This window comes from Capricornis sumatraensis, chromosome 14, assembly GCF_032405125.1.
Source record: "Capricornis sumatraensis isolate serow.1 chromosome 14, serow.2, whole genome shotgun sequence".
Taxonomy (NCBI): Eukaryota; Metazoa; Chordata; class Mammalia; order Artiodactyla; family Bovidae; genus Capricornis; species Capricornis sumatraensis.
The window spans coordinates 76,885,271-77,029,449 of record NC_091082.1 but is presented as its reverse complement, the minus strand read 5'-3'; the positions used below and the strand labels follow the sequence as shown (position 1 = coordinate 77,029,449).

Here is a 144,179-nt window from a genome sequence, read left to right as displayed (position 1 = left end):
AAGTGCATTCTTTCCTGCCTGAGTCCTTTGTAGCATTTTCCATTCTGCAACACTCCTGCTTGTCTGTTCTGCGTTCCAGAAGGGCCTAGAACCCCTTCTTGGAACAAAGACATCCTGGGGGATTTGGGGAGAGTTTTGGAGTGCCATAGAGAGGTGGAATAGCACACCCATTGGCGCTGATGCTAGCAAGCGCCAGCTCATGGGGCTTCCTCCAAATAAGAGGAAGAGGCACTATCGTTCTTCTTCTGAGCTGGCCGGGGATATGGCAAAGACAGGTGCAGAGAGCAGGATGAGCATCACAGAATCTGATAAGCAGAAGCAGATATATCTTCTCATCTACTTGTTGATAAGGACTTCAAATCATTTCCATTGTGGATCTCAATATAAATGCTTTGGAATCAGCCAGGCCTGAGCTGAAATGCCAGCTCTTCCACTCACCTCCCTGAACCCCCATTTCTTTATCCTTCCTTATCCCATCTTGCTAATTTAGCATCTGAATGGCTACTCAGGGTGAAGCACCCCTAGAAGCTATTTATACGCATTAACTCATCTCATCTTCACAGCTATTCTAGAGTCTGTGAGCTCCCATCCAACCAATGAAGACACTGAGGCACAGAAAGGCTGAGTAACTTACCCCAAGTCACACAGTCAACAGAAAACTGAATAGAGATTTGGATCCAAGTTGTTGTACAGCTCCAGCCTCCATACTGTGGACAACTTAGTTTGCTTCTGCAGGATTAGGTGAGAGAGCAAAGCCATGGATATTCCATGAGTAATCATTATTACCGCTCCAAGTCATCAGCAAAGTAAATGAATCAGCACCTCCTGAGCAATGTTTTTTTAAAGTTAGAAATCCAAGTAAGCATCTTACCACCTAAAGCCCAGTGGACTATAAACTTTTTGACCATGACTCCCCCTAAGTTGGAAAATATTCTTGAACACAGGAGCGTGCATCCCATAAATACATATACTTGTATAATTTGTATACAAATTAGTGGGATGGGGGAGCCTGGTGGGCTGCCGTCTATGGGGTCGCACAGAGTTGGACACGACTGAAGCGACTTAGCAGCAGCAGCAGTTAAACATATGCTCATTATAAAACACAAGGAAATCAGAAATTCAAAAGAAGATTGAAAAATAGAAGTTTAATCATCCGTGCTCTCCAGGAGATGATCTTGCTCACTCTACTTTGAAGACCACTGAGAAGCTCATACCTTCCATCTGGCGCACAGACCTGAAGAGGGAGCCCAGCCCATCAGATTACCCCACCCCACCACACTGACTCATTCTTGATCCTTTCAGTCCAGGTTCTAAACCCAGCCGTCTCCTAGTGCGGTTCCAGGGCCGGTCATGGGCAAATCTGTGAGCTCATCAAAACAGCATCTTCAGACTCTTATTTCTGTTTCTTCCTCCCCTTATGACACCATGCTCCGTGCCCTCTCAGTGCCTGGTGGTGACACACTCCTCCTACTTGAACAAAAATATATAATTTCCATCAACCTATGTGAACTTGTCTCTCATAGGGTTATTTGCATTTCAAACCTTATCTGTGATGAAATTCAAAAGCTCATTTTCCTCAACAGCCAAATGGCAATGAAAATTCCTTGTGTAAACAAGTACCGTCACGTTTAGATGGGGAATCATGATCATGTCCAGCACAGAACCTAAAGGGCATTGAGCGCCCCATATGGCACGCATGGCGATGGAGTCTGAGTCTAGAAGGGAAGACTCTATTCTTTACAGGGAAGCCAAGTAAGAGAGGTATTACCCTAAGATGACACATTTGTTGTTGTTCAGTTGCTAAAAGTCATGTCCAACTCTTTGCGACCCCATGGAAAGCGGCACACCAGGCTTTCTTGTCCTTCACTATCTCCCATAGTTTGCCTAAACTCATGCCCATTGAGTCAGTGATGCCATCCAACCATCTCATCCTTTGTCACCTCCTTCCCCTCCTGCCTTCAATCTTTCCCAGCATCAGGGTCTTTTCCAATGGCTCGGCTCTTCACATCAGGTAGCTCAAATATTGGAGATTTAGCTTCAGCATCAGTACATGTAATGAACATTCAAGGTTGATTTCTTTAGGCTATATCCTGCCAAACCCTACCCAAGCCACATGATACTAGGTTGGCTGTTAACTTCCCGGATCTTCCACCCACCAAGAGACTTGGGGTGAGTGGTACCAAGATGGGGATGCTGCCTTTGGCTTCTTCATTGGAGGATGGGGTCCTAATATTGACTCCCTGTAGCTTATTCTCTCCAACCCCAGGGCACACACAGGCCTTAGCTCCCCTCCTCCCTAAAGCCCCTTTCTGCTCCTGGGCCTCCCTGACCACTCATGAGAGAGCCACCGGGCTGAGGCCAGAGACGTGGGGGAGGGAAGCTTGTCCCACGGGACTGAAGGGCAGCTGTTTATATTATAATTAAGGTTTTATAGCATAAGCTGAAATGTAGCTTGACTATTCCAACAAGGCGCTGGAGGTAATTACCACTGCTAGAGGCGTTCTCCACTGCCAATTATTTCCCTCCTTAATTGAATAACTCAGGCTGCATTGTAGAGGGCCAGGAAAAGGCAGAGGTTGCTCTGGAAGAGGAGGGCAAAAGACAGAGGCTGTTCCTTCAGAGACCATAGGACAGCTCAAAGTTTAACACATCTTTCTCCTAACATCCTTTCCCGGGAGTGGAGGAAAAGAACGTAGGTCCTCTAGTTCGACCATTGACTGGCTTGGGCAGATTACTTAAACTCCTTAAATCTGTTCTTTCATCCATAAAATGGGTCTAATTGAAGTGGAGACTTCACAGTACTCTTTTGATGATTAAATAAATGGTAATTATCCGGGCACACAGAGAATATCAAATAATTCTGGCTTATGGAAATGGCACCAACAGAGGGTGTTGCCATGGAGGGGGAAGTGCTTTTGTCTTCTCTAACCAGAAGGGGGAAATTGAGGCAGAAAGCACATCTCAGTCCATGTGAAAGAGCTTGGTAAGTGAGGGCCAACACCAGGTAGGAAGTGCTTACAGGGAGTAAATTCCTGTGAGTTGTAAAGGAAAGGGCCCTTCCCAAAGAGGTTAGACAGGTCCCGAGATGTCCAGTCCCCAGGAGGGTCCACTGCCCTCTCCCCCTACTCTGTGGCTACACAAAGTGCCCAGCATTGGGCACAGAAACCTGGTCACTTCCCCAGATCCAAGCAAACCTGTGATTAATATCACATACGTTTGCAGAACACTTTCTCCTTTTTAAATATTATTCTACTCCCACATATGCTATCTCTTTTAATTCTCATAAGCACCTTGAAAAGAAAAGTATCATTCCTGGTTAATAATCGAGGACATGGAGGCCAAGTGAGATTAAATAAAGAGCATAAGTCAATCAAGGGCTAAAACGCAGGTCTTCTGCCTCCAACTTCCCGGCTGCTCCGTGGGGGGAGGGGCAAGTGTACTCCCACTCCCTTCTCCAAGTCCAGATTCTTGGCCACTGAGATCACAGAGTGTGTTTCAAACATCTCAAAAGTCAGAGATGAGAGTGAGTCTCAAAATTTGGTGCATGTTGGAGTCTCTTGGGGAATGTGTTTGCAAATACATATTCCAAAGCCACCGTCCCAGGGATTCTGACTACCTGGGTCTAAGAGGGGCCCAGGAATCTGAAGTTATAATCCCTGAGTCTTTCTGGTTTCAGTGGTTCAAAGGTCACCCTCTGAGAAACACTGGACTGAGAGAACTCAGTGGGTACCTAAGAGGGGACCTCTGAAGTACCACCGATTTGACCTCAGTTAGTTGACTTAAACTTTCTGAACATTAGTTTCCTTAAATGCAAATAAAGACAATAATATTTACCTATGATTATCTTGTGAGAATTAAATGAAATAATGCATGTAAGGTGCTGAGCATGATGGCCAACACATGTAAAGTGCTCAGCTATGTTAGTAATTATTGACATTATTGGGGCTGTTGTCATTAATATTGAAATACAGCTAAGCCTGGTGCTACTCAAAGGATATGTTACTATAGCTTAAAACTTTATCATCTTAAAGGAAATCAGGCCTGAATCTTCATTGGAAGGACTGATGATGAAGCTGAAACTCCAATACTTTGGCCACCTGATGCAAAGAACTGAGTCATTTGAAAAGACCCTGATGCTGGGAAAGATTGAAGGCAGGAGGAGAAGGGGACAGCAGAGGATAAGATGGTTGGATGGCATCACCAACTCGATGGATATGAGTTTGAGTAAACTCTGGGAGTTGGTGATGGACAGGGAGGCCTGGTGTGCTGCAGTCCATGGGGTCGTAAAGAGTCAGACACAAATGAGTAACTGAACTGAACTGAACTGAAAACTTAATCATTTGGAGTCGTTAAGTCTATAGAAAATTGGGTTATATAAGGGACATAAGTAGGATTTGATAAATTCAAATCATTTTTAAATGAGTGACTCAGTTATACTCATTTAGTTGCCTGGGGGTGGGATGCTGGTAGACATGCAACTATTCGGACAAATAGTAGTTTGTTCTCTAATTTGCAGATGCTGATGAACAGTAGGAAAGGGAGGCAATTGGTGGATAAGCCAAGAAGGATTTCTTGAGAACTGGCTTTCAATTGATGTGCTCGGCACTTTCAATCAACAGCAGAAAGCACTGATGTGGACAAGAACATTGGGACCTGTCCCCAGTCACACCAAATTCCTCCTAATTATCCCCATTCTCTGACACTTTAGCAAGTGCCTCTGAGGACCCCTGTTGTTATTTAGTCTCTATGTCTGCCCAACTCTTTGCAACCCCATGGACTGCAGCCTGCCAGGCTCTTCTGCCCATGGGATTTCCCAGGCAAGAATACCGGAGTGGGTTGCCATTTCCTTCTCTAGGGAAGGCAGCGGTTGAACCCATGTCGGACCCAGCAGTTGAACCCATATCTCCTGCATTGGCAGGCAGATTCTTTACCTCTGAGCCACCAGGGAAGCCCATTCTGGGGACCCCAGGTGCCTTCAAATAGGTCTGATGTCTGAGCGGAAGGGGACTCTGTTCTTCTGGGAAAAGCTTGCCCTGAGGTTGTCCTACAAAGTCCTAGGACAGTTTCCTTCTGGAGGAAAGAAGAAGAAAGAGCAGAAGAAAGTAAAATAAATGGAGCTAAAATGGACATGAACTTGAGCAAATTCTGGGAGATAGTGGAGGACAGGGAAGCCTGGTGTGCTGTAGGCCATGGGGTTGCAAAGAGTCAGACACAGCTTAGTGATTGAACCACAAGGACAAGAGATGACCTAAGACAGTCTGTCTGTCTCCCAGTCTCCTTTGCGCCTCTGAGGCGTGAAGTGGCGGTGTCAGCAAGGACTACAAGGCTCCCTCAGCCGACCATGGGGGCCTGGACTTCATCAGAGAGCCTCTCAGAAATCTATCATTTCACCCGGTCCCCCTCCCTCCCACATGTTACTGTGGCCAACTAGACACATGAAGCCAAATTTCTGATTAGAGAAGGCCCAGAGACCTTCTCAGGTGCATTCTGGCATCTCAGGAGCTGTGTCCAGAGAGAGGACCCTTAGCATTTGCACAACCCAGTGGGATGGGGGCAGGTGGGCATCACCGCTGAGTGGAAGGCTTCAGCCTCTGCCCTCCCTTTGGAAACCTGGACCCCACAGGACATTTCTGGGTGGCAAAAATCTACTCCAGAGAGTTGCCTTATGTTTAAGCTCTGTGGGCAGTGGCCTGCATATTGGGAATTGAGAGCCCCTGAAAAATCTTACCCCCAAAACCCCTTCCCTCCAGGTAATGGGATTTCTCTTTCCAAAATGGTCCTCTCGCGGCCCAACATAGTCAGTCCCTCTCCACCCTTTAGGATCTAAGACCCCACGGTGACCCAGGAGCAGAAAGCGTCCTGCCGTGGGGAAAAGGCTACAGAACCTGAGACTTGAGTCAGTCTCCTGCTGAGATTTCTCCAGAATACTGTCTCCCTTTTCTGGGGACGGTCCTTTAAGGCCTTCACTTGTCTGCGCCACCTCCTCATCTCTGAATCCCGTGTGATGCCAGCTCGGTGCTGGGCACACAGAGGGCTCATGAATGGATGAACAACACAGAGGGGCTCAGGGAGCACCAATCGGGAGAGGGGAGCAGCATGTTCGTTCCTGGCCTCCTATTGCCCCCGTGGAAGCCCAGAAGGAAGCAGACACTGTAAAGAAAAGGCTGTTAATGTTTTACCCAAAGTCCAGCTCCACAGTAACGTTCTTTGTTTGTGCTAACTGGTGGCAGTAAGTGAGGTAAAAGCCCATGCTTGCCTGGAAATCTGCCGCCTTTTCTATAAAAAGAGTCAAGACTGCCTCTATAGTTCAGTCCTTGTTTTCTCTCCCTTCTCCTGTATCCGTGTCTATAATCTGGTAATCTCCCAGGTCCAAACAACTTAACCAACCAGCGTCAGCTTGGTGCCCTGCAATATACCTTGCCCCTTGACTGTTTCCTTCTAAGGCCACCTTCCCTGGCCCACTCAGATCTCAGTATTCAAAGATGATTCATATCCTCGGAGGTAAAACGATCGGGAATAGGAAATGCACAGGTGATACTGCTGCTTCAAACATGACAGGGGTGGGCAGGATGGAGGTTGCCTGCTTCACCAAGAGCGTGGAGCTGGGAGAGGCTGCCCTCAGTGGGGAATTTTATATTTGATTTAATATGATCATTTGGGGAATAGAAGGTGATAGTTCTCTTAATTTCCCTCAAGAAGAAACTTCTCCATGATAGGTCTGTCTGCTCTTGATGAGTTGTTAACCTCCAAAAGGAAAACATCAAGGTTGCATTCAGGCACTAAAAAACTGCTGGACACAGGAAGTGCCCCTGTTGGTCAGACAGTTGCTCATGGTCAGGAACTTTCGCTGGTGACCCAGGGGTCAATGTCTCACCATCCGCTGTGTGTCCTCTGACCACTCAACAGCGTTTGACAGTACACACTCGTTCTGTCCTGCTTGAAGAGCTTTCTTTATTTGGTTTCCAGGGACTCCTGGCTTTCTCCTGATATCCCAGACACTCCTTTGCTGAGTCTTCCTCCTCTTCCTAATTCTTAGTAGTTGAAGTAACTCAGACTCAGTCCTTGGAACTTTTTAATTCTACTTTTCTTTGTCATCTGTCTCACTTGTGGAGTTAAGGATCTGGTTGCATCATAAGAAACATCTGATTGTTAATCTTTTTCACCTATGGAAATGGAGATGTCACTGGTCCCACCTAATGCTAAGTCTATGTGTGTGTGTGTGTGTGTGTGAAGTCGCTCAGTCGTGTCCGACTCTTTGTGACCCCGTGGACTGTAGCCCACCAGGCTCCTCTGTCCATGGGATTCTCCAGGCAAGAATACTGGAGTGGGTTGCCGTTTCCTTCTCCAGGGGATCTTCCCAGCCCAGGGATCGAATCCGGGTCTCCTGCATTGCAGGCAGATGCTTAATCCTTTGAGCCAGCAGGGAAGCCGTGCTGAGTCTATGATAACTGCCAAATCCCTACCTGTATCTCCACCCCTGACCTCTTCTTTTGCTCCAGGCTCACTTATCCAACTGCCTACTTGACCCCTCCTCTTGGATGGCTAATAGACCTCTCCGCACTAACCGAAGCAGCTCAGAGCAGGAATCCAGGCTTCCCTGCCTTGTTTGGTCCTCTCCCAGTTCCCTCATCTCAGCTAAGGGACAAGTCACCCTTTCAATTGTTCAGGTCAAAAATCTAGCAGGCACCCTCTCTTTTTCTCACTTGCTCCAGCATTAAATTCTTCTGCCTCTAACCTCACATCTCACATCTTCACTCCTAGCACCCTGTAGCTGTTGCCTGGATTTGTGTAGCAGCATCCTAACTGGTTTCTGCTTGGACTCTTGGACAGCTATAATCTAGTCTCTGTTCAGCAACTGTCACTCTGATCCTCCCAAAGCATAGAGTCATATCACACAATTCTCCCCACCCTAACCCCAACCCCAGATCTTCCAGACACACTCAAAATGAAATCTAAACCCCTTGAAGTGAAGTGAACTGAACTGAAGTTGCTTAGTCGTGTTCAACTCTCTGCGACCCCATGGACTATAGCCTACCAGGCTCCTCTGTCCATGGGATTTTCCAGGCAAGAGTATTGGAGTGGATTGCCATTTCCTTCTCCAGGTCTAAAACCCTTACCCTGCCAATTTTCTGGCCTCTGCCTGTCTCTCTAGCCTCCATCTACTTCACCTTCTTGACTTGGTTGTCAATCAAGGCCTTTGTACCTCCCATTTTCTCTGCCCCTGACATCTTCACTCCATTCCTTCAAGTGTCTGTTCAGACATCACCTCCTCTAGGAAGGCTGTCCCAGACCATCTTATTCTCATGTGACAGCCTACTTCACCTACCAGGTGATACAAATCACCTGAGCAGCATGGGGGTCCCCATGCTCTATCCCTTCTGGGTTCTGGGTACGTGGGTCTGAGTGAGAGCCCAGGGATCCAGCTTTTTAAGAAGCCCTTCAAGAATTCTGATGTAAGTGGTTCATTCTGTGGGAAACACCATCTAGAAAATGATGGGAATGTTCCTAGAGGAGAGTTAGTGATCACTGCCAGCCATGCTTCCTTCTCTAAGAGCAGAGCGAGCGGCAGTGCCACTTTTAGAATTTAAGCACATCAGATAACACATGATAAAAAGGAGGAAATATTGCCCTGACACTCACAAGTGGATGGTAGATACTAAGACATTTATTTTTTTCCTTTGGCTAATAATCTTTTTTTATTTTATTTATTTATTTATTTTTTTAAATTTATTTTTTTGTAATAATTTTTTTCCCTTTATTTTAATTTACAGTACTGTATTGGTTTTGCCATACATTGACATGAATCAATCTTTTTTTAAAAAAATATTTTAAATTTAAATTGGAGGATAATTGCTTTACAATGTGTTAGTTTTTGCTATAAAACAATGTGGATCAGCCAAAAGTATACATATATCCCCTCCCTCTGGAGCCACCCCCCCCCCCACCCGATCCCAGCCCTCTCCGTCATCATGGACTACTGAGTTAAGGTCCCTGTGCTATACTGCAGGCTGATAATCTTCATATTTTTCTTTTCCCTGGGGAATAAGTCACTCCCCATACCATGACTTGCCATCAACAAAATAATGAGGCTTTCTCAGGCAAACTTTTCTCCTGTAAATGGCTTTCTAGGACATCCCCACCTGCTGTTTCCTCTAAACACCGTTTAGCAGGACTTTCCTGGTGGTCAGCGGTTAAGACTCCACACTTGCAATGCAGGGGCTGTGGGTTCAATCCCTGGTCAGGGAACTAAGATCCCACGTGCCCACGTTGTGGCCAAAATAAATAAGGAAATAAAACTGAAAAAATAATTACTATTTAGCTTCTAAGGGTCTAATTTTGAGGAAATTCCTTTCTCTCAGAATAAATGAGAGTCATCAAATGTTGCTGCTGAAACAGAACTTTGGGAGAAGTCTATCCAGCACGATCACTCTACAGACAGGGAGGCCAGACAGCTGACTAGTTACAGAGACTGGATCCACTCTTCCAGGGATGGGTGTGCCCATGTGAGCACACCACATAGACCCACAGTTCACAGAGCACCCAGCACGTCCGTTCTCCCTGCAAGGCCACATCACACAAGTAAGCTGACCCTGCAGGCATGTCTAGACTCTTTTCACTGGATTTCCCATTAAAGAGATGCTGGAACAGTTTTTTTTTTAATCTCCAGAAATAAATGGATATATCATATAGCAAAAATACAGCAAAGAGGCTGGAAAAATCCTCTGTGCACATATTTTTTAAAGTTATAAATAAACAGGATAGTTAGAAACCAGATTAAACTCCCAATTTGAAAACGGGAAGTGGAAGATAAAAGCCCGGACCTACTCGTGACTTCCGCTCTGGCTCAATGGAGAATCCTCTCCTGGCTACACAAGCCCTATGGACTTTGATAGAATCGTGGCCTTTCAGGACTGGAAAAGATTGCAGAGATCAGAGACTGTCTAGGCCAACTTCTAACATTGGAGATGGGGAAACTGAAGCTCAGAATTGTGCTTGCTCGAGGTCACACAGTTCAAATGTGTTAATCAACCAGGGCTATTCTTCCAGCCACTGAAGGGACCACAATGGATGGGTTATTTGGTCTCAGGCAAAGAAAACTTATTACCTAATAGTTTGATGTCTTTTCTGTATAGTATAAAAACTCAAACGAATCACTTAGTAGGGAAATGTAATCACAGTTTTTAATTAACGTAAAGTCTCTGCAACATTTTTTGGTTGTTGTTATATTACTTCTATACAGTGTAAATCAATTAGGTGAAATGGGCTAGTGGATCAGAGTGGAGGTCAGTCCCTGGATGAGTAATTGCTCTGTTGCTGAGATTAACACCTTCTCATGCTATTAGGACTGCTGATGTATCTTGCAGTCTTTATAAAGACTACAATTTAGAGACTATCCATTCCAGCTGTCTCCATTTCTGCAGCCTCCTACATGCAAACAATTGTTGCACTAAGTGCTGCATTTAATTAAAGGCCCTTCCCCTGTCATGGGTATAGTCAGAGGAAAGACAAGAGACCTCATTTGTTTAAGAAACACACACACACACACTTCTTACTGGTGATTAGTTAGCCTTAAAGCAATCAGGATTTAAAGTCAGGGAGGCCACCGAAGAAGGATAAGATATTGATGACTTTTGAATTGGAAATTGCGAAGTGTACATCACCTTTCCTTACAGGACTTAGTAACAAGCCACAAACGAAGAATACGACCCTGGGTTTCTTCTCACTTTAAAGGATCAGTTTTCAAAGATTGGCTTTCTCTGCCTCTTCCCAAAAGACTGACCAAGCCTCTCACCCGAATTGTGTTTAACTACTAGATTCTGGGGTGAGAGGCCTGAATTCAGTGATGGATGGGACAGGTTGGGTGAGGCATGGACGAAGGCATTCAAGTTGGTTATAATACCGAAAAGAGAAATTCATCTACAATGTAGCTTTGCTTCCACTTTAACAAAGGGAAGCTTTTCCTGGGATAGTTCTTACTAGAATAGGAGACAACCAAAAAAAATCAAACAGGCAACAAATAATTTTACCATTACCAGGTAATATGTGTTAATTGCTCAGTTTATATACTCAGAATGACATACCATTAGAGACTGTGTATGCATTGTAACTAGAGCATTAATAAATTTAAAATGTGCCTATTAGGATGACAGCTTTGGAGGTGCAAAGGAATAACAGTTATCACTTGGCAGAAGCCGATCTCACCCCATCTGCCGAGACTTTGCATACATTTTCAGCTTCCTGAGCAATGATTAGGCCTGTCAGAACCTCTTTAACCTTCTAACTGCTGGTCCCCACTGGCCGTAATTAGAGACTAATGAATTCAGAAGATGCGGGCCGTGAGGAAAACTGCCTTGACAGTTTGTGTACAAATTAAGCCCCAATTACTTCATGCATCTTTTGCATCGCTGATACAAGTCTCTGTTATTATTTTTGAATATGGTCATTTTAGCAGAAACGAAGAACTTGGCTAATGTATTTTGTCATTTTTATGGCTCGTCATAAAGAAAAAACATACTGGGCGGGTCATGAATATGTGAAATAAACTACAGCAGATTATAAAAAGAAATTAATTTTCCTCTTGGGAATACCCTGCCACCCTTTTATCCCCCCTGGTGGATATGCTTATTAACATGGTTATTGTTATTCAGATAATATCTGCCATGGAAGGAGCCTGACTAACCAGCAGGTTGTTAGGCTCAGGTTTAGACCCCGAGTAAGGAGCATTTGAAGAAGGAAATGGCAATCCATTCCAGTACTATTGCCTGGAAAATCCCACGGACAGAGGAGCCTGGTAGGCTACAGTCTATGGGGTCACAAAGAGTCGGACACGACTGAGCGACTTCACTTTCACAAGGAGCATTTGAAAGTGCTGTCCCCCACCTTTCCTCCTGGCTCTAAAGACTGCGTGGCGCACGCTGGCAAGAAACTGTATCGTCTGCCTTTACCTGCCCTGCACCGTCCGTGGCCATGGCAAATGTCTGTAACTCCAAAAGGTGTGACTTTAAACCAGTACAAAGCTTCAATGTCACATTCCCTTCAAAACTCTTGAAATGATATTTAATCTTGTCTCGGTCCCCATGGGTCAACCCAACCAGATAATCAATCTCAATCATTTGGGGGATCCCTTCCCTTACTCTGTGAGGTCACATGAGAATCCTGGCTTCAATGTCCCCAGAAAGGCAGAGGGGGAGGTGGTCATTTGTACAGGATGGTCATCACTTTTATGGCCTTTATTTAGCTGTAAGACGCTACTGCTGAGAGCTGGTCCTGCCATCTGTCTGTGGGCCCTACTGCTCCAGGCAGCTCAGAGATTCCCTAGGCCAGCCGTCTCTCCGCACTGAAAACAAGTCTTCTGCAGCCATCCTCCACTGATGTTCCTGTGTGCTGAGGGACTCCTGTCTCTGCCCCCTGCCCCTGTTCTACACTGATTTCAGAGAAAGTTAAAACTCTCTCTTCTGTCCCACCTCCTCAGCTCAAAGCACTTCCCTCCATCCCCTCCCGGGGTAGGTGGAATAATCCTCTCCCACCCAAGCAGCTACTTCCTAATCCCTAGAACCAGAGGCTACGGTATTTTACATGGTAAAAGGGAATTTGCAGATGTGCTAAATAAAGCATCTTGAGATGAGCAGATTAGCTGGGTGGGCTCAATTTAATCACAAGAGTCCTTATAAGAGGGAAGCAGGAGGATTAGAATCAGCGGGAGGGGATGTGAAAATTGAAGCAAGAGGTTGGCATGATGAAGGAGGCGGCCATGAACTAAGGAAGGCAGGGGACTTCTAGAAGCCACAGAAGGCCAGGAAACTGATCTAAGCCTCCCGTAAGTCTCCAGAGGGACCTCCTCGGTGGCTCCGTGGAAAAGAATCTGCCTGCCAAGCAGGGGACGCAGGTTCAGTCCCTGGGTCAGGAAGATCCGCTGGAGAAGGGAATGGCTACCCACTCCAGTATTCTTGCCTGAGAAATACCATGGACAGAGCAGCCTTGCGGGCTATAGTCCATGAGGATCTCAAAGGAGTCGGAAACAACATAGTGACTAAATAACAAGAACCCAGAGGGAACCAGCCTTGCTAATGCTTTGCTTGTAGACTTTGGACCTCCAGAACTGGAAGAGTATAAATATGTGCTTTTTAAGCCACTAAATGTGTGGTAATTTGTTACCGCAGCAATAGGAAACAAATATACCTTCTAGGTTGCCAACAGCATATTGTAATGGTGGCTCTGAGTTCTGATTATTAAAGAGAAAGGCTAAATAAAAACTTGGGCCATGGCCTTAACATTGACTGAGACTACTCAGCCATAAAAAGGAATTTGAATCAGCTGTAGTGAGGTGGATGAACTTAGAGCCTCTTATACAGAATGGAGTAAATCAGAAAGAGATAAACAAGTATTATATATTAACGCATATATATGGAATCGAGCAAAAGGGCACTGTTGAACCCGGTGGAGAATAGACTTCTGAACATAGCAGGGGAAGGTGAGGGTAGGACAGATTAAGCAAGCAGCCTTGGCGTATATACACTATCATGTGTAAAATAGTGGAAAGTTGCTGTCTAACGCAGGGAGCCCAGCCTGGTGCTCTGTGATGCCCTAGAGGGGTGGGAGGAGGGAAGGGAGGGAGGCTCAAGAGCAAGAGGACATACACATAATTATGACCGATTCAAGTTGTTGTATGGCAGAAAGTAACATAACATTATAAAGCAATTTCCTGCCAATTAAAAAAACACACACACACTGACTCAGAAACTCACTTCACTACAGAGATTTATTAAAAAGCAATACTTAGAGCAAGCATAATATCAATTTCTTTAACATTGATCTATTTTACCGTGAAAATGTGGTGTGAATGGCCACGGCATAGCTTCTCCCGGCTCAAAAGGATTCATGCTAGGTGGGGTGGTTTCCATTATTCTCAGGGTGTGCAACAAAAGATTAGGTTAACCACATGAAATTGCTGATATTCAACTGTTTTTGACTTATTGAAACAGCAGTTTCATATGGTTCAACTGAGAATAATGTTGTTCGCTCAAGAGCAGAAGACGATGCTATTCGTTGAGTATGTTGCAGATTTGCCAGTGAAACTAACCTTGTGGACTCTTCTTTTCCTTAAACATGGTAGCAGGTCAGATTCAAAATTCCTATAGAGAAAGTAAAAACTAAAATAGACAAAAGTTACACAATTAGTGTACTGCCTTCACACTTGGATATCCTGTTTCTGGCTTTGTCTGGTCACTGATATAAAACCCATGTTGCAGAGTTGACTGCTGTTAGCTGTCGAAAGCCAATGGAATCACAGTCCTTCCCTACTTGAGTGCCATGCAAGTGTAGCCCAGGTGTGTGGATAGACACAGCTATCCACCGCTAGCCGCAGAGGGCATCTCAGTAGCAAATTTCCCTTAAGTCTACTCTCACTGATTTTGCACAAAAATTTCTCTAATCACCATCCAGAAGCTTTGCCAAAGACAGTTTATGAACACTTGGATAGTTTACAAATAAAAATGATAAGATGTGTATACACAACTGCAGCTAAGCAATGTCCAAAACAGCATGATCTCAGAAACACCCATAGCGCCCCTCTCTCAGTAGCTGAAATTCCCATCATTTAATATTCTCCTTAATTAAGGGTTTGAGGGCTTAATAAAATTTCAGGTATGTCATATGGAAGAGTTACCACATACTTTTATAGCCAGATATTATTTGCACCTTAGTGTGAATTGTTTAGTGTATCAGCTGTTTTGATAATCTGATATGATAATACACAATACATAGTTAGGGGTAAGTAAGTAGAGAGTGAGTGGAAAGATCTCTATCCCAGGATAAGTTTAACTGGTATGTCACCACGGAGGGCCTATGGTCGTTGGAATTAAGGGCAGTGGATCGCAGAGAATGGAGATTCCAGAATAGTAGATATTCGATCAAGTGTTCCTATATCACAATGTGCATAAAGTTCAACTCTTTTTCGTGTTGGGTAGGCTGCCAGCCCTGTAAAAGCTGCGTATTTCAGAGGAATGGATCTTCTGAGCCTTCTAGACACAGTTGGGTCGTCTCAAGTCAAGGCACTGTGATGAACATCTACTAAGAATTCACGAGGACACTCGGCACCACCATGCAGAGGAGACATGCGAAAACCCAAGAGGAGGATCAAGGGCCCCATGTTGCACTCACTTGCATTTGAATAATTTTTTTCTAGCGATATTTTGGAAATAGGTTTACAAAGGAATAGACTCAGCCTAGCGGAAAAGTATGCCCAGAGACCTGGCCTGCTGTGACAAGGCATAGATGCCACTGACTCCATGCTTCTCATAGACCTGGCCTTCCCGTGAACTCTGAACTTGGCCACTGCTTGATAGGATGGCAATGAAAACGTTAGAGTTGGGGAGGGGGTCAAGGCACAGCTCCCTGACTTTCTTCAGACAAGCTCTAGGGAGGGCTGAGGAGAAGAGGGAAGACACAGTCCAGAGCTGTTTGCTAGATTCAGAGAATGCAGGATGAAGACTGTGACCCAGAACAGCCAAACCGTGACCACTTTTTCCCAGTCTGTGACGATGGAGATAAAGCAGGCTCCCACTCCTTCGCTAAATACTTGGTACTTAACTGGCCACTCGAGACACTGCTCATGTAATCACATCTTCATGAAGATGGCCTTGAACTTCAAGAAGTGATATTGCAGGCTGGGGTCAGAAAACTACACCCCATGGCTACTGAGAGCACTGAGTTCTTAGACAGTTCCCAGCAAGCCAGGTGTTATACCTTCATTCTCCCTCTAGGAAAATGAAAATTATCTCAGATAGTTTCTACTCAAACCTGGGATCATTCATTCATTCGTTAGACTAACATTTGATAGACTCCTGACTGACCTCAGGCACTGATGAAGCCCTGCGGTAATGCCCGCACCCCCATGCTGCCTGGAATCTGGAAGAGCTTCTCTTTGCGCCTATTCAATTGCCCATCTTCCACCTCTTGGTTCTGAGACTTCCACACTTAGTCGACCTAGGATCTTTCACCTGGCCCCTCCATACTCTGGCACCACCCTGCCAGAAACATTATCCAATTCCAGGCTAATAGGCTCCTCAAGCACTGATGTCAAGCGAGAAGTGGCAACATACATGCTGTGTGCTGTGTCAGATTTCAATTCTATTTCAGCCATGGGAATGTGTGATAAGCCAGGGCAGCCTGCTACTGTGTGGTGTGTGTGTGTGTGTGTGTGTGTGCTCAGTTATATTTGACTCTTTGCAACTTCAAGGACAATAGCCCACCAGGGTCCTCAGTCCGTGGGATTTCCCAGGCAAGAATACTGGAGTTTGCCATGTCCTACTCCAAGGGATCTTCTACCCACGTCTTTTATGTCTCTTTTGCATTGGCAGGCAGTGGATTTTTTAGGACTGCACCACCAGGATGAGAAGCTTTTGATTGCATTCAAGCTATATTCATTTTGAGAACATACCAAGGATTTTCTCTCAGAAAGGCTCATATAACCTCTGGGTTAGCTTCTGAATTATAGATCAAATTACCACAACTTCTTTCAGTGTGGTGGGGGGGGGGGGAATGTCAGCTTCACCCTAACTGTGTTTAAATGAATTCAAGTGTGATTGGTCAGTAATGGTTTACTATGAAAAAGCAAAGAATGTTCACCATGATGCTGGACCAATCAGAGCCATAGTATGGATGTTCCATAACTGCCCTCACAGATCATCCTTTCTAACTCTGTTCAAATCTATCTCCTTACTGTGTTGTTACAAGTTCTTTTATCTCTTAAAAGCATCCTCCTTCAAGGAAGGAGACTGTTTGTTCATTTAAGTAACTCTCTAGTGGTTCTGGATTTACCTAAAGCAAAGTCTCCAAAATACACTGTAAAGTCAATTAACATATATCCTTAGCAATGAACATATTCTTAATAGTTAAAATATATCTTTAACATTAGTGCCTTTGTAGGGATGGGGAGATAACAGCCACTGACAAAATCTCTGCTCCCCTGGAGTTTGCATTTTAGTGTGTGGTGGGTGAGTAGAAAATAGAAAATTAAGAAAAGCAAATAAGAAAATAGCCGGTTGTAAGGAAAGAGCAATAAAGTCTTAAAAAGAGAATGGGTAGTGGCACCAGATGGTCAACACCGAAATCAGATTGATTATATTCTTTGCAGCCAAAGATGGAGAAGCTCTATACAGTCAACAAAAACAAGACCAGGAGCTGACTGTGGCTCAGATCATGAACTCCTTATTACCAAATTCAGACTTAAACTGAAAAAAGTAGGGAAAAGCACTAGACCATTCAGGTATGACCTAAATCAAATACCTTATGATTATACAGTGGAAGTGAGAAATAGATTTAAGGGCCTAGATCTGATAGATAGAGTGCCTGATGAACTATGGAATGAGGTTTGTGACATTGTACAGGAGACAGGGATCAAGACCATCCCCATGGAAAAGAAATGCAAAAAAGTAAAATGGCTGTCTGTGGAGGCCTTAAAAATAGCTGTGAAAAAAAGAGAGAGGCTAAAAACAAAGGAGAAAAGGAAAGATATAAGCATCTGAGTGCAGAGTTCCAAAGAATAGCAAGAAGAGATAAGAAAGCCTTCTTCAGCGATCAATGCAAAGAAATAGAGGAAAGGAACAGAATGGGAAAGACTAGAGATCTCTTCAAGAAAATTAGAGATACCAAGGGAACATTTCATGCAAAGATGGGCTCGATAAAGGACAGAAATGGTCTGGACCTAACAGAAGCAGATGATATTAAGAAGAGGTGGCAAGAATACACAGAAGAACTGTACAAAAAAGAACTTCACGACCCGGATAATCACGATGGTGTGATCACTCACCCAGAGCCAGACATCTTGGAATGTGAAGTCAAGTGGGCCTTAGAAAACATCACTATGAACAAAGCTAGTGGAGGTGATGGAATTCCAGTAGAGCTATTTCAAATCCTGAAAGATGATGCTGTGAAAGTGCTGCACTCAATATGCCAGCAAATTTGGAAAAGTCAGCAGTGGCCACAGGACTGGAAAAGGTCAGTTTTCATTCCAATTCCAAAGAAAGGCAATGCCAAAGAATGCTCAAACTACCTCACAATTGCACTCATCTCACATGCTAGTAAAGTAATGCTCAAAATTCTCCAAGCCAGGCTTCAGCAATATGTGAACTGTGAAATCCCTGATGTTCAAGCTGGTTTTAGAAAAGGCAGAGGAACCAGAGATCAAATTGCCAACATCCACTGGATCATGGAAAAAGCAAGAGAGTTCCAGAAAAACATCTATTTCTGCTTTATTGACTATGCCAAAGCCTTTGATTGTGTGGATCACAATAAACTGTGGAAAATTCTGAAAGAGATGGGAATACCAGACCACCTGACCTGCCTCTTGAGAAATCTGTATGCAGGTTAGGAAGCAACAGTTAGAACTGGACATGGAACAACAGACTGGTTCCAAATAGGAAAAGGAGTATGTCAAGGCTGTATATTGTCACCCTGCTTATTTAACTTCTATGCAGAGTACATCATGAGAAACACTGGACTGGAAGAAACACAAGCTGGAATCAAGATTGGTGGGAGAAATATCAATAACCTCAGATATGCAGATGACACCACTCTTATGGCAGAAAGTGAAGAGGAGCTAAAAAGCCTCTTGATGAAAGTGAAAGAGGAGAGTGAAAAAGTTGGCTTAAAGCTCAACATTCAGAAAACAAAGACCGTGGCATCTGGTCTCATCACCGGATATAGAAATATTCCATCATCTGGGAAAAAGATGGGGAAACATTGGAAACAGTGTCAGACTTAATTTTTGGGGGCTCCAAAATCACTGCAGATGGTGATTGCAGCCATGAAATTAAAAGACACTTACTCCTTGGAAGAAAAGTTATGACCAACCTAGATAGCACATTCAAAAGCAGAGACATTACTTTTCCGACTAAGGTCCATCTAGTCAAGGCTATGGTTTTTCCTGTGGTCATGTATGGGTTTGAGAGTTGGACTGTGAAGAAGGCTGAGCGCCGAAGAATTGATGCTTTTGAACTGTGGTATTGGAGAAAACTCTTGAGAGTCCCTTGGACTGCAAGGAGATCCAACCAGTCCATTCTGAAGAAGATCAGGCCTGGGATTTCTTTGGAAGGAATGATGCTAATGCTGAAGCTCCAGTACTTTGGCCACCTCATGCGAAGAGTTGACTCATTGGAAAAGACTCTGATGCTGGGAGGGATTGGGGGCAGGAGGACAAGGGGACGACAGAGTATGAGATGGCTGGATGGCATCACTGACTTGATGGACGTGAGTCTGAGTGAACTCCAGGAGTCGGTGAGGGACAAGGAGGCCTGACCTACTGCGATTTATGGGGTCGCAAAGAGTTGGACACGACTGAGCGACTGAACTGAACTGAGTGACTGGGTGTATAGAGAGTATCACTTTCTATTAGGGCTCACAACAGAACTCTCAAAATCAAAATTAAATAAAACATTTGTTTTGTATCCACATGATGAGAAGGAGTTAGCCATGTGATCAACATCTGAAGCAGGAGCATCCCAGGACCACAGGAAGAAGCAACAGGCAATTATCAAAGGAAGGACAGGGCTGGAATGTTCAGGGCTTGAAAGAAGGCCAGTGTGACTGAATCATCACGAACAAGGAGGAAAAGTTCAGGAGATGAGGTTGGAGACATGGGCAGGAGCCCTGTGGGTCTTGCAACATGTTTGGAGTTTTGCAAAGGCAATAGAAACCTTTGGAAGTCTTAGACTGGGAAGTAACATGATCTGATTTTTGTTTTTCAAGATCATCCCAGTGGTTATATGGGGAATACTGGCTAAATAAGAGGAGAAGCTGAGTGACTAGGTAGGGGCTATCGAGCAGTACTTGCCTGGGGTGGGGCAGTGTGCAGCCGAGCAGAAGTAGCAACAGCAATAACATCCTTCAGAAATCCAGGGAAAGTTTTCTGCACAGAAAAACTGCACGAGCAGAGGCAGGCACACGTGGAAGACACCCACAAGTCCCATGAGCCTGAGAGTTCAGAACATCTGGAGAAAAAGCTGTCAAATAAACAAAACAAAAGCCTATGTGTTTGGCATGGTTTAGTTCTATTGTGAATGAATATATAGAGGCGTCAAGTGAAAAAAGAAAAGCTTGTTAAAAAAAATAGTATACACAGAGTTAAGGGACCTAGAAAAAGACTAGAATAAGTGTACATATACCCCACACACTTGGATTGGCAGATTCAACCAAGTAAAGATGTTGACTCTTCCACCAAGTTATTTTATAAACGTCATGCCATCCCAGTCAAATTCCATATGCTGCTTTTGGATGAGTAACTTGGCATAAATCTCATCTACTTCGTGTGGAAGAATATCTGTGTGCAAATAATGAGGATGTCCACACCCACTGTCATCTGTGCTACCAGCCACGGCTCGTGCTAATGGGGACGAAGGAGTCTTGAGATTCTACATCCGCCCTTCCCCCACCTTCGTCTCCTTCCAGTTGAGGTTGTAAGCAAAGAGCAACTGCCTTTTCACGATTAGCCCTGCAGCAATATTTTGAAACTTTTTTGACGATGACAGATGTAAAGAAATGATTTATATAAGGACATACATGTAGTGTTGAAGGGCTTTGCATGTGGTGCTAGTGGTAAAGAATCTACCTGCCAATGCAGGAGACGTAAGAAACATGGGTTTGATCCCTGGGTCGGGAAGATTCCCCTGGAGTAGGAAGCAGCAACCTGCTCCAATATTCTTGCCTGGAAAATTCCATGGACAGAGAAGCCTGGCAGGCTACAGTTCATGAGGTCACAGAGTCAGACATGACTGATCCCGTGCACACGCGTGCACACACACACATGCACACACAAGTTGCTCTCATCACCAAGGCTATCTAGCTGTCAGAGCAGTGACCCCTTTGGCTGAAGTCTCACTCACTTTGCTTAAATATGAAATTCAGAAAACATTTCCTTTAGATTTCCTTCTAGCCTGAGAATGGAAAAAGTCAGTCAGTCTCAGCTGATTGGGAAACAGAGGAGGGGAAGTGGAATTTATGATGTTTTTTTTTTTTAATATAATGATGATAATGATGATGATGAATGAATAAAGCTCCCAGTCCTTGCTTCCAGGGAGCCTCGGCTCCCATCTCTGTGTGAGAGCTTTTCCCTCCATTTGGTAGACCCATTCAGCTTTTCTATTCCATCCATTTTTCAAAAAATAGAAGGTGGATTTAAGAACATATTCAACATGATTTCATGGAAGATTGCATCCTTCTAATGCAAAATATTTGTTTTTAACTGCACAGAACTAAAGTGCCTTCTAAAAAAAGTCCAAGCTACAACTCTGTTCTCTAGCCATAAAAATTTAAAATCACATTGATTACCCATCTGGCATATCTCCTAATTATGCATCTCTTACTGGACTAATACTCCCTTCAGAAGCAAAACAGTAAATATACAAAGGGAAACATGATTAATAATTTCTTTGTGTTCTGTTTTTCAGGACAAGTCCCCGCTTATTCATGCTCTCCACTGAAAATGTTTCATAACTATACCCCAAAACAGATATGATAAACTGTCCCCTGACTATCTGCTTAAAAGGAAGGGAGAGACATGGGAGCGTCTGTTTGTGTATTTTTAAACACGTTTGACTAACTTCTGCCTCTACTCCGTCAGATGTCTTAGCAGTTCAGTTCTGCTTCAACAAATCAGTTTTCTGGATAATCAGGCAAATGTATTTGATTGAACAAGCTATACAGCCTACACTTGAAACATACTATTTTTTTTTTAAGTTCTTCATCCTATTAGACTCATTTATTCCAGGATACCTGACATCTTATTAAACAAATTATGTACACTCATTCAAAATTGCATGGAGTATCCTATGAATTGCCAGTAATTCATCTTTAATGCTTTCTATCATTTTCTTTATACCTCTGTCCCCTTTCAGCTTTCTTTCTCCACCAACAACCTACAGGAATCTAGACTCCCTTGCTCCCATCAAAAGAGAATCACCAATTTCCTAGTAAAATTTTATATGTAATTCCTATCATGAAAACTTCAAAACGTGATGTTTTCCTTCATGAAGTACATACAGAGAAATATCAAGCTATACCTTATATTGTTAGCTATCCAGTAGCCACACCAATAGCTTTTGCTTGAGAATAGAACTCCAATATTCTTTAAAGTGGCAACATGGCTAACTATTCTCCCAGAATTCTTTGTGTCTTAGAGTGACCATGTGACATATTTCAGTCCAATGAGCCCTAAACAGAAGTCTACTGGAAGTCTCCAGGAAACCCTAAAGGTTTTCATTTCAGTTCAGTTCAGTCACTCAGTTATGTCTGACTCTTTGCAGCCCCATGGACTGCAGTATGCCAGGCTTCCCTGTCCTTCACCAGTTCCTGGAGTTTACTCAAACTCATGTCCATTGAGTCGGTGATGCCATCCAGCCATCTCATCCTCTGTTGTCTCCTTCTTCTGGCTTCAATTTTGCCCAGCATCAGGGTCTTTTCCAGTGGGTTAGTTCTTCACATCAGGTGGCCAAAGTATTGGAACTTCAGCTTTAGCATCAGTCATTCCAATGAGCATTCAGGACTGATTTCCTTTAGGATTGACTGGTTTGATCTCCTTGCAATCCAAGGGACTCTCAAGAGTCTTCTCCAACACCACAGTTCAAAAGCATCAATTTTTCAGTGCTCAGCTTTCTTTACGGTCCAACTTTCACATCCATACATGACTACTGGAAAAACCATATTTTGACTATATTGGCCTTTGTTGGTAAAGTAATGTCTCTGCTTTTTAATATGCTGTCTACATAACTTTTCTTCCAAGGAGCAAGCATGTTTTAATTTCATGGCTGCAGTCACCATCTGCAGTGATTTTGGAGCCCCCCAAAATAAAACCTGACACTGTTTCCACTGTTTCCCCATCTATTTCCCATGAAGTCATGGGACCGGATGCCATGATCTTAGTTTTTGGAATGTTGAGTTTTAAGCCAACTTTTTCACTCTCCTCTTTCACTTTCATCGAGAGGTTCTTTAGCTCCTCTTCGCTTTCTGCCATGAGGGTTGTGTCATCTGCATATCTGAGGTTATTGATATTTCTCCCCATAATCTTGTTTCTAGCTTGTGCTTCATCCAGCCCAACATTTCACATGATGTACTCTGCATAGAAGTTAAATTAACAGGGTGACAATATACAGCCTTGGCATACTCCTTTCCCAATTTGGAACCAGTCCTTTGTTCCATGTCTGGTTCTAACTGTTGCTTCTTGACCTGCATACAGATTTCTCAGGATGGGCTTTCCTCATAGCTCAGTTGGTAAAGAATCTGCCTGCAATGCAGGAGAGCCCAGATTGATTCCTGGGTTGGGAAGATCCGCTGGAGAAGGGAAAGGCTCCCCACTCCAGTATTCCAGCCTGGAGAGTTCCATGGAATTCCAAAGAGTCAGGCACAACTGAGTGACTTTCACTTCACTTCAGGTAAGGTGATTCTTGATTTTTAGGAAGCAGAAATGGCTGCCACTTTCTTTCCATCTTCTTATTGCCCTGAGCAAAAATGTGATGTCCAGGGCTGAAGCAACCTTCTTCAGATCATGAGACTAAAAGCAAGAAACTCACAAAGACCTTAGCTCTGAGATCTCTGAGCCACTGAGCCAACCCTGGCAGCCCACTGCCCCTCAGAAATCCATTTTTATGGGAAAAATGAAACCTAATATGGTTAAACTGTTAAGTTAGTCAGATATTGCATGTTAAGTGAGGTGCAATGTGAAAGACTTCATGCTAAGTTCCACAGCCCAGAGACTCTGCAGCAGTGTCTCAGGGGCTAAGGTGGAGAACCCAGCAAAGGCTAAGCCACCAGAGAAACCCTTCTTTTATTGGTACCTGATTTCCCCAGGGTAATTTACCTTTTATCTTACCTACTGAGGCTATAATTAAGAATTCACTTGAGAAAAATAAATTATTCTATTTAAGACTCTATGCTTAAAACAACCGGATTAGATACATTCAGATCAGAAAATTTGTTGGCTTTATTACAGAAAGAAACCCAAAGGAATGAAATCATTACTAATGGGATATTAGCAATGCAGTGTCCATAAGGGGATGGTATTTTGATAAAGAAAAACCAGCCTGGATCCTCTCTGATTCCTTCTCTCTCTCTCTTACTGTTCTGAGTACCAAACTGATGTCACATATTTTTTCCAATTAGGTTGGTTGGTTGTTCTACCAAGAGGTGCAAAGACATCACACATAATCCTGTATCTTTGTGGAATTCAGGGATCTAAGTCTGTGTAGGACCTTAGGAATGTTTCAGAAACTAATAATAGGTGCTTCATAAGAGCAGAAGCTGCAGAGCAGTGCGGAGGCATCACTGCTTTTGTGTCTCTCTTCTCCAGTGACCCTGGTCCTGGGGGAAGGCTGGACTGTTGCAAAGTCTTCAGACGTACATTCAAATGAGTTTCCTTCTGTACCAAAGCGAAAGTCACTCAGTCGTGTCTGACTCTTTGTGACCCATGGCCTGTACATTCCATGGAATTCTCTAGGCTAGAATACTGGAGTGAGTAGCCTTTCCCTTCTCCGGGGGATCTTCCCAACCCAGGAATCAAACCCAGGTCTCCTGCACTGTTGGCGGATTCTTTATCAGGTGAGCCACAAGGGAAGCCTAAGAATACTGGAGTGGGTAACCTATCCCTTCTCCAGTGGATCTTCCCCCAGGGTCTCCTGCATTGCAGGTGGATTCTTTACCAACTGAGCTGTCAGGGAAACCCAAAGGGCTGATGCATGTTTTATGTAATGTTGGTGTTCTGAAATGGTCTGCATACCCTGAACTTTGGTGTTTGGACTCGCATTTAAAATTCATCATGGTCTTTCATGAGTTAAAACCAAGAATTGTTTAAAAATGAGAATAATGCCTGCCCACCTTCCCTCCCCTCCTACAAGCATACCCTACCCAACACTGAGACCTCACCCCTCCTGCAAAGGCCAATAGTATTTTACTCACTACCCTGCTGCTCTCCTCCGACCTTCCATACTGTACTGTGTGGGCTTTAGGATGAGAGAGGCTTGGGTTTCATCTCAGGTCAACCATTTACTGCCTCTGCGACCTTGGGCTAATTGCTGAACTACTCTGTGTTCCAGTCTCCTCCTGCTTAAACGGGACATGAGCGTAGTACATACCTGGTAGGACTGTTATGAGGCTTAAATAATTTAAAATATGCAAAGCACCCAGAACAGTTCCTGGAACTTGTTAAGTGTTAAATGAGTATTAGCTATTATTGTTGTTGTTACTTACCTGTCCCCAAGCTTCATCGCCCCATTGGTAAATGGGAATAACAATGCCGCATACAATCAGCTCTTAGCAAGTGGATGGACAGTCTGCTGACATAGTAACCTTTGTTGGAGGCTCTCTGTTTTCTCCACTGCTTCCTCCTGGGTTCTGTCTGCTCCAAGCTTCTCAGCACCTTAGATCTTGCTGCCTGAGCGAAATTTTCTCCGGCTTCAGGAGTCCACCCTGTCTTCTCCTTTACAGATATCCAGTTATTCATATCTGTACCCTGCAATTTATTACCGAATCATAGGTTGTCTTTTTTTACTTCAATTTCCTATTAAGACTTTAAACTTCCTACATGCAAGGTTTCATTCCTCCATATTTCGCTTTTTTTCCTTTTGTTTTTTGGATGCTCTGTGCAGCACTCGAGATCTTTGTTCCCCTGCAAGGGACTGAACCCATGTCCCATGCACTGGGAGCATGAAGTCTTAACCACTGGAGCACCAGGGAATTTCCTGCCATACACTTTAGTATCTTATCCAGAGGCGAGGACATGGGACCTGCTTAATAAAAGTTTGTGATTGCTCTACTTATCCTTATGCTCCTATTTTTATATGTATGCATGGAGTTCCTTTCAAAGCAGGTTACATCTGTAGGACAGCAAAGTACCAGAAAACGAATTCACTTGCTCTCACCTGAACTAGAATTGGGCATAAACCCAGTAGCAGAGGAAACTTGGAAAGAGTTCCCTCTCTCTGTGATGTTGGAGGGACACAGGCTTTATACTCCCTGAAACAGTGGGAAAAACCTGAGAGAGGCAACATCTTCTTGGTCTTATTTCATCAATTGGAATTGCCCCTTCCCCTAGGCTTTACCTTGGCCAAATTCAAGAAACAGATGTTTGCATAAAAAAGAATCTCCCTGGAGTCAGTGTGACTGTTTATCCAATTTTCACCCTGCCATCCAGACTTAGGTCATTTCCAACAGAGCCCAAACAACAAGTTGGACTGTACAAACTTCAGCCTGTGGAAGAGGTCAAGGAGAGGTGAGAGGGCCTCACATAAGGGGTGCTGGAGAGGAGATCGCCCCTTCGTGAGAAGTGGGACAAGAGAAATTCATTTCCCATGAACAGAGAAACTTTTCTCAGCACTGGATCCATAAACCTTTTTTTAAATTGAAGTATAGTTGATCTATAATGTTGTGTTAGTTTTAGTGTACAGCAAAGTGATTCAGTCATATATATATATCAAGAATCTGATATATCAGATATATATATATATATATATCAGATTCTTTCCCCTTATAAGCTATCATAAAATATTGAACATAATTCCATAATTCTTCATTTATACTATTTTCTGTGTGAACACACTGGGCCCCCAGCACCATGTTTAAAATGTTCTAAACCTTCTGAGTCCACAGAGCTGTTCTATATTGATGAACTAAGGATACGCCTCTCACCTCTTTTCTTTTTCTTTCCCTGTTGAGTCTGCATATGTTGATCATCTCATGAGCTTTGAGTAATTGCTTCAATGCTGATGACGGCTCTGTCTCAGAGAACTCTACATCTGTTAAATCTTGTCTAGTTCAACTTCTTTCCTCCAACATTATCTTAGGGAAGTTTTATGTGAAATAAGAAGAGAGCAGGAGAGATGCTGCTTCATGAGGTTTACATCTCAGAGGTGAGAACTGAAAGCCCGCCTCTGATGGCAACATCTGCTCTGAACACGGGCATCGAGGGACCTGCCATCAGACTGTTTTGTCTTAAGGATGATCACCGTGTATGTTCACAAATAAAAACATGAAGCGTTCTGACAGCCAAGCAAACCGTGAAGAATTAAACTTCCCAAACAGGAAAACACACCTCGACATCTTGCTGCTCTTCATTTGAAGAAACTACTGCATTCAGAATCTCTTCACTTCCTCCTGCTTGACTGCCCTCCCAACCCCCTCAAGGTTCATCCCTTACGGACATGTTTCTGCACACAGGCAAGTTTCCATTAGGAGAGGGACTGGTCCGATGTTGAAAAAATCAGTTTCCTAATGATAAAATCAGACTTCTCTAGTAAAGATGTTTGAGGCAGTGCATCAGAAGCAGTGAAAGGAGGTTTATAAAATAACCAGCACCACCCAAGACAAAAGTTTTCAGTGACTCACCATTGCCTTCCTATCAAGCCCCTTGAAATTTCAGTCTCTCTGCTCTCTGGCCTCATTCTCTGGTCTCTGGTCTATCCATCTTAGTACAATCCCTGCTATATTTCAGGAAGCTCCAGACAACCGAAACCAACTATCTTCCTTGACCATGTCCATTCTCATGTTCTTCCCCAACTGCTTTTCTTACGCCAGCATTTAAATGCAAATCCTCTCTCCATCCTGTCACTACATGACAAAGGTCTGTGTAGTCAAAGCTATGGTTTTTCCAGTAGTCATGTATGGATGGGACTCGATGGACATGAGTTTGAGCACTCTCCAGGAGTTGGTGATAGAAAAGTCTTGTGTGCTGCAGTCCATGGGGTTGCAAAGAGTCGCACGTGACTGAGTGACTGAACTGAACTGAACTGAACTCAGTGCCTAATGCAAGGGCAGGAGCTTCTTCTGATCGTTCAGCTGGATGTGACCGCCCCATCCCTTACAGTGTTGTAGACTCTTGCTTTGAGCATCACATTCAGACTCATGGTATAGACCTCTGTACACTTGCTCAATCCCCCCTACAACACTGTAGTCTCAGAAGAGTGCTTGATAAAGAAATGCCTTGAGTACAAAACAGAGAGCCTTGTTGCTATGGACTGAACTGTAAACCTGCTGCACCAAATTCATGTGTTGACGTACCAAGCCCCAGTATGACTGTATTTGGAGACAGCACCTTTAGCAGGTAATTAAGGTGAAATGAGATCATAAGGGTGGGGTCTTTCCACATACACGCACTGAAGAAAAACCATATGAGAACACAGCAAAAAGGCGGCCATCTGCAAGCCAGAGAGTCCTCAAAAGAAAACAAACCCTGTGGGTCCTTGCTCTTGAACTTTCCAGTTTCCAGAACTGTGAGCAAACAAATTTCTGTTGTTGAGCTGAGTAAGACATTCATTTATATGTGATGAGCCATCAATAAACAATGATTTTGAAGACTTGACTCCATGAATGGGGAAGGTGGTATCTGAAGGGTTGCATCCCCTCTACTGACCATATCTTACCCCTTTCAGTGACTAACTGGTAGTAGGAGAGTGGCAATGAATTGTGGGCTAAAGGGACTACTTAGATGCCTTTTACTTGATTTCAACTTTTAAAACACACAGTTCAAAACTTAACATAAAAAGGTATGTGTTACAAATGCAGTGTAAGAACAGCTTCTCTTCAAAAACCAAGCTTCGCTGGGGTGATCCATCCCTTTCCAATAAAGCTACACAATGCTTCCCTGGCCTCTTCAGATATCAAAAACTGCACACCATTGACAAATTCTTACAGATTTACTCAAATCAGATTTATGAGTAAAAATGACTTATGTATTTATCAAATAGGGTGTCTGGTATCATGTAGACAAAATCACAATGTGGTGATTGTGATCACTTTAATCACTTTGATTAAAGCTCTTTAATCACTTTGTTACATCATGAAAACCTGGCGTAAAATCCAGTTCTGTCTTACAGGTCAAACAGTTAAGAGAACATGTTTTATACTATAAACTTACTACTAATTTTACTTGAATGATGTATAGGATTATTCAGGGTTCTCCACAGAAAGAGAACCATTAGGATAGAGATAGATAGATAAATTTATTTTAAGGAATTGACCCACTTGTTTGTGGGGGCTGGCAAGTCAGTAGAACAGGTCATCAGGGAAATTTAGGGAGGAATAAGTATTACATACCTGTATGTATGCAGGTCAGGAAGCAACAGTCAGAACTGGACATGGAACAACAGACTGGTTCCAAATAGGAAAAGGAGTATGTCAAGGCTGTATATTGTCACCCTGCTTATTTAACTTATATGCAGAGTACATCATGAGAAACACAGGACTGGAAGAAACACAAGCTGGAATCAAGACTGCCGGGAGAAATATCAATAACCTCAGATAAGCAGATGACACCACCCTTATGGCAGAAAGTGAAGAGGAACTAAAAAGCCTCTTGATGAATGTGATAGAGAGTGAAAAAGTTGGCTTAAAGCTCAACATTCAGAAAACGAAGATCATTGCATCCGGTCCCATCACTTCATGCGAAATAGATGGGGAAACAGTGGAAACAGTGTCAGACTTTCTTTTTTTGGGCTCCAAAATCACTGCAGATGGTGATTGCAGCCATGAAATTAAAAGACACTTACTCCTTGGAAGGAAAGTTATGACCAACCTAGATAGCATATTCAAAAGCAGAGACATTACTTTGCCAACTAAGGTCCGTCTAGTCAAGGCTATGGTTTTTCCTGTGGTCATGTATGGATGTGAGAGTTGGACTGTGAAGAAGGCTGAGCGCCGAAGAATTGATGCTTTTGAGCTGTGGTATTGGAGAAGACTCTTGAGAGTCCCTTGGACTGCAAGGAGATCCAACCAGTCCATTCTGAAGGAGATCAACCCTGGGATTTCTTTGGAAGGAATGATGCTAAAGCTGAAACTCCAGTACTTTGGCCACCTCATGCGAAGAGTTGACTCACTGGAAAAGACTCTGATGCTGGGAAGGATTGGGGGCAGGAGGAGAAGGGGACGACAGAGGATGAGATGGCTGGATGGCATCACGGACTTGATGGACGTGAGTCTGAGTGAACTCCGGGAGATGGTGATGAACAGGGAGGCCTGGCGTGCTGCGATTCATGGGGTCGCAAAGAGTCGGACACGACTGAGCAACTGAACTTAAGTATTACAGTCTTGAGCCCAAAATTGGAAAGTTTTGAAATCAGACAGAGTTTTCATGTTTTAATATTGAGGCAGAATTTCTTTCTTTGGGAAACCTCAGTCTTTGCTCTGAAGATCTTCAACTGATTGGATGAGGCCTACCCTCATTTTTAAGGATAATCTGCTTTACTCAAAATCTACTGACTTAAATATGAATCACATTTAAAAAGTTCATCATGGCAACATTTAGACTGGAGTTTGACCAAACAAAACCTAAACCTAAAAAGTCGGCCTAAAAAGTTGGGTAGCAAAACCTAAAGGAATCAATCAAACCAGTCAGTCCTAAAGGAATCAGTCCTGAATGTTCATTAGAAGGACTGATGTTGAAGCTAAAGCTCCAATAATTTGGTCACCTGATGTGAAGAGCCAGCTCATTAGAAAAGACCCTGATGCTGGAATAGTTTGAAGGCAGGAGGAGAAGGGGATGACAGAGGACAAGATGGTTGGATGGCATCATTAATTCAATAGACACGAATTTGAGCAAGGTCAGGGAGATGATGAACGACAGGGAAGCCTGGCGTGTGGAGGTCCATAAGTTTGCAAAGAGTTGGACACAACTGAGCAACTGAACAACGGCAACCATAACCTAGCCAAGGTGATATGTAAAATTAACCATCACAAATGGAGACAAAGCTCCACACAAAAGCATTTAACTTAGAGACATTTTCAGCATTGGGTAATATTCCCAACAGCCGTTGGGAATCCCTGCATCTTGGCTAAGTTGCTTGAAACACCTAAGCCAAAAAAACCTACTGCGCCCAAAACTGAGTGATGAAACGTTCTGGAAGTTCCTCCCTGGCAGAACAGTAGAACAAAGTCCCCAAACGCTTTTATTTATTTGGAAAACAGTTCAGGGACCATCCCAGTGAATCCTAGAGAAGAATTGGCAAGTCAGTTTTCAAAGAACAGTTCACTGATTTCATCTGAGATTATGTCTAACAGTTTTGCTAAATAATCTTTCAACACTATAACAAGAAGTTGATGAGAAAATAAAACTTAAGGAGTGGATGTACTGCTCAATAACAGAAAGATTGTTTTCTCTTTTCTACCTCTCTTACTTTTAGATACTACTTTTTATAGCTCCTTGGCAGGAGAAAAAGACTCTTTAAAACTATGACCCAATGTCAGAGAGAAAACAGACTAGTCTCTTAAACTAATGGCTGTTGTTGAGGACTCCTTTAGTGATAGTCAGCTGGGGGAAAAAACAGTGGTGGGGGGGCGGGGATGAACTTTGCAATAAACGACCTTCACAGAAGAAGACTATTCATGTTAATTAGTAGCTCTTTTCAAATATGATTCATATATGCATTAGGCCATGCCATGCTGAACAATGCAGGCATTGTAGTAAACATCAAGATAAGTCTCAAGTATGGTTATCAAACTTTTAGAAAACTCTAGGGAGCATTTTTTTTTTCATAAGATTGTGACTTGCTGCTGCTAGTACATTGCACAATGGTATCTCTCCTAATGGCTTTTAGCTTTTGCCACTGCCAACTTTTATATTTAAAATCCATACAATTATGGACAATTTATGAACATTACGAGGCTTTTCTTTTTTTGCACTGATTCTTACTAATTCAAGCCAGCTTTTATCCTTTGCAAATCAAATGCATTTTGCTTACAACACTAGATTCATTCTCACATATTCCACTTTATTCTTATTATTAGTATTCCTTATTATGCATATTTAATTTAAGAATGCATTTTCTCCATTAAAAAATTAGAATATGTGGAAAGAAGCACCAGAAGGTGATTATTTGCTTTAGCTTGCTTTTATCAACTATTGAAGCCCTCAGATGGTCTTCCCAAAGTTCCAAGCAAGAGACAAACATGCTAAAAGGCAAAAAAACAAAACAAAACACAAATCTGCTCTCATAGAACTAACTTCCTTATGGTATATAAGATGTCAAATTCAATAAAGAGAATACTGAAAATTTCTTCATTTTATGTGACTGGAAAAAGGATATAAATTTGCAAGTATTCGTTAAGCAACTACACGATTAAGTATGGTTTTTTGGAGGTTAATCCAGCAAGATGTACCAAAAAGTATGAAGTCAAGTGAGCACCTTACCCACCTTTACACCCCACACCACCTCCTCATGACACTCTTTGACTAAAACAGAACAATTAATGGGCCAAACCTCCGCATATGTTTTTATGTAAAATTCCTTCAATAAAATAGCTAGGACTTTAGAGTTTGCAAGAAATAAGCAACAGGTTGGAGTTCCTTTCTTAATTTTGCAGTCATTGATTGGAGGCTATCACCAACTGATTTGATTGTTTCTTTCCATGTGTTGCCTAACAAGTTTGAATCTTCCCACTTCCACGTCAAACTTATTGATTTAACTGGTTGTTTTAAAATGGTGAGGGTAAAGCAAAGAACTCTATGTGACTGATGAAAGCAATCTCCTTTTTCTTGCCCTCCTTACCCACCCAGGATCTCCGACAAACACACTGTGTAACTTTTTTGCTGAGGAGGGTCTTATATCAACCACACTGACTGCACAGAACAGGAAGAACAGAGTATGTATGTTAATTTCCCCTTTCAGTTCAGTTCAGTTCAGTTGCTCAGTCGTGTCCAACTCTTTGCGACCCCATGAATTGCAGCATGCCAGGCCTCCCTGTCTATCACCAACTCCTGGAGTTCACTCAAACTCACATCCATCGAGTTGGTGAAGCCATACAGCCATCTCATCCTCTGTCGTCCCCTTCTCCTCCTGCCCCCAATCCCTCCCAGCATCCAAGTCTTTTCCAGTGAGTCAATTTTTTGAACGAGGTGGCCAAAGTACTGGAATTTCAGCTTCAGCACCATTCCTTCCAAAGAATATCCAGGACTGATCTCCTTTAGAATGGACTAGTTGGATCTCCTTGCTGTCCAAGGGACTCTCAAGAGTCTTCTCCAACACCACAGTTCAAAAGCATCAATTCTTTGGTGCTCAGCTTTCTTCACAGTACAACTCTCAAACCCATACATGACCACTGGAAAAACCATAGCCTTGACTAGACAGACATTTGTTGGCAAAGTAATGTCTCTGCTTTTCAATATGCTATCATATTGGTCATAACTTTCCTTCCAAGGAGTAAGTGTCTTTTAAATTTCATGGCTGCAATCACCATCTGCAGTGATTTTGGAGCCCCCCAAAATAAAGTCTGCCACTGTTTCCACTGTTTCCCCATCTATTTGCCATGAAGGGATGGGACCAGCTGGAATCAAGATTGCTGGGAGAAATATCAATAACCTCAGATATGCAGATGACACCACCCTTATGGCAGAAAGTGAAGAGGAACTAAAAAGCCTTTTGATGAAAGTAAAAGAGAGTGAAAAAGTTGGCTTAAAGCTCAACACTCAGAAAACAAAGATCATTGCATCCGGTCCCATCACTCCATGGGAAATAGATGGAGAAACAGTGGAAACAGTGTCAGACTTTCTTTTTGGGGGCTCCAAAATCACTGCAGATGGTGATTGCAGCCACAAAATTAAAAGACGCTTAGTCCTTGGAAGGAAAGTTATGACCAAGCTAGATAGCATATTCAAAAGCAGAGACATTACTTTGCCAACAAAGGTCCGTCTAGTAAAGGCTATAGTTTTTCCTGTGGTCATGTATGGATGTGAGAGTTGGACTGTGAAGAAGGCTGAGTGCCAAAGAATTGATGCTTTTGAGCTGTGGTATTGGAGAAGACTCTTGAGAGTCCCTTGGACTGCAAGGAGATCCAACCAGTCCATTCTGAAGGAGATCAACCCTGGGATTTCTTTGGAAGGAATGATGCTAAAGCTGAAACTCCAGTACTCTGGCCACCTCATGCGAAGAGTTGACTCATTGGAAAAGACTGATGCTGGGAGGGATTGGGGGCAGGAGAAGAAGGGGACGACAGAGGATGAGGTGGCTGGATGGCATCACGGACTCGATGGACGTGAGTGTGAGTGAACTCCGGGAATTGGTGATGGACAGGGAGGCCTGGCATGCTGCGATTCATGGGGTCGCAAAGAGTCGGACATGACTGAGGGACTGAACTAAGCTGAACTGAAGCATAACATACCTAAGAGAGTTCCAGCTCACATTGTACAGATGAAAATTCTTCTTCCTCCATTTACTCGCTTTGTGAATATGCCCATATTTCCTCTCTGGGCCTCAGTGTTCTTACCTGAAAAATAGAGGCAATAGTAATACTGTCTCATAGAGCTGCGAGAATTAATGTAATGCATTTAAAACCCTCCAAACAGAGCTTTCCAAGCCTTATTCTCCCATGTGTGTCTTAATCCTATGCCTCTAGGGACCCTTGGGATATTTTTCCTATTAATCCCTAGTATTTTGGAATCTTCAACCTCATTCTTAGTTTTGAAAGAAGGATAGAGTACAGTCAGCTTGGCAGGGCCCCATACTCCTGCTCTCCCAGCTATCAAAGTGTGCCTTTACTTGCTTGCCTCACTATCCCTTCGCAATCCCTAATATCTTCAATGAAAATAGAATCTTATAGTTAAAACCAATAAATGCCTTGAAAACAAAACTATAAACAGAACTTAATTAATTAGCCTCCTAATTATTCTCTCCTGAAGCCATTTTTTTCAGTTCTTCTACAACCATGATCAGAAATAAAACATCAAAAAATAGTAAGAGTGCTCTTTTCATCGCTATCTTGTCAACTAAGGTTAATCAAGTACACAATTGACCGCACAGAGATCGGTTACTAATATCTGCAAAGTATCATTCAGCAATATCATATGTAAGTTTCAACATAGGTTTGAAAAATATAAGGTGCGGGGGGGTCTTTCTGTATTCTCAAGAATGATGCAATGATGAGTATCAGCAATCTCAATTCTGAAATCCCAAATTAAAATATCAGAAGTGTGCTCTGCTTATAATGTTAATTGCCCTCTTTATCAGGGTCTAGAGGGCTACATACTTATTTCCACCAGGCGTTATTTTTAACAGTGTGTTTTAGGATTGATGCTTTACCCACAAATGCCTTGTTGATGGATCATTTGACATTAGTTATAGCAGCCCGTGGATTTGCACCTCTTCACCCTCCCATGAAGGCTAGGTCAGATTAATCATGGCATTATTATGTCATTCATTCCAACAGTCTGCCTCTGGAAGGAAGTCATGTCAGCTGTGGTACAATTATCTAAGACTGATGATACAGACCAAAGTCATTATAATACATTTACTTGGCACGGATCTTCTTAGCTACAGTTCCAAACTCACAACCCAATTAGTAGGGGAAAATGTAGTCCTTAGTAGGACTAGGACTACATCTTCACCATGCCAGTAGAAAGCAAAGGATGTCAATAGACTTGTTATATGCAAAATAACGCATTCCTTTTACAAGGAAAGATCGAGCATGCTACTTACTGGAGATGGACCTACATCATGAGTATCATACCTCCATCAGCTGGAAAGAGACCATATATGGTGATTCTTAAGAAAATCAGACAAAGACCTATCAATAATCAGGGCAGAAGAAACTCCATTTCCTAATTTCCTCACTTTGAAAGTCAAGAAAGTTGAGAAATATTTGTGAAGTTCGGATCTGAGAAGTTAAGGTGGGATGGTAATCAATGGTCAGCATTGCACTCTCCCTCATGGACATTGTAGAAGACGGGGTCTAAAAGCCGACAGAGAGTAGAAGAGGCTTCCCCTTGTCCTGGAGTTACCTGCACTTCCATTGACCCTCCCCTATTTCAGTTTAATGTTTTATTCATTTCTTACTGACTTCTATAGTGCAAGCACTCTCCTCAACTATCAGCCTATCCAGGACCATCTCTCAGAAGATATTATTCTTCATTTGTAGAACATCTGAGGTTATTGGACAAGGCTACTTGAGACTCTCATGAATTCAGTTCAAATTTCCCAGTATCCTATCTTCACTTGCTAAGTCCCATACCTCTACCTGTCCTCTGGATTCCACACCTCTGGAACTTTCTCTTTACCAACCCCTCTCCCCCCAGCATTTTGGAATCTTCAGTCTCTTCTTTCTCATCTCTGTCTCTGCCTCTCTCTCTCTCTCTCACACACACATGCACAGAAGCATTTGTAACTGTATCCCTAAGTCTATTCTAGCAATACAATAATAAGTAGGAGAAGAGGTAATAAGCAAAGGAGTAATCAAGATTGAGTAGATCTCAGTCAGCTAGGAATGCAGAAAGAATCTTTAAGTAACTTTATTGACCTATAATTTACATGTTATTAACTAAATTCATTTCAAGTGTACAATTCTATGAGTTTTGACAAATATATGTATCCATGAAACTGCTTGCATGTGAAATGAGTGCAGTTGTACAGTAATTTGAACATTCTTCAGCATCGCCTTTCTTTGAGACTGGAATGAAAACTCACCTTTTTCAGTCCTGTGGCCACTGCTGAGTTTTTCAAATTTGCTGGTATATCGAGTGCAGCACTTTAACAGCATCATCTTTTAAGACTGGAAATAGCTCAGCTGGAATTCCATCACCTTCACTAGCTTTATTTAGAGTAATGCTTCCTAAGGTCCACTTGACCATTATTGTATAAATATACATCTATTTGCTTATTTATTCACCTGTCGATGGATATTGGATTATTTCCAGTCTGGGGCTTTATTTCAAATAAAGTGCTAGGAACATTGCACACAATATTTTGTATGGATATATATTTTTACTTCTTTTGGGTAAATACTTCTAAATTACTTCTTAGGAGTAGAATGGCTGGTGGTATGGTAGAAATATGTTTAACTTTTAAACAAATGGACAGTTTTTCAAAGTGGTGACATCATTTTATATTCTCACAGCGATGCATGTGAGTTTTGCCTGTTCCACATACTTGCCAACAATTCTAATGGCTGCTGGTGGTGGTGGCTTAATAGCTCAGTCGTGTCTGACTCTTGACCCCATGGACTGTAGCCTGTCAGCCTCCTCAGGTTCCTCTCTTCATGGGATTCTCCAGGCAAGAATACTGGAGTGGGTTGCCATTTCCTTCTCCAGGGGATCTTCCTGACCCAGGGATCAAACCCAGGTCTCTTGTATTGCAGGCAGATTCTTTACCAACTGAGCCACCAGGGAAGCCCCATTCTAGTGGGTATGTGGTTTAATTTGCATTTCCATGATAACTGATGGTTTTGATCTTATTTTCACTGCTTAGGCCATTTGTATATCTTCTTCTTTAAACTGTATGTTTAAATATTTTGCCTATTTTCAAAACTGGATTATCTTCTTATTGAGGTATAAGGATTCTTCATCTATTGTAGATAAACTTTTTGTGAGAAATATGCATTGAAAATATTTTCTTTCATTGTGGCTTGCTTGCTTTATTTCTTAAAAGTATATTTTGAAGAGCAAAATTTTAATAAAGTCCAGTTGTCATTTTTTATTCTAAAATTGTAAAGTGGTTTGAGATTTATATGTCCTAAGAAATCTTCTCTTGTCTCAAGTTCCTATAAATTTTATCTTATGTTTTATTCTAGAGTTTTTATAGTTTCATGTTTTACATTTAGGTCTATGGCTCAAAATAATTTTAAAATAATATTTTATGATTAAGAAATTAGCAAAAATTATTCTAGAAAAAACACACTTAGTGATTCATTCATTATTTTTTTTAATGTTTGTGCTTCTAAACATTCCAAAGATCCTGTTGAGTTTAGTTTTGCTTTGTCTTGGAGAAGATGTTGCTGTGTAAATTCTTTGGGTTTTTCTAAATACTTAAATCTTTATTTTACATTATTTTATAAGCAGTTTTTCATATTTCAGTGTATGTGGAGGGCATTTTCCCACAAACTTTTCATATATGAAAATATGAAATAAGTGAAGAGAATTCCATCTTATTAATACTCAAAAATCTATTTATCCAGTCCCTTTTTTTGGTATGTGTCTTGTTTCCAGCTATTTACGACAACAATAAAAAGTCATATTGCTCTAAATGTCTTTCAACATAAGTCTTGGACCTCTGATCATTTCCTTAAGATAAACTTTTATATGTGGATTTATTAGTTTAAAGGATAAGAACAAATTTAAAGCTTTTGATATGTATTTCCAAAAAGAATGTACCAAATTACAGACCTCCCAGTAGTTTGTGAAAGCATGATTGCACCCTCCCCGATTTGGGCCACTGCCTTTGGTTTTAATCTTAGCAAATCTGTTAGAGGAAAATAATAAATTATTGTTGTTTTCATCTGTATTTCCTTGACCTTAGTAAACCTGAATTTTTTTTAATATGCTTTTCAATCCTTTGTGTTTCTTTGTGGATTACTTGTTCAAATTCTTAGTCTATTTTTTCCTGATAAGATTTTTAAAATGTAGTTATTAAGTGCTTTTTACATATTAACCTATACCAATCTATTAATACATGTTAACCTATTTCTGTTTAAGGCATTAATATTTTCTTGTTTGTTTGTTTGCAATACTTCTGCAAAGGTTTAAGACTCTATAAAGTCAAATCTATCATATTCTTAGATTAGAAAGATTTTCCATACCTCCATAACTTACATCTTTATAGGCAGATACACTAAAGTTTTCTGTTTCATCTTTTATGCACTATTTTTATGTTGTCGTGCTCTAATCCATCTAGGATGTATTTTAGGATGACATGTGAAGAAGGAATGTGTCTGAGTCCCGGTTCCTTGCCAAGCAGAGCCTGAGGAAAAGCTTACATATTCGAGGTTTGCGGGGAGAGGGATCCCAGAGCACCAAGAGTGAGAAAAGGAAAATGAGGAAGTGAAGAGGGGAAAGAAGAAAGAAAATCAAAGGTGGTGCCTTGTTACCAGGGCAGCAACAGTTTCAGAGGAAAACACTGCCATATTCCAGATGCAGGATGTCAGCAGAGAGGCTGACGCAGCCATCTATAAGTCCAGTGTGTGTGGGGGCTGGGGGGCGTGAGGAGAAAGGACCTGATCTGTCAATTCTCCGGCTCCTTTCTTTTGATGGTCAAGGTTTGTGCTTCTGAGTTGCATTATGCAGACATTCCGGGCAGCTGCTGTAAGTCTGGGCTCATGGACTCAGCTAAGTCTTAAGTGACTGCTAGAACCTCTATGGTTTTGTGCAGCAGAAAGAGCAATGGAGGCTGTGCCTGGAAGCCTCGGGGAGCTGGACTGTTAGATGAGGGACAGCAGCTCAGGAGGAAGGGGAGCCTGGCAAACGCAGCAGGCACTTAACACTGGTCTAGTAGACGCTGTAAATCCAGTAGTCAGCCATTTATCTTGTCTCATCTAGTGGGTAATCCACCATTTTCTCACCCATTTAAATGTCAACTTTACCATATTCTAAGTTCTTGATTGTACTAGAGTTTATTTCTGGTTCTATCTCTATCTATGAATATACAAACGTACATTTATAAGTTATAGCTTTCTGATGGTACAAATTCCCTCTCATTTTTTTTCAGTTTCCCCCCCGTCCCCTGCCCCTTGACTTTTATAAGAATAAGCTCATGTATGTAGGTAAGGTCATAATTCTAACTAGATTTGGAACATAATTGGGGATTTGTGTATAAATACATCGAATTGGGGACTACTGATATTTTTATGCTCTTCTAGTGACTTCCCTGGTGGCTCAGACGGTAAAGCATCTGTCTACAATATGGGAGACCCAGCTTCGATCTCTGGGTTGGGAAGATCCCCTGGAGAAGGAAATGGCAATCCACTCCAGAACTATTGCCTGGAAAATCCCATGGACAGAGGAGCCTGGTAGGCTACAGTCCATGGGGTCGCAAAGAGTTGGACACAACTGAGCGACTTCACTCATTTCACTACTCATGAAAACAGCAGCAGCATCAACTTATTTAAGTCTTTTTAACATCTCTCAGTAAAATTTTCCAAGTGTTTTTCATGTAGTTCTAACAGAGCTTTTATTAAGTTTATTCCTGGATATTATAACTTCTGCTACTCTGGTGGGCAGAGCTTTTTCCATTGTGCTTTTAAATTGATAATTCCTGGAATCTAGTAAATTTTTCTATGTTAATTTTTGTTACTGATCATCTTTTTAAACTCTCCAACTAGCTCAAATAACTTTAAAATTTATTCTCATGAGTTTTCTAGATAGAAATAGTCTGTAAATACTAATTTTTCTTTCTTCTCCAATAATTGTATTTCTTATTTCTCTTTTCTGCCTTTTGCCATTGGCTGTAACTTCTGAATAGCATAAAATCAATAGCTATAATGTTATCCTTCTTGGTCTTACCTTTAAGAAGAATATTTCTGCTGCTATTTTACTTTTGCAAGCATGGTTGGTCAGTTGCTTCTGACTATTTGTGACCCTATGTAGCCCACCAGGCTCCTCTGCCCATGGGATTCTCCAAACAAGAATACTGGAGTGGGTTGCCATGCCCGCCTCCAGGGAATCTTCCTGACCCAGGGATCAAACCCCTGTCTCCTGCGTCTCCTGCATTGCAGGCAGATTCTTCACCACTGAGCCACTGGGGATGTCGCTATTTTACTTTTAAGTATTGTAAGCATTGGCTGTTGGTTTCAGAGAGAAATTTTAAATCATATCATTGTTGTTGCTCAGTCACCAAGTTGTGTTCAATTATTCACAACTCCTTGTGGCTCAGCTGGTAAAGAATCCACCTGCAATGCAGGACACCTGGGTTCGATCCCTGGGTTGGGAAGACCCCCTGGAGAAGGGAGAGTCTACCATTCCAGTATTCTGGCCTGGAGAATTCCATGGACTATACAGTCCATGGGGTCACAAAGAGTCGGACATGGCTGAGTGACCTCCTTCACATTCGCAACCCCATGGAATGCAGCATGCCAGGCCTCCCTGTCCCTCGCCATCTCCCAGAGTTTGTGTAGTGCATGTCTATAACAAGGTTACAAAGAGTTTCTTAAATTGATGATTGATGTTTAATTTCTATCTTTTCATCTTGATTAGACTGACCAGAACATTGTCTGTTTTTCTAGGAAAAAGAAGTTGGGAGATTTTGATCCAAAGCTCTTCTTAGTTGCACACTGGCCTTCCACTTAGGGCTCAGCTGCTTCTCCAGGGAAGGGCCCTCTGCTCTGTCCTTCCGCTACACAGGGCACAAAACTCCTCTGCTTTGGGTCAGATTGGCCATCTACCATCTGACACTGCTCTTATGGGCTGAGCTGCTAAACCCTCCCACGACTGTTTAAATGTATGTCACCTCAAATCTGTGGCTTGCAAATCTCTCTTGCTGCAAGCATAGCAGTGCAGTCTATTTAACTTTGGGCATGAGATATTTTTTGCCTGTTTATTTGTCAGAGGGATACCATAACATTGATTTTTATTCATGGACTATGCAAGTTCTTTCCCTCATCTTTGACCTTTGAACCCTAGCAATTCTAGTCCCAATGCTTCGTTGGCTTGGCTTTTATTATTTTTTTATTTTGATATTAAAAACTCAGTAAGCGTTCATACTTCATTAAAATAAAATATAATCACTGTTTAACAATTTATTTAGCTGATTTCGTGTATGTTGGAAATTTTTATTCTTTTTCTGACAGTTATAAACATGGTTTGCCTCAGGAAATTAGGAGGGACACAGGACTCTTTTAAATCCCTCCATTTCTCTGTTAGTCTTATATATGATCAAGTCCTCTCCCAATTCCCAAAGTTGCTATTTTTCCCCTTTACCCATTTTCTTATTTCTTTGCCACCATCAACCTTCCTCTTTCAGCAAATCAATTTATCTCTACTGAGAAAACCAAGGTTAACAGGTGGGAATTCTTAGCCTTGAGTCTATAATTCATTCTGGAGTCTTCCCTGTCCCCTCCACGATTTGCTCCTTTTCCTCCAGTTTCCTGGGATTCACAGTCTGTCCTTCAGTCTGAGCTCAACCCCTCCAACTATTCTTCGTCCAAATCCATACAGTATTCCATCCACTCTTCACATACAGTATTCACCTCTGCTGGACTTCTCACCTCTCCCTCTCTCTGTTGACTTTTCATTCCTTTAAGTCTCCAGTCAAACACGTAGAATTCTAGCAGTTTTTTCTCTGACTCTTTTCTCCTGACTGATTTGTAAGTACTGACACCCTCCCTCTATCCCAGGATTTTTATTTTTTAGTACTGCTTTTATTTCACCATACATTGAGTGAGATTTTCCCCAGGTAATAGCTTTTACTCCTTGAACTTCTGGTCTCTGTGCTATTGAGGAGAGCGTTGCCATTTCCATATCAAACCTCATTTCTAAATTGCATTTTGCCTGCTGAACCATCTCAGCCTAGTGTTCCACAAGCATCTCCAAACAACCTGTACCAAATTGTTCTGATCAAATTCCCCTGACAAAATCTGCTTCGTGTGCCAGCTCTTTTATCGTCAGGAGTGGTATAAGCACCCTCCAGTCACCCCGGCTGAACTGGGAGTCACGGACCCCCCGCACTCACCCACATATCCAGCCAGCGCGGGCACTCTGTCTTTTCAAGTTCTCTGTGTCTCTTCCCCTCTCTGTGCCCCCTGCTGCAGCTTGACCCTAATCGTTTCTCTTTGGAACTCCTGGTGTGGCCGCTCTGCTCGAAGCAGTTTTCTGTGAACCACGCTCCTTCTGATCTCTAGCTGTCCCACATTCTTCCCACTGTTTTCCTCTCCTTGAAACACCGCCTACTCTGATATTGATCGCGTCAAAAATTCCCGAATACAATCATCAACTGAGATCTTCCTTAACAACAACACAAAAAGTAGTTCTATTTAAACCTCTTTTGTGCTTAAAACCCTCTAACAAACGTCCATTGCCCTTGAGATAAAGTTCAAACCTCTTAACTGGTATATCCATTCTCTTCTCTAGACCTTTCTCTCACCAAACTTATGTCCACACTTGTGTGTCCTCCTCACAGGAAACTTTTGGAGAAGGCAATGGCACCCCACTCCAGTACTCTTGCCTGGAAAATCCCATGGACGGAGGAGCCTGGTAGGCTGCAGTCCATGGGGTCGCAAGGAGTCGGACATGACTCAGCAACTTCACTTTCACTTCACTTTCATGCATTGAAGAAGGAAATGGCAACCCACTCCAGTGTTCTTGCCTGGAGAATCCCAGGGATGGCAGAGCCTGGTGAGCTGCCGTCTATGGGGTCGCACAGAGTCAGACACGACTGAAGTGACTCAACAGCAGCAGCAACAGCAGCACACGAAACTTTACACACCTCTTATCTCTGTCATTTACCATGCTATTCCATGCCACCATGATCCACACCTTTGCTTAACTTTTCATCCTTACCTGCAATGCTTCTGATATCTTCTCCCCTTTCTCTGTCTTGCAAACCAACATTTATTTATCTTTTTAAAACCTGGAAGAAATAAATAAATTGCCAGACACATACAACCTACTGAGACCAAACAATGGATAAACAGAAAATCTAAACAGACCAATAATGAATGAGGAGATTGTACATAGAAAACTCTAAATTTTTTTTCCTAGTGTTAGAGCAAAAATTTATTTAAGTCTATTTATACAGTGTTTTAAATGGCAACCCACTCCTGTATTTTTGCCTAGAGAATCCTGTGGATGGAAGAGCCTGGCAGGCTGCTGTCCATAGGGTCTCACGGAGTCAGGCGTGGCTGAAGCAACTTAGCATGCATGCATGCATTGGAGAAGGAAATGGCAACCCACTCCAGTATTCTTGACTGGAGAATCCCAGGGATGGAGGAGCCTAGTGGGCTGCTGTCTGTGCGGTTGCACAGAGTCAGACCTGACTGAAGCAACTTAGCAGCAGCAGCAGCATACAGTGTTTCACATACAAAAAAATAGAGTCCTTAACATTCAGGCAATGAATTCTATTCTCAAAAGTGCTTTATGAGAAGACAGATTTCTTTTCTTGTCCTCTAAAAAGATACTTCTATTTGTATTCCTAAAAATGATGCATTTATCACACCATTTCTCATAAGAAGAGTCCAGTTGAGATCACAAGATTTCTGCAGAGAGTGAAGTGATAGTAGCAGAGCATCTTCTCCAGAATGCAATGCCTCATCAACAGAGGTATAATGCAAGAGATACATAAAACGGTAGCTGCATCAGAGGAGTGTATGTACGCCCAGCAGGTGGGCCATGAGAAAAGCTTGAGGTCCAACAGGGTGGCCCCTAGCTGCTAAGCACAACCAACTAGGAGGCATGGCCTCCAGGGCCTCTTCTCATTCTTTATCTTCTGAGGTGGCTATCATTTCTGGAGATTCAGGCTCCATAACAGCATTGATCGTTTACCAATTTTGCTTTGCTCAAGGCCCCTGCTGTAATTTCAAATAGAATTTTGTCAATTTCCATTTCTGCTGCTTCTTCCATTTCTCCTTGATCATTCATGCTTTCAAAGGTGTCCTCTAACATCCCTCCATGTCCTCAGCCTTCATCAGCTCTTTGGACAATGTATGCATTTCTTCATCTATTTATTTTATCTGTATTCTATAATCTATTTGTTTGAACTAGACTTATGGAATCTGAAGAAGCTGAAGTTGAAAGGTTTTATGAAGACCTACAAGACCTTTTAGAACTAACACCCAAAAAAGATGTCCTTTTCATTATAGGGGACTGGAATGCAAAGCTAGGAAGTCAAGAAACACCTGGAGTAACAGGGAAATTTGGCCTTGGAGTATAGAATGAAGCAGGGCAAAGACTAATAGAGTTTTGCCAAGAAAATGCACTGGTCATAGCAAACACCCTCTTCCAACAACACAAGAGAAGACTCTACACATGGACATCACCAGATGGTCAACACCAAAATCAGATTGATTATATTCTTTGCAGCCCAAAATGGAGAAGCTCTATACAGTCAACGAAAACAAGGCCAAGAGCTGACTGTGGCTCAGATCATGAACTCCTTATTGCCAAATTCAGACTCAAATTGAAGTAAGGAAAACCACTAGACCATTCAGGTATGACCTAAATCAAATCCCTTATGATTATATAGTGGAAGTGAGAAATAGATTTAAGGGCCTAGATCTGATAGATAGAGTGTCTGATGAACTACGGAATGAGGTTCGTGACATTGTACAGGAGACACGGATCAAGACCATCCCCATGGAAAAGAAATGCAAAAAAGCAAAATGGCTGTCTGCGGAGGCCTTACAAATAGCTGTGAAAAGAAGAGAGGCGAAAAGCAAAGGAGAAAAGGAAAGATATAAGCATCTGAATGCAGAGTTCCAAAGAATAGCAAAAAGAGATGAAAAAGCCTTCTTCAGTGATCAATGTAAAGAAATAGAGGAAAAGAACAGAATGGGAAAGACTAGAGATCTCTTCAAGGAAATTAGAGATACCAAGGGAACATTTCATGCAAAGATGGGCTCAATAAAGGACAGAAATGGTATGGACCTAACTGAAGCAGAAGATATTAATAAGAGGTGGCAAGAATACACAGAAGAACTGTACAAAAAAGATCTTCATAACCCAGATAATCATGATGGTGTGATCATTCATGTAGAGCCAGACATCCTGGAATGTGAAGTCAAGTGGGCCTGAGAAAGCATCACTACGAACAAAGCTAGTGGAGGTGACGGAATTCCAGTTGAGCTCTTTCAAATCCTGAAAGATGATGCTGTGAAAGTGCTGCACTCAATATGCCAGCAAGTTTGGAAAAGTCAGCAGTGGCCACAGGACTGGAAAAGGTCAGTTTTCATTCCAATCCCAAGGAAAGGCAATGCCAAAGAATGCTCAAACTACTGCACAATTGCACTCATCTCACATGCTAGTAAAGTAATGCTCAAAATTCTCCAAGCCAGGCTTCAGAAACACGTGAACCGTGAACTCCCTGATGGTCAAGCCGGTTTTAGAAAAGGCAGAGGAACCAGAGATCAAATTGCCAACATCCACTGGATCATGGAAAAAGCAAGAGAGTTCCAGAGAAACATCTATTTCTGCTTTATTGACTATGCCAAAGCCTTTGACTGTGTGGATCACAATAAACTGTGGAAAATTCTGAAAGACATGGGAATACCAGACCACCCGACCTGCCTCTTGAGAAATCTGTATGCAGGTCAGGAAGCAACAGTTAGAACTGGACATGGAACAACAGACTGGTTCCAAATAGGAAAAGGAGTACATCAAGGCTGTATATTGTCACCCTACTTATTTAACTTCTATGCAGAGTACATCATGAGAAACACTGGACTGGAAGAAACACAAGCTGGAATCAAGATTGCCGGGAGAAATATCAATAACCTCAGATATGCAGATGACACCACTCTTATGGCAGAAAGTGAAGAGGAACTAAAAAGCCTCTTGATGAAAGTGAGAGAGGAGAGTGAAAAAGTTGGCTTAAAGCTCAACATTCAGAAAACGAAGATCATGGCATCTGGTCCCATCACTTCATGGGAAATAGATGGGGAAACAGTGGAAACAATGTCAGACTTTATTTTCGGGGGCTCCAAAATCACTGCAGATGGTGATTGCAGCCATGAAATTAAAAGACGCTTACTCCTTGCAGAAAAGTTATGACCAACCTAGATAGTATATTCAAAAGTAGAGACATTACTTTGCCGACTAAGGTCCGTCTAGTCAAGGCAATGGTTTTTCCTGTGGTCATGTATGGATGTGAGAGTTGGACTGTGAAGAAGGCAGAGTGCTGAAGATTTGATGCTTTTGAACTGTGGTATTGGAGAAGACTCTTGAGAGTCCCTCGGACTGCAAGGAGATCCAACCAATCCATTCTGAGGTAGATCAGTCCTAGGATTTATTTGGAAGGAATGATGCTAAAGCTGAAACTCCAGTGCTTTGGCCACCTCATGCGAAGAGTTGACTCACTGGAAAAGACTCTGATGCTCGGAGGGATTGGGGGCAGGAGGAGAAGGGGACGACAGAGGACAAGATGGCTGGATGGCATCACCGACTTGATGGACGTGAGTCTGGGTGAACTCCGGGAGTTGGTGATGGACAGCGAGGCCTGGCGTGCTGCGATTCATGGGGTCACAAAGAGTTGGACACGACTGAGCGACTGAACTGAACTGAACTGAACAAGAATCTGAATAGCCTTCATCACTTCTGTGCTCTTCTGCAAGAACCAGTCACTTGTAAGACTGCTAACTTTTTCTTCATCCCCATGAGTACAGAGTTCATGTGAGCCTGGGATGCATAAAACTTGCTCACAACCTTCCTTGACCTCCTCACCTCCATGGCCAGAACTACACAGATAGCCCTCTGAGCCTTCTTAGCAGCATGTTTCACAAATAGTCTTGGTTTTTCTGTTTCTCCTTGAATGTTTCAAGCTTGCCTGTTAGCAACTCTAATTTCCTTTCTTAGCCAACAAAATCAACATGCAAAAATTAGTTACATTTCTATATATTAACAACAAACTACGTGAAAAAGAAAGAAAACAATCCCACCTATAATAGAATCAAAAAGGATAAAAATACTTAGGAGTAAATTTAACCATACTTTGGCCACCTCATGCGAAGAGTTGACTCATTGGAAAAGACTCTGATGCTGGGAGGGATTGGGGGCAGGAGGAGAAGGGGACGACAGAGGATGAGATGGCTGGATGGCATCATCAACTCAATGGACGTGAGTCTGAGTGAACTCCGGGAGTTGGTGATGGACAGGGGGGCCTGGCGTGCTGCGATTCATGGGGTCGCAAGGAGTCAGACATGACTGGGTGACTGAACTGAACTGAACTGAAGGTGAAAGATCTGTACACTGAAAAGTATAAAACATTGATGTAAGAAATTGAAAATAAAAATAAATAAAAAGATAGTTCATGTTCTTGGACTGAGAGAATTAATACTGATAAAATGTTCATACTACTGAAAGCAATCTACAGATGGAAAGTAATCTGTACCAAGATTTTTATGTCTTTTAAAAAATAGAACTAAAAAAAAACAGGAAAATTTTCAAAAATAGAAATAAAAAACCCTGAAATCTGTCTTTTGAAAAATAGGGGAAAAAAAACCTTGTAATTTGGAACCACATGAGAGACTCTGAATAACCAAAGCAACCTTGAGAAAGAAGAACAAAAGCTGGATGCTTCACACTTACTGATTTCAAACTATTTTACAAGGTTATAGTAATCAAAATAGTATGGTACTGGCATAAAAACAGTAGACCAATGGAACAGAATTGAGAACCCCCAAATGCACCATTCATATGTGGTCAACCAGTATTTGTTACGGGAACCAAGAATATTCAGAGGATAAGATAGTCTCTTCAATAATGAAACTGGACCCGTATCTTACACTACTCACAAAAATAAACTTGAAATGGATTATGACTTAACTGTACTACCAGAAACTACAAAAGTCCTAGATGAAACCATGGGGGTAAGCTCCTTGACACTGGTTTGGACGATAATGTTTTTTGTCTGTGTGTTTGTTTGGATTTGATACTTAAAGTACAAGCAACAAAAGCAAAAATAAACAAGTAGGACTATATCAAACTAAAAAGCCTCTGCACAGCAAAAGAATTAGTAAGATGAAAAGGTAGCCTACAGAATGGGAGAAATATTTGCAAACTATATATCTGATAAGGGGTTAATATCCAAAGTATAGTAGAAGCTCATAAAACTTAACAGCAAAAAAAAAAACCCAACCCCAAACCAAAGCAAAACCCCCAAATAACCCAATTAAATGTAGGCAAAAGACCTGAATATAGATTTTCCCAAAGAAGCCATTCAAATGGCCAACTGGCACATTGAAAGGTACACGACATCACTAATCATCAGGGAAATGCAAATAAAATCCACAATGAGATATTACCTCACACCTGTTAGAATGGCTATCATCAAAAATACAAGATATAAGGCTCACAAGGATAGGGGGGAAAGGGAATCCTTGTACACTGTTGCTAGGAGTGTAAACTAGTGCAGTCACTATGGAAAAGAGTACAAATTTTCCTCAGAAAATTAGAAATAAAACTGTCATATGATCCAGCAACTTCAATTTCAGGTATATATCCAAAGGAAATGAAATCACTATCTTGAATAGATACCTGCATTCCATGTTCAAAGCAGTGTTATTCACAAAAGCCAAGGTATGAAAGCAACCCAAGTTGTTTGTAAATGGATGAATGAATTTAAAAAATGTGATACAGATAGATAGACAGATATAGAGACACACACATACAGGAATATTATTCAGCCATAACAGAAAGGAAATCTTGACATTTGTGACAGCATGGATGTGAACCTTGAGGGTATTATGTTGAGTGAAATAAGTCAGACAAAGATAATACTATTAATAGGTGATCTCACTTATATGTGGAATCTAAAAAGCAAACTCACGGAAACAGAGTAGTTTGGCGGTTGCCCAGGGGTTGAGGGGGGTGGACTGGAATGGATGAAGGTGGTCAAAGGGTACAAACTTCCAGTTTTGAAATGAATGATTTCTGGGGATCTAATGTACAGGAGGGTGACAATAGTTAACAGTATTGTTATATACATGAAAGTTATATATATTATTGTTATATACATGAAAGTTGCAAAGAATAAATCTTTAAAGTTCTACACAGACACACACAGACACAGACACACACACACACGTGCATAAAAGGTAACTGTGAGGCGATGGATGTATTAATCAACTTTATTGTTATAATCATTCTGAAATATACCGATATCAAACCATCACATGTACACCTTAAACTTATACAATATGTCAGTTATATCATGATAAAAGTGGTAAAATTCAAGCAAATATGAACAAGGATAAAAGAAAAGAGAAAGAATAAGGCAAGAAAGCATGAGATATATTCCATGAAAGTCTGCACCTTTTCCAGGACAAGGGAAAAGAAACCAAAAAACTGCCCCTTCCTCTCCTCCACCTCAACACAAATAAAATAACTTATCTCATCTAGGAGACCGGACAACTGCTGCCTCCAGCAGGAACTGTATTCCCCACTGATCTCTGAGACTGTGCATTTTTGTAACTATTCTGAACAAATCACTGAATTAATTTCCTTTTTATTTCCTTACAAGAAAACTAAACTACTAATATACCAAAATGTTCCCCCTCACTGGAAAATTCCCCTGATTCTAGTATTTGGGTTTATATGACTCCATTTAGAGTTAGTTTTAGGAGACTATTTCTTTTTTAAAGGAAACATTTAGTACTACAGTTGGTCTAAGTGTTCTGTTCTGTATAGGCCAATATAAGCCTGTTTTCCCCCTCATTCTTTGCTTTCTTCCTCTCATTTTTATTCACCCTCTGCTTTCAAAGTGCTGCTTTTCATACCAAACTTTTCATCCCCAAAAATGTTACAGACTTTTCAAGATGAATGTTGGTTCCCCAAATACAAACCCTGGGACTCAGATGCATCATTGGGGGATAACGTCTCAGTACCATACAGAGAGACAACGTTTTATAAACAGTCTCTGACTTGACAGACTTACCTGAGCACGTTTTACAAGAGACTGAGCGGGTAGATGTTCAAGGCGCCTTATCCTCAGCGCCCCTGCCCGTATCGTAGTCTGCGGGGGCTGCCATAACAAAATACCATGCCCTGTGTGGCTTAAAAACAGGAGTTTATATTCTCAGAGGTTGGAGGCTGGGCAGTCCAAGGTCAAGGTGCTGGTTTCTGCTGAGCTCTCTCTGGGCTAGTAGATGTCTGCCTCATGCCATGTTCTCACACGGAGAAGAAAGGGCATGGGCTCTCTCATATGGTCTTATTAGGACGCTAATCCCCTTGGATGGATCAGGGCTCCATCCACCCTTATGATTTTACTTCATTTTAATTGCTTTCTTATTCCAAATATAGTCACATTGGGGGATTAGGGTTTCAACATAAGACTTTCAACAATTCTGTCTATAGGACCCTTCCCCAATACTATAAAGTGAAAACAGACAGAAACTCACAACAAATACCCATTTCTAACTTCATTACCCATTGGCAGAAATTAATTATGAAAAAGAATTAGCAAGTTGTATCATCGACCACTACTCCTTCTGCTACTCAGTAGGTTGAAAATAACTTTTCTTGTGCTTCAAAGCACTTTAGGAGAGTTCCTTTTCTTTAACATGAAGGTTAAAATGGTTTGGTAGCTGGACTTCAGGTGATAATCACTTTGTAGTACATACAGATGTTAAATTTTAATGCTGAAAACCTGAAACATACAATAAAAAAGTGTTTTTAAATGAAAAAAAAAAAGATTTCCTATAATCCCATAACAACCCTTTTATCCCTCCCCTTAAGTTACCCCTCCTTCTTCCTTCTCCCTCTGGGAACCACTAGTTTGTTTTCTATTGACTGTGAGTCTGCTTCTTTCTGTTTTATTCACTAGTTTTTTTTTAGATTCCACATATAAATGATGTCGTACAGTGTTTGTCTTTCTCTGTCTGACTCAGTAGCTTCTTATTTAAAAAATATTGGGGACTCTTGGCCGGAGAATCATGGTGAAACATGTTTTGACAGAGCCTTTATAAGCAATTACCCTTCCCCCCTGCTGAAGCAAGCATTCCTCACATCTGCTGAGCTCTGCAAATCCACAGAGCCCTTCAAAATCAGTTATTTAATCTTCACAGCCACCAAGCAAGACATATCAATAATCATGACAATATTAATAATAAAAACTTTTATTGAGGGCTGACTTGGTGTCTGTTACTACACCAAATGCTTTGTATGAATTAGGTCAATTGTTATGACAATAACTCTGACTATTCCTATTGAAAGATGAGGAAACCAAAGCTCAGAAAAAGTAAGTAAATTGTCCCCATTTTACAGACCCAGAACCCAGCTTTCTAAGACCCTTTCCAAGGCACCATGCTGTTTCTCAGCATCTCCAAGTCACCCTTGGGGGCTGAGACCATTTTGGTGCCCTTTAGGGGGCTCACCATCCCAGCCTGGAAGAGCTCAGTCACAGTGGTCTATCAGCTGTGCCTGTAAGCCATGGTTTGAACACTCACACAAAGATATCTCAAAAGTGAAGGAAAAGGGCATGATCCCAGTTGGAAACGACTAATGGGGATCCTTTGCCTCTGAGGCAAGAGCTCCAATCTACAACGAGAAGCGCCAGTTCCACTGGCACGCTGTCTACATAATGCGAACCATGGCGTTTGGCAATGGCTCTTAAATTTGGCTCACGCCACACTCCTCCTGGACCCACGAGATAACATAACCAAATGTTTTCTGAGACTGTAAGAAATGCATGCTTTGCAGGTAGGAAGAAAGGCAAACATCAGCCCTTACAGGGGGCTCGCTTCATCTGATCCCAAGGGCAAAATGGCTCAGTCCCTGCCGATCCTCCAAAAGGTTAAATGTGAGCAAGGACCCAGATAAATGGTCACAATGCAAACAAAGTCATGTAAATAAATGCATCTCTGATCGACGCGGGCTGGTGATGCCAAATATACCATCTGCACCATTTCTCATGATGAGTTTTTTTTTCCCCCTGCAAGTCCCAAGCAGCGAGAAGATGACCGTGTTTATGCAGACCAAGGTACGCTTCATTTGACACCCTTGGAAATTTAAAAAAATTTTCAGATCCACAGAGAATCAATAGCATTTATATTTTTATAGGTAAGCTTGAAATTAGAAGAAAGAAATCTTACTAGAAAGTATAGGGCAAATGTCTGGGGCCTGAAAAGGCACTTGTCACGTACTGTGATTTTCAGAGGACTCTAGTTACATCTGCAATCTCAGACTCTTGAACTTGCCCATTCACTTATTCACTTAACAAAAGTATTGTTGTCGTTTAGTCGTTAATATCATGTCTGACTCTTTTGCACCTCATAGACTATAGCCTGCCTGGCTCCTCTACCCATGGGATTTATCTGTTGACTCAGATGGTAAAGAATCTGCCTGCAATGCAGGACACCCAGGTTGGATCCCTGGGTCTGGAAGATCCCCTGGAGAAAGGAATGGCAACCCACTTTAGTATTCTTGTCTGAAGAATGTCACGGACAGAGGAGCTTGGCGGGCTACAGTCCATAGGGTCGCAAAGGGTCTGACACAGCTGAGCAACTTTCACTTTCATTGCTTTGTTTAAACTCTGTATCATGTTGCCATGCCCTCCTCCAGGAATATTCCTGGCCCAGGGGTCAAACCTGCATCTCCTGCTTCTCTGCACTAGCAGGCAGATTCTTCACCACTGAGCCACCCGGGAAGTCCCAGCGACTTTGGAGTTAATGTTCTAACTCTTGCATAACACACAATTCTGTGGGAGAAATAACAAAAAACACCTGTAGATGGAGTGATAGTTGCCATAGCCGAGGAGCCACAGCTAGAGGAGTGATGATCCCCACTCTTCTTGAGGGGGACAGGGTGGAGGATGGAGGAGAAAGCACCAGGGAGTTCAGGGGAAGCCCCAGAGAGGAGGGCATTTGAGTTGGGCACTGAAAGATGAGTAGGAGCTCTCCATGCAGGCAAAGGGCAAAGGAGGGGATGTTCTTGGAGCAAGGAAACAGGGAGAGCAAAAGCACTTCTGTTCAAGGAGTGATGTCAAGGCTACTCTGACATGAGACCAAGGTGTCTGAAAATAGTGGAAGAAAAGGAGAAGATATAGCCCGGGGGCTGGTCTGGGGTCAGAGAGCGAAGGCAGAGTTGGTAATGTTAAAGGCTTGGGATTTCTTTTAATAGGCATGGGGAAATCGTTTGTTTACATTTTAAAGCAAGGCACTGACCTAATCTTATTTGAGTTTTAGAAAGGATATACTGGGCTAAATAGAGTAGGCCTTGAGGCTGTCAAAATGTTCGTAATTTGCCCCCAAAACAGGGGTGGTGGAATCTTTCCCCAGGAGGTTAAACAAATTTCCCAAATGCCAGGAGGCTGGAGAATTGCATTCGGGGAGCAGGCCCTCCCCCTCCCCCTTAGTAGAGGGCAGGGTACCCACTTGGGCCCAGGGCCCAGCTCTGTTGCCTACCTCCCCAGCAGCCACAGGTGGAGAAAAATGTTACAAAGCAAGGAAAACAAGTAAACCAACTGGCAAAAACCTTTTCAGTACGCCAAGAAAGAGAATTTTCAAACCCAAGACTCTTCCCTATGAGAAGGACAGAGGCTGTGGTCCCTGTTTTCTCTCCTTTCAAACCCAGACCCAACCACCTCCACAAATGTAGTCAGTTTGCAGATGAAAACGCTTTTGCTACCAACGCTTCTGTCAGGCACAGGCTTCAGTGTTTTTCAAGCTTTATGTTTTTAATACCCTCATTAATATAACACGCCCTTTGCTGTTGGTATGATGCAAGCACTTCACTGGTATCTTTTTTTTTCATTTGCTGTGCCACACAGCATGTGGGATCTTAGTTCCCTGAGCAGGAATTGAACCCAGGACCCCGGCAGGGGAAGTGCAGAGTCTTATCCACTGAACTACCAGGAAGTCTTCAGTAGCTCCTGCTGCTGTTAAATTGTTTCAGTCATGTCCAACTCTGTGCGACCCCATAGACGGAAGCCCACCAGGCTCCTCTGTCCATGAGATTTTCCAGGCAAGAGTACTGGAGTGGGGTGCCATTGCCTTCTCCAAGTCTTCAGTGGAGTCTTAAAGAAATGCTCTTGTTCTTTTGACTATTTGCCCTGCCTGTGTTCAGCCCCTGGACTCAGAAGCCAAGGGCCCTGACACCCATTTCCCCCCAGTGTGGAACCTTCAGCTCCTTCAGCAGGGCAGCTGCCCCCCACTTTTCTGAGGGTCTCCATCACTCTCTGTACACCCCCTCACTCTCATCTCAGAGCAGTCATGGGACTCAAAGAAGCTGCCAAAGCAGAGAAACCTCTGCTGGGAAGGAAGATCAGGTGAGTAAAGTTCTGAGCAGAAACCCGTGCAACCACAGCAGGCAGGCAGGCACTTTACTGGGGCTTTTAAAGAGAGTCTTCCAATGAGCATTCATTGACCATTTGCTGCACCTGCTACAAAATCCTAATATGGCCCAGCAGCAATATGAATTTGCACAGAGGTGCCCACTGCTTTATCATGGAAACCAACATATTTTCCTAAAATCCTGCAAAGGGAAGAAAAGATCCTTCCAGGTCACATTTAGCACCATGGTCAGTAGTGTGTAACGTGGTCTCAGCAGAGGAAAAGCAGTGGGTCCTGGGCCGGTAAGCAAGCCTCCGGTCTAAGGAGAGAGAAAACCCACAGAGCACGTGCTGACTTGACTTCACTTCTGGTCATAAAGCATCCGATCACTTTACTAGGATAAAACAGCAATTTTTTTTTTCTATTCTGCTCTCAAAATCATCTTTCTTCCCTGTTACCAAAATTGATTTCATTCCCATTTAGCTATAAGCCAAACAGAGCCCTGCATCCACCATCTCCCAGTTCATTTTCCATCGTGTCATTTTATTTTAGCTTTAGAACCTGAATCTTTGTTTACACGTAAATAACTCAGGGTTACTTATGCTGATTTAAAAACAAAAAGAGACCGCTAATCATCGATTGTTTGATATATACCATTTACAGCAAAAGATCCTATTCCCACTGATCATTTTTTGTTATTAAAATGTAGTTTTCAGCTCTTTTTCTCTCAAGGACTGGGTTTGGATAATTTAACTCTGAAGAAAGATTGAAAACTCTTTCCATATAAATGGAGGGGAAAAATCTGAAATGTTAAGTACTAACTCGTAGTCCACTATTGCCCTTATCTTTAATAATGGAAACACAGTTTAGCACACCACGCAAAAGAGCATCCTTGTATTTTTAAATTGCAAGTGTCCAATTATGTACAAGGGTCAAGACAAAATTGATCTGAAGGAGCTCAATTTTAAAATCATTTTTAAAATCAGGACAGAGGATGCCACATTATTAAACTAAAATGTTTAAAATGAAAAGTATTATGCATGCCGCATGGCGGAAGATCAGATTTTTATTAATGCAAGTTTTAAATGCTGATTAATCCTCTCGAGAGTCAGTTTCCCAAAGCATTGGACTGTATTCAAGTCTTTTTCAAAACGGCACATCACTTCCATTATTCTGAATATTAATTGAACAACATTATAACTAAGGATACAAAGCAAGATTTAAAGCATGATTACAGCTGTCAGTGCTTACATCTAAATAAGTCATTGGAAATTCAAGCTTAGAAGAAAAAAAATGGTGTAAATCTTTCTTAGAATGGTGAAGCTCTCTCAGCCTTTTTCAAAAATGAATTTGCTGCTTTAGGACTCGGGAAAGCTTCAGCTGTGACTTGGTCTTACTATATTTATCTGGGCAACTCTCAATCAGAAATCAGAGTTCTGTTTTTTTCTTGAGATTTGGGACAATGTCAAGGAGATTTTCTTTTGAGGGAGAAGGAAAGGGAGAGCCAAAGAATATTAATAGTTGATAGAATTTCCCATTTCCTCATTTTATATTTCTATTTCAGCCTCATGTCTATACTCAAAAACCAAACAATTAAACAAATTTAATCAAATGAGCTATTACGGTTCCAAAACAACTCATTAAACTGAGAGTCAAGCAACTGAAAGTAACTAATGACTTATTTTCACAACAACCTACTGTCTAAATTCAACTTTTTTTACCTCCTAAACTCAGTTTGGGGGTAGGTGAAAATCCCCACTTCCCTACCAAAAGCAGAGTAAAATGCTGGCTTCTATTACCACCTTGGAATTTTAGTTTTGTTTCTTTAAATGGTTGCTCTGTATCTGAGTGATAGCTCTTTGTTCGAAAGGATGCAAAAGCTACTCTCACATCTAATTCTAGTGAGATAAATGGCATTATGAAGGGAATATTAAAAATTTACAGCCCCCTTTACTAAGTTTATTTGTCAGCCAAACATGCTGAATATTGCATAGTACACACACACACACAAAAGCATGCCATCCCGACGATGAAAAAGATATGAGGAAATAATGATGCGGTGATAACAAGTCTGATAGAGTTTGCATATCTCCGTTGCTGTTTGGCATGTCATTTAATTGTATTGCGCCAAACCGGCAGAATTGCACAATATGTTAGTGTAAAGGGTCCACAGTTTAAGCGGAAAATCTAGAAGTGTTAACTATACACTGTCTAATTATACAACCTTACTGTCCCAGAATGTGATTTCAGAAACCATTTCTGACATATGGGAAAAGGGTAGAACAGCTGGTCATTAAGGTTTTCTCAAGACTATTTAGCAACACACTTGAATGTAATTAAAGTGAGATACTAAACACTGCACTTGTGGCACAATGTATTTTTAATTTTTATGGCATGTGGTAAAAGTAAATAGATGCAAAGCATTCAAGTTTCTCCAGTAGGCATCCAACTTGTCAAAGATGCAGTGTCTGTTTGGCTGATTGTAAGCCTGGTCCTGGTGTTAAGTCATAGACATCCATTTGGGATGTTTAAGGCTGTCTTAAAGGGACTGAGTTTGGCAATACTCTAAGGGATGTTTAATTGGAACTCCCAGACAAAGCATGAGATGAACTCATTCATTTATTTATTCATTCATTCACCAAACGCGACCTGGAATAATTTTAGATGATAAAGACATTGGCCCAGCCCTAGAGTTACTCACAGCTTATTATGCTTAAAATACAGAGTGAAGGAAGGTGATTAAAGGGTACCATAGGAGCAAAAAGGGGTATCAGGTCCAAACCGGTGATGTCCAGCAAAATCCCCTGAATAGGAGTCAATTTAAGCGGGAAGAAAACAAGGGAGCAAGGGGTAAGGATAGTCCAAGCAGAGGGAGCAGATTATGCAAAGGTTTGGAGGTGAGAGTTTTGTAATAAGAATATGATCTTTATACTTACTGAACATTTACAACATCCCGGCACTAGGCTAAGCCCTTGATACATATTATCTCATTTAATTCTCCCAGCAACCCTATGTGCTAAGTACTATGGTCTACCCTTTACAGATGAGGAAAATAACAGGATTCAAACCCAGGTTTGTCTGCATCTCAAATCAAACTTTTTTTCATATTGCCTTCTCCCAACTGATAGGAAGAGCCAAATCTATTTAGTTTTTAAAGAGCTTAGTGTATAGACTCATCAGTCCCTGTTACAACCCTATTATTAAGAGAAAGACAAGCTGCTGCTGCTGCTGCTGCTAAGTCGCTTCAGTCATGTCTGACCCTGTGCGACCCCAGAGATGGCAGCCCACCAGACTCCGCCATCCCTGGGATTCTCCAGGCAAGAACACTGGAGTGGGTTGCCATTTCCTTCTCCAGTGCAGGAAAGTGAAAACTGAAAGAAGTTGCTCAGTCGTGTCCGACTCTTTGCAACTCCATGAACTGCAGCCTACCAGGCTCCTCCATCCATGGGATTTTCCAGGCAAAAGTACTGGAGTGGGGTGCCATTGCCTTCTCCAGAAAGACAAGCTACAGAGTAAGAAAAAATATTTGCAAATCACATATCTAATACAGGACTTATATCCATATATATAAAGAACTCTCAAAATTCAATGGTAAGAAAATAAATCACCCGGTTAAGTAGCTGAGCAAAAGATCTAACAGATACTTCTCCAAAGAAAAAATGTAATGCTAAATAAGCATATGAAAAAATACTTACCATCATTAGCCATTAGGGAAATGAGCATTAAAACCACAAAGAAATATCATTATGTTCCTATTAGAATGGCTAAAATAACAATTAAAAAATCATGACAATACCAAGTGCTATCAAGGGTGTGGAGCAACTGGAACTCCTATACATTGCTGATGGGAGTGCAAGAATGTACATCCACTCTGGAAAATTTTGGTAGTTTCTTATAAAGGTAAACATATGCTTACCATATGATCCAGCAAACCCACTCCTAGAGAAATGAAAACCTATGTGAATATTTGGAGCACAGTTATTCATAATCTTTGAAAACTAGAAACAATACAAATATCCTTCAGCAAATGAACTGGCAAACTGTCTTACTTTCACACAATGGAATACTGCTCAGCCATGAAAAGGAATGAACTAATATACACAACCAACTACAATAAATATATGCAATGTTGATCAATGGAACTCTAGTCATTAGGGAAAATATAATATTCCAGGTACCACACTAGATTTGCCAAGATTTCTTCTTTGGTCATCTAATCTTCCAACAGATCTATGAGATAAACTTTAATATCCCCATTTTACAAGCAAGAAATCTGAGGTTCAAAGCAGATAAGAAGCTTCTCCATGTATGTGAGTGCAAGTGCACTCACAGACACACACACAGACATATACCCATACACAAAGCTAAGCAGTCAGAAGGCCAATGTAGAAGCCAATAGTTTTTCCACCATGGTTGGTTAGTGCCTACTTTGATTTATATTGCTACATAACTTTACAGAAGATATAGCAATCCTGAGAAAACAGGACATAGCATGAGGAATTATGAATCATGATTAAGAAGCCAGATCTGAGACACTCCAGGGCTGAGCCTTGTTTGTGGGATTACTTTGGCCTTCTCTCTTCTCTTCTCTTTCTATCTAAGGGTGTTTCATTGTTCATTAGAATCTTCAACGGATAGTGGCTGAGGAAAAAAAAAAAGATATGAAACTCAAACCAACTCACTTTACTCCTTACACTGATGCTGTTTAGTTGCTAAGTCATATCTGGCTCTTTCATGACCCCATGGACTGTAGCCCGCCAAGCTCCTCTGTCCATGGGATTTCCCAGGCAAGAATACCGAAGTGGATTGCCATTTCCTTCTCTGGGGGATCTTCCGGACCCAGGGATCAAAGCCATGTCTCCTTGCATTGGCAGGAAAATTCTTTACCACTGAGCCACCAGGGAATTCCCACACAGATGTCTAGAAATGTTGAAACTTTGGCTAATAAGAAATTGAAAATTGGCTGTGAATAATCATCATCTTTACAACTGCTATCTTCTTATTAGTATAAATGACCAAGCAATGCTGCCCCTGTGAGCTCTGATCCTGTAGTTTCAACCTCTTTATCACCACTGTGAAACTATATCTTTCATTTTCCTTACTGCTTCTTAAGGGGCAGTCCTTCAACCTTGAAGATTACTTTGCTGCAAAAGGACATGATTTGGAATTGTTTTCCACTATAGGAAGAGTAGAATTAGAGGCTCATCCACATTCTCTTACTCTCTCCCAATCTCTGTTGTCATCACAGTAGCTGGACACAGTGAAAGGACGTAGACTTTTGGCCAGAGAACAAAAGAAAGCTAACTGACCCACGTGGGCATTGAACCCTTGACCTCATTAGCATTGTTTTCTCACCACCTCTGCTAACAGACAGCCCAATTATGAACACTGAATCAAAGAGGGAAGTCACCTCTTCACCTGGAGCCAAGAAAAGCGTACGACGGCTGGTTGTTAAGAAGGGAGTGCTTCTCCAGGCAAATAACCACAGCATGAACATCCATAAGCAATTTCTAAGCTTCCTCCAGTCTTGCAGGGCTCAGTCTAACAAGAATTGCTGTCAATGTGGTTTCCAGTCTGAGAGGTGACTAAAGTTTTAGGACCATCACCTTACGACAGATGTGCTGGAGTATACAGGGTGTACCTTCTTAAAAGACTCTCAACTCTAAGCCAGCTTAAATCATCTGCAGCTGTAATCCCCCATTCTTATTCCTCACTTTGAAACCCTTCCCTATGGTTAGTCTTCACACTCGAAGCCCTGCCTATAAACAGAACACTTCTTTTGAGTGTCCACTGAGGGATCTATGCCAGAGATATTTCCACAGTTGACTTTTCAATTGAAATGAATCTTGTTACTCTATGGCATCATAGAGGTTCTTCAAAGTGGGTCTTAAATTGTTAATTACAAATTCCTTGTTCTGAAAGGTAGTGAATTTGTAAGATTTGTGTCTCTGTATATGAGTTTATGTGCACATATAATTATTTAGGAATTTTTTAGAGTATAAGTTGAGTTATATCTAATTAGTTGTATTTCATTTTTTTGAAAACTAAAGTTACTCCTATAGTCTCCTGGAATGCAATGACTGAGTAGGTCAGTCAAGGCATGATGATAATAAAATCAAAGAAGATGGCTCAATTCCCTGACCAGTTATAGGGCTTTTTTATAGTCATGGGCCACAACTCCAGGCAGAGACAACCAGCTCATACACAATGTGATTTTCATAATGAGAACAAGGAGAAAGGGCATGATAATTCATTGTGGAAACACATCTTTTTTACTGGGGAAAAAAAAAAGAGCCAATTCTGCTGGTAGTTGGGTTAGCCTTATATTGTTCTCATATACAAGGGTGGTACCACTTAATGAATTAGAAGACATATGTCCAGAAGCTAGCGTTGACCCACTCAAAGATGAATTGTAGTTCTAGACTCTAAGTTGTGGTTATATTTCAGAACATTTTTTACTTTATAGAAGACTTTTTGATCCTGTGGATTTGACTGCTAGCTCTTCCTTCTACTTTATTCGTCCTAGTACCAGACAACAACTCACTTCCTACCAAGCTCATGCAATGCCATAAAGTGTATCTCAAAGATATTGTGAGCTCAGTTCCAGACCACCACAATAAAGCAAATACTGCCATAAAATAACACACCAATTTTTAAATTTCCCAGTGCACACAAAGTTACACTTATATATACTGTGGTCTATGAAGCACACAATAGCATTATGTCTAAAAAGCAATGTAGATACCTTAATTAAGAATACCTAATTGCTAACTATCATCTGAGCCTGTAGCAAATCAATCTTTTTGCTGGTGGAGGGTCTTGCCTCCATGCTGACAGCTGGTAACTGATCAGAATGGTGGTTGATGAAGTTTGGGGTGGTTGACCAAAAAAATGTGTTCGGATTTTTCTATAGCATCTTGCAGAGTATGTCTCCATCAGACATCCATCTTTTGTTCTGAGCAAGGGGTCTCAGGAGTGGGCTTAAGCTTTCCATTAAACCATGCTGTCAGCAGATGTGGTGTCATCTAGACTCTGTTGCTCCCCTTATAGAGCATAGGCAGAGTAGATCAGCATGATTCTCAAGGGCCCCAGAATTTCAGAATGGGAAATGAACAATGACTTCAGGTCACCAGCTACAATAGCTGCAGACCAGAGTATCAGCTGGGCTTTTTGAAGCCAAGCATTGACTTCTCCTCTGTAACTATGGAAGTCCTAGGTGGAGTTTTCTTCCAAAAGAAGACATAGAAAAATTGGTAGCCCCCTTGATGATCTTTGTTAGCTCTTCTGGATAACTCATTGAGCCTTCTATATCAGCACTTGCTGCTTCACTTAGCACTTTCTGGAAATAGCAGCTTTCCTGAAACCTCACGAACCAACTTCTCCTAACTTTAAACTTTCCCTCTGCAGCTCCCTCACCTCTCTCAACTTTGTAGAATTGGAGAGAATTAGAGCCTTGCTCTGGATTCAACTTTATAAGCAAATGTTGTGGCTGACTAGACCTTCTATCAAGACCACTAAAACTTCCTCCATATAAGGCTGTTTTGCTTTCTTAGCATTGATGTGTTCACTGAAGTAGCACTACGAACAAAGCTGGTGGAGGTGATGGAATTCCAGTGGAGCTATTTCAAATCCCGAAAGATGATGCTGTGAAAGTGCCGCACTCAATATGCCAGCAAGTTTGGAAAAGTCAGCAGTGGCCACAGGACTGGAAAAGGTCAGTTTTCATTCCAATTCCAAAGAAAGGCAATGCCAAAGAATGCTCAAACTATCACACAATTGCACTCATCTCACATGCTAGTAAAGTCATGCTCAAAATTCTCCAAGCCAGGCTTCAGCAATACGTGAACTGTGAACTTCCTGATGTTCAAGCTGGTTTTAGAAAAGGCAGAGGAACCAGAGATCAAATTGCCAACATCTGCTGGATCATGGAAAAAGCAAGAGAGTTCCAGAAAAACATCTATTTCTGCTTTGACTATGCCAAAGCCTTTGACTGTGTGGATCACAATAAACTGTGGAAAATTCTGAAAGAGATGGTAATACCAGACCACCTAACCTGCCTCTTGAGAAATCTGTATGCAGGTCAGGAAGCAACAGTTAGAACTGGACATGGAACAACAGACTGGTTCCAAATTGGAAAAGGAGTACGTCAAGGCTGTATATTGTCATACTGCTTATTTAACTTCTATGCAGAGTACATCATGAGAAACGCTGGACTGGAAGAAACACAAGCTGGAATCAAGATCGCCGGGAGAAATATCAATAACTTCAGATATGCAGAGGCATACCTTATGGCAGAAAGTGAAGAGGAACTAAAAAGCCTCTTGATGAAAGTGAAAGAGAAGAGTGAAAAAGTTGGCTTAAAGCTCAACATTCAGAAAATGAAGATCATGGCATCCGGTCCCGTCACTTCATGGGAAATAGATGGGGAAACAGTGGAAACAGTGTCAGACTTTAATTTTTCGGGCTCTAAAATCACTGCAGATGGTGATTGCAGCCATGAAATTAAAAGACACTTACTCCTTGGAAGAAAAGTTATGACCAACCTAGATAGTATGTTCAAAAGCAGAGACATTACATTGCTGACTAAGGTCCGTCTAGTCAAGGCTATGGTTTTTCCTGTGGTCATGTATGATGAAGAATTGATGTGTTTGAACTGTGGTGTTGGAGAAGACTCTTGAGAGTCCCTTCGACTGCAAGGAGATCCAACCAGTCCATTCTAAAGGAGATCAACCCTGGGATTTCTTTGGAAGGAATGATGCTAAAGCTGAAGCTCCAGTACTTTGGCCACCTCATGCGAAGAATTGACTCATTGGAAAAGACTCTGATGCCGGTAGGGATTGCGGGCAGGAGGAGAAGGGGACGACGGAGGATGAGATGGCTGGATGGCATCACGGAGTCGATGGACGTGAGTCTGAGTGAACTCCAGGAGTTGGTGATGGACAGGGAGGCCTAGCGTGCTACAATTCATGGGGTCGCAAAGAGTCGGACATGACTGAGTGACTCAACTGAATTGAACTGAACTAAGGACTTTTCCTTTGCATGCCCAACTTGGCTGATTTGCAAAACAGGACTTGCTTTCAGCTTATCCTGGCTTTGGACATGCCTTCCTCACTAAGTTTAATCTTATTTCTAGATTTTTATTTAAGATAAGAGACATATGACCCTTCCTTTTGTTTGAACACTTAGAGGCCAGTGTAGGGCTATTAACTGGCTTCATTCCAATACTGCCGTGTCTTAGGGAATAGAAAGGCCTGAGGAGAGGGAGAGAGATGAGGGGATGGCTGATTGGTGGACCAGTCAGAACATATATAACAATTAGCAGTTAAGTTAGTTGTCTCATATGGGAGAGATTAATGGTGTTCCAAACATTACTATAGTAACATCATGGATCACTGATCACAGTCCCATAACAAATCTCATAATATGAAAAAGTTTCATTGAAATATTGGGATTATTGCATAAATGTTACACAGAAATAAGAAGTGAGCAAATGCTATTGGAAAAATGGTACCAACAGACTTGCCTGATGCAGGGTTGCCACAACTTCGTGTATGTGTGTGTGCATGCTCAGTTGTATCTGACTCTCTGCGACCCCATGGGCTGTATAGCCTGCCAGGCTCCTCTGTCCGTGGGATTTTCCAGGCAAGATTACTGGAGTGGGTTGCCATTTCCTACTCCAGGGATTGAACCCAACTCTCTTGCATCTCCTGCACTGGCAGGCGGGTTTTTTACCACCTGCAACTACCAAATCTGACATAAATTTCCATTTGCAAAAAACACAGTCTGCAAAGTGCAATAATATAAAGCACAATAAAATGAGCTCTGCCTGTATAGCCATCGAAAACCCAGTTTGAGTCAATTCTGACTCTGTTTGATAGGCTTTGCTAGTGTCCCAGCATCTCATTCTCCTCTCCTTCCAGGTATAAAGAAGATGACATAGCCCTACTCTTTGAAGTTAGGTGTATCCACATGAGTAATTTGGACCAATGAAATATGAGCACAAGAGTCCAAAATATTGAACTGCTTGTACTCAAGGCAGCAAACACAGAGGCAAACCGGAACCTCCTGGTGAGACACCAGCACCAGAATCAATAGCATCTTGTCAGCCTGTGATCCTGACTGAGGTCTCTGTGGAGCAGACCTACTCCTCACCCTACCCCTCCATCTCTAGCTGGCAGGTAAGCAAGAAATCAACCTGTGCTATTTTAAGCCATTGACAGTTTGAGGTTGTTACTTTCCCCAAGATATCCTGACTGCCTCACTAGAGAAGAAAGTTTCAGTGTTTCAGCATCTCAGCCTTTCCAGGCTTTATCTTTCCAGAAAGATAACAAGTTTCAGGAGTTGGATATCTGAAGTCTTGGCAAGCATCCCAAGAATCAAAGTGCTCACTAGGCACTTCCTACAATACTGGCCTTGCCTGTGTTACTGGGTTCATGCCTCAGTTTCCCCTCTGAGTAGTGACCTGACTCTTCAGTAGCCTGGCTCTCTTGGACTCTCCATAACATCACGATCAAAGTCTCCATTACATTGCGATCAATTAGTGGGCTTAAGAACACTTGATATGAGATGAAAAGGCTGAGAACAAAGCAGGAGCTGACAGTCTTCATAAGTGAAGTACATTGGTAGCATAGTCAGACCACTGTGCAAAGCAGAAAGTAAAAATTTCCAAATTGAAACCATCTGATGGAACAAATGACAACTCAGGATCTTGCCTAAAGGTTGACATGGTTTGTGACGCATATAACTTTTCTGGATTGGGCAGAAGAAGAGATAAATGTGGACTTTGCTACATCCTCAGCCCTCGGGGTATGTATGGGGCCGGGCTACTAGCTTCGATGATTCTGGCTGAAGGATAAGGAAAGAACAGCTACATCAGCCAGTGTTCACCAAGAACTGTGTGTGCCTACCAAAAATGTAGGAAGATTTGGACTCTTTCTGTAAGAAGCCCGTATGTTTAGGGTAAGAAGAGTTAATATACATGAAACATTCTGCAAGCATTATTAAATAAAAGGTACTTCATTGTCAGCTTCCATTGATGTGCCTCTAGCTACCATAGGATTGCAGAGAAGAGAAAGATGAATCGCTGGGGAAAGTCGAACAATTTTCACACAGAAGGTAAATTTTTATATGGAGCTTAAAGGAAGGGTGGAAATTGGATAGAGTAAAGGAAAGAATAGAAAAAGAGTGAGCAAAGGCCTTGAAGTAACAAGAGGGAGTTGTGTTAGCAGGAAGTCAGCCAATGAGAGAATAGGGTGTTGAGCAGTAAAAATAACTTGAGGTTGAGGGGTGAGGGGTTGTCTAGAAAGGAGCAAAACTTGGCAAGCAGAGGAATTTACACTTGCTGGGGGAGAAACTGAAAATCCCTAGAAAATTCACCCAGAAGACACGCTGTGAAATAAACATCTGCTGAAAGTCCAGTCTCAACTTAGACACCAGCCTCATGAAAACGCTTAGCAATTCCAGAGGTCACGCTGCCTATGGACTGAGAGCAGACCTGGGTTTTCAGCGTTTGAACCCACGGTCCTTTCATTCTTGCCCAGACCTCTCGAGCCTCTCTGCAACGTCACCAGCCATGTGTCCGTGGGCACCTCCTGTCACCTATACTCTGACACCATCCCCTGGTCTGAGCGGAGTGACTGCATCCCGATACTGAGGCTTCAACAGGTCAGAAGCATATTCTCACCTTGTTAACTCTGGGCCCCTATTCCTGGATACCTAGAGTCACCTTTCCACCCTTGTTTGGAGCCCCAGGGCAGCCCAGGTCCTCCTTTTGCTTCTTGCTTTCAGAGAGCAGGCAGAAGGAATCCATACTAGCCTATAGGACCAGAATTACACAGGGCCCTGAGCACTTTTCAAGTGGGAATCTGCCTCAATTTGTTGTGAAGTTCTTTGGTTTGCTGATTCAAGCCTACGATCTCTAAAACATACATATCTAAGCTCTAGTTCATGAATGCTTTATGTGCTAGACATCAGATAATCTAAGAGTTAAAGTGGAAGAATCAAACAATTTCTTGGCTAATTAATCTTTGCTGCTGCTGCTGCTGCTAAGTCGCTTCAGTCGTGTCCGACTCTGTGCGACCCCATAGACAGCAGCACACCAGGCTCCCCCGTCCCTGGGATACTCTAGGCAAGAACACTGGAGTGGGTTGCCATTTCCTTTTCCAATACATGAAAGTGAAAAGTGAAAGTAAAGTCCCTCAGTCATGTCTGATTCTTAACAACCCTGTGGACTGCAGCCTACCACGCTCCTCCATCCATGGGATTTTCCAGGCAAGAGTACTGGAGTGGGGTGCCATTGCCTTATATTGCCAATTTGCAAATATCTGAATGTCTTTAGAAATATTTTGATCTAAATTTTCCTGCAAATTTGTGAAGTAGAAATCCCAAACAGTGATGGCAGATGGTGGATGAAGGGACAAAAAGTTCAGAGAGCTGGGAATGTTCAAGCAACTCTCCTAGGTATGGTGAAGGCTGGGATGTACCCCCCAGACCCCTCTTCAGCAAAGAAGGGCTTATTCCCAAGCTGCTTGGAGTGCGAGCAGTTGACTGCCCCCAATTGTCTGTTCTTTCTAGAACTGCCCAAAGTGGAATAGAGCTGTCTTTCTCAGGGCTGGGCCCCTTCCTTCCCAGGGGCAGTCTGCATTCAGTGACCATGATAGGAACTTAAGTGTCTGGCCTCTCTTGATCCAACTGAGGACAACTTAGAAGGGCCTGCCCCACCTGAGGGCCACCAGAACGATGAGGAATACATTAATGCAAGGGGCAGCCGCATCACTGAGAAATCAGTACCAGCTGTTCTCTGCTGACCAGAGGACATGATGGGAATCGCTGCTTTAAACTGCACTCCCTGTTAGCAATGGGGATGCTAGCTTGGCTAGTGAATCAAAGTCAGCTGGTCATATGTAACGATTAGAAGAGAGGAGGGTCTAATAATAATGAGCATGCAGGTCAGCAAGGCAACCAGGACAGAGAGCTGTGAGCTGACTAGTAGAGCACAGAGTTCCCAGGCTTCCCACACTGTGCGAGCAGCCAGCAGGGCGTTGCTAAGTTTATAGACAGGAGAATCAAGGATGAACAATCAAGAGATTGAGCACAGTTGCCTCAACAGAAGGATGACTCCTTGCCCAGTTTCTAGATCTGAGCCCATTGCCTGAAGGAGAGGCCAGGACCTATGAAAAGGACCCTAAAACAGCATGGCAAAGGTTGAAATGATTATTCCCCAGCCCTTCCCTAAAGGTAACTCCCATCATGATTCAAGTAACCACACACTAGAGAAAGGGGAACACCCAGATATTTAAGGACTGCTGGACAGAAAGTCTGTGGTGATATTAATACTTGGGGGCCCAAAGTGGTGATATTGATATGTTGGGGTCATCATGGCCCCTGTTAGAATGGGAGCATATGGAGGCCAGCTAATAAATGGAGCTCCAGTCAGGCTTGGCTCACAGTAGGTCTGCTGGACCAATGGATCCACCCTGTGGCCATTTCCTTGACTGCTGATTGTATAATTGGAAGGGACACACTTGGCAGTTGGAAGAACCCCCATACAGGTGCTCCTTGGACTATACAGAATAGGAGCTATTGCCGTGGGGAAGGCCCCCGACCAAGACAGTCAATGCCAAATGATGCGGTTTTCTATGTGGGAATGGCAAAGAGTAAAGCCACCCCTAAAACCTAAAGCATACATGAGGTAGGGGTCTCCATCACACCCTCACTTAATTCTCCAGTGTGATTTCTACAAAAAACAGAGCAATCAGGTTGGCTGATCCTCAAAACTCCACCAAGTTATAGCCCCAGTTGGAACCATTACAGTAGAAGTAATATCTTTCTAGAGCATATTAACACCTTGCTTAATGATCTTAGTTAGCTCTTCTGGGTGAAAACACAGCTTTTGGGTGCATGGTATAAGGGCATTGACCTAATAAGGAATTAACTCGTTTCTGTTTCTATCAACAAGGAGAATTAGAAGCAATTCAAATGGAACTGACAGCAATATACATTTATAGTCTTGCCTTAGTTGATGCATACTTTCTGCCCTCTCAGTAAAGTCTGAAAAGACCAGGACCCTCTAAGCAGTCTACAGAACATGTACGTTCACTATGTCCACAGTGTCGTGTTCATCCACTTGGATGAGCATCCCCTGAATAGCAAGGACATTGGAGACTTTGTGGGAAGAAAGATCAGCCTACTGATAGGTAGAGATGGAGTAAGGATGAGAATACTAGCTAAAGAGGGAGAGGAGAGAGGCAAACTAGCTAGTGAGAAAGATCTTGAGAGGATGGAATATAAAACCTTCTGTCAATACCAAGCCATCAGGGGCATTCCAGGACATCCCACCCCTTAGAGATACTACTATATCGTATACCTCTCACAACCAAGAAGAAAGCGCCATGCATGATAAGAGTCTTTGGGTTTGGGGGAGAAGAGCACATCCCTAATTTGAGAATACACAAGTGACATGGAAGGCTGCCAGCTGTGAGCGGGGCTCAGAGGGAAGGACATGCAGCAGCTTCAGAGTGTGGTACGAGCAGCCTGCCACCTAATCTAGTTGACCCAGAGGATCTTATACTCGAAAAGAATGTTGTGCAGAATATACGGCAACCCCACAGGAAAATCATAATATAGAACTCTAAGCTTTTGGAGCACGGGCATGCCATCCATGGCAGAGAACTAAACACAATTTGAAAGAGGACTTCTTGCAAGCTGCTGGACCCTGGCAGAGATGGATCATCTGATCATGATACTAAGGGATCATGCAGCCAGAGCTCCCCATTATGGAGGGCCTATCAGATCCCCAAATCACAAGGTTGGTCAGGCACACAAGCCATCAGTTGCAAGACAGAAATAGGACATCCAGGGTCAGGCATGGGCAGGGCCAGAAGGTGAAAACTACAGAAGCCCGTGCCACCCACCACTGTTGTATTTGACCTTAACTAACATCTCTGACCAGATGGGAGGCCCCTTATGGCTACCTGATGAAGGCAGGAAAGAGCCAAGCTTGATTTACGGATGGCTTGGTGTTGGAGTACAAGTTGAAAATGGACTCCTAATGAGCTGCAGTCACATGAAGTGGTGGCCTGCAGCAGGAGGGGAAATCCTGCTAATGGGCAAAGCTTTAGGTGGTATATCTGATCATTAACTGTGTATGGAAAGAGAAGTCAGCCAAGGTAAGAATTTTCTAGACTCCTCAGTAACAGTGAATGGCATGGATGGACAGGGATGTAACACCAAGATGTTTGCAATATCAGAGACAAAAAAAAAAATCTGAGAAAGGAGCATGTTGATGGATGAAAATCTTTTCATATTAATGCCCATAAGAGAGTAAACACCATGAAATAAATAGATAACTAAACAACCAACTATTCATAATAACTGAGCCAGTTGATATCAGCCAGCCTCCGTCATTAGCTACTCTAATCCTGGTGTGATGGGCTCATGAATAAAATAGCCACTGTGACAGTGATAGAGGGCATACTTGGGTTACTACTACTACTACTACTACTACTACTAGTAAGTCACTTCAGTCGTGTCCGACTCTGTGTGACCCTATAGACAGCAGCCCACCAGGCTCCCCCGTCCCTGAGATTCTCCAGGCAAGAGCACTGGAGTGGGGTGCCACTGCCTTCTCCAATGCATGAAAGTGAAAAGTGAAAGTGAAGTCACTCAGTCATGTCTGACTCTTCGCAACCCCATGGACTGCAGCCTACCAGGCTCCTCCATCTATGGGATTTTCCAGGTAAGAGCACTGGAGTGGGGTGCCACTGCCTTCTCCAATGCATGAAAGTGAAAAGTGAAAGTGAAGTCACTCAGTCATGTCTGACTCTTCGCAACCCCATGGACTGCAGCCTACCAGGCTCCTCCATCTATGGGATTTTCCAGGCAAGAGCACTGGAGTGGGGTGCCACTGCCTTCTCCATACTTGGGTTCCTACTCACCAAAGCCAACTTAGTTATTGCCACTGCCAAATGTCTAATCTGACGCACAAAGACCAGGGCTGAACCCTTCCCTCAAGGAGTCCAACCAGCCACTCGGTGGTAAATTGATCAAAGGGGATCCCTTTCACCCTGGATGTGGCAATTCTTGACTGAAATCAACATATATCCTATTTGCCAGGCTTTGACCAGTTGACTACAGATGTTTAATCTACCGACAGTCATGTAATATGTCACTTATTATCCACTCAAAGTCCACTGAATGTTACCTCTGACTTTGGGACTCACTTTATAGAAAAGGAGGTTTGGCAGTGGGCATGCAACCAAAGGATACATTAAATATCATCACACACAGAATCTATAGACCTGATCAAGCAATGAAATGGCTTTTTTTGAGGGCACAGTGAAAGTGCTAGTTTAGAGATGAAACCTGCAAGAATCAGGTACCATTCTCCAGGATAAGACATATGTCTTTAATTAACAACAATCATATGTTATTGTTGGGGACCAAGAAGTGGAAGGCGGAGTGGCCCTGCTCACCATCACTCCCAGTGGCCCACTTAAGAAATCTGAATTCTCCATCTCCACAACTTTAGGTTTCATGGGGCTAGAAGTCATGGTTCCCAGAGAGAGGGAGGGGTCTCCAGCTTTGGACCAGAGACTCACCTGATAATCACATAGGTTATCCAGTGATTCCCAGCAATGTCCAGTGATACCCAGGAATAACCAATAATGTCAGGCAAGTCCCTGAGGAATCCACATGTAACTGAATTTCCCTAGAGTAGAAGTCTCTTGTGATTAATTTCTTGGGAGCTTTGAAGGTGAAGTCGCTCAGTCGTGTCCAACTCTTGTGACCCTGTGGACTGTAGCCTACCAGGCTTCTCCGTCCATGGGATTCTCCATGCAAGAATACTGGAGTGGGTTACCATTTCCTTCTCCAGGGGATCTTCCCGACCCAGGGATTGAACCCGGGTCTCCCGCATTGGAGGCAGACGCTTTAACCTCTGCACCACCAGGAAAGCCCTGGGAGCTTTGAAGACAGCCCTAAAGGAGCATTAGAGACAGGCTTGCAGTCAGATATTTGGAAGTATGAGGACGCCTGGGTCCCTCTCCTTTCAGAGAGCCCCCCAACGAGCACACTTGGGAAAAGAAGATCAGGGCTTCGTCACAGGCTCCTGAATGGGTTATACAGGTGTGCAGGGAGGGGATCTTGCTCTCTGAGCCTGAGGGCAGCTGGGTGGGGTCTGCGGCAGCCAGAGAGAACCTCCAGCAAAAAGCAGCCTTTTCCAGATCTCCTCATTAGGTTGCTGCTGCTGCTGCTGCTAAGTCACTCAGTCATGTCCAACTCTTCGCAACGCCGTGGACTGCAGCCTACCAGGCTCCTCCGTCTGTGGGATTTTCCAGGCAAGAGTGCTGGAGTGGGGTGCCATCGCCTTCTCCCCTCATTAGGTTAGCCTCCTGAAAAACTCGACAAGCATCTGAATGGAAGAAGGGAGGGTATAGGAAGCCAGATGAGTCTTGTTTTGATGCTGCTGACTTATGCATGAATGGATCAATGTGTGAATTCTCTGGATTTTATTTAGATTTCCTTACATAATTCTCTATAGAACTGTATTGTTTCTCTTTTCCATGGCCAATGAAATTGGCCATCAGATCTTACTATAAGGAAAAATTCACCAGAAAGAGGGTCACCTGGCTAAGTGATGATGCTTGAACAGAAGTGCTGAGTCAGTTTAGAGCTGGTCCTCACTCAGGCAGGCATCCTCCCTTGCTGGGGTGAAGGGCTACTGTGCCCAACAAATGAGAAAACTTCTTCTTCTCTCTTATACTATTTGCCTTGAGGTATAACTAACATACTTTTGAATCTTCCCAGGCATCCTTCTTCCCACCCAGCCCCCTTGATGGTACCATATGCTTTCATCTTAGAAAGAAATGCTGGGTTTGTTTGTGTTTTCCTTTCCCTTTGTTCACTGCACGGTAGTGTCAGATAGCACGTCTATCCAGGGAGTAAGACTCAAGGAGACTGTAGGGAGAGGCATTGCTTCTGGCAGGAAGCCACGCTTGCTGAGCTTGTGGTCTACTGGGTCCTCCCTCATGGCCTCGGGCAGGCCACTTGACCTGGGCCTCAGAGGGAGTCAGTCATTAATGTAGAGCGGCTGGTGGCTTAGGGTGAGCTATTCTGATACCCAAAGAGAAAAGAAGCCTTGTGATTACCCAGAACGGATGCTGTGATAGGCTCACACGGAACTCCTCAACTCAGAATAGGAAGTTTGTCTCTTCTTTGTGTGAGTTTTCTCTGGTGTTTGAGTCAGAAGCAAATACAGGCAAAGTTACACTGGTTCCTCCAGTCTTACCAGCCTTGGCTCTGAGGGCAAAACTGACTATTCCAGATTTTCATCTCAAAACCAGTGCGTCGATTGTTTGTCTTCCCGCTGCTGGGAGGCAGGCTGAGCGGGGAGCAGGATGCTAAAGGGTCTTCTGTGTTTATCACCTCTTGTTTTTTATGATAACTTTATGTGGTCTTTCCCAGCTACTGAACTTGTACAGATCAGGACAAGGTCTCTTTGCTTTTACTTTTCTCCTTTATAACAGCAAGCAGATTCTCCTGAGACCGGAAACATTTGTTTTCTCAGCCCACTAACTCCAACTACAGTACATTTCCTCCTTATCATCACTATTTAGTCTGTAATTATTCCAGTCTACTAACTCCCACAGAGGTTGGGGATAACCGTGGCTAAATTGCATAAATCACTGATTTTGGGTCCTTCATTGTCATTAATAAACGCAGGACATGGGAGTCCCTAGAGGTTCAGCTCCTCAAATTTGATGAACGCTTATGTTTACCATCCAGGGACAGAAACAGAAGCTATTGGCAAGGACTTTGCCATGAAGATCAGAAGTTTCATTTAATCTATCATGATTGCAGGTTCTGTTTATTCTCTTGTTGTCAAATGGCTAATGATAAGCTGATTTGACTAAGTTATGAGAATGACATCTAAAACAATGAAGAAGTGAAATTCTATTCAGGTACAATCCCCCTCTTCCCAAAGTTGTAGATCCCCAGATGTCAAGTTACCCTGATGTTTGGCTCTACAGAAAACTGAAAGGAATCAACCTAAAACACAGTTGCTAAAAATAGCCCCTCCCACAATATTTTCACTTAACCTTATATATGAAAGTTGTTTCATTGAATGGCCAGTTGAGCATCATCAATTGTTGGTGGCAGCAAAGGGGACAGGCGACCTTTGGAGTTTTCCCTCAGTCTCAATTAGATATCACACTGGCCTGCAGAGCTGATTAAGCTCTGTATAGTTAGATGTGCATATGGAGAAGTTCTAAAAGGAGTTCTCAATAGTCGCCTTCGTCATCAGCCAGTCAGCATACAAATTGCATTAAAGCCCTGGATACAGAGACCAAGGAAGTCAAGGGCTACACAACACCCTGGATGCTTTAGAACCATTTATCCTGCAGGAAGCTATGGGTTTTTCTTGTGGGTCTTAAGTGAACTCATTGGCTAGAAATCTAGCTATTTCGGATATTAGGACATTGTGGTACACAATGGCAGGGGCCTGGACTGTTGCTTGGCTTTGCATTGGTGATCCATAGTGGGAAGAAGGTAGCCTAGGGAGCCCCTGTAGGGCTCCATGGAAGTCATTTACATATGGTCTTTAGAAGTGTCCCTCTCTCACCAGCCCTTGGGGACAAGACAGATGGCAAACAGAGAAGGCTGAGGGAACCCCAACATCTGGCCGAATGGTTCCACGTAAGGAAAGAAAGTTAAATCTCCTTGATTCGAGTAGGTTACACACTCCTCCAGGACCTCTATCCTCTCTGCTTCAGGAACAATGCTCTTAAAGTTTTAGAGAGATTTTTGAACCCATTCAAAACCCAAGAATAGCTATCTCAGTAGAAAGAACTTATTAACCAGAGATTTACATAAGTGAAGCAAGTCAGTATGAGAAGAGACTCTGGGAGGAAGAAATGGGATAAAGAGAAAAGGGAGAGAATAAATAAATAGTTCAGATAAGAGTTTGACTTTATTTCCCATCGTGTACTTTTCCTAAACCAAGATTTTTATACATTGCGTCTATCGATATGAACTGGTTAAAAAATAAAGAAGAGATCCTTAAATAAATAGTAAAGCTAATAGAGACTCAGGGACAGATCCTTCTCTCAAATGCACAGCTTGCTGCTCCACATATAGTATCTTGAAAAATCTTTACTGCCTTCAAAGATACAGCCCTTGGCACCAAGCACCATGCCTCCGAGTTTAGAATGTGGACCTCCATATTTATGTTCCCCAGATGGTGGAATTTATAAATGCACCATGGGGTGCTATTGAAATTAATAATTTAATTCATTTCCGTGATTGTGCTGTGATTGCTAGTCATTATGGCAGTAGCAGTTAGCAGAGTCTCTCAGTTCTGGGATGTAGCTGAAGGGTAATCTCAGTGAGAGTAATTCCTCTGTCATCCTATTTCAAATGCAGTCAGTCCCTTCTGAATGGGGAATAGCCAAAAGTTTCTGGAATGGAAATGAAGGCAGCATCAACCTATTTAGATGAAAATGGCTTCAATTTATGCGATTTCAGAAGTTTGAAAGCAGTCCTCTAAGGACCAGTGAAATGATCTGTGATTGTTTAGCTTGGAGAAAGAACAGATACGAAGAGACCCCAAGCACTGTCTCCAAACACACAAATCTCTCACTCTCTGTCTGTGGACAATCTACGTCCAAATGCTTGAGAATTAACTGCACTTTTACTTTCTATCCCCACTTGCCTGCTTAGCAAGGGAATATACTGGCAGCTGGACTACGTGACTTTTGAAGTCCCTTCCAGAGATTCTCAGAGATTCCCCGAGTCAACGATGGGGTGGAGGGAATAGGGGAATAACAGCTCTGTATTTCCTCAAGTCCTTACTTCTCTCAGCCTAATGATCTGGAAGCCTAACTGGGCAAGAGGGAACATTACTGGGCATGGGGATGCACAAATTTGGCCAGTGTAAGCCCCCTGGAATTTTGAACCCAGGAGGCCGTATGTAACTGCTTTGGATTTATAAAGTACCTCTTTTTCTTTGAGAAACTTAAATCCATTTCCATATTCCCCTCATTATCCTCAAAGGTTTTGTTAATCACAGAAGTAAGGCCTGACCTCAAGATCCTCATTCAATAGCTAAAGGAAATAATCCCTCAAAACATGGGATATAGATTCTGCTACCTTAACTCCCCGCTTTGGCTGCATCCATTTGATCTGGCCTTTGGACGACTCTATTTCTGCCCAATCATCAGAGCCTGGATGAGTCGCGGGAACAAAAGCAGAATGATTTCTTATATCACTTCCGCGGGCAATAACCCCACAGGGGGCCCAAGCTCAGACTCTGCCCGCCACCGCATCCAAGAGCGGGGAAGGGTCAGTTGGGAAAGAGAAAGCAGATGAACACAGCCACTCCCAGCGCCCAAGAGGAGGACGAGAGCCCAGCAACTCCATAAAGAGCAGACCCCTCTTCTCCTTCACTTCACACTCGTGTCTCATGAGGCTCAAGGCGCTCTCAGGAGAGACCCAGGACACAGAATCATAACCACCCTTTTGTCCCAACCTGGTATCCAGGAAAACTTCAAAAAGACTGTGCGTTTGGGAAAATGGCAACAAAAATTTGCCCTATAGTCATTGCTTTTCAGGAACTAGCCAGTAAATGTCCCTGAGGAGCTAAGTATGTGGTGACTACAAGCAGGACATTCCAGAAATTGTTCTGAGAGACAGCGGTGAGCATTCCACATCCAGGACTCCTTCTTTACCTCCCTGAGGGGTCTCACCTCTTGCTTTCCTGACAGTTTGGACCTCTTCAGTAGTACTTCTCACACTCTGTTTAGACTGCAGGCTCTCGGAGGGTGTGCCCCGTGCAGCTCCATAGCTGTCCCCATGATACCAGCACAGGGATTTCACACAGGGGAACGTTGGGAGATGTGACTGAATCACGTTCATCTGATTAGTGGAAACAGTAGGTACCACTGAAGGGCAGGTGGTGGAATTTGCTCTGTGGTAAATCCCCTACATAGCGAATTCCATTCCAAGAGCTCATTCATAAGCCCAATTTGTTCCTAAGTCCAACAAAATTAGCATAGGTACCCAACTAACGCAATCAGCTATATAGGACTGTACTGAAATAGGTTTATAATATTTTTCACATGAATAATACATAAAAAACAAACACAAAAATTAAAGGAAACTTTTAACCTTACAGTACAGTACCTTGAAAAGTAGGGTAGCACAGTACAACAGCTGGCATACGAGGCAAGAAGAGTTACTGACTAGAGGAGAGGAGGTGGGAAACGGTGGAGCTGAAGGAGAATCAGCAATGGGAGATGGAGGGCAAGCTGCAATCTCACTCATGCCCGACCCTGATGAGTGCATGTTCTCACCCTTGAAAGCTCACAACTTGAAGATTTGTATGCAGGGACTTATTGATTTTTTTTTTTTTTTTGGTCATGAAAAGAAGAGGTAAGGAGAACCCAAACTCCTTAAGTATACTGCACCTTACTTATGTGACAAAAAAGAATGAAGTTAAGGTGGCTCTTAGAGATGGAAGATCTGCTCTGCTTGGCAACAATGAGGCCACTGAGGGATGGGTGGGAGATTCGGAGCCACTGGTTTTGTCTTCTCTTCCCCTTGCTCTCATGCAGTTGTTGTGGTTGCTGTTGGTGACATTTCACAGGTCGTTAATTACTCTTGAAAATGCCTTCCAGTGACCTGGCTAAAGTACGTAGAAGACAGACCCTTGGATGAAAAGTCCTGTGAATTAGGTCCTAATTCCAGCACTTTCCCCAACCTGCCATGTGAACTTGGGCAAATCTTGAGTTGCCCTTGTTTTCGGTTTCCTCTTTAAGAGTGCCATCATGGAAGGAGAGTAGGCCTAGGGGTTAAACAACCATGAGTTTAAACACCACGGCTTGCTTTTATAAGTTATGTGACTGAGCAAGTTAATTCACTCTTAGTCTCTAGTTCTTCATTTCTAACACAAGGAAAGCATATCCTAATATAAAACTTGAAGGGCTTGCCTCATAGCCCAGTTGGTAAAGAATCTGCCTGCAATGTAGGAGACCCCAGTTCAATTCCTAGGTCAGGAAGATTTGCTGGAGAAGGGATAGGCTACCCACTCCAGTATTCTCGGGCTTCCCTTGTGGCTCACAAGAATCCGCCTGCAGTGTGGGAGACCTGGGTTTGATCCCTGGGTTGGGAAGTTTCCCTGGAGAAGGGAAAGGCTACCCACTCCAGCATTCTAGCCTGGAGAATTCCATGGACTGTATGTATAGGCCATGGGGTTGCAAAGAGTTGGACACAACTGAGCGACTTTCACTTTCAGAGAGGAGCTTTAAATGAGCTCATACATGTAAAACACTTAGCCAAATACCTGCATAAACTAGGCAGCCATATATGTTATTTGCTTCATTTCTATAAAATGTGTGTTATAGGCTGAATGTTTATATTCCCTGCAAAATTCATACATTGAAATCTATGCCCAATGTGATGGTATTAGGAGGTGGAGCTTTGGGAGGTAATTAGGTCACAAGAGTGGAGGATTCAAGAATGGAGTTAGTACTCTTATAAAAGAGGCTCCAGAAAGTTCCCTCGCTCCTTCTACCCTGTGAGGACATGCTAAGAAGTCAGCCCTCTGCAACCTGGAAGAAGACTTCACTAGAACCCAACCATGCTGGCACACTGATCTTGGATTTCCAGCTTCCAGAATCTTGAGCAAAATAAGTTTCTACTGTTTGTAAGCCACCAGGTCTGGGCAGTTTTGTTATAGCAGAATAAGACAATGGGGTTTCATCTCCTCCTTGTCAAGTTGTTCTAAGGATCAATCTGGATTATAAACAATAAAGTTCCTGAAAACTGAAAAACACCTTGCATTTGTATTCACATGGGAACAAGAGAAGCAGAACATAAATACTGGGTTGGTGAGGAAGTTTCATAGTCTTATGGAAAAACCCAAATAAACTTTCTGGCCAATCCAGTATCTAGTTACTATTGTATTATCCGAAGAAAAGTGTCTAGTGTTTTCAAAGTATTTTTAAAACAAGTTTTAAGAAGGAAACCAACATGAATTGTTTTTTATTATAAGAAGCCATTTGGAGGGGTGTGTAGGGAGCGGAAAGGAAACCCCGAGTGTGATAAGACGAGGACTGAGGACAGAAGTAGCTCTAATTTACCCCTAGATCCTGGCTCATCTGTAAAGTGAGTTCCAATCCAAACCAGACATGTCAGAATAGGGAGATTGGTCCAATTTCAGTCAATCTTGAGTGCTTCATGCTCACTGAAAACCATACGAAGATGAGTAATGGCTAGAGGTCTTTTTTATAAACTCCTGCTGAGTGTACACCCCCCCCTCCAGTACTCTTGCCTGGAAAATCCCATGGATGGAGGAACCTGGTAGGCTGCAGTCCAGGGGGTCGCTGAGAGTTGGACACAACTCAGTGACTTCCCTTTCACTTTTCACTTTCATGCATTGGAGAAGGAAATGGCAACCCACTCCAGTGTTCTTGCCTGGAGAATCCCAGGGATGGCAGAGCCTGGTGGGCTGCCGTCTATGGGGTCGCACAGAGTCAGACACGACTGAAGCGACTCAGCAGCAGCTGAGTGTGCAGGCATCTAAAAACACCTTGGCCATTTTACTTCAGTAGCACAACTCTTTCCAAACTCTGATGCAGGGAGCACTTTTCCACAGAAAGTTTATAGTGCTCTGGAGTCAGCTATGTTTAGGAAAATCTTCACCCCTGTCTCAGATATTCATAGCACGTATTGGTAGAGTAAAGCTTCTGAGAGGTCTTGCAGAATGAAGCACATGTGTTTAACTCAGAATTTCCCCAACTAATTCGACTGTAAGACTTTCCCCCTTTCCTTTGTAAAGTCACAATTCATAGCTGCTAGAACAATGTGCTGTACAAATATAAATGCAAGGAGAGATCTGTCCCCCCACCATGGGCCCCACTCTGCTGTCCCATGGCCACAGACAGTGTGCCACAGAGCAAGGTTGGTGAGAAACAGCTTCAAGACCTTTGCTGGAAAACTGTGCATATTCTCCCATCAGTGTTGTGGAAACAGGATGTCTCTTGGAGGAGCAGAGGTTATAGATGTATATTTCAACATAGCAAATATTCACCTCCACAGAGCCACTGCAGAGGGTCTTGGGCAAGGGACACATACGTAGCCCCATCCAGTGCCAGAGAACGTTTCATTCTCAGATGCAGGCACGAACAAAGAGGGATATGGGGAGGGAGAAACCCGAGGCACTGCCCTCATTCTGGAACGATAGAGCAAATGCACTGAAAGTCCACCCACACCCCCTGCTCTCCCTCCCCTGCTCAAAGCTGTTTCAGATCCAAAGAGCAGAGCTAAACTTACCATTGAGAGAAATCTGGCATCTTAAAGGTGGCTATACAGTTTGCTAAACTCACTCTCTGAACATGGTTCTAGCAAAAGTTTAATTAAGAAGTAAAAAATCGTATGGGGTAATGCACACAGGTTTCACATCCTTTTTTCCCAGTGCCCTGCGCACATGCGCACGCACGCGCGTACACACACACACACACACACACACACACACTTATTCTTCTATTTATTTTCCTCCACTATTCAGATTCACTGGCATCATCCTTTCCTCTCAGTGATGATTTACTCCATTGTCTTCTTGCCACACAATCCAATTCAAGACAATTGTTTCTTATCCACAGTGTGCCAGGCACTGACTTAGAGTCATCCGTTCTCGGGGTCATCTTAGAGCAGAGTCATCTTGGACTCTGCCCTTTCATGCACAGTATTTAACTGATCACAAAATGCCATCGTTTCTACCTCTGAAATATCACCCCAGTATCACTAGCCCTACTTCCTTACTGTCCTCCCACACTCCTTCGGGTCTCCATCATTTCTTACCCAGAAAAATGCAGTCGCCTGATGTATCTTCCTGCCTCCAGCATCATCCCCTTCCACACTCACGCAGCCAAAGATCTGATCATGAACTAATGGTGTTCTGCATTATCTACAGAAAACGGCCCCAACGTTAGACAGCAGCACGAAGAGCGCTTCACAGTCCGGCCCCTCGTTACCTTTGCGATCCAACTTTTTCAGAGCACCTGTCATCTCCCCCACCTCCATCATACCTCCCCCCCCCATCATACCTCCCCCAGCAACAATTGAGTCTCATTCATTATTCTTAGTGTATAATGCTAGGTCTGGCACAAAGCAGGCGCTTAGCAAATGTATGTCAAATGATATGTGGCATAGGTGTACGGACGAAAAAGTAAACGTATTCACTTACTACTGCAGCTGTAAAAAGTTACCACAAATTTAGTGGTTTGAAGCAACACTGAGTTATTATATTTTAGCTCTAGAAGTCAGAAGTCTAAAGTGGGTCAACAGGTTGCATTCTGGGGGTTCCAAGCAAGGACCCGTTTCCTTGTCCCTTCCAGCTTCCAGGGGCCACCTGCGTTCCTTGACTTGCAGCCCTTTCCTCTCTCTTCACATCACTCTAAACTCTGCTGCTGCTTCTGCTAAGTCTCTTCAGTCGTGTCCGACTCTGTGCGACCCTCTGGACTGTAGCCCACCAGGCTCCTCTGTGCATGGGATTCTCCAGGCAAGACTACTGGAGTGGGTTGCCATTTCCTTCTCCAAAACTCTGCTTCTATCATCCTATATCCTTCTTCTCTCTAGATCTCTAGCTATAACACTCCTGTACCCTTTTTATAAAGACCTCTGTGATTATATCATAAAGCCTCTCTGGATAATCATAATAATCTCCCCATCTCCCGTGCTACAATTCAGTCATATGCAAAGTTCCTCTTACCATGTAAGGTAATGATATTCATCAGTTTGGGAGATGAGGATGTCAGTGTCTTGGGATGGGAGTCATTATTCAGCTTTCAACAGTGAATCAATAGATTTTAAAAACAAAACAAAACAAGGAGTATCATAATAGTATAAGCTGCCAGGGAAAGTTATACAAAGGGGAGTCTAAACTCTGCCTAGAAATCAAGGAAAAGCCTCAGCGAGAGAATAGTGCTTGAATTGAGTTTGAAACATACACAGGAGTTTTAAAGGGACAAAGGAAGGCAGCCCTTCCAAGTGGAAGAAACAGCATAACCAAAAGCATGGGGACAGGGGCTGGGGCCTGATACGATGGAAGCATAGGTTTCAAGCTCAGGAGACAATGAAAGGGAGAGTGGACTGGAGGGCAAGGTCCTACATGCCATGCTAAAGGATTCTGGAATGTAATCTGAGGGATGTGTGAAATCACTTGGGAACCAAGTTGGGGGTATGACACAATCATGTTCTAGAACAGCACTATCCGATAGAACTTTCTGCAATGAGGCAAATACTCTGTATCTGCACTCTTCAAGGGGCCACCATGAGCCACGTGGACTGCTGAGCACTTACAATGTAGCCAGGGTAACTGAGGAGCTAAATTTTCCAGTTTCACTTAGTTTTATTTAAACATAAATAGCTCTAAGTGGCTAGTGGCTACCATATTGAATGACACTGTTCTGCAACGATCATCTGGAGGATGGATTGAAGGTGATTTGTAGATAATTTATGAGAAACTAAGGGCAGGGAACCCAGAAGGCACCTGCCCAGGTGATACGTGAACACTACCTGAACTCAAACCCAGGCAGCAGTGATGACAGCTGTAGAGAGATTAGAGAGGGTTGCCATACTGGGAGGATTTGATTGATTGAATGTAGGCAAGTCTACGATGAATCTCGGTTTCTTACTTGGGTGGCTGGATGGTGATATTCACCGGGCAAAAGGAGCAGAGTTTAAAAGTTAAGATGATAATTTTAATTTAAGGTCACTATTAAATGGAGACAGTCTAAAATGAATGTTGAGAGCTCACGAGGGGCAGATCTGGGCTGAAGGTATTGCTTTGGATACTATTGGCACACAGGTGAGGGCTGAATCCCTCGGGTGTGGATGGTTTTGCTCAGGAGGAGTAAGTAGCCTAGAAAAGCTGAGGGCATAAGACAGATCCTCAGGGAGGACCAGCATAGGCTGAGAAGAATGGATTCACGAGCTCTGAGGAAAACTAGGAGAAAGAGAGGCTTGGACTCTGAAGGAGGAAGACGTCAAGAAGGAAATGATGGAGTTTTCTCATAGAAGTCAAGTGTAACAGTGACAGATAAGTTGTCAGGGGATTTGAGATGGGTAACTTAGCAAGAGCAGCTCCAGCAGAGTGCGGATGGAAGTCGAGGGGCAATTGGAAGCTGGAGGAATCGTGAGTAATTGTGAGGAAAAAGGCAGGGGCCTCGTTGTAGACCATAAGCATTAACTCTTGTCTCAATGAACTTGACTGAGAGGAAAAGAGAAGGCGACCAGACGGTAAAGGGGATACAAAGGAAAAGATGGGTGAGACTGGCTCCCATTTACATGCAGAAGACACAGAGCCTAAAGCTTGAGGGGATGCTAAAAACACTGGAGAGGAAAAAAGGGGCTGGGTAACACTGCCAGCTGCCCCAGCCAAGCAGTCGACGCTTTAGTTCTCCATATGATGAAAGCACACAAAAACATAGATGTGTAGATTGCGTTTTAAAAACCCCACTTGAAAAAATAATTACATGTGCATAACTAGTACAGTCTAATGTAAAATATAAGGTATAACAGAGATTTTTATCAGTGTGCTTTTTCTGCCAGGCCATTTTTGGTCCACAAATTTAATTAAAGAGCGTCTGGTATTTCTGTCAAAACCTCTGACACATCAGAAATGTGTCTCTGCTAGAGCAAGGTCTCTGCATCTCAGAGAATATGCTTCTTGCCATTTGAGGTGCCACGGTCTCAATGACCTTCTTTCCAGAGGCTTCAGAGGAGACTTTATGGGAGCAAAGTGCCAAAAGTGTAAGATCACGCTCAACTTGCCCCTCAGGTTCCCCCACTTCCCCACTACTGCTACCCTCCACACACTCACTCACACACACACACACACACACACACACACACATACAGATGCAACTGTTTTACATAAGGATAGCCGTCTTAGTCTGTTCTGGCTATAAAAATACCATAGATGGGGTGACTTACGGATGACAGTTGATTTCTCCCAGTTCTGGCGACTGGCTGGCCTCCTGATTCACACATGGCTGTCCTCTGCACGTTCACGGCAGAAGGGTCTCTCTGGAGCCTCCTTTACAACGGCAGGAATCCCTCCGATGGGGCTCTGTCCTCATGACCAATCACCTCCCAAAGGCTTCACTTCAAATACCATCACGTTAGACCTTAGGTTTCAACATGTGAATCGGAAAGGGGTGGCAGGAGAGGAAGATAAGCATTCAGTCCACAGCAATGGGATAACACAGTTCTGACCTGGGCTCTCTCCCACCTTCCCTCTGACGGCCACCAGCAGGCTTAGAGATGTCTCTGAGAAGCGGCCTCGGCCTTCCCTGGTGGCTCAGTAGTAACGAAGCCGCCTGCCAGTGCAGGAGACATGGGTCTGATGCCTGATCTGGGAAGATCCCACATGCCATGGAGCAACTAAGCTCTTGCAGCACAACTACTGAGGCTGTGCTCTGGAGCCCGGGAGCCGCGACTACGGAAGCCCGCGCACCCTGGCGCCTGGGCTCTGCGGCAAGCGAAGCCACCGCAATGAGAAACCCGTGCGCCGCAACTAGGAGGAGCTCCCGCTCGCCACTAGAGAAAAGCCTGTGCAGCTGCGAAGACCCACCACAGCCAATAAAAAAGTAATAGTGGCCTCAGCAGAGTCACGGGAACTGATAAGAAGAAAAAGTCAGGGAGAAACAGAAGATGGAAATGCAGAAAATGCAGAGGTCCCTGCAGGAAGGAGACGGAAAGTGATACTCATGACCCTTGAGGGGAAAGAACGTGAGGAGGAGGCTGCAGAAAAGGCCAATGCCACTGTGTGCTGCTGCCCCCTGAAACCTTCTCATATCCCCACAGCATCGGCCTGTGCGTGCTCATTCAGTTGAGTCTGACTCTTTGTGATGCCACGGACTATAGCCCAGCAGGCTCCTCCATCCATGGGATTCTCCACGCAAGAATACTGGAGTGGGTTGCCATTTCCTTCTCCAGAGGATCTTCCCGACCCAAGGATTAAACCCAGGTCTCCTGCATTGCAGGTGGATTCTTTACCACTAAGCCAGCAGGCTTAGTTATCATCAGGCCATAGTCCCAGTCAAATGCTGGGGTTGAAAATCTGTTCAGTGCTAATGGGAATTTAGTGGGAGATTTCTTTTCATGGCACTCCAAATGGTGCCTGCCTCAGTTCAGTTCAGTCACTCAGTCATGTGTGACTCTTTGCAACCCTATGAACTGCAGCACGCCAGGCTTCCCTGTCCATCACCAACTCCCGGAGCTTGCTCAAACTCATGGCCATTGCATCAGTGATGTCATCCAGCCATCTTATCCTCTGTTGTCCCTTCTCCTCCTGCCTTCAGTCTTTCCCAACATCAGGGTCTTTTCCAATGAGTCAGTTCTTTGCATCAGGTGGCCAAAGTATTGGAGCTTCAGCTTCAGCTTCAGCATCAGTCCTTCCAATGAATATTCGGGACTGATGTCTTTAGGATGGACTGGTTGGATCTCCTTGCAGTCCAAAGGACTCTCAATAGTCTTCTCCGACACCACAGTTCAAAAGCACCAGTGTGCCTGGCCAGGTGCCTGTCTATTTATTAATGCCTGTTGGTTGACACTGAAAGAAAAGACAGGGGACTTGCAAATGGCATAGCCAACATGTCTGCCTGAGTCTCCAAGGAAAGGAGAACTTGCAAAATAGCTCGGATCTTTTTCTACAAAAAGCTAGCCAATAAGTGAGAGAAAGAAGAAACTTCAAGCTGGAAGGGAAATTTTAGGTTACTTATTTTCAGATAAGGAACATGTGGCTCAGAGATGCATTATTAATGAATGACCCAAAGAAATAAAACAGAGACCAGGTCTCCTGACTCCCACCTCACTCCCTTTCCACCTTCTCGGAGGTTTTCAGATTGGGTTCCCTGGAGGCATCCTGGAGAAAAGGGTGGAAGAAAGCCCAGTCCAGTGAGCAGATTCTGATTTCCCAACCCCTTCAACCATGTTCAAACATAGTCATTCCTTGTTGTCTCCCCTACACACACACACACACACACACACACACACACACACACACACACACACATGACTTTTGCACAATACTTCATTTGAAGCAAATTTCTGTTCCTAAAACTAAGTTTAAAAAATACTGCCTTATACTGTACTTCTATTTATTTATGTTTTATGTACAGCAAGAAACTAGGCCTTGTTTTAAAGACTTATTGCCAAATATAGAAGGCTTTTTTTCAGTATGAATATGATATGGAACTGATGAGGGTGAGTGGAAAGTGAATTCACGCAGCAAGATTCGCATGTTGCAAGTATACGGTTCACAGAAGAGTGTTTAACCATAGTTCTCAAACTTCTATCACCTGGAGAGCCTGTTAAAGTACACATCTCAGGCTCCACACCAGCATCTCTGATGCAGAAACGAGGGGGTGGAGACCAAGAATTTTCAACAAGTTTCTAGATGCGGCCGATGCTGCTGGTCCGGAGGCCATGCTTTGTAGAACACAGACGCTGAAGAGGAGTTGCTTCTAGAGGAGGTGCTCGCTTCCAGGTGCTGATGCTTCCAAGTGATGCTTCCAACTGAACTTCCAGTGCACGGCACGAACTTCTTTCTGAGGTAGTATTAATTCAATTGGCGGAAGTAATGTCTGAGCCTTTTTAAGAAACGGAAAAATGCTTGTTATAATGTTGAATAAAAAAGAATATGATTTCAATGAGAAAAGAGAATAGGAGAGAAACTGAAATGTGCTAATTAATTTCCTTGCTGCACAAAGCAGACTTTATTTGATCTCTAGACATTATGTAGAATACGGTAGTTGGTGGTTGGTGTGGGAATGAATGCTTATATCTATATGTGTATCAGAGCTACTCATCCATTTAAAAACTATTCATAAACATTGGGGTCTGAGGTGGAAATAAATTTCTATTTATATGCATATGAGTGTCATATGCACTCATTCCTTCCACAAATATTTATAAATGCCTCCCAGATGCCAGGCACCATGCCAGGCACTGGGGAAAAGACACATGCTCATTGCCTGCAGTCCTGTGAAAGAAACAGGAAGTGAGATAAGAGCTCATCGAAGTGTATGGAAAATTCTATGGAGGGGGAACCATTTGGTTTGACAGATACTGAGGTCCATGTTGGACCATTTAAGTTTGGGTTTGTGGGATATCCAGGGAGGGAGATCAAGTAGAAAGCTGGAACATGCAGAACTCATGAGGGAAACCTGGGTTGGAGGCGTAGATCAATGACTAATCTTAGGCATAAATGATTTCCCTGTGAATATGAGTGAAGTATGAGGAAAAGAATACCATCTAGATGAGGAGGAACCAGTAAAGAAGGTTGAGAGGCTTACTGTGGGGGTAAAGATAAAACATAAAATTAAGGATATTCCTTTTATTAAACAACAGTGATTTGTTTGCTTGAAATTAGATCCTTTTAGTAATTTGGTCAGTATACCTTGCAGGAACGAGACGATATGCTGAATTACTCATAATACGTCTTATACTTCCTGGTGAAATCAAACCTTATGTTTTCATATGAGTGATGGTATCTTACTTAAGTGAAGAAAAGATTGTCCTCACAAACATAATGCTAAAACCCTAGTTAATCATCTTTCTAGGGACTTCCCTGGTTGTCTAGGGACTAGGACATGGTGCTTTCACTGCTATGGACCCAAGTTTGATCCCTGATTGGGGAACTAAGAATCCACAAGCTGTACAACGTGCCAAACATAATAACAATACTTTTTCTAACGGTTTTCTCCTTAAGGCCATGAGCTTTTGCTCATTTAGTCATATTTGTTGTTCAGTCACCAAGTCATGTCCGACTCTGCAACCCCATGGGCTGCAGCATGCCAGGCTTCCCTGTCCTTCACTATCTGCCAGGGTTTGCTCAGATTCATGTCCATTGAGTTGGCGATGCTATCTAACCATCTTATCTTCTGCATAAACACACGGGATTGGTCATATGCAAAAACAAGTCAATTTTCACCAGTCTAAGGTGCTAACGGATTTGTAATGTAATCTCACAGATGCACATGTACACACACGCATAAACACAATCTTTTCCCTACTTCTTACAACCTCATCTCTCTTTGAGTTTAAAGATACACTTGCAGTGCGTAGAGTGCCGTGTCTCTAGTTACAGTTGTCATGAGATTTTAAAATTTTAAGTCAAAGTTTCTCCATCTCCAGTGCGTTTTGTGTTTCAGTCACTCAGTCGTGTCCGTGTCTGACTCTTTGTGACCCCATGGACTATAACCCACCAGGCTCCTCTGTCCATGGAATTCTCTAGACAAGGCCATTCCCTTTTCCAGGAGATCTTCCAGACCCAGGAATCTAACCCAGGTCTCCTACATTGCAAGCATATTCTTTACTGTCAGCCACCAGGGAAGCCAGGTTAATATTCAGATCAATGTGCGTTTAATAAGCTCTTTTGTTCATGTTGATACAATAGCAGGTTAGGTGATTGTTTCTACACTTACTGCACAAAAGTTGGCTCTCTAGTTATTTATATATGTTAAAGTATATATGTATATTCACAATGCATAGATGATGTTGTCTTTGTTATTTTGTTACATATATGGCTTCTGGATTATCAGGATTATCATTCTGGTCAACATATACAACATGTATACATTGTACATATGTGATATTGTGTGCATAAGAATTATTGTGGTACAAGTCACATAATGTAAAAACACAATATTTTAACCATATTTAACTGTACAATTCAGTGGCACTAAGTACATTCACATTGCCTGGCAACTCTCACCATCACCCATCTCTTGAATTATTCACCTTCCTAAACTGAAACCCTGTCCCCACTAAACGCGAACTCCCCATCGCCCGCACCCCCCCCAACTCTGACCACTCCACCCGCCACCCTGGCATCTGCCAGTGTACTTTCTAACTCTGTGAATTTGACTGTCCTAGGTATCTTGTATAAGTATCTTGACTGTGGTAGTGCTTACACAATTCTGCATTTGTCAAAACTACAGAACTCTACAGCCCCAAATTTACTACGTGTCAATTTTAAAATAAACTTTAGAAATTTAAATGCTGAATCTGTAATAGTTGCTACTTCAAAGGACATTGTTTCAAATAAATCCAGCTTGTCACTTTACGGCCAAACCACTGACACACATACTCACTTCTCTTTATAGAACTTCCACATAAAGTTTTTTACTTGCTCGTAATCTTACTCCAAGGAAGTTCAGTTGACTTTCCCAAGATACAATGGAAAGTGGCTGTTCAAGTCTTTTTGCCTTCGGTGCCTCAAATTTCTACTTGTTCATTAAGAGAATTCTCCAGAGATAGATGTATGGCAGCACTTTGAGAACAATATTCACACCCACTGCTGAAGAGGGAAAAGGGAGAGATCAGCATTCAACTCTGGGAAACAATTTAGTGCCCACATGCGTTACTTACCAACTAACCACGGAGCAAGTACTGGGAGAGAAGCAATTAAAAACGGTGACAAATACGGCCCAGAGTATATGGGGATTAGGGACTTCCCTGGTGGCTCAGACAGCAAAGCATCTGTCTACAATGCGGGAGACCTGGGTTCAGTCCCTGGGTTGGGAAGATCCCCTGGAGAAGGCAACGGCACCCCACTCCAGTACTATTGCCTGGAAAATCCCATGGACAGAGGAGCCTGGTAGGCTACAGTCCATGGGGTCGCAAAGAGTCAGGCACGACTGAGCGACTTCATTTTCACTTTCACTTTCACTTTTCATATGGGGATTAAGACTTGTGCTCAAGTCTCCCACCCCTGCTTCTGTGTACACACTGGACTTCAGGTACACGTCTCTTCATCCACTGTTACCTCATGGCCACTACCTGCGGGTGAAGGATGCTAGTGTTCGCAGAACAGCATGCTGATGCATTTTTTCCTGCCATTGTATGTAACATGTTTTCTAATTCTTTTGCTCTATTCAGCATTTGACCCCAACGATAGGGGATTATGGTATTAACTCTCTACCCAGCGCACATTCTTTACAGACTGTCACTAAATACTGTAAGCCTGCTGCAGAGGAATAAAAGTGAAAGCATACCGTCTGGTCTTAAGCTGAGCACACAGAGGGTCGTGATCCAATTGGAAGGGAAGCAGAATTTTTAAAAAGAAAGAGGTTTGACCAAATTTTAATCCTTGTCATTTTCATTTCTCTTACCCTGTGGATTTGGGTGATTTTATTTACACTGTCAGCTTGAGCCTAGGGATTGGAAATCAGGCTTTTATGGAGATTATTAAAAGTACATAGAGTACACTAAAGGTTGGGCTAACTGATATACACTGCTAAAAATATGAATGTGAATACCCTGGTATTAGATGCCACTGGCGAACATTTCATCCTCCTTAGAAGGTTATTCTTGGGAGCTGGACCTGCTGCGATGGTAATGAGATGCAGGCTGTCAGGATATTTCTAATAGGTAGTGAGTGACCATGGATGGGAATGAATTAGCATTACTCAGATGAGAAGGTAGCTCTTTATACCAATAATTCCAATGCAAAGCAATTCCACCACCCTTCTCCTAAAAGAGAGGGTATTGTAAATTGGAGGTGGGAGTGGAGGGAGGAGGAGGCCAGGGTTAAAGCTTCAGGATTTACTGATGGCTTGGATGGGCTGTGATGTCCTCCAGGTCTCTAGGCTGGGTATTGTTGGCCTGAGCTTCTTTACTGTCTAGATGCGTGAGTAGTGACTTGGTGAGGTACTGTCATATAGTCCTAGATGACAAAGAGAAAGCTCTAGACCTCAGTCACAGCCTTTTAAGATCTCAGCAGATAAAAATGAAGTGCTTTACCCAATCTCAAAACACTAGGAGCAGTCACGCTTTGACGAATCAGGTTTAGGATCTCAAAGACATGGAAATACCACGTTACAAAGTAGCTGACTATGCAGGACTTGTGTCCTTGCAAGGTTATAGATTATGATAATCTTAATAGGCTTAAGAGGGTTTTAAAGAGATTCCTGGATCACAGTTCTATACTGGACCACCATGAGAAAATGGGTGTTTTAGGGACTTATTTCCAGTTATGAATGCCAGCAGCATCCACACGCTTGCTGCATGGCCTTGCTGGGTGTCACCGATAGGTCAGGAGTGATTGCTGTGCTGGAGTTTTCAAGTGCAATCCACACCCGGAAATGAGGAGGAAGACATCACCAGAAACAACTGCCCATGGGTTTATTTAACCTGGTGTTCTCATATCCCAAGACCTGGGCAACGGTGTTCAGTTATGGACTGAGCTTTATATAGCTTTGTCATGTCCTAGATGCCTATGTATAAAAATGTGCTATCCTGCCATAGAAAGATATGCTAAGCCCCAGTGTGCTATCCAGGCCACAGAAAAAGGACCACCGTGAAGGGTGGACCTTCAATGCCTTCACTGATGAAAACTTTAGCTCTGAACCACTTGTCCCAATTCTCTTACATTCTACATCCTGACTTGTTCCTATCTATCAGAACAATCCTAAAAAAGGACTTTTTGAACCAAATGTGATGAAGATGACAGGGCAGGAGGATGATTTCACTCCTTTCAAGAAAAATAGAGAGCTTTCCCAGCTTTATGATCTAGTCTTCAGTTTAGAATAGCGTATTGGTCAAGGTGATCAACGCAGCTGCTATAAAACACAATTTCCAAATATAAGTGCTATCCTCAATACAAAGTTATTACTTACTTAGAAATTTCTGCTGTCAGTTGGGCTCCTTCCATCGTGTACGTGTGACAGTTTCATCTTAGAGTCCTTTGCTTGCAGCTATTTAGATGGGAGAAAATGTAAAGAAGACACATGAGATTGTAACACATTTGCCCTTAAAGTAATAGTCATCACTTCTGCTCCCGTTCCATTGGCCAGCCCTTGGGATCACATGGCCCATTTAACTTCAGGGTGGCCCGGAAGAGACTTCCCACATGTCCAAGAAGAGAATCAAAAATGGTGATCACTAAAAGTTTTACCATAGTCTGAATTTCTGAACATCAAATATTCATTTTACTTTCCTCTTACTCACAGATCACACTCACCTCACCCCACAGAGGAAAATGCAAAGTCCCATCCAGTCACCACCACCATATCAATATCCAGAACACTTGAGGAGGGCAGCATCTTCTCCATAAGTCTGATGTAGGACCTCTAGGTAGGTTCTACACGCAGGACCTATGTAGGTAGCCTACATATTAAAAAGACAAGTAATCTACACCCTACTTCGCCATCATCACAATCCATTTATAATAATGGGGAAAATACAGGAAAATAATCTGTTTATGTAGGAAAATAATAGGTAACACTCCACATCATGGTCCACGGCCAAGCTGAGCCCCTCTGAGTCAGCATGTATAGCCCATACCTTCTGGGCATGGTGGCTATGTGCGTGGAATAGCTCTAGGAAGGACTCCATTGTTTGTTCTTCTTGGACACATCTGAAATTGGCTTAGTGGGGACACCCTTCCTTTCGAACAGTGCACCTGCAAAAGCTTGACTTCCACTCAGTCTGGAATGGGTTGGCAGCTAGAGAATTGCTTTAAATCTTGAACAGGCAAGAACGTTTCAAGTTGAAGCCTCTGCTTTCTTTGGCAATGCAATTTTAAACTTAGAAAACATATGATATATTTGCTTCAGTCAGGTCCTTGTGCCAGTGACCACACTCAGAGTTATTTTTTAAACCTTGTTATCAAATTACTTTTTTTTTCTTTTTCTTTTTGCTTCTTCCCCTCCATGCCATTTTCTCTCTCAAAATAATTACCTAAATGCATTGAGGCTATCAAAAACAATAGGTGAGAAGGCCATACTGCTGATTTTATTTTTGCCTCAAACAACTTCATTCACATGTCACATGAGAACATTTACTCGATATTTGTCACCAAAAGACATTATTCTGGTAGCATGTCTTACTGTTGGAGTCTAAAGTAGGCTTATTTTTTTCTAATCCTACAGCCCTAACTTTTGGACTCTGTATTCTATTTTTGACTGTGTGGATCACAATAAACTGTGGAAAATTCTGAAAGACATGGGAATACCAGACCCCTGAACTGCCTCTTCAGAAACCTATATGCAGGTCAGGAAGCAACAGTTAGAACTGGACATGGAACAACAGACTGGTTCCAAATAGGAAAAGGAGTACGTCAAGGCTGTATATTGTCACCCTGCTTATTTAACTTCTATGCAGAGTACATCATGAGAACTGCTGGGCTGGAAGAAGCACAAGCTGAAATCAAGACTTCCAGGAGAAATATCAATAACCTCAGATATGCAGATGACACCACCCTTATGGCAGAAAGTGAAGAGGAACTAAAAAGCCTCTTGATGAAAGTGAAAGAGAAGAGTAGAAAAAGTTGGCTTAAAGCTCAACATTCAGAAAACGAAGACCATGGCATCTGGTCCCATCACTTCATGGGAAATAGATGGGAAACAGTGGAAACAGTGGCAGACTTTATTTTTTTGGCCTCAAAATCACTGCAGATGGTGATTGCAGCCATGAAATTAAAAGACGCTTACTCCCTGGAAGGAAAGTTATGACTAACCTAGATAGTATATTCAAAAGCAGACATATTACTTTGCCAACAGGGGTCCATCTAGTCAAGGCTATGGTTTTTCCAATGGTCATGTATGGATGTGAGAGTTGGACTGTGAAGAAAGCTGAGCGCCGAAGAATTGATGCTTTTGAACTGTGGTGTTGGAGAAGACTCTTGAGAGTCCCTTGGACTGCAAGGAGATCCAACCAGTCCATTCTAAAGGAGATCAGTCCTGGGTGTTCATTGGAAGGACTGGTGCTAAAGCTGAAACTCCAATACTTTGGCCACCTCATGCGAAGAGTTGACTCATTGGAAAAGACCCTGAGGCTTGGAGGGATTGGGGGCAGGAGGAGAAGGGGACGACAGAGGATGAGATGGCTGGATGGTATCGCCGACTTGATGGACATGAGTCTGAGTGAACTCTGGGAGTTGGTGATGGACAGGGAGGCTTAGAGTGCTGTGATTCATGGGGTTGCAGAGAGTCGGACACAACTGAGCCACTGAACTGAACTGAACTGATTCTATTTTTGCTAGCAAACTCATGAATTCTTTCCTGAGTCATCATATAGTCTAGATAAGCCCGAAACACTGCTAGGATTCTGTTTTCTAACCATTTACCCTCATGATAAAAACTGTGATGTGACTACCTTCTAATCAATAGGAGGCAATAACTCTACCAAATTTGTCACAGCATAAACTGAATTTCCATCTTTCCAGATTCTGGTATTAGCTTCTTTTCAGCCTGTTGCTGAATTCCTAAATGAGTGATAACACACTTAGGCTAGTGTAACAGTCAAGGAATGCAATTTAGTTATGCCAGTACCACACTTCCAGTACCAATCTCTGTATCAGAGCAACACATACCGGTTGCTATAATGACAACCTCAGTGGTCTCACGCCGCTAGGTGTATTTCTCCCTCATGTCACTGTCCAGGGAAAGTCTGGCAGCTCTCTTTGGAGACTCTCTTCCAAGTGGATATTCAGGAACCCAAACTCCTTCCCTTTCGTGATGTTGCAATCACAAATCAGAGGCATCTAAACTCACTGTGGATGGGAACGCAAAAGCCAGAACATGCTTTTAAGGGGCAGAACTAGAGGTGGCTTATATCCTTCAGTCTTAACTGTTTTGGCCAGAGCCCTGTCACATGACCCCAAGCCAACAAGGAGAAGTGATCCTGTGTGCTCAGGAACAGGAAATGGGATGGGACTGAGGAGCTTATGGCTCTCAATCCTGTAATAGAAAGTATCATTCACTTCACTTTTCACTACTGACTGGCCAAACTAAGAAGGGATGACCTATGTTTTCTTAATTACCAATTAGATTATTGGATAATAATGACATTTAATTTTTATATTAAAAATGCAGATTAAAGATTTTAAGATAATTTATGAGAAATTTAGGGCAAGTACAATATTTTACCACTTAAACAAGATAAAGGAGATCCAACCAATCCATTCTGAAAGAGATCAGCCCTGGAATTTCTTTGGAAGGAATGATACTAAAGCTGAAACTCCAGTACTTTGGACACCTCATGCAAAGAGTCGACTCATTGGAAAAGACTCTGATGCTGGGAGGGATTGGGGGCAGGAGGAGAAGGGGACGACAGGATGAGATGGCTGGATGGCATCACTGACTCGATGGACGTGAGTCTGAGTGAACTCCAGGAGTTGGTGATGGACAGGGAGGCCTGGCGTGCTGCGATTCATGGGGTCGCAAAGAGTCAGACACGACTGAGCGACTGAACTGAACTGAACTGAAACAAGATAAAATGGAAATACTGAGAGATTTGAAGGGACCTGCTAAGAATCATCGCACAAGCCACCAGATCTCTGGCTTTGTAAAATAACTGCCTCTGACCAAATCTTCACAACACAGGCGAAACAGCATGCAAACTGGCCGTAAATGTTAAGCATGACCATGCAGGTCCCCACAGTGCTGACGGCTCAGTCTAAGTGAGCTGATCGTCTGTGTGCTCTAGGCAGACTGGACAGTCACCCAATTCCCTCTCCTCTGAAAGGCACAACTCAGCCCAGGGAGAGAGAGGACCTGACCCACCACCAAGTAGTAATCAGCATGGCAGCTCAGTGGAAAGAACGCAGGTGCTGGGTGAACAAACCTAGGGTCTTCCATTGGTTGTGGGTCCCGAGCAAGTACTGAGCTTCTCTGAAACTCGGTTCCCTCATCTCTCTTCTATGAAATGGAAGGTAATGTATGCACTCCATGTAATATGGTAAGTATTCCATATATGTGTGTGTGTGTGTGAGTGTGGCTGATATTCAGACAATATGAATTGGTCAGAGTACTCTCAATGGTCAGTGTTCATGCTGTACTAGGTATTAACTATTTTGCCATCATCCCTAAAAGTACTCAATAAGTATATACCTACCTACACATTTATTTAGGCCGATCTGTATATAATTTTCTAGGCATTATAGAAAATGCAAAGAAAATTTAAGACCTAGATCCTGCCATCAATCTTGTGTTGAGGCCAACTATGTGAATTGAACTAGAGATATGACAGAGATTCAGAGAGAGAACTCATGTCAGCATTGGCTGGAGGAGCCAAAGACGTCTCTATGAAGAAGGTAACCCCATGAGTTTGGAGGTCACCAAGCTGCAGATGGTCAGGGCAGGGGAAACATTTTAGCACAAAACTTGGTAAAGTAGAAAATGCTGAGGAGATCAGCCAGACTGGAGAGAAAAGCAATTGAAGAAGATAAATGAACTTTATCACCAGTGCTACAAATTCATTCTAAGTAAAATGATACTTCATTTTATGAATTAAAAAGAACAATATTCCAGTTATTGAAGATCTGTTGTATTTCCAGAGGGTACTGATATGGATGTGGCTCTAACATATTCTGGGGTTCCCAGGTGGTGCTAGTTGTAAAGAACTCATCTGCCAATGCAGGAGATGCAGGTAATGTAATTTAATGTAAGAGATGCTGGTTCAATCCCTGGGTCGGGAAGATCCCCTGGTGGAAGGCATGACAACCCCCTCCAGTATTCTTGCCTGGAGAATCCCATGGACAGAGGAGCCTGGTAGGCTACAGTCCATAGAGTTGCAAATAGATGGACACGACTGAAGTGACTTAGCATGCATGCATAACAGGTTTCACTAACCACAAAACTTTTGCAGAGAGGCAAAATCGTGCATCATCATGATTTTGATGATGTAAGGTGTGTTTGGTGCTTTTCTAAGGCAATGAATCCCTGACTTTCTATTCCCCTTCTCCTGCAATGTCCTCTTTTTCTACTCATCTGTACTTGGTACTATAACAGAGACATGCCAAGTGCCCGGAATGGTGGCTTGGGACATAGGCACCCAATGAATATTTGTGAATTGGATTCAGTAAAGTACTGATTAAGTTCTACTTGGCAAGGGACTGCAGCTTCTTGTTTTCTTCAAATCAAGCAAAGTGAGTAGAAAGTCACCTCCTAAAAACAAAGACAAAGAAGACTGCTAATCAACTCTAACAATGAGTTTATATGAATCCTTAAGGTAAGGAAATTAGCAGATGCTTCTAAAGGTGAGACATAGCAGAAAAGGCAGGCAGCACAGCAAAGTCCCACCTTTGGAAGTTTCAGCATAGGCATAGTCTAAGTGCCACTTCCCAGCCTCAGCACAAACTGGTAATACACTAGTAATAGCTTTGACAGGCCCTTCAGCCAAGGACCTTCCTTCCCCAATGCTATCCATAAACTCACTTACACAGTCTATAACCAAGGTAGCATAATCAGATATCATTTTTTAAAGTGAAATAATCTCCCTTTTCCTTTAAACTGTGAGTCCTTATGGTTTCTATCCATCCAATCAATGTTTGTCAATCTTCAAGTGATGAGTAAATATCTGCTGGAAAAAAGGAAGTCATTGCTCAGCTTTGTACTGGCAAGTTACTATTTTTGAGGGCTTAATCAAATGCTAATCTTGAAAACTAAGCTTCAAGAAAAAGGGATTTCTAAACTTCAAAAATTCTCTTTATGTAAGCACACCAATACACTGAATGACTGTATAGAAGTTTATACATATAGAGAATTTAGAATATGACATAAGGGGCATTTTCACCTGTCTGGAGTGAAAGTTGAAAGTTGTCCAGGAACTAGGACGAGGAAGAAATGGAAAAAACAAGGAAAAAAGGAATAGCCAGTTAAGCGTGTGCCTGCCCACCCATGCTGCCCACACTAGGGGTCCCCCAGAGCAGTGGGACTCGCTCTCTGCTTTCCTGTGAATGTACCAGGAGGGTGTCAATCCCAACACCCCTCCTTCTAGAAGCCTGCACTTACACTGAAACTTCAGCAATATGGTACCATTGCCAGGCAGGTCACCTCGGCTGGAGGTGCTGTTTAGGTGCCTTTAAAGTAGAGCTTCTGACCTCTCAAGGCCTTCACTTGGTACACACGGAATCTGGAAGTTTCCATATATTCCAGCGGGAGGATACCACGGTACTGAGAGGGCAGAGGTTGTGCAGGGGCCTGGAGTTAGAGCGAGACGGCCACGGAGTACAAGGTCTCCACCTCCAGAGGCCAATGGCCGGGACCATGGGTGGGATTAAACACAGACCCCAGAAGACCAGGCAAACGAGCCACTTCTCTGGGCCTACCAGCCCAAGGTGCCCAGGAAATGGACCAGTCATCCTACAGCAAAAAGCAGCCAGGAATCAGAGGTAACAAGCCCAGCCAAGGTCCCCTTCCCCACCCTCACCCCCATGGGAGTAGATAAGTCTCCTCCCAGGCCAAGAGGCTACCCAGCTGACAAGTAGGAGGAAAGAAGTGAATGCCAGAAGACTGGGCTCCTACCCCAGAGAGGCTGATGTTAAAAGAGATGGGGCTGTCTTTAGTTGTCAACAAGAAGTCTCTCTTCACTTCCCTATGAGAGAGAGATAAGAGGTAAGAGCAAGATGAGAGATTACATTGAAAATATGAAATGCTCTATGCTTTTAACTCAGCTAAGTGTAATGCATGTGATTTTTAACCCCAGACTGTATTAATAATGCGAAGTCACTGGTCAAAATGCCCAGAGGCCCTCTCCCTGCTTTAAATCGTAGAATGCAGTTTGGATAGAAATAAGCGTAATGTCATTTAGCTTGTATAGCTTTGTAAGATTTTTCATCTATTAGTAAATTACTAAAAAGTTTCTCACATCATAAGTCCAAAGAGGGGGTGGGATTTAGTCACTACATCTTCATCCAAGAAATGCTATTTCCTTATCATCTGCAGAGAGATTATAGAGAACACAAAGTTGCTCACATTAGCTGTGCGGTGAATCTTTATGTGGCATTTAGAAAGATAACAGGACAGAAATTTATAAGAAAGACATCATAGGCCATGCGTTGTCAGGCACTTTACACACACTCACTATTTTTCATACTCCTCAAACCATCATTGTCCCCATGTTCCTGATGAGGAAACTGAGACTGATGAATAAATCAAAATCTATTTGTCCAAGGTCACCGAGCCTAGAAGGTCAGAGCTAGAACTGGCATGCGGTTGCGTGACTAAGGCAGGACACTTGCTGCTTGCCCACATGGTCCAGGGACTCCGCCCCTCTGCCCAGCAGGTCACACAGACACCTGCCTAAGGGCTGCACACCCAGGGGACAGAGCTGATGCCTCCTGTTCTCTGGAAATGGACTCTGCAACTTCAAAGCACCAACCTTGGACTTTATCAGACCTTACTGAAGACCAGCAGCACAGGCTATCTTCCCTCTTAAGATGGGGGACTTGCTTTTCCCACCCAAGTTCCCAGTTTTGGTGCCAGATGGAAGGATGTATTTTTTTCTCTCTGATCGCTATGTTTGCAGTCCCTCCAATTAGCACATTCATTGTTTAAAGAAACACCCAAATCATTTCTTTGGATTCTCAGCTTCTCAGGCTCCTGGTCTGAAGGGTCATTGTCTTGAGAAGTCAGGAGCGTGGCACCTAGTGGCTGGGCCCCTCAGCCTGGCCCAGGTGCCTTCAGACACCCACATGTTCCCCTAGACACTGAAAGAAGCGTGCAGGACCCGAAGGTAAGGCGTCTTGATCCCTGGAACACAGCAGCCTGCAGGGCCACCCGGGGAGAGATTGCAGGTCTCCAAAACACACTTTAAAAATGCAGTTTCATACGAAGGCATCACATCCTGGGGAGAATGGATGAAGCACGTGGTAGGACAATTATGGTGGGCTTTCTGAAGTTGGGGGAAAGACTAAAAATGGCCCATTCCTTTGGACATAAGGAAAAATAGGCCCTGAGCCAGTGGAAACCAAGAAGTAAGCCAGAAAGAAACGGAAGCTTCTCTGCTTTTCTTTGCTAGTTCCTTTCTACAGAAAAAGCCAATTTTACTAGCATTTTGTCAGCCAGAGCCCTCTGTACACAAGTACTTCCAAATTCTCAGACCAGTAAAAATGGAGGTTCATAAAGATGCTTTGAGGACTATAAACCTTAAATGCTTTTGCGGATCACTCATACAAATTAAATAGTGGCTGCTTTTTAACCATTGAGTAATGATTCCTATTTTATGAAAACTGCTAATTCATACTTAGAATGTCTAGAACATTTTGTTAACTAGAATATTTGACTTATGGGAGAATTTGGTACTAAATTGGCTAAAAATTGAGTAGCTAGCATCGTGAAAATCTATGTACTTCAGAATTAGGGCGAGAAGGTAGCCTCCCAAATCTGATAATTTATTAACTGTGTGACCTTCAGATCCTTTCAGTTCCCTGTGCCTTATTTTTCTCGTTTGTAAGTGAGGATAATGATATCTACCCTTCCAGGTTATTAAGCGTAAATGCAAGAGGCATTTGCGCATGCCAGGCACACACTTGCACATAGGAGACACTCAGTAAATACACTGCAGTTATGATGACGATGATTAGCATCCTTTTAAATTCTGCTACCAGCCGTTGTGTGAGCTGGTTTCTAACCCTTTGCTCCTCATTTGACCAGCCTCTGCCCACCGTTGCATTCTAGCCTTACACACCTCCCCTGGAACACTGAAAGTTTTCCCAAATGCCACGATCAGCCCTTCCTTTTTCCCATACAGAGAATAAAGAGCGATTTGGGACTGTCTGAGCCCTCCGGGGCTGGCTCCCCCTTCCACCGAGACACCGCCCCTGCCTTCGTCTTGGTTCGTCCCATCATTTCCTCTTTCTCTGGGCCAGACCTGGATAAACTTGTGGTTTCCTTCCTTCATGCTCTCTGGAGAGCTGAGTACTGCACACTTGAAAGCCTAAAAACTTGTCATTTCCACCTTGAACTAGTGGCTGACCTCGCCAGACAGCCTGGGAAATGAATTAGTGTCCTTAAGCAGAGGCAGAATATGAGCAGTGACCCAGCTCTCGTAGGCAACTACGGAAACTGTCAGGCGGTAGTTAAAGTTCCCTTTTTCCCAACCCCTTTAATTATGTTGAAAACTATGTCATATTGTTTTTGAAAAAGTTAATGAAATACTAGGTAAAGGTGAACCAAGGAACATAATTTACTCGGATTTCTTTGCAAGCTTTTGATAAGGTCCCCCATAAAAGACCATTAAGGAAAATAGATGGCCAGAGGGCTCTGGGCAAAAGTCTTTTTGGTGTATTAAAAACTGGTTAAGCAATTTTAGAAGGAAGAATCACTGACGCCGGTTACTTCTTGGAGAAGAGAGAGGTTAATCACAAGCTGTCCCCAGTGTTAGTATTTGGACTTGAAGTGTTTGAATGATTTATAAAAGAAAAGAAAGCAAAGTTGGTCAAAGTCACAAAACAATATCATAGTACAAGCTGTCCAGGGTGACTGGTAGGAATGAAGTTTCCTTGCCCATCAACCACGAACACGATCCTTGGAGGTAAGAAAGAGCTGGTGGCCTACCCTGAAGATGAGACCTCTGAAGATGAGCAGGAAGCTCTGAAAACCTTTCAGAGAAAGATAGAAACATTCGTAGCCCATGTGCAGCCAGGCCTGAGGCTGGAGGGCAGGACACAATGACCTTACATGTGTCCTTCCCACCCTTTCTGCAGATGGTGGCTTAAAGCCATGAAAAATCAGAAATGAGTGGCATGGGTGGAGAGCAGTTAAGCAATATGAAGACACCATTTGGCATACTTTTCATTCCAAAATTGTAAAAGACTAATTCTATTGGTAAAGGAAAGCCAACGGAATGTCACGGGGACTAAAACATTAAACACATTTTCTGAGTAATCTTTGTATTTGACTTGATGCAGCAGAAGATAAACAAGAGATACTGAGGACCTGTTTACTGCCTACTGAAGGGGCAACAGAAGTGTTTCGCTTTTTACAAAAGAAGACAGGCCTTCCTTGAAAGTGCTCATAGTCTAACAATATAATTATTCTCATTTCACGGTCATGCCACCTCCCAATATTTTCACTGCAAAAGGAAACAGAGGGAATTAAACAAATATCTGGATGCAGATGAGGCAAATCCAAGGTCCTCTCCTAGCCATGTCCCTCATTAATCTTCATGACACTTCTTATCGAGTCCCACTTGTATTTCTTTAAGATCAGAAAGTCCAAAACTCAAAAGTCATGCTGCAATCAGGGGCCGAGTGAATTCTAATCTGTATTTGCCCAAACTTCTTTTCTTTTGCCCAGTCAAGTAGTAACTCTAGTTCCTGCATAGGGTGCTATTTACACAGTAGGAATGCATTTATTTTGAGACAAGGACACAGAGACAGAATGTGTTCAATAACACACTGGACATTAAAATGCTCTCGAAGAATCCACCAGTGGACCCACACAAATATAGTCAACTTACCTTTGAAAAGATGCAAAGGCAATTCAATAGGGAAGGGATAGTCTTTTCAGGAAATGGTACCAGAAGAATTGGATGTCAACATGCAAAAAAAAACAATGGAGAAGGAAATGGCAACCCACTCCAGTATTCTTGCCTGGAGAATTCCATGGATGCAGGAGCCTGGTGAGTTACGGTCCACGGAGTCGCAAAGAGTCGGGCACGATTTAGCGACTCAACGACGGCGACGCAAAACAAAACAAAACCAAAAACACCCTCTATACCTACTATATACAAAAATTAATTCAAAATGGTTCATAGACTGTAAATGTAATTGCAAATTTATGAAATTTCTAAAAGAAAATACAGCAGAAAATCTTTACAATATTGGGCTAGTTGCAAAAAAGCTCTTTGATACGATAGCAAAAGTACTATCCATCAAAGGAAAAATAAAACAGATAAACTGGATTTGATGAAAATTCAAAGCCGTGGAATCTGAAGTCATAAACAGAAACTGAAACAAAAGTCAAAGCTTCCATTTTTCCGACCAGACTTGGAAATCTATATCCTTCCTCAGGAACATACAAAGCCGAGTAAGCAATCGAACTGAAAAACGGCAGCTCCTCAGCAAACCTTTCCCCAAAGTGGGTCAGGCAGAAACCAGTGATCCTTTCCTCTGTTGTCCGAGTCAGCGCATGTTTGGTACTTCACACACTCTGTGCTCATCAGCTGTCATAGACTCACCTCGTGTACAGATGTCAGGGGCAGGGCCAAGTATACGGTATCTGTGAGCTGCCAGAGTCTAGCAGAGGGGCCGATAGAGAAGGTGTAGCCAATACGTGTTTGAAGAGTAAAGTAAAGAGGAGGAAAGGAAGGATGTAGGAGAAAGACACTCTGAAGAGAGAGGGGTTGGAGGAGAGGGAAGAATGGAAGAGAAAAGAGGGGCAAAGAGGCGAGGAGATGGGAACGCAAGGAAGAAAGAGAGAGGAGGAGGAAGGAGAAGGAAGAAAAGACGGGAAAAAGAACAATGTGCCTTGGGTGAAGCCCCTGGGGCAGGTGCGACCTGGGGAGTGACGGGGTGGTGTCTGGTTCGGGACAGGGGCAGCCACGGGCCACCAGGCTGATCATCTGAGCCCTGGTACCCAACCAGCCAGCGGTGCTGTGGCCAGGCCACGCGCTGAAGTCACTGTCACTCTTTGTCCCTCGCGCTACGGCCCCATGGATGTCAGCGGCCATCGTGCGGTTCAGCACGGGGCCAAGTCAGCAGCTGAAGTGGGAATTGGGAGGCTGAGGCTGCTGGCTGGTGCCTCTGGGTTCGCTCCCCGGCTCCCCGGCTGTGGGCCCGGGTGCCAGAGCCAGGGAAGCCGGGTCAGGGTGGTGAGGAGCCGCTGGCATGGCAGGGCTCTCACATTCTCTCCTTCCTAATGGCCCGGCCTTGCTGGGGAAACGGGAGGGGCTGGGCAGCCAGCAGCCGGGAGTGAGAACTTGCCCTTGCCAGAGCCAGCTGCTGGCTGCCATCTGGGTAGGGGCAGTGCCAGTTTCCCAAATCTGCCTTCCCTTTGGAAAAGAGGGGGAAAACTCTGTGCTGGGGAGATAGCTTCTCCTTCCATCCTGAGGCTCTCAGTTAAAAACCCAACAAAACCAGCCTTTGAAAAAAGAAGAAATGCCACAGGCTGGGCTGTTTCCAGAGGAATTTGCTTCTCCTGGAGACTTTACATCCAATTAAAAAAAAAAAAAATCTCTACTTGTCCTTGCTTTCTCTTGCTTCTTTCGTTTTACCTAATGATGACCTTGACTTTTAAAAATTGAATCTGTTTGCACTCATAAAATGCCTATCTGCATGTCCTTTATCTTTGTCACGCAGTGATGGAATTATCCACTCTACACTGGAATTCCCTGGGGGATGTGATCTAGTCTTTTTAATTTAACTTCCACCACGAATAAGCCAACAGCTCCCTACACTGTGTCCGAAACTCGGATACTTTCTGGAGGGTTTATTCATTCATCGAATGCATTTTGAGCACCGTTTAAACATCGGCACAGGATTGTCACGATGCAGGGTTGAAGAAGATCTGGCTCCTGTTCTCAGAGCTGAGCCAGTTGAATGGACTCATCGCCTCAGGCTCCCGGGGACATCAGGGTAATGGGGACCTGCTCCATGTGTCGGCCCCTGTGAGGCCCCACCCAGAGCCCCTGTGCGCTCTCCTCTGCAGCCTCTATGTTCCCAGGAGGCAGATGGGGAAAGAGTTGACCAGGCAGAGCACAGAACCAAGAAGAGCCTCTGCAAAACCAGAAAGCAGATGAGCTTTATCCAGGAGTAAGAGTCAGTACGTATAACAAGCAGCCCTCTGTGGGTGCTGACCAATTGGAGCAGATTCTGACTGGGAAAAATCTGTCACCCTGATACATACCAGCTGAATATGAATCCTGGCTTCCTTTTTTCTTATTGCCTTAGCGGTCAAATCCTTCTTCCGCATGTTGATACCTAATCTCTTAGTGAAGAATGGAACCAACCCAACATCCCGCCGTAGCAACTGTATGGATGCAGGGACAGAAGCACTTTGTGAGGATCTCAGGTTCGCAGAGATTTTCATGGGGAGGCCTCAGTTTGACCTCCTTGACTTTGCCGGCATCCTGATTCCAAAGCAGCTCTCCACATGCCTCATCACGGAACAGTTGAAAGAGGAAGGTTGAAATCCAGGGAAGGTCCTAGAGTGAGGTTCGCTCTCTGAAATATAGGGTTCATCCCAGCTGATGGTTAGCCTGTCTGAGGGCAATCAGACCCTAAGTAAAAGTGGTTCATATTGTCCAAACTCATGGGAACAACAGTATCTTGCATTTCAAGCATCCCCTAAGTTAAGCACAGCACAAGTTTATTCAACAATAATGAAAAATACATGCAAATACAGCTCACATGAGCTTGAGCCTCCAGTGAGCACTCATTACTGGATAAATTTGAAAGTGACCCTCATCATAGTCCCCGAGACAGGCAGAGCAGGCATTATCAGTTCCCACTTGGTAGCCCAACAGAGGTAAACACATCGTCTCAGCTAGCGTAGTCAGTGGCAGAGTTAGTTCAGAATTTAGATCTCCTGACTTCTAATCCAGTACCCTTTCCATAAGCCAAATTACTAGCTGATAATATAAACTCTAGCATTCTAGATGATGCCTACTTGAGAAAAGAAATTAAGATCAGAAATTCCCTTGATGGAAACATAGGTGAAAACACAGAAGATCAAGTGGTGAAGAACACGGGCTTTGACTTCTCGTGCTGCCTTTGCTAACCATGTGATGTGGTGCAAGTTAACCAGTTTCCCCAAGCCTCTGCTTTTTCATCCATAGGAAAGAAACAGCACCTTTCTCACAAGCTTGCTGTAAGAACTGAACTAGGTAATATAAGACCTTGATCACACGGTTCAGCCTAAGGTAAGTGCCCCATATGTAATACAGGAAGTCCTCTACACACGAATGAGTTCCATTCTGAGGGTGCAGGGTTAAGAGTTCCTACTTAAACCTGTTAAGTAGGTTGCTATTATTGTCCCCATTTTACAGATAGGAAAATCATGGCATAAAGAGGTCAGGTCATACCTATAGGAAATGGCAGAGCCAAGATTCCAACCAGATGGGCCAGCCCCAGAGCCTAGAAGTTACCTACTAGACAGTTCAGTTCAGTTCAGTCGCTTAGTCGTGTCCCACTCTTTGCGACCCCATGAATCGCAGCACGCCAGGCCTCCCTGTCCATCACCAACTCCCAGAGTTCACTCAGACTCACATCCATCGAGTCCGTGATGCCATCCAGCCATCTCATCCTCTGTCGTCCCCTTCTTCTCCTGCCCCCAATCCCTCCCAGCATCAAAGTCTTTTCCAATGAGTCAATTCTTCGCATGAGGTGGCCAAAGTACTGGAGCTTCAGCTTTAGCATCATTCCTTCCAAAGAAATCCCAGGGTTGATCTCCTTCAGAATGGACTGGTTGGATCTCCTTGCAGTCCAAGGGACTCTCTTGGCCCTCTAATTTTAACAAAAGATGTGTCTCAAAGAACTGTGTGGACTTGTTTGAAAGGGTTTCTAGGCACTTACCTTCCTGAGCCTCTTAAATCTCATGATGAAATCTCTTCCCTGCTTGCCTACCAAAATCTTCAGCAACCCTGGGGTGTCTTCCTAGAGGTTTCTTAAGCCTGAAGTCTTGACGAGCCAGAGACACTGAAAGTAACTGACTTTTCTTAGAGTCCTCAGCCATAGATTCTTCACCAAAATCAATTTTCTAAGTGTTTATGAAGATAGCTTTCTGGCACACATTGGGCTGAGATATTACTTAGAAGGTGTTTAGGCTTACAGTTAAGGAAGACAAGACAGCTGCTGATACACATGGATTTCCAGTGGACAGGGGGTTCAGAGAGAACTCACATTGATCATAGTTATGGAGGAAACTTTGTTCCAGAAGGAATTAGGCCTCATGCTGCAAAAACAAACCTTGAGGGAATATGAGGGGAGACTTAAACCACCATGAAAAGGGCAGGCAGAGTGAAAACATGTTTGTTCACAAATCCCCAAACCCTGAACCCAGGGGACAGCTTCTGATTTGAAGGAGGAAGTTTCAGGACAAATAAAAGGTAATCCTACTTTAAGACACAAGCAGTCTCAAGAAATGACATGGGGGTGAAACCATATGTAGTTTCATAATGGTAGGGATGCTCGAGTTGATAGCATATGCTAAAGGGAAGTTTGGGGTGCTTAAGTTGCATTATAACAAAGGCTGCAATGATACCTTGCTTTTGAATAGAACTTGATGTTTCATGTAAACCCAGGCCTGCCTGGGGTCTCATCAGGGACCTGGGAAATTGTCATGGCTGCTATTATCAGGCCCACTTTATGTAACAGGAAATGAAAACCCTGAGACATTATTTGTCTAATATTTTAGCATGGGGATCCTGTCTAACTCCAAACGGAAGTTTAACTTGGCTTCTCGGGCAAGTGAAGGCATCTGGGAACAGCACATTCAGATTTTGCCATTTTTCTTTGAACCATCAGGATCCAAGATGACCTTGAATAGAAATTTTTCTGGACCAGACCAAGCCTAGCCATTCAGAGGACAAAATGTCCTGCTCGAAAGCCCTTCAGTCTCTCCCATTAAGGCTAGCCTCTCATGCATAACAGGCTCACGTGAAGATCTCACGGGGAGCTAGTCTGTTGATTTTTTTTAAAAAATAACACAACCTATGAATTTTATCTCTTTATCTCCTCAGTCCAGAGGGAAAAAAAGGGACACAATCTGTCCTACCAGTGGGACATCCATCTGATTAGATGTCATAAAACAGAGTAGTCCTTTAGTCAATAATGGCTGGAATACCTCCGACCCACAGTTACTGGAAAGAAAAAAAAAAAAAAAAAACACCTAACTACAGATAAACTCCCTAGGGTTTCAGATCCATTTTGCAATAAGCCATGTTATGAAGGAAACCTGGCCCCAAAAGATAGTTTGAATGCAAAATAAAGATAGTTCACATGCTTTGAAGCAGATACAGGGCTCCTGTGGAAGCAACAGAATCATATTTTCGGAGAATCATTATATTTCCTGCTTCAGACTTTATTTGGGTCCCACCGTTCTTTTATACAACTCCTATTTTTAGTCATCAGAGGCGCCGTGTCCCGCCAGGCAGGGGCCTCAGCAGGGCAGAGCTGGTAGGAATGGTGTAGATTGGATGCCTGGGGAGTCCAGAGAGCTGGGCAGACAGGGGGCAGGTGAGCTTCAAGGAGCAGGTGTGGCCCACGGGGCAAGACAAGGGTCTGGGGACACTCAGGGAAAAGATTTAGGGGATGCACCATGGGTTTAGAGAGCCAGACTCCAGGGTTCAGGAGGCTAGTGAATTATCAAGAAGTGGCTGGGATATTGACAAAGCAGAGACGGGCAAGAACTCTTTGAGATACCCCATCACAAAAGAATAGGAGGGGCTTAAATGCATGGGCTTAAGAACCTTGAAGACGTTATGCTAAGTGACATCAACCAGTCACAGGAGGACAAATACCACTAAATTTATCTAAGGTTTCTAAAATAGTCAAATTCATAGGATCAAAGAGTGGAACAGCAGCTGCTAGGGGAGGAGGAAGTGAAGAGTTACCAAATGGTGGGTATGAAGTTTGGGCTGAGATGATACATATGCTCTGGAGATCTACTGGACAACATTGTAACTTACTTAAATATATATAATATATATATATATATATCTTAACAAAGTGTGTGCATGCTCAGTCCCTTTAGTCGTGTCTGACCTTTTGTGACTCTATGGACTGTAGCCTGCCTGGCTCCTCTGTCCATGGGATTCTCCAGGTAAGAATACTGAAGTGGGTTGCCATGCCCTTCTCCAGGAGATCTTTCCAACCCAGGGATGGAATCTGTGTCTCTTACATCTCCTGCATTGGCAGACAGGCTCTTTACCATTAGTGCCACTTGGGAAGTCCATCTTAACAAAGTACCTATACTTAAGACAGTTAAGAATTCTGTACTATAAGCTTAAAAATTTGTTAAGAGAATAAATCTTACATCAAGTATTCTTACCAAAATCAAACGCAATTTTTAAAGAATAAATAGAAGTGTATGAGTTTCAGAAGCAGAGGTGCAGGATGAGTCTGATCGAGGCAAGGGCAGATATGCCAGGCTGGTTGGGAAATTCCTACAACCAGACCATCAGAGAAGAAAAAAGAAACACGTATGGTCACTAAAAATTATCGTATAAGAAAACTGTAATCTTCATTTAGCATTCATTAGTGTCCCCTATAATTCTGTGAAATCTAGCTCTTGGTGAAAAGGCAGAAAAAAGAAGCCTTCTTCAAACTGGACATGGAACAACAGACTGGTTCCAAATAGGAAAAGGAGTACGTCAAGGCTGTATATTGTCACCATGCTTATTTAACTTATATGCAGAGTACATCATGAGAAATGCTGGACTGGAAGAAACACAAGCTGGAATCAAGATTGCCAGGAGAAATATCAATAACCTCAGATATGCAGATGACACCACCCTTATGGCAGAAAGTGAAGAGGAACTAAAGAGACTCTTGATGAAAGTAAAAGAGGAGAGTGAAAAAGGTGGCTTAAAGCTCCACATTCAGAAAACGAAGATCATGGCATCCAGTCCCATCACTTCATGGCAAATAGATGGGGAAAGAGTTGAAACAGTGTCAGACTTTATTTTTGGGGGGCTCCAAAATCACTGCAGATGGTGATTGCGGCCATGAAATCAAAAGACGCTTACTCCTTGGAAGAAAAGTTATGACCAACCTAGATAGTATATTCAAAAGCAGAGACATTACTTTGCCGACTAACGTCCGTCTAGTCAAGGCTATGGTTTTTCCAGTAGTCATGTATGGATGTGAGAGTTGGACTGTGAAGAAGGCTGAGCACCAAAGAATTGATGCTTTTGAACTGTGGTGTTGGAGAAGACTCTTGAGAGTCCCTTGGACTGCAAGGAGATCCAACCAGTCCATTCTGAAGGAGACCAACCCTGGGATTTCTTTGGAAGGACTGGTGCTAAAGCTGAAGCTCCAGTACTTTGGCCACCTCATGTGAAGAGTTGACTCATTGGAAAAGACTTTGATGCTGGGAAGGATTGGGGGCAGGAGGAGAAGGGGATGACCGAGGATGAGATGGCTGGATGGCATCATGGACTCGATGGACAAAGTCTGAGTGAACTCCAGGATTTGGTGATGGACATGGAGGCCTGGCGTACTGTGATTCATGGGGTTGCAAAGAGTCGGACACGACTGAGCGACTGAACTGAACTGAACTTCAAAGTGAGTATTAGCAGGGGAAGAGGAGAGAGATGGAGAGTTGTTTATCCTTACAGATTTTAGACTATTTATCCGGGTAATGAGCCCCAGCATCTAGGCTGACCTCCAGATTTCCTGAGGTGTTGGATCAAAAGATACCCTGAAAAAAGGAAAAGCAAAAAAAGCAAGATACCCTGACATTTCTTTCTGACTCCCATCATTTCATACTTTTTTGATTTTTTTTTCCATTTTGTATGTTTCAAAAATAAATAAATAGGAAGTCAAGAGGAAAAAAAAAGAACCCAAGAGGAAACGCCATGGCACAGAGCAAGGAGTAATATGAAAACTCCCAAGAGATGCATTTGACCCAATCATCCAGCCATCTTTATTTCCAAGTAGGAGAGGCCTACCTCTCTTCTCTGTGGCATCCTCTTTTCTGGCCCATATCCCTCTCCTGCCCCTTCTGCCTTTCATACAGTCAATATATCCCTACCTTTGTCTCCTGAAACCTTCCTTCTCCTGACCCTTGGGTGGTCAAAGGAGGCCTACGGAGAAATGGGAAAGAACAGGGCTGCAGACAGTTCAGGCCCCACACAGGGGAGGCTGGGGGAAACCACATTATCGGAGGGACAAGGTAGGAGGTGGAGTTCCCTGGTATCATATTCTAGGATGTGGATCTTGGAAATTCCCTCCTGGATCAGCCTGATTCTTTATGAAGCAAGACACAAAGAGAATTAGAGAAGACGACCCAACAAGCCAACTAGAGCGAAAAGAAAATGGACTAGAAGGGCACGAATGACTGGGCCTTACAGAGCTGTCCGTGCCCTGGAGAGCGGCGAGCGCACCAGTAGCTCAGGGTCCAGCTGGCCACACCATCTTACCCACTGCCTTCCTGAGGTACACAGACCAAGGCTTCATCACCTACCTGTCTGAATAGTCACGTGCCTTCTAAGTTCCAAATGATGAGCTAAGTAATGGGAATACAGAGGAGATTCCTTACTGGTTGGCAAGCATCTATTGAGGACCTACTCTGTGCCAAGCCCTGGAGAAAATCATGGGAAGAAAAGGAGGCTGAGAAGCACATAAAATGAATAGAAGATGGTCCTCAGGAAACTGGATGAAGAGACAAAGTAAATCCCAGGGACGTAGCTTGCTGGAACAACTTGGGGAAAAAACGTATTTATCTTAGCAGTACATTCTCCTACAGAGAGAGGTTCATTTTTGATGGGAAAAAGGCTGGCTTTCCTGGACGTCACAATCAGCTGAGGGCTTTGATGAAGAAATTCAGAAGCGAGCTGAATTTCTCTGACAAGGAAAGGAGGAGATGTTCAGTGGCTACTTTAGGGAAAGATTCAGAGGGAGGGAGGAGGCCCAGAGGCCCATGTTGTTGTTCAGTCACTAAGTTGTGTCCAACTCTCTGCGACCCCATAAACTGTCGCACACCAGACTTCCCCGTCCTTCACTGTCTCCTGGAGTTTGCTCAGACTCACTTCCATTGTGTCGGTGATGCCATCCAACCATCTCAACCTCCCCATGACTAAAGAGGAACTCTGAGAAGAAAGAGTGAAGATCTTTGTCTTTATTTATTGCTGGGTGTTGTGTCATGTAGCTTTCTCCTCCATCTCCCCATAAAACTGCAGTCAGTTCTATATTACTCCCTAATGCTTCGTGGGTTGGATCTGTTTGGAGGGGATGTGATAAAGCCCAGAATCTCATTTCCAAGTGGTCAGAGGCAAAGGGAGAGGGTTCTCACGTGAGAAAAACTTTATATGAGTTATTGAGGACATGCTTTTAGCAATGCATTTGCAAGTTTAGATGTGAAACACATGTGCTCAGGAAGTTCAGAGGGAAGTAATCTGAGGATAAGTGGATAATCAGGACAGTCTTCCTAAAAGAAGTAAATTTTGAACTAAACATCCCTTGGGAGATAGATTCAGGTCATGGAAATACAAAGGTACTTATGTAACTTCACAGAGACCCCAAAATACACATATGGTTTTCTGATCTCAGCTCAAGATACAGACATGTACACAGGCAGACACACATGCACACTCAGTTTTGCCAACAGTTACGGTAGAGGGAAATACAGGTGTGCACCGGATTCATACATCCATCACACACAACCAGACAACACCTGGCAACTTTCCGTCTCTGCCAAAGTGGCCCCTGCTCTGCCTGAAATGCACAAAAAGTGGTTCATTAGTATTAAAACCACATCACTGCCGAAGTGCGGGAGAGTCAGATTTATAACATTAGACATTTTTAGTGGAAAGTGTAAATACATCGCAGAGAAGGCTGGGCACATGTCCCTTGAAACCATTACCTCACGAAGTTTAACAAGGGTCTAGGCCTTTCGCAGAGAAAGACTATTCAGTCTAAGCAACATCCAAGATCATCTTTTCAAAGTCAGAGGTTTTAAGGGACACAAGTGATCAACAAAGAAAATTAGAAATACAGGGACTTCCCTGGCTGTCCAGGGGTTAAGTGTTCACCTTCCAATGCCAAGGGTGAAGATTTGATCCTGGTCCCTGAGCAAAGATCCCACGTGCCTTGCGGCCAAAAAAAAATGAAACATAAAACAGAAACAATGTTGTAACACGTTCAATAAAGACTTTGAAAAATATTCCCACATCAAAAAAATATTTTAAAAAAGAAAATAAGAAATACAAATAGCCAATAAAAAACGTAAACACTATGGAGGCTCAGATGGTAAAGAATCTGCCTGCAGTGCAGGAGACCCAGGCTTGATCCCCGGATGGGACGGATCTGCTGGAGAAAGGCATGGCAATCCACTCCAGTGTTCTTGCCTGGAGGAGCCCATGGACAGAGGAGCCTGGTGGGCTACAGTCCGTGGGGTCACAAAGAGTCAGACAGGACTGAAGTGACTTAGCACAAGCACATATATATAATTCTCTAATATTGTAAGATATAAACATATCCAGAAATACAAATACTATTATATACAAACATATGAAATCAGCCTCACCTGAAGCTAAAGAAATGCAAATAAAAATGATATAATACGGTGTTTGCCCTAATTTACAAAATCTAGAAAGAATAAAAAAGTTCAGCATTGGTTCAGATGAGAGTGTGGAGAACCGTTCTCTCGAGCCCAGCACTAGGGCTGGCAGTTTCGTCCATAAAATCGTCTCAGGAGGCCACGTCTACCAGAAACACTACACACGTGTGTGCTCCCTGATGTGTGACTTCACTTGTATCTCTTGATGGAATACCCAGGTTAGTGCATAAAGTCGTGTGTATAAGGCTTTCATTGTACTGGGTTTTGAAAATATGAAAAATTGGAAGCTATTTAAATACCTAGTAAAAGGAGACTGGTAAATAAAATATGGTGTCCATTCAATGAAATACTATATCACTATTATAGGAATAATACAAGATTTCATGATGCTGAAAAATGTTATAATACATAGCAAGATGTTGTAAATGAGAAAAGCAGAATCGATGCAGTACATAATCTGATACTCTTTGTAATACCAAAGCTAGTTAATGCATTCGGTGGTTCAAGCAGGATATACACTGCATACTAGCAGTGGCCCTTTTGGCTAAATGTTAAATGTTGTCTAGAAAAGTGCCTGGCACAAAATAGGCCCACAGTAACTCTTTATTCATTAAATAGATTTATACACACTTACTATGCACCAGGCAGTGTTGTAAGCACCTGATAGAATATTTCAGTCTGTCCAAAGCACTGGGCTCCAAGTCCTACTGTGAACTCCACTGAGCCGAGAGGGTGCACCACGAGGTGAAGCCAGTCAAATTGCCTCGGTCACCCAGTCAGGAAATGCTGAAGCCAAGATTCAAACTCAGGCAGCCTCAGTCCAAAGTCTTAACTCAAACACTCTCTGGACATGTGTGCAGAGAGAAGTCTGAGAGGTAGTACGCCAACAAGGACATCAATAGCAGTGATTCAGGCAATGCTGGGTGGTGGGGTTATTCAAGGTCTTGTTTTCCTTTCTACTTACCAAAGTTTTCTAATTTCTCTACAATGATGTAAAATTTAATTTTTATATCTCTCTCTGTGTGTGTACTCAGTTGGGTCCGACCCTTTGGGACCTCCATGGACTGTAGCTCTCCAGGCTCCTCTGTCCATGGAATTCTCCAGGCAAGAATACTGGAATGGGCTTCCATTTCTTCCTCCAGGGGATCTTTCCAACCCAGGGATTGAACCTGTGTCTCTTGCATCTCCTGCCTTGGCAGGTGGACTCTCTACAGTTGTGCCATCTGGGAAGCCCTTTAATTTTCTTTGAAATAACATGTGATGTCCTTTAATGGATGCTTTCTCTCACCAAAACAGGGGAAAAGTAAAGCAGAGGAAATGGGTTCTCAAGAGAGAGGGAAAAGATGAGGGACAGGCAGAGTAGGGATCTCTAACCTCTGGGCCTCTGACTGGTGCCTCCTGTTAGATCAGAGTGGCATTAGATTAGAAACAAAGCATGCAACACTACTCTATTTAAAATGGATAGCCAACAGAAACCTGTTATATAGCACATGGCATTCTGCTCAACGTCATGTGCCCGCCTGGATGGGAGCAGGGCTTGGAGGAGAATGGATGCATGCAGATATGTGGCTGAGTTCCTTCACTGTTCACCTGAAACTATCACAGCTTTGTTCATCAGCTATTCCCCAGTACAAAATGTTTTTGGTGTTAAAAAAAATAATAAAATTTTTTTTAAAAGAAGAAAAAACATTGTATAGGAAGTCTTTTTATCTCAGATTTATATTACTAGATGCCCAAGGAAAATATATCCATTTAAAGTGAAGACCAAAAGAAAAAAAAAAAAAAGAAGACCAAGATTTGACAGTAAACAATGAATAAAAATTATCTATAAGGGTATTACTAAAGAATAAAGATGTAAATTATGAAAAAAGAAATAAAGTATAGAATAAATGTAATGTGCTTGAATTATCCCCAAATCATCGCCTACCACCACTCTAGTTCATGGGAAAATTGTCTTCCACCAAAACGGTCCTTGATGCCTAAAAGGGTGGGGATTGCTGAAACAGAGGGACCAAGTTTCCGCCAACAAGGTAGCAAATTTCAAAAACTACAGGCCCCTCACTTCCCATGTGTTCTTTGCTGTGTCCTTCAACCCCAGAGGATTCCAGGACACTCCTTGGGGTTGTCACTCTCCTGGAGAGACACGTGGTGACCCTATGTTCAGGGCCTCTTGCAAGGCCATCCTCATGTAGACACACCATTTATGGGTGGAGCTGCATTTGCCCAAAGACATTTCTTGAAGTTCAGTACCGGACGTCAGGTGGGCGTGAAGGGTACGACTCGAGAAAGATATAGCCCCTGCCTTCAAGAAATTCAGAAATTGTTGGGGAGACGGACAAACAGAAAACACACAAACTCATTACAGGACTAATAAAGTAGAAGGAAATCAGGGTGTTCTAAGAGCATCTGATTCTTGTAACACCCTGTGCTTGCCTGTGTTGTAGAGCTTGTTGTTTTTTCCATTTTAATTGTGTGCTTCCTCCTCCATCTCTCCAACTGCACACAAACTCCTTGAGGACTGGCACTGAATCCCACCCATGTTTGTGTCCCAGCGCTTGGCACAGAGTAGGCCATTTAGCCAACAGCAGCTTTGCCTGAATGGTTATCTCTATACAGAAATGGTTCTGTCAATAACTTCTCCAGTTTGATCCATCAAGGAACAGGTTAAAGGAGAGAGGCTACACCGAAAAAAGAATGCCTGGAGATCTCTCTGGCTCAGATGGAGTGAACCAGGTAAACAGACAGAAAGAGGAAGGAAAAAAAACTCCTAGGCTGTGTGAACACAAGTCCAAGATCGAGTTAAGAAACAGCTGATTTGTTTCAGTCAAAATAGATGTGGCTGCAACAGAGATGAGTCACGGAGGGCCTTTTAGTCACACTAAGTTCATATTTAATCTTCCAGGCTATGAAGATTCAAAAAAATAGAAGAAGAGAGATGGTCAGATTTGGCTACAGGAAAGTCAGTGTGGTAGGTAGCACCATGGAAGGTGGAAGAAAGGGGGCAAATCAGAGGGAAAGAGGCCAGTTCAGTTGGGAGGTCCCTGCAAGGAAGCAGCCCAGAAAAATGATGACCTGGATGAAGGCAAGTCTTCCAAGAATGCAGAAAAAAAGACATCCCAACATTATTTTCCTCCAGGCCAGCCTGAAATCATTCTCAGGCATGCAGAACAGTTAAAGATGACACTGGTGTGTGAAAAAAGGCAAAGCTGATCTTGAGGACTTGGCCATATTGCCAACTCAGCAGCCCCAATCCCCCAAGGCTTCACACCCCACTAGCACCTCAGCGCCCACCCCTCCCACAGGCAGAGACGAAGACATCCCGGCATCCAGAGGAACGCTCCGAAGCAGCGGCAGAGGGGGGAGAAGAACATTACAGAGCCCAGCATCTGTGGCAAGCAGCTGCCAAGCGGCCTCCATGTGCTCCCGCAGCTGTCGGCGTGATGGCAGCGGAAGAAGGAGCAGCAGGACGAAAGAACTTTGAGCAACAGGCTCCCAGTGCCAGGCAGGTAGGGGGGCCCTGGGGCAACCCAGGCCGGTCCCCTGCGGCTCCCGGGGGCTGCTGCTTGCCTTGGAGAACGGCCACACGGAGCCCCTAGCTTCCCAGGCTGGGCTTTGCAGGACACCAGTCCCCTCACCTGAACCAGGGACCCAGGGGAGTGGAGACTGGACTTGCCGAGCCAGCTTCCTTAGTTTGATTTCAAGGTCCCTGTCTCCATCTCTTTGAAGGTGCAATATGGCTCAGATCACTTGGTGTTCAAATCTGTGACTCAAAGCTCAGTGTGGTGGGAGACCTGTTTGAGAGATTCATGACCCCCTCACCACCAAATAATCAAGGAGATGGCCCAGGGTACTTCACGCAACTAAAACAGGAATCACGGACTTTAACAGCAGGTTGAAGGCATGCATCACATTGATTATTTACTCATTCATCCATTAATGCAGAGATTTATCAAGTACCAAGCATATAAGAACATGCTAGGCTTTGTGGCAGCTAAAAGAGATATGGAAGGCAAACTGATAATGCAGAGTTTGTCAAGCTGTACAGCTTACAAAGAACTCTATTCACTATTTTTCTTTTTACAACTAGAGCTAATATTCAGTCATTTGTATCATCCAGGCATTACAGATATTTACAGCCATTGACTACCCTGCCTGGCCAGACTTCCCTGGTGGCTCAGTGGTAAAGAGTTCGCCTGACGATGCAGGAGAAGCAGGTTTGATCCCTGGGTCAGGAAGATCCCCTGGAGAAGGAAATGGTAACCCACTCCAGTATTCTTGCCTGGAAAATTCCATGGATAGAGGAGCCCAGCGGGCTGCAGTTCCTGGGGTCACAAAGAGTCGGACACAACTTAGAGAAAAAGACCAAGCCCTGCCTGGCCAGTGGTCTTGTGGATCAGTGGTTAAATGCAGCATTTTGAAAACTGCCCCTGCCCACGGCAATGCTGCCAAGTCATATTTACATTTTCAATCATTCGAGTCTGTGATCACCTCCTAGTAGGTGACACAGTCAGGTTTAGAACCCACAAGTGGCTTAGGATAAAGTTGGGAGACGAAGATATCAGGGAGACATGAAAGAATTCTAGGATGACATGAAAACAAGCACCTGATCCTGTGAGCCACAGAGCTGGCACAGTACGTGGGTGAAGTGAGACACGAGCGGAGATCGTCGCTCACACAGCAAACTCAGAGGGGCCGTCGTTTTGCGGAGGGGGTTGACAGGTGATGGAGACCTTGAAAAAAAATGGGGATTTGGATAGGGTTTGGTCCAGGTTGTCAGGGAAACAGGCTCTGGACAGAATGCCCAGGTTCAAAACTCAGCTTTCCATGTGTAAAATGAGGGTAATAATAAGGGTTGTTCTAAGGATCAGGATTGAATGGTCATCTGAGTTAAATTCACCCACTCCAGTCCATTTTAGTTCACTGATTCCTAGAATGTCAACATTCACTCTTGCCAACTCTTGTTTGACCACTTCCAATTTGCCTTGATTCATGGACCTGACATTCCAGGTTCCTATGCATATTGCTCTTTACAGCATTGGACCTTGCTTCTGTCACCAGTCACATCCACAGCTGGGTGTTATTTTTGCTTTGGCTCCATCCCTTCATTCTTTCTGGAGTTATTTCTCCACTCATCTCCAGTAGCATACTGGGCACCTACTGACCTGGGGAGTTCCTCTTTCAGTATCCTATCATTTTGCCTTTTCATATTGTTCATGAGATTCTCAAGGCAAGAATACTGAAGTGGTTTGCCATTCCCTTCTCCAGTGGACCACATTCTGTCAGACCTCTCCACCATGACCCGCCCGTCTTGGGTTGCCTCGTAGGCATGGCTTAGTTTCATTGAGTTAGACAAGGCTGTGGTCCTAGTGTGATTAGATTGACTAGTTTTCTGTGAGTATGGTTTCAGTGTGTCTGCCCTCTGATGCCCTCTTGCAACACCTACCATCTTACTTTGGTTTCTCTTACTTTGGGCGTGGGGTATCTCTTCACGGCTGCTCCAGCAAAGCGCAGCCTGTGGAGTAGCCGTGATGGTAAACAAAAGAGTCCAAAATGCAGTACCTGGATGCAATCGCAAAAACAACAGAATGATCTCTGTTCATTTCCAAGGCAAACCATTCACAGGAATCCAAGTCTATGCCCCAACGAGTAACACTGAAGAAGCTGAAGTTGAACAGTTCTATGAAGACCTACAAGACCTTTTAGAACTAACACCCAAAAAAGATGTCCTTTTCATTATAGGGGACTGGAATGCAAAACTAGGAAGTCACGAAACACCTGGAAAGGAAAGTTAGGAAAGTTAAATCGCTCAGTCGTGTCCGACTCTTTGCGACCCCATGGACTGTAGCCTACCAGGCTCCTCAGTCCATGGAATTTTCCAGGCAAGAATACTGGAGTGGGTTGCCATTTCCTTCTCCAGAAAGAAACACCTGGAGTAACAGGCAAATTTGGCCTTGGAATGTGGAATGCAGCAGGGCAAAGACTAATAGAGTTTTGCCAAGAAAAGGCACTCGTCATAGCAAACATCCTCTTCCAACAACACAAGAGAAGACTCTACACATGGACATCACCAAACGGTCAACACCAAAATCAGACTGATTATATTCTTTGCAGCTAAAATGGAGAAGCTCTATACAGTCAGCAAAAACAAGACCAGGAGCTGACTGTGGCTCAGATCATGAACTCCTTATTACCAAATTCAGACTTAAATTGAAGAAAGTAGGGAAAACTACTACACCATTCAGGTATGACCTCAATCAAATCCCTTATGATTATACAGTGGAAGTGAGAAATAGATTTAAGGGCCTAGACCTGATAGATACAGTGCCTGAAGAACTATGGAATGAGGTTTGTGACACTGTACAAAAGACAGGGATCAAGACCATCCCCATGGAAAAGAAATGCAAAAAAGCAAAATGGCTGTCTGGGGTGGCCTTACAAATAGCTGTGAAAAGAAGAGAGGCAAAAAGTAAAGGAGAAAGGGAAAGATATAGCATCCGAATGCAGAGTTTCAAAGAATAGCAAGAAGAGATAAGAAAGCCTTCTTCAGCGATCAATGCAAAGAAATAGAGGAAAAGAACAGAATGGGAAAGACTAGCGATCTCTTCAAGAAAATTAGAGATACCAAGGGAACATTTCATGCAAAGATGGGCTCGATAAAGGACAGAAATGGTATGGACCTAACTGAAGCAGAAGATATTAAGAAGAGGTGACAAGAATATACAGGAGAAATGTACAAAAAAGATCTTCATGACCCAGATAATCACAATGGTGTGATCACTCACCTAGAGCCAGACATCCTAGAATGTGAAGTCATGTGGGCCTTAGAAAGCATCACTACGAACAAAGCTAGTGGGGGTGATCGAATTCCAGTTGAGCTCTTTCAAATCCTGAAAGATGATACTGTGAAAGTGCTGCACTCAATATGCCAGCAAATTTGGAAAACTCAGCAGTGGCCACAGGACTGGAAAAGGTCCGATTTCATTCCAATCCCAAAGAAAGGCAATGCCAAAGAATGCTCAAACTACTGCACAGTTGCACTCATCTCACATGCTAGTAAAGTAATGCTCAAAATTCTCCAAGCCAGGCTTCAGCATTATATAAACCGTGAACTTCCTGATGTTCAAGCTGGTTTTAGAAAAGGCAGAGGAACCAGAGATCAAATTGCCAACATCCACTGGATCATGGAAAAAGCAAGAGAGTTCCAGAAAAACATCTATTTCTGCTTTATTGACTATGCCAAAGCCTTTGACTGTATGGATCACAATAAACTGTGGACAATTCTGAAAGAGATGGGAATACCAGACCACCTGACCTGCCTCTTGAGAAATCTGTATGCAGGTCAGGAAGCAATAGTTAGAACTGGACATGGAACGACAGACTGGCTTCAAATAGGAAAAGGAGTACGTCAAGGCTGTATATTGTCACCTTGCTTATTTAACTTATATGCAGAGTACATCATGAGAAATACTGGGCTGGAAGAAACACAAGCTGGAATCAAGATTGGTGGGAGAAATATCAATAACCTCAGATATGCAGATGACACCACCCTTATGGCAGAAAGTGAAGAGGAACTAAAAAGCTTCTTGATGAAAGTGAAAGAGGAGAGTGAAAAAGTTGGCTTAAAGCTCCACATTCAGAAAACTAAGATCAAGGCATCCAGTCCCATCACTCCATGGGAAATAGATGGGGAAAGAGTTGAAACAGTGTCAGACTTTATTTTGGGGGGCTCCAAAATCACTGCAGACGGTGATTGCAGCCATGAAATTAAAAGACACTTACTCCTTGGAAGAAAAGTTATGACCAACCTAGATAATATATTCAAAAGCAGAGATATTACTTTGCCGACTAAGGTCCATCTAGTCAAGGCCATGGTTTTTCCTGTGGTCATGTATGGACGTGAGAGTTGGACTGTGAAGAAGGCTGAGTGCCAAAGAATTGATGCTTTTGAACTGTGGTGTTGGAGAAGACTCTTGAGAGTCCCTTGGACTCCAAGGAGATCCAACCAGTCCATTCTGAAGGAGATCAACCCTGGGATTTCTTTGGAAGGAATGATGCTAAAGCTGAAACTCCAGTACTTTGGCCACCTCATGCATAGAGTTGACTCATTGGAAAAGACTCTGATGCTGGGAGGGAGGGGGCAGGAGGAAAAAGGGACGACAGAGGATGAGATGGCTGGATGGCATCACTGACTCGATGGACGTTGGTGATGGACAGGGAGGCCTGGCGTGCTGCGATTCATGGGGTCGCAAAGAGTTGGACACGACTGAGCGACTGAACAGAAGTGAAATCACATGAGAATGAGCATCCAGACTTCTTACTGCCTGGTCCACCCCCAGCACCACACAAACACCCCTCTGTGCATACCCACACAAGTGACTGCAGCCTTCCAACATCTCCTCAAACCTGCCCATCAGGCCTGTTAGTGAGTCTTCAATGACCATCTCCTCTTCTCTTTCACAGGGCACACGGTTACACAAATAAAGATGACACTTTCCAACCTCCCCTCCAGCTGATATGGAAAGACCCAGCCAAAGCAACATGAGCAGAAGCCATGTGTGTAGCTTCGAGTCACCTCCTTAAAAGGAGGTGTGTGTCCCCCTTCCTCCCTTTTGCTGTTTTCAGTGTAAATGTGGGGAAGAGGCACCTTGGATCAAGCTGGTCTAGGCCATACTCTGCAAAGGCAGAGCAAAATGTCAGCATGAGCTTGGGCCCCTAGACGATCTCAAACAGCAAAGCCACCATCCAAACACTGAAGCACTTTCTTCCAGACTGTTCCATCGGAAAGACATCTGCAATTGGTATAACCTACTCTTGAGAGTCCTTTGGACAACAGGGTGATCAAACCAGTCAATCCTAAAGGAAATCAACCCTGAATAGTCATTGGAAGGACTGATGCTGAAGCTCCAATACTTTGGTCACCTGATGCGAAGAGTTGCTTCATTGGAAAAGACCTTGATGCTGAGAAAGATTGAGGACAGAAGGAGGAGGGGGAGACAAAGGATGAGATGGTTGGACTGCATCACTGACTCAATGGAGCAAACTTTGGGAGATGGTAAAGGACAGGGAAGCCTGGTGTGCTGCAGTCCATGGGATTGCAGAGTCGGACACAACTGAGCAACTGAACAACAACAAAGCCACTCTTATTTTGAGTTTCTATTATAAGCAGCCAACCTCATATGCTAGCAAATATTACTAATCAGACTTGAAATCCAGCTACTTTTCTCACCATCAACATACATTCCTGGCCCCTGGAGAGCTTGAATATTCTCTCTACGTGGTGGGACTCCAGCAGTTTCTACATATCTGTCTCCCCTACCTCAAACCCTATTCCACCCACTGTTCCAAAGATTCCTGGAGGCTCTCTCAGAAAAAGCCAAGGCTTCCATCTCTGGTAAAGTATAACCCCTAGGAAGAATAACACACTATACTATTAATCAGTTTTTGTACCTGTGAAAGGCAGAACTGACAATGTTCTGCTAAGGAGGGAAAAAAGGCTTTGAAATAAAAATGTGGCACCACTGAAAACCCATAAACCTCACAAATTTGCCTAAAATTGGTGTGAGGATAGAGCCAAACCAAACACTGCCACCGTGATCCCGCTCTATTAAGAATACCTCCTAAGTCTCAATACCTTCCTTAACAACTGAAACTGGCCTCAGCAGCACTGAGCATACTGAGGAGACTGGGGCCTCCCTGGTAGAGTCCGTTCCCTCTGGGGAGGAACCACCTGCCTTGTCAGTCAGGTAAGGTGCACGAAGTGCCTGTCCTACCCCTCGGAAAGGGAGAAGGAAAGTCACGCTCTTCCTCCTGGCTTTCTCAGCTCCCTTGCTCTAGAGGATGACATTGCCCTTCTCCACTTGTCCTTGACTGAGTAGACACTCTAATTTATCTAGAAGTCACTTTTCTTTTCATTTTGGGATCTGGTAAACGTTACTGTCTGCAGCTGACTCAGCCTGCCCCGAAGTGAAGGAATCTGTATAGCCTGTCAATCTCCACAGCTTTGGAGAATGTTTTAAATGGCATTTGGTGATTGAAAGCAAGATACAATTGCCCTGTGACAAAGAAGCTAATGATCAAGGCCCCTCTAATAGCTTTTATATTACTGTGAAGTCACAACACTCTCCTGCTACTTTTCATTCATGCAAATGAAGTACGCATCAAATCAAAGCAAACTGTCTGTCAACAGGTTGGCTTAAAGACCAGAAGCCTCTTTTGCTTCTCTTTTTAAATAAAGAGCAAACAAGGACAGAAAAGAAACAAGATGGCACCTTTTGTGCTTGTTTTCATAATTTTTTTTTCCTTCTGTCCTCCTCCTGGAGTAAACCTGAAAGGTCACAAGATAACGGGTTTTCATTCGTATCCCTGAGCCGAAGGTATTTGGAGATGATAAAAAACACACACACTTGTTTGTTGTTTTTCTTTTCATTTGGAGTCCTCCTGTCAAGGTGCCCAGAATAATGCTTCTGGAGCAGATGGGGAAGGCAGACGAAGCCATGCTGGGAAACCACGTTTCCAGACGCGGCGTTTGTGTCAGTCCTGTTCTTCGGCAGAAACAGCCACCTGGGGGAGCCTGCCCCGCCATCCTCTGTACCCTGCACACGGGTCCAAGAGGACCTTTCACACTTGGCTATTCATAATGCTTATTAATTTGGCACCTGCTTCTAGAAACCCTATATTTTTCACCAGGCTTTGGCCCGATAGTGCTGTTGGAAAGAATCTTGAGATAAAGAGACGCATCTAACAGGCAAGATAAATGCAGTCGTACCGTGGAGCAGAACACTAGAGGTAGCCCCAGGAAGACAGCTGTTCTCATCAGGCGTCTGCAGACCCCTTAAGCCAGGAGGGAAGGATTTGGAGGGAAAATGCCTAAGACTCCACTGTTTCACTTTCAGTGTCAAAGAGCATTGTCTTATTATCGACATTGTGATCAGTATTACTCAATGATACCTCCAGACTAAAAGGATCTGGGGAAAACAACCAAGAGCATAACCCCCCAAACCAGCCACTGCCCCCATAGCATTGCTATGCTATTTCATTATCTTAGTTAGACCTCACACCCAGGGCCAGATGGCTATGATTTAAACATAGGCAGTCCTGTTGGGGTCTCTTCAGTTCAGTTCAGTTCAGTAGCTCAGTCGTGTCTGACTCTTTGCAACCCCATGAACTGCAGCACACCAGGCCTCCCTGTCCATCACCAACTCCTGGAGCCTACCCAAAAGGGGTCAATAGATAGCATCCTGCTTCACCTGAGACAAAGGACTGGCAGAAGGGAGCTGAAATAAAACCTTTATCACCAATAAAGGCCAGCTGGCAGGACACTGCTAAGCATGAGAGCCCCAGAATTAGGCAGAATTGCTCTCCCCAGTACAGGTATGCTGGACCCGGGAAGATGGCCCATTCAGTGTAGACGGGGGAGAGAACTGCTTCCTGCAGGCAGACAGTTGGCTCTGCAGAAGAAAAAGGGGAGAGGTGGGTCACACACATTTCAGTTTGTTTTTCCTAAACATATCAATATGATAAATCACTCCCCTGTCACAGAGCACCAGTTTGAGCTCCCTGAGTCATACAGCAAAATGATGCTTTTGAACTGTGGCACTGGAGAAGATTCTTGAGAGTCCCTTGGACGGCAAGGAGATCAAACCAGTCAATCCTAAAGGAAATCAACCCTGAATATTCATTGGAAGGACTGATGCTGAAACTGAAGCTCCAATACTTTGGCCACCTGATGCAAAGAGCCTTCTCATTGGAAAGTACTCTGATGCCGGGAAAAACTGAGGGCAGAAGGAGAAGGGGGAAACAGAGGATGAGGCGGTTGGATGGCAGCACTGACTCAATGGACATGAGTTTGAGCAAACTCTGGGAGATAGTGAAGGCCAGGGAATCCTGGTGTGCTGCAGTTCATAGGGTCTCAAAGAGTCAGACATGACTTAGCAACTGAATACCAACAATATCTACTTTACATATGGTAGTGTATATGTTGGGGTGAGAGGTGGGAGAGAGGTTCAGGAGGGAGGGGTCGTGTGTATACTTATGGCTGGTTCATGTTGGTGTATGGCAGAAACCAACACAATATTGTAAAGCAATTATCCTCCAACTAAAAATAAATAAATTTTATAAAAGAAGATAAGCAAATAAATGTGCTAAGTTGTGTCTGACTCTTTGTGACCAAGGACTGTAGCCTGCCTGGCTCCTCTGTCCACGGGATTCTCTAGGCAAGAATATTGGAGTGGGTTGCCAATCCCTTCTCCAGGGGATCTTCCCAACCCAGGGATCAAACTCAGGTCTTCTGCATTGCATGTGGATTCTTTACTGTCTCAGCTACCAGGAAAGCCCCAAATAAATAACTGAAAATATTTTTTAAAAATCACTCCCCTAAAGCAAGCGAGTAAGGAGATGGAGAAGGTCCTGAATGCCACACCTCCTACTTGGAAAATCATGCCAAGAGTGGGGAACAAGCTACCCCTCCCAGCACCACTGCAGGATGAGGGAACAGACCCAGAGAGAACTTAGGAGATCTTGCTTATGACAGCTAATTAAAAGGTGATGTCAAGTCTTTGGACTGCCAAGTCCAAGGGTACCTTGTGTGTTTTTGTTTTTTGTTTTTTTTCCTAGTTAGGGTACTCTTTTCTTAAGGTCACTATAGTTAATGTAAATTTTGTTTAAATCATGTCAATAAATTGTTTTCCCTTTTTGATTTGGTCATCAGGTAGCTCAAAACCAAATCTGTGGTTCAGTGCCAGTTGAACAATGTTGGAGGCAGAAGCCTGTGTATCTGCAACTTCTCCCTCTCGGGAAACTCTCCTTCTCACCACCCCCTTCCCCGTGTCCTGTTTATAGTCTAAAGACAACACTGTTTGTTTTCTGTTTCACAATGGACTAGGTATTCTTGGAGGAAATCGTAAATTCCATGGAATGACAGAAATGAATAAAATATATCGTTAATATTCTTCCTTAATTTGCAATACATTGCTTTTAAATTTTTATTAAAATAGCCAATGGATTTAAATTACCTAACCTTTTAAATTTTAGAATCAGAACAAAAAATTTAGTTTCATGTGAATTTCCAAGAATTTAATGAGTTTTTATATTGTTCATCAAATTTATAGAATCAAAATAGGATTTCTTTTTATAATATTTGGTTGCTGACTCATCAACTGCCCATTATATTCTATTTTTCAACACAGTGACTTATTTAAACTTATTTTCTTTTATCACTTCATTAATTGACAATATTAAGAGAAGTAGTCAAAGGATGATGTATTTGACCAAGGTTAATTCTGTTTTATTTCTACTAGTCTATCCTAGATTAAAATCATTAAATATTTTATGCTGCCACTTTATATGCCATAGAAAAAATATTGGCTGTTAGTAAAATTTGACAAAAGATTCTCACTAAACACATTTTCCAAAGACTCTCTCTGTTGGCATCTACAGCTAAACTTAATCTCTTTTACATCGCATTGCCTCTTGAGATTGGAAGGGACTTTTTGGGTTCTTGTTTTGGTTAGTGTTTTCTCCCAGAAATATCAACTGTTGCTGTCATTCTTACTGAAGTCGGTTATCTCACTGTTGGTTCTATAAGCCAAGCTTATTTCTTGCAAAATATTTTTTAATAATCCAAAGGCCAACCACTAGACCAGTTGTCATCACTTTGGCCTTTGATATCAGAAGTAAAAGGGACAGAAAATGAGACCATTTTTTCCTATAGCTTCTCTTGCTCTCTTCAATTCATAGGCAGTGAAGTTATAGTTTTTTTAGTTTTGTTTTTAAAGGTCAGGTATATGATAACATTTATTTTTTAAACAGAAGTGAGACACTGAGTTCTTCTATTCACTTAGATTTTCACACACCTGATATTCAAGAACTCATTTCTTCATTCATTCATTCACCAAATATTTACTCACCACCCACTCTGTACCGACATCATCATGTGAGCAATCAAGGGAAAAATAAGCCATATTGCAGAGGAAGGCAGAGGAAAGAGGAGCTAAAACACCTGTCCCTTGGGGAGCCAACAGGCCACTTTAGGAAACACAGCACGTCAAGGACCTAGTGTATAGTAGGTGCCACATAGGTGCAGGCCGTAATGAACTGTAACCACAAAAACAATTTAAGGCCTCTAATTCAACCACATGTCCACACAAATAGAGACCAACCTCAGGAGCTCTGCCTGCAGAAGGAAATGGCAACCCACTCTAGTATCCTTGCCTGGAAAATCCCGTGGACAGAGGAGCCTGTTGGGCTATAGTCCATGAGGTCACAAAGAGTTGTAAATGACAGTGATTTACCACATGTGCATGCAGAAGCTGTGGGTTTCTCAGAAAGCAAAAGGGTTAGACTGCTAATTTAAATTCATTCATTTTATTTTAATAAATTTCCCCATGCAGTCACTTCCTGTTTTTTCCTCCCTAAAACTGGGGAGTATTTTAAGAATGTAGGCTCTAAAACTAGGCTATGCAAATAGTTTAAAGAATTAATATTATATAAATTACATATAATAAAATGCAAGATCTTAAAATATTGAGCATTTGGTTTGATGAGTTTTACCAGTTGTATACACCTAGGTAACCACCACTTAAAGGACAGACCATTTCCATTATCCCAGAAAGTTTCCTTAAGCCCTTTACTAGGCAATCTCTTTCTGATATCTATGACTATAGATTAATTTTATTCTATAATTTCAGGCACATGGAATCATGGAGCATGTATACTCTCATGTCTAGCTTCACTTAAATCGTGTTTTTGAGATGTTGTTGCATTTATTAGTAGTTTATCCTTTGTACTGCTGAATTATATTCCACTATGCAGATAAACAGTAGAAACAGTGTCAAACTTTATTCTTTTGGGGCTCCAAACTTTATATTTTTGGGCTCCAAAATCACTGCAGATGGTAACTGCAGCCATGAAATTAAAAGACGCTTACTCCTTGGAAGAAAAGTTATGACCAACCTAGATAGTATATTCAAAAGCAGAGACATTACTTTGCTGACTAAGGTCCATCTAGTCAAGGCTATGGTTTTTCCTGTGGTCATATATGGATGTGAGAGTTGGACTGTGAAGAAGGCTGAGCGCCGAGGAATTGATGCGTTTGAGCTGTGGTGTTGGAGAAGACTCTTGAGAGTCCCTTGGACTGCAAGGAGATCCAACCAGTCCATTCTGAAGGAGATCAGCCCTGGGATTTCTTTGGAAGGAATGATGCTAAAGCTGAAGCTCCAGTACTTTGGCCACCTCATGAGAAGAGTTGACTCATTGGAAAAGACTCTGATGCTGGGAGGGATTGGGGGCAGGAAGAGAAGGGGACGACAGAGGATGAGATGGCTGGATGGCATCACGGACTCGATGGACGTGAGTCTGAGTGAACTGTGGAAGTTGGTGATGGACAGGGAGGCCTGGAGTGCTGCGATTCATGGGGTCGCAGAGTCGGACACGACTGAGCGACTGAACTGAACTGATGCAGATAAACTACTGTTTGTTTATCCATTCTCTTGTCAGTGGAAATTTGGGTTGTTTCCAGTCTTTGGTGATTATGACTAAAATTGCTATCATCATTTTTGTAAAGGCCATTTTCATTTCTTTTTTTTTTTTTTTTTGAGTAAGAACCTCAAATTTCGTATTTCTGGAATATAGAGTAGATATATGATCAACTTTCTAAGAAACTATTAAGTAGTTCTCCAAAGTGGTGGGTCATTTTTACACTACTGCCAACAGACATATCAAAGTTCTGGTTGTGCCATATGCTCACACTCGGTATTGACCATCTTTTTGGGTTTTAGCCATTTTCATGTTGGTAAAATAGCAGCTCACTGTGGTTTAATTTGCATGTTCTTGATGACTACTGGCCTCTTTGGTGGCTCAAATGGTAAGGAAGCTGCCTGCTATGCAGAAGACCTGGGTTCAATCCCTGGGTCAGGAAGATCCCCTGAAGAAGGAAATTGTAACCCACTTGAGTATTCTTGCCTAGAACATTCCATGGACAGAGGAGCTGGCAGGCTACAGTCCATGGGGTCACAAAGAGTAGGACATAACTGAGCAACTAACACACATGCAATGGTTTTCATTTATTTCTTACTATTTGTACGAGATCTTCTGTGAAATGTCTGTTCAAGATTTTTGCCCCTTTTTTGATTTGACTTCTTATTGTTGATTTGTATAAATTCTTTACATATTATGGATATGAGATTTTTATATATCTATATATTACATTTTTTTCCCCAGTCTGTGCCTTGAACATTCATTCTCTTAGTGATGGATCAGACCTCACTTGGTCCCTTTACTAGCTGAGTTCTCTGGGGAGAAATTTAGAAATACAATCTTTTTAATATCACTAATCATCAACCTTTTCTTTCATCATACAAAGAAAGACATTGCTCTAATTCTTTTCCTATCTACTCTCTGTTCCTTTGTTGATGGTCTTTGTTGAACTTAGCATGTCCCTATGTAGTCATCTATGTACCCCTAGTCTGAATTAATTACTTCATTCTCCAAACACACATAGCACTTTACTTATTTACTTATTTCTAAATTAATATTTTATATATCTTCAATCCAAACCACTATATTTAACTATACATAGGACCTCCCTGGAGCTCAGTGGGCAAAGAATCTGCCTGCAATGCAGGAGACTAGGGTTTGATCCCTGGGTCGAGAAGATGCCCTGGAGAAAGAAATGGCAACCCTCTCTAATAATCTTGCCTGGAAAATCTCACAAACAGAGGAGCCTGGTGGGCTATAGTCCAAGGGGTGGCGAAAATCAGACACGACTTAGAGGCTAAACCACCACAAATGTCTACTTGGACATTCCCCTCAAACTCTGCAGCCTCCAAATGGAATCCTTTATTACACCCCTTGCAAAGACAGTCCTTCTTTAAGCTTCCTGTTATGGTAAGTGCCAGCACCATATACCAACTTCTTAATGCAGAAGTCTAGCTGTGTTTTGATTCCCATATCCAATCCCTCAGCCAGGGTCATTGATCTTACCACCCTCACCCCCCCAAATCTTGGATTTATCCATTGGTTTCCCTCCTACTGCCCCATTGTGTCATTTCTCATCTAGATTTCTGTTCCGGCTTTATCATCTTTCTTCCCACTATACTCCAACCATGTGGGCTTCCAGGTAGCTTCTAGAATATACCAAGATTTTTCTTCTCAGACTTTTGCATTTGAAGTTCCCTTTGCCTACAGTGCTCTTCTCTAGCGCTTCCTTGATCTGAAATAGCACCAGTCCACCCACTCAATACTCTCTCTCACAATATGCTCTTTAAATATCCCAAACTGTGGTCACATTTTCCTTGTTGCCTTCCCCCACGAGATATAAGTTTCCAGAGAGTAGATTCCCTTTTGTTCATTAGTATATCTCCGTGTCTGGCACATAATAGACACTTACTGAGGATCATTGAATGAAAAAATGTTTTCCTCACCAATTCAAATGTAGGATCATGTCTTTTTTATTTTCTATCCACCCCCAAAATATTTCTTTGCAAATAATAGGTATTATAAACACCTCCTTAAGTGGGTTACATTGATTTCCTTCAATGTCTTTGGCTAACTGCACCACTTCTCCCAAATTAGCTTTTCTGATCTTTCTTCATATAGCCACCAATCTATTCCCTCCCTAGCTTATCTATACCAAATCCCAGATTTGTTGTTTCTCTAAAGATCTATGCACTGCGCATATACAGCTGTACCTACTAGATACCAAATAATTGCCAAAAGTAATTTCAAGGGGATTCCATCAATATGGTAAAGAAAAACCAGCAGCCTAACAGAGCTGAGTACTCAGCTCCATCAGACAGGTAAAGATTGCGTCCAGGCCCAAACCCTTGCTGTTTTCTTGCACCTTCTTCTGCTTGGTATCACGCTCCCCTCTCACGAGGGTGTTTGAGTTTGATTCTCTCAGCCAAGTGGCAGATGGAGAAATTGTTTGTGATTGAGAAGAGAATATTTTATCAGACTTCCTACAAATGGGGTCCACTGAATTTTAATCTGCCAGCAAAGCACTGACAAAAAAAGGAGGAAAAGTCTCAACAGGACATCCTGTAAGGTCGCCTCAGGAATTAGTATGCTTTGGGTCAACACTCAGTCAATAGATGATAAACTTTCAAGGGCAACTGAGAGAGTCCTGAAACAGATACCTCCCAGGTCCCTCCAGCCTGCTGGGGAAGGCTGCCGGGCAGAAGGGAACCTGGGTCAGGAGCCAGGAAGTCTGTATTCCAGACCTGGTTCTGGCCCTGACTTCTTAGGTCACTGCCTGTGGGTGATGTCACCTTCAGCGTCTCCGTCACCCCACCTGTACCAAAAAAAATAAAAAAATAAAAAAAGGAAAGGGTACATCCTACTCCTCCCAACTGGGTTGTGAAGAAAATTAATTGGGAGATGAATACGCTATCCAGATAGAAGAAGCACAAGTTGTTTTTGAAATTAATAACATTTTATTCTTTTCTCTGTCATACAACTCCACAATAGGCTCTGTATCGTATTGATAGCCACTGGTGTTTATTGAGCAGTTGCTGTGCGCTGGATACATGCAAACTGCACTTCGCGTGAACTGTCTCCTATAGCTCGTACTAAACCCTGGGGAAGGATGCTAAAGAGGGCACAAAAATATGGAAAATGGCATATCTTTTAACTGATTTCAACATTACCTAAGCGTTGGTCACTGAGTCGTGTCTGACTCTTTGCGACCCCGGGGACGGTAGCCTGCCAGGCTCCTCTGTCCATGGAATTCTCCAGGCAAAAATACTGGAGTGGGACGCCATGCCCTCCTCCAAGGGATCTTTCTGACCCAGGTCTCCTGTATTGCAGGCAGATTCTTTAGCATCTCAGCTACCAGGGAAGCCCCAATACTAACCCAGGGCCTGATCAATAAATGCTCCTGGAAACCAAGGGCTGAGGCAGTGTGCCATGCCTCAGAAAATATTTTCACAGGCAAACTGAAATGATGAGGGAGGTGGGATGGGGAGGGATGTGGGAGGGGGGTTCAGGATGGGAAACACATGTACACCCATGGCTGATTCATGTTAATGTATGGCAAAAAACCACTACAATGTTGTAAAGTAATCAGCCTCCAATTAAAAGAAAAAGAAAAAAGAATTGGAATGATGAACGAGCTATCCATCCCCCAGCATTGCATTGCCACCACCTGTGAATTACTCCTCTCTGCCTCCCTCATCCGCGGGTACAGTGTGTATACACAAACACGTACACGAATAATGATAGTCCAGACTAGGGTGCACCAACTATGTGCCAAGTATTTTACATATATGATCTCGATTACTCATTATGTCAGCCCTTGGAGTAGGCACTATTTTTAGCCCCCAAATAATGGAACAGAGCGATGGGGAGTAACTTGCCCAAGATGAGGGAAAGTGATAGACCAGAAATGGAGCCCAGTCTTTCAGCAATCAAGAGCTTGCTTTTCCATCCACTACTCCACACTACCTCTCGATGCATTTTTTTCTCATTTTAACATTTTTAAATTAAGTTTTAAAATGGATTTGAACATTGAACATAGCAGCAGTGCATGCTTAGTCACTCAATGGTGTCTGACTCTTTGCTACCCTATTGACTGTTGTCTGCCAGGCTCCTCTGTCCATGGAATTCCCCAGGCCAGAATTGTCATTTCCTCTTCCAGAGGATCTTCCCGACCCAGAGATCAAGCCCACATCTCCTGCACTGGCAGGTGAATTCTTTACCACTGAGCCACCTGGGAAGCCCCAGTATGGGAGAAGAGGCCTTTTTAAATCCTCAGAAAACAAACAGTTGTTATTCAAACAATGGTACCTAAAAATAGAGGAAATAGAGGATGGGGATAGACACACCACAGAGGAGAAGAGACACATAGCCGCAGGGCAGGAAACCTGGTTCTCCTTTCAGCTCTGCCAGTGCCAAACCTATGACCCAGGACCAGCCACTTGGTCTCTCTGAGCCTCTGGTTAGAAAATGAGGGCATGTAACTAAAAGATACTGAAATTTCACACATGCTTTAAACCCCTATATGGAATCTAGTGCAAGTGAGTGTGTATAGGATTGCCCTCCAGCCAACAGGCTGGCGGGTGCCCCAGTAGCTCAGAGAGATTAACAGAGGCCCAGGCGAGACCTCAGCCCCGGTCTATGTGCATTCCACTCCATCCCGGGCCGTTCCTGCAGCTCTGAAAACACAGGCTGGATCCAAGGTGCCTGTTCCAGCATCACTTCTGTTTACTCCACCATCAGGATGGTGTCATTTAGCCAGAGCCATCATTCATAGCCACACCAAATGGCCCATGGAAGAAAAGTTGGTTACACTCAAAGAACAGATGACAAGTGACAGGCCCCGCTCCTGATTTTCCACAATAACAGAACAGACCAGCAACTGCCACGGTGGTCCAACACGCGAACAAACTATTCTATTCCAAGCAGACTCTTTCTGCTGATGTCTGCCCCTCTCTGGGGACTAAAGAGCATCCCTGGTCTCTTGCGAAGCTGAGCATCCCCATCCTTCCAGGGGAAATACTGGGAGAGACACTCACAGCAGCCCCGCTCATTTGAGTTCTGCTGCTCACTTTTATTTTGTGGATAAAAGTTAATCATGTAACTCCTTTGCATATCCAGTGCTGCCAAAGGAAGCAGAACTGGCATAGGGTGGTGGTGAGACTGAACTGAAGGCCAAAAACAAGAGGGGGAAGGAAAGAATATAGAAGTTCTCAGCCAAAGCAGTAACTGGAGACAACTGAGCTGATGTTACTGGACAGGTCTATGCCCTTCTGTTTTGGCTAATGGATTGCAAAATGAGACTGCCTCAGTAAATGACCAGACACCTGTCTGCTGCCTATGGGATCATCAGAAGTTTCAGTGACTGAGAGCAAGAATTATCAGAATTTTTCTGGCCTGCTCTACAGAGGCAATTCAGTTCCAATGTTAACGTTTTACTAAAAAGGCTAGGTCCAGTAGTACTATTTTAAATTTTTTTTATTGAAGAATAATCAGTTTACAATGTTGCATTAATTTCTGCTATACAGCAAAATGATTCAGTTTATATATATACTCTTGCCTGGCAAATCCCATGATGGAGGAGCCTGGTAGGCTGTAGCCCATGAGGTCGCTAAGGGTCGGACCCGACTGAGCAACTTCACTTTCACTTTTCACTTTCATGCATTGGAGAAGAAAATGGCAACCCACTCCAGTGTTTTTGCCTGGAGAATCCCAGGGACGGGGGAGCCTGGTGGGCTACTGTCTATGGGGTCGCACAGAGTCGGACACGACTAAAGTGACTTAGTAGCAACAGTAGCAGCATATATATATATATATATATATATATATATATATATGCATATTCTTTTTCTTATTCTTTTCCATATGGTTTATCACACAATACAGTGAGACCTTGTTGTTTATTAGTTTTAACATTTTTTTAAAGATGAGCCATGTAAAATTGCTATTTGCCCATGTTTGACCTACAAGACTTGAAATATCGTGATGTTCAACCTAATATTTTTAGCAAGCCACTGTCTTAGGTGTTGAAAATGTAAAGAGAGATAAGACACAATATGCCCTCAAGGGGCTGCCAAAAGACAACCTCATGGAGAATTAGCTGCAGGTTGGGTGTGCTGGATGCTATGAGAAAGAGGTACAGAGGAAAGGGGGTGGGAAGTGGGGTAGAAATGCAATGTCCTGAAGTAGGAGTGTACTCCTTTTAGCAAGAGTCCAGATCCATTGGGAGAAACACTAATGCCCACCTCCCCCTCTTGCCATCTAAGCATCTGAGGACCAGACAGCAAAGCTAGAGTCTCCAAGCAAGTGTAAGAGCAGACCGAGCTCTGAACCTGCCAACCTTGACTGAGTCTCTTAAGCATTTGTTATTTTTATGGGCCCCTGAATGCTTCCCTTGAATATTAATTTTCCTCAATTCTTTAAGTATATATTAGTTATTACATATCTTTGATTAATATTTGATGGCCGCTTAGGCTGCTGAGAGCTCTCATAAATTTCCCAAGTGGATATCTGGCACTCGGTAAGTGTGGGAGACCCCGCGTGTAGAGCAAAGACATCAATCATTTTAAATCTCTGACTCCACACCTTAATACCCAAAGATATATTGCTAAGAAGCCCATAACAAGTCATTAAAAATGAATGTCTTGTGGCAGTTTTCATGCCTGCAGAATTCCGCAGCAGAGGGAGGGGAACCTGGGATATGGCAGAGCCCAGAGAGCGTGCCAACACCTCTCTGGGCATGTTTTAAAATGCTCTATTTCCCACTCCATGACCGGCTACATCATTTGCAGGGTCCAGTGCAAAATGAAAATTCAGGGCCCTTGTTCTACAGTTATTAAGCATTCTGACAAAGCAACAAGGATGCATTAAACAAGCTTGGGGCCTTTCTAAGTGTGGGGTCCAGTGTGACTATGCAGGTCACACACCCCGTGAAGTCAGCTGTCCCTCTCTCTGCCCTCCCCGGCACCCTCACCTCCCTCTGTCTGGAACTTAGTCTCTGTCTATAAGTGTTTTCAATAAAAATATCAACAATGATAGCATTTTTCGGAGACACAAATGAGGGCACTCTATTTTCCTGAACTTTTCATCCTCTCACAAGATCAGAGAGGGTTCATCTCAGTCACCATAAAAGTACTATAATTACCTTTGTTCTACAAATGGGGAGACTGAAACCTGGGATGGTTAATTTTATGTGTTAATCTCACGGGGCCACAAGGCACCCAGATACTTGGCTAAACATTATTCTAGGTGCTTCTGCAAGGCTGTTTTCGATGTGATTAAGTAGGTAGGCTGACTAGAGCAGATTGCCCTTCCTAATGCAGGTGGGCCTCATCCAATCAGTTGAAGACCTGAAGAGAACAAAAAGGCTGGCCCTCTCTTGAGTAGCAGGGAACTCCTGCTTGACTAACTCTGAGCTGGGACATTAGATTTTCCCTGCCTTTGGACTTGAACTAAAAGATTAGTTCTTCCTGAGTCTCCAGCCTACCAGCTGCAGATCGGAGGCCTTGTGAGCCAATTCCAGTGCACGGACATTGTATATATATGGATCCAGGTGCTCAGTTGCTCAGTCATGTCTGGCTCTTTGCAACTCCATGGACTAGCCCACCAGGCTCCTTGGTCCATGGAATCCTCCAGGCAAGAACACTGGAGTGGGTTGCCATTCCCTTCTCCAGGGGATCTTCCCGACCCAGGGATGGAACCTGGGTCTCCTGCCCTGCAGGCAGATTCTTTACCATCTGAGCCAGTGAGACGTAGCACAAGGTGATGGGAGTGGCTGGCGGCTTCTCTGCCGTCACACGTCCTGCTGCCTCTTGCACAGCCTCGCCCCCTCTCCACAGCTCTGCGTCCTTCCAGCCTCTTTCATTTTTTCATTTACTTCCCTGTGCTTAGTCTTGTGGCAGTTATTTAGACAAGTAGTTTTTAAAACAGGGGCAATTTTACCCTCCAGGGAACATTTGGCAATGACTAAAGACAGTTTTAGTTGTCACAACTGTGCGGGTACTGCTGGCATCGAGTGGGTAGAGCCAGGGTTGCTGCTAAACATCCTATAGCCCACAGGAGAGACCCCACAACAAAGAATCGTCCAGCCCAAATGTCAGCAGTGCCGCAGCTGATAAGTCCTGATTGAGACCAAGGATGGCAAGTTTCTGCCACGAGGGCTCCTCCTCCCCACTTTCCCTCTGTCCTTTGCTGTCACATCGAGTTGATCAGGGCATTCATTCCCTCTGAGCCCAGTTCTAAACTCAGAGTCCTCTCAACACAGGTCTCCAGGCAGTTGCTAATAAGCGATAGGTGCTGAAATGGAAAACCCTTACATTAGACACTTTTGTGTTAGCCGTATTTACCTATTGATATTGTAACCCTTTGAAGCAAAGATGGTGTTTACTATGTTATAGTCTTGGAGAGCTCCAAGAGGAAGACAGAAAATGATACAGTGGGGGAAAGAAAGAGGGAGGGGGACATAAAGAAAATTAAGGAAACAGAAGTGTAGGTGAAAAGGGAATGGAAAATAGAAGAAATGAAGTCCAAAAGGAGCACCGCTGAGATCAGTATCTCAGAAATGACTGAAGCAGCCCCTTTATTTGAGGAGTTTATTTCATAGATTCTTTTTTTCTGGCTTTGCTTTGTCTTAGTTGCCACGTGTGGGATCTTCAGTTGCAGCACATGAGATCAGTTTCCCTGACCAGGGATTGAACTCACAGCATCAAAGCCACTGGACCACCAGTGAAGTCCCTTTTGTATATTCTTAACATGGCTCCTCCAAGTCCCAGGAGCCAACACCATAATTTCCCTGTGGTGAAGAGGTTGACTCCCTGTCATGAAGACCTAGTCACTATATTCTTTTAGTTCACACAGGCTCCGTATCAGAACTCCGCAGTCCCTCCCAGACCCTCCGGTGGCCCCCATGTACAGAGCTTTCTTGCAAAGTGGTGCGGAAGAGCTATCATTTTGTTGTTATTTTCCCTAAAGGCCACAGAGAGTGCCCCCCAAAGAACTAGGTTCAAGGTTCTTCTCAAATGTCTGTGAGCCTTCACTTGATGCGGATTGCAGATTAAGACAAGGGCCCCTATCCTCGTGATAAATGGCCAGCAACGGTAGCTCTGAGAGAAAACAAAACCCTTCGCAGTGTTGACTGTCGACAGTCTTGATGGATACATTCTGAGTGTTTTTATAGCTTAGATCTTCAGGAAAGATTTGGCAGGCCCTTCGTGTTTAAGCGTTTATGCTGTGAGAGTGGCACAACCACATGCCTGTTTTGAACTTTTCCCTAACCAATGAGGAAATGTAGGCAAAAATGCCCATGCATGCACAGGGCACTTCTGAGAAAATAACAAGCCTTGTGATTGAGTAATCAAAGTGATCAATTTGTTGGAAAAAAATACTCTTTTGAAGGCACGTATAATTTTTGGCACTGTGCATCTTCGGACTTTTTTTTTCCCCCACAACATTGCCAGCTAAAAGCCCAAGCACAGTCTGTGTTCAGATGCTTCCATTCGTCTCTACCAGCTGAACTCACCCTGTCTAAGGTCCAAAGCATTTGCTCAGTGCGCTTCCTGCACTCAGCATCTACAGTGGCCAGACTCACAACCCCCTTCCACTGATTTTTTTAAATGTTGTGGTTTTTTTTTTTTTTTTCTTGAACGTATTCCTATTCTCAGAGTCCATCTGTTAAGCCTTTTCATCAGTGGGGTATTTGAGACCCCATGCCATGCAAAATTCCACAAAGGAACCTTCTTTGTCCATTGTGAAATGAAGTGATTCCCTCCCTCCTCTCTGTGAAAGAGGGCTGCTTGGATGAGATCCCAATGCCTGGAGAAAGAAGATGGACGAGGCAGAAGAGACCGTCGTCCTCCTTGGAGTCTTGTTTCGTTCCTGCTACTGGCTTTCCACAGGGTGGACCAGAGTAACACAAGCGACTGAAGCTCACAGAACAGCTGAGCCATAGCATGCAGGTAATTCAGGAAAGTTGAAAAGGCTTTAGCCAAAGGGAGGACCACGTGTAAATTCAGCATCTGTATAGCCACGGCATTTTCCCAGAAATCTCCAAGTAAAGGAAGTCACCGGACCACCGCACTTTTCCCAGTGACTTCTGAGCTGCTTGCTTTGTGCCCCTTTAGTTTGGAGGCAGCCAGGCCTATGGGGGCCTGCGTGGGGAACAGCTCTGCCTCACTCCCACTGAGAAAGACAGGCATCTTTCGTCACCTTTGCCTCCTGTAGAGAAGGGGCTGGTTCTCATGTTTTCCCCCAGCTCCATAGCTCAGGGCTTTGCTAATCTTGCTGAACACTTCAGTTTTTAGATGGTATATCAATGAGGCATTCAAACAGAGCAGTTTATACACAAAAATTCTGTCTGCTTTGTAAAAGATTATCCTTTTATAAACACTCTGCAGAAAACATAAAAGCAAATAGGGGACAGCACATAGAACAGGAAAGATGTTAGCAGGGAGATTAATACTGAATGGGTCGAAATGAATGGCGCTTACTAAAACGAGGTCCAGATACTTTGGCTGCAGTGAAACATAAATAATGGGAATGACACATCGTTTATTCGGGATAATGAGTTGATCCAAAGTAGAGGCCTAGGACAAGAGATTAAAGATTAAATATCCATCTCCTGATGAATATCAGTAGCCAACTTTAACCTTTTCCTTCCAAAAGTACAATTTTCCTCTCACAAGTATACATGCTTCTGTTACAGTACAGAAATCGGATCTCTAAAAAACAACAAATACCACTTGAATCACTTTCTGATCCTGGTGGAAAACATCGGTTCTCGTTTCAAGACAGGAAGTGCAATTTTTTTTTTTCTTCCTTGTCTCTAGCCCCTGAAAACTGATTTCAAGAAAAGCTTTCCCTTCCATATTCTGCATTGGAGAAACCTAGTTTAGGGACTCTGCTCACATCTCCTCATTCATCCATTGAACAAGAAAGTTTTTCAAAACAAAAAGGAAAAGGAGACTGGCTGAACCAAGTATGGATTTCACGTGGCCGGTGAGCCCCATAGGGCAACAGCGTGAGACAAGCCTTAGAAATCATCTTATCCTGACTCCCCCGCCTGTTGGGGGAGAAAACTGAGGCCAGCAACCAGGGCGTGTCCAGACAGGGTCCCACAGCCAGTGAGAGGCAGACCCGGTTCTAGGATGCCGCCTCTGGCTTCCAGCCCCCTCACTCTCCCCTGCACCCCGCTGTCTCTTTATTCCCTCAAGTTGGAAATAATGACCAAAGCAGCTTGCTGGAAGCGCCAGCACCCCACATGCTAAATTAAAGCCCTGAATTCATGAAAAACTTAGAATATTGGAAGCTCTGAATAAATAAGGGTTGGAAACAAAAAAAAAAAATGAAAAGGAGGGAGGAGGGGCGGAGTTGGAGCAGTGGGAGAAAAATGTAGAAGAGAAGGATGCCAAAGGAACAGATAGTGATCACAGATGCCCACAATGCCAGCCACAGGGCCTGCCACCCTGGGCACAGTTCTGGAACTATTTCCTTAGTGGCCCTTCCCTCTCAAGGGATAAGAAGAAATCCTGTGGTTTGTCTATTTCTTAGAGCCAAATAGCTGCCCACTGCTCACAAGGGAAGACCAGGAGATTGGTTCTGTGGCTGGTAGATACTAGTGGAGTGAGGAGAGCGACAATATTCAAATAGGGCATTAAAAAAAAAAAAAATCCAGACCACCAACCAAGCTGGAGCAGGAAACCATAGCGCGTTAATTCCACAGCCACTCACCTACAGAGAGCAAGGTCAGAATTTGGCTGGTGTCCCATGTGATATCAGTTTGGTGGTTTCAGTCTATGCTCCAGGGAACATTTGTCTCGGTGCCAAACCGACATGCATGCACGGTTGGCAGGCTGTCCTCCAGGCCAGGAATGAGGAGTGTGGAAGTGTATCCATTTTCACTTTGCAAGTATCTGCATGCCAACGCCTCGGCCACTGCTACTCTTTGGACAAAGAGGGGAATTTATGCTTGAGAGTGAGGCTGTTTTCAGGTATCATACTCCACATGGGAGTGGTGAGGCTAGCAACTCCACTCTTTGCACCCTCTATCTTTGGGCGAATACTCTGAAGTTCATCATTTTGTTAGAGATGAAAGTAATTGAACCACTTCCTAGATAAGAAAGGTATTACTGGGACCACCTGCCAGAGCTGCTAAGCAGAAAAGAACTTTTTGAGTGCTGAAGACTGTGGTGCTGGAGAAGACTCTTGAAGGTCCCTTGGACTGCAAGGAGATCCAACCAGTCAATCCTAAAGGAAATCAACCTTGAATATTCATTGGAAGGACTAATGCAGAAGCTCCAATACTTTGGCCACCTGATGTGAAGAGCTGACTCACTGGAAAAGATCCTGATGCTGGGAAAGATTGAGGGCAAGAGAAGAAGGGGGCTCCAGAAGATGAGATGGTTAGATAACATCACTGACTCAATGGACTTGAGTTTGAGCAAACTCCAGGAGATAGTGAAGGTCAGGGGAGTCAGGAGTTAGCTGTGTTGTAAGTCATGGGGTCACAAAGAGTCGGATACAACTTAGCAAATGAACAACAACCCTGTTTCCATTTTAAAGGGATAATCAAGAGAAAAGGCAAGATATTCATAGGACATGAAGTCGCCACTTTGGAAAAGAAAGGATATGTTAAATAATGTTAGATAGACAGCCTTAAAAGGGGGGTTCAGAAAGGAAGGCCATCATAAATTCAAACCTCGAGCATTCAACATGCTCTGTACTAAAGACTCAGAAAAGAACCCCACCACCCAGCTTCCCTAAATTGAAAGGATACACAAAAGAAAGCCCACTAATAAGCAGACACATTTACTATTTTTACCAAGTAATATGAGATAATAAGCTGCATGTAATAATGGAATCAAAAAGAGGGTAGCTACAGGGAGAAAGATGATAGAAGCACTTCCCAAATGAAACATCCTATTTTCATAGACTCTTTTCAGTGATCTCTAGCCCCAGTTGAGGTGACGATCAGCAACAAATAGCAAAACACAGGACGTGGCACTGTGGCAGGGGTACACTGTGTCAGAAGAACGATGCTGTGTAGACAATGGACCCATCCACAAAGGATTCCCAGTTAAATATTCCCAGTGCTTAAAGATGCAATCCACACTTTTCCAGGTATTACTAGCATTCCCTCGGGGATGGAGCCTATTTGTATAGCAGTTCCAACTATGAAAAGGCTGAAGCCTCCAAAATGATATCATTGCATTTTTACCCTTCCAGAGACAATTTAGTGATTTGTAGAAGCAAAGATGGCTTCCCTCAAATTAATGGCCCAGTGGTGAGTGAGGGTTGGGAATGTCTCTCAAACTGGCACTGAAAACACTGATCCACTAGCAAATAGCTACTGAGGAACTCCCGAAATAGGTTCTTTTTCCCAAACTATCAAATTCTTAGCACATGATAACACAAGGATCTTGATAGACCAAATTACCATTTTCTTCAAATACATTCACTGAAAAAAAAATCAATATTTTCATAGATAAGTGGATACAGTAAGAAAGAAGAAGAAGAAAAAAAAACTACTCCCTTTTTATGGCCAAAACAAATGGTGAGTTCTGGAGGACTCTGACATACTTTCCAATTCTGGATCTGCCTTTAAGGTTGGTTTGTAGTTCAGACCAAAGTTAATTTTTTTTTTTTTTAATTCACAAAGGTACCTTAGGGCATGTTCTTCAGACTTGGACTTTCAACTCTGGAACACTCAACTCTATATTTGTGTGAGGTCAGATCAGGTAAGTTTGATCCCTGTTGACTAGTTAACTCTATGCATTCTTTACAACTCGGATGGACTTGAGCATCACAGTCAGTGTTGGCTTCATGGAAAAGCAGCAGCAAGAACTGAAGGAGGCAGGGCCAAGACCCCAATGACGGAAAATCAGAAAACCTTTCAAAGAGGTGTATTAAGTGAGGGCTTCATTCAGACAGTGCTGATAGCCAACACGGTTATTAGCAGCAGAAGTCTCCAGTGAGGACACCCTGCCCGTCACTACGACTCCTCCATCATCATTCTCTAGTGCAGTAGCTCTCAGCCTAGTAGCCTAGAAGTTGTTTCAGACTCATCTAAGAAGCTTTGAAAGAATAAGCCCAAGCCAAGCCCAAGCCTTAGACAGAGTTTCTGATTGAAGTGATCTAAGGTCGGAGAAGGCAATGGCACTCCACTCCAGTACTCTGGCCTGGAAACTCCCATGGACGGAGGAGCCTGGAAGGCTGCAGTCCATGGGGTCACTGAGGGTCAGACACGACTGAGCGACATCACTTTCACTTTTCCCTTTCATGCACTGGAGAAGGAAACGGCAACCCACTCCAGTGTTCTTGCCTGGAGAATCCCAGGGATGGGGGAGCCTGGTGGGCTGCCGTCTATGGGGTCGCACAGAGTTGGACACGATTGAAGCGACTGAGCAGCAAGGTGGAGTGTGGGCGATGCATGCTTAGAAGTTCTTCCGGGGCTTCTAGTGCAATCCAGAGTAGTAGGCTGAATAATGTCTCCCAAAGATATTGGGTTCTAATCCCTGAAACCTGTAGACATTATCTTATATGGCAAAAGCGATGTTGCAGATGTAATTCAGGATCTTGAGATGGGGACGTTATCCCGCTTCATTCAGGCTGGTTCTCTGTATACTCACAACCTCCCTTACACAAGAGAGGCAGAGGGAGATTTGACATATGCAGCAGAAAAGGTGACATGAGGTGGGCAAGAGAGAGATCTGAAGATCTGGAGTGATACGGATCCATCTCCTGGGAGAGAAAAGGGCAAGAACTAGGAAGGAGATCTGGGCCCCAAATCAAAGGGCCACAGTCCTAACTGTGGGAGACTCTCCCCAGTCCTGACTGCTGTCAGAGAAATGAATAATGAGGGAGATTATGTGCAAGGGGTATGAATGTGTACATTTGGTTCTTGGTTTGAGCAGACAAGCACAATTCCAGACTGCACGGGCTACATGTCATGAGGATATCGATAGAGAACCAGGTTTGACTAATATCACCTCAAGCACTGAACAGGGAAAAGCAAGCGGATACAACAACAAAAAGATCTGCCACAGGCCTACCCAGAAAACTGTAGACACTGATAAATATTCAGATTATATAAGATACATCTATCCTTTCATCTGCATACAAGATAGGACACTGGTTGAAATCTGTTCATCTCTAGGGGTTTCAGAATGCTCCCACTGTCCCCAGTTAGGTACAATCTATTCTGTTATATTTGTGCAGCATCTATTTTTAAAAATCACTCAAGCAAATCAAGAAAAGCAAGTACAATCCATTATACTGTTCTCTTTTTACTGCCTGTTCCAATGATAATACCCAGACCCCAAAGGCAAAAATGATTGCCTGGACACTGCTTTTCAGGATCAGTAACCAAGATGCTTCTCTCATTAGAATTCCCCAGGGATCCTCACTCACTTAGTAGCCAGAGAAATACAATTGTGAAAAACCTAGAAGTTCCAGGACTAGAGAGAGAAATTAAGCAGAACTAAAACCCCTACCTCCAGCCAAAAATCTAAAATGATAAGGTAAAGGAAGAAGAGGTTTAGTAAAGTAGAAATACTCCAAGGGAGATTTCTTTGGTTACCAGTAACAAACTTACCCACTCCTGCCAGAAGAAAAGATGGTGTCTTTTGTTTTGGTATGGTTTTACTCCTCCAATATGACCTCATGAATGACCTCAATACAACCGCGAAAAAAGGCAACACCAAAGAATGTTCAAACTACCCCATAACTTCACTCATCTCGCATGCTAGCAAAGTAATGCTCAAAATTCTCCAAGCTAGGCTTCAACAGTACAGGAACTGAGAATTTCCAGACGTTCAAGTTGGATTTAGAAAAGGCAGAAGAAACAGAAATCAAATTGCTAACATGCACTGGATCAAAGAAAAAGCAAGAGAGTTCCAGAAAAACACCTATTTCTGCTTCACTGACTATGCTAAAGTTTTTGACTGTGTGGGTCATAACAAACTGAGGAAAATTCTTAAAGAGATGGGAGTACCAGAGCACCTGACCTGCCTCCTGAGAAATCTGTATGCAGGTTGAGAAGCAACAGTTAGAACTGGACATGGAACAACA

The 144,179-nt window shown here is 43.3% G+C and overlaps 1 pseudogene; it reads right to left on the bottom strand.

Annotated features, from left to right (window-relative positions):
* Positions 1-39,510: 39,510 nt before the first annotated feature.
* On the bottom strand, positions 39,511-103,101 carry LOC138090300 (charged multivesicular body protein 3-like; annotated as a pseudogene).
* Positions 103,102-144,179: the final 41,078 nt, after the last annotated feature.